The sequence below is a fragment of the Denticeps clupeoides genome, chromosome 13 (assembly GCF_900700375.1).
Source record: "Denticeps clupeoides chromosome 13, fDenClu1.1, whole genome shotgun sequence".
Classification (NCBI taxonomy): Eukaryota; Metazoa; Chordata; class Actinopteri; order Clupeiformes; family Denticipitidae; genus Denticeps; species Denticeps clupeoides.
Window position 1 is genome coordinate 10,771,416 of NC_041719.1, and position 122,053 is coordinate 10,893,468.

The 122,053-nt window shown below is 43.1% G+C and overlaps 1 protein-coding gene and 1 long non-coding RNA gene across 7 annotated transcripts; one reads left to right on the plus strand and one right to left on the minus strand.

Moving 5' to 3' along the window:
* Nucleotides 1-4,443: 4,443 nt before the first annotated feature.
* Nucleotides 4,444-119,977, plus strand: lrp8 (low density lipoprotein receptor-related protein 8, apolipoprotein e receptor). Of its 6 annotated transcripts, none has more exons than XM_029000979.1 (19): nucleotides 4,444-4,657; nucleotides 5,039-5,158; nucleotides 57,505-57,627; nucleotides 72,556-72,684; nucleotides 85,339-85,719; nucleotides 87,309-87,431; nucleotides 88,002-88,124; nucleotides 90,126-90,245; nucleotides 91,385-91,510; nucleotides 102,891-103,062; nucleotides 107,019-107,246; nucleotides 107,728-107,846; nucleotides 108,507-108,646; nucleotides 109,910-110,051; nucleotides 110,951-111,103; nucleotides 111,995-112,345; nucleotides 114,638-114,706; nucleotides 115,794-115,981; nucleotides 116,802-119,977. In XM_029000979.1, the coding sequence occupies exons 1-19, from the start codon at nucleotides 4,591-4,593 to the stop codon at nucleotides 116,838-116,840; spliced, it is 2,913 nt and encodes a 970-aa protein (XP_028856812.1). In that variant the 5' UTR covers nucleotides 4,444-4,590; the 3' UTR covers nucleotides 116,841-119,977. The 6 variants fall into 6 exon arrangements, with proteins under 6 accessions (XP_028856812.1, XP_028856814.1, XP_028856815.1 ...); XM_029000981.1 differs by having other exon boundaries at nucleotides 115,812-115,981; XM_029000982.1 differs by having other exon boundaries at nucleotides 111,998-112,345.
* Nucleotides 24,946-27,180, minus strand: LOC114802262 (uncharacterized). The gene is made up of 3 exons (XR_003751696.1): nucleotides 27,002-27,180; nucleotides 26,777-26,868; nucleotides 24,946-26,230 (listed from the first exon to the last, which is right to left on the minus strand). It is a non-coding gene; the product is annotated as an uncharacterized LOC114802262 (long non-coding RNA).
* Nucleotides 119,978-122,053: the final 2,076 nt, after the last annotated feature.

Below are 122,053 nucleotides of genomic sequence, written 5' to 3' on the forward strand. Positions count from 1 at the left end.
CTTTTTCCCTTGTGAAGGGAAGAGTCAGAGATTCGCTCAAAGCAGCCAAGGGCTTGTTGAATCAATGACTGTGTTGAATCAGCTGTGATGAGGCCACATAGAAATGTTCAGGAGATGAGTGGGGTTATTGACCTGAGTTTTCAAGATTGTACCTCCTCAAGCAAAATCCAAAACTGAGAATTAGTCTAAAACAAATTTAAATATGTGATTAAAAGAGATCACAAATGTCTTGGAGTACAGTTTTGGGTTACTGCACACAGTAACCCAAAACTGTCAATTACCACTGGTCCACCAATAACCGGTGGACCAAAATTGTGGTCCATAATTATGGTTACCACAATTAACAGAATTATGAGTTAAAGCTCAACACTGCCCCCTTTCTGACCATGCATTCTGTTTAAACACTGAGAAATCCCTCCCTCTTAAAAAACCTGATGACTCTTCCACATTCTCTCAAATGAAAAAAATGAGCACTACCCAGACAAATGCATCCATCAATAAAACTAAACATTTACACTTAATTTGGGACACTCAGCTACACAAACAACAGGATAAGCTCTAAATATTCAAATGAAAAAAATATCTGGCAACAAAATGCAAACTAAAAATTCAGCAAAGCAAAATCCATTGCAACAAACAACAAGTATCACTGACTTCTCTGGTGTCTTACCACATGATAATAGCAGCATTATCTGCCAAAATCCTCTTCCAACGTTGTATTATAAGGAATATCTTCACGTGTTCCTTATACCATGTGGTGATCATCTTATCATGAAGCTGAGAAGCAGCTCAGTGTCTGGATCTGCCACAAAGCCCCCGTTCCTGCATCTAAGCCATGTCACTTAATCCCCCTGTTTGTTTTATGAGTGATATTACTGAGCCCTTGCTGAGACTTAAACTCCTTCTACCCCAGTGATACCCAGATTTTTCCTCCCCTCCCCAGTTCCAGTTTGACCACAGGTCGATATGTCCTGAACTGCACAAACAGAGGAAATTGCATCACAGCACTGTGACAGTTTTCAATGCTGCTGAATTACAGGTTCGTGAGATTATAGAGTACAGTAGCATGCAAGAAGAGAGGAAGCTTTGTTTGTGGGCGTTTAATCAATGCTGGAGGTGACTCTCTTGAAGAGGGGTTTGAAAAAGACTTTAATTAATCAAACATCTGTTGTGGGCCCACATGCAGCGGCGAGGGGTTTTCACGGAAAGCTGCTGCCATGACAACAAGTCACTGGTGCACATGTGTGGTGTTTCCCTCATTTGGTTGTACTTCTACGTTCCTGGCTGGACGGGTCCGATTAAGCTAAAACGCAGCTTAACTTCTTCCTTATCCTTAGCCGCACTTAACCTTCTTGATTAGACACTCATCGACCTACATTCAACCTAAATTATTTGATATGGTGCTGCACCAAAAACAGACCTGCATAAATAAGAACATAAATATTATCCAGGAACATAGAATTTAGGACTGAAGTGGTGTCATTAAAAGAAGTAAGCAGAAATGGAAACAAACACAATATTTCATATTAAATTCACAGTAACCCCCAGTCAAGGGAGAGATGCTTCACACCCACACATTTGTTTTCTCTCCCTAAGTGTTATGCCCACATCCAAAATTGCAGAAGATGCTCAAGTAAATCTAAGTGTAATCTGCAGAAGGCAGCGACAGACATTTCATTAAGACATTGCTGGCTGCTTTCTGTCTGATTCCTAGTTCACACACTCATACACACACACTCACTTACACACAAAAGAGTCTCTGCTCCAACTACTCCAACCCCAGACCCTGTACTCAAGCCTCTCTGGTTCTCATTCCTTTTCCTAAACTGAGATCCTAGAGCTTTGAGTCTTGGAGTGAGGTCAACGGCAGGCCTGATGATCCATTTATGAATGTTGAAATTCACAAAATCCATAATACAAGCACAAAATTGTAGTTCTATGCCACAGACCAGCTGTATTTAATGGTGTGTAATTATCACTGTATTTGGCACCATAAAGCTTCTAAATGCAGAAAAGTTGCTGTGAAGTGTGCAAGATACTGAATTGATCTTTTACAGGAATTTTGAAATTAGTTTAGAAACTAATGAAAACTAGATAAATTCATAAATTGTATTATCATGTTGTGATTCGCTGAACAGAGGAATACATATAATTTGAGTTTTCTGATTTGGAAAATTGCACATTCTGATTGCTGATATGGGAGCCATAATGTCATAACACACATTTCAAAGGATCAAAAGCAACATTTTAATAAATTAAATTGAGAAAAAAATTCCTCTGGCTTGCACAACCTGGTCTAATCAACACACATATTTAAATGTATACTGTATGATCAACCCAGACAGGCCATAGAAACAACATGATGCATTTACAAAATAACCTGAAAATGTTTCAGATGCGTATCGTATGCAAAATGACAAAAACAGTGTTTTTGGTTTCCTATTTTAAAAAGGTTCTGGGTTTATTAAATCTGTAAATCAATCAGATATGTTTGCCTTTGGTGAAGATACAGAAGATGCCAAATGTTTTAATATGATAAAAAAACACTGCGTTCCAAAAAATATGTAATCATAACCAATTAATCTCCAGAAGCACCTTGTAGCTGTAATTAAAGAGACGACATTTTACACAAAAGCCCACATCAAACAGTGTAATATAGGGAGAATTAGACAAATTATCCGGCTTTCTTATACAAAATGTTGGAGCGGCTGCCCTTTGTACTTGATCAGAGGGGAGCATTTTGCTGAACGCCATGTTGATCTCTGCATTGCAGCTGCTTTGTAATCCAGAATTAAGGCATATTAACACTCTGAGTGCACAAAAATTTTAGCATTTTTTTCCTCCTTTGATCAGGATCCTTTCATCAGGACTGTTTATGGGTCACAACCAGCACAGGCCCTCATTTGTCTGAGACTGTGGATCAGTTCCTTCTTCCTGTCTGTGTCTCGATGACCTGGCTGAATACCTTTCCCACTAGCTAAGAGAAGCCAGTGTGGTGCATTGAAAATATGGCTGAATGACAAGTGAGTCAGAAATGTCGCTAATACCGGTCGCGTTGAGCAAGGCAGCAGGGAGAGGTAATGGATTCCTTGCACTCGCCGAGACTCGCAAGAAAAAGAGATGAACCGTGCATCTTTACGAGATCTTCACTTATCCCCGCTTGGTAAGATGGGTGAACAGAAATGGTTCATTTCTCCCTAAATCAAAAGACCGTTCAGACAGCGATACCTGAAATAAAAATTTTCTGGCGCGAGTGAAATGGGCCTGTTGTGCGGCACGCATTGATGGTTGTTGGAATGAATATCTGTGTGTCTTGTTTTCTGTCTCTTGCTTGGGTGCCTATTGATTTGAAAGCTTCATATGGAAGTTCCTTTTTGTTGTTGTCTTCAGAAGCATAAATGATAACAGCAGGTTTTTTTTTTTTTTCTAAAGGCAGTGGCTTGTTGCTATTGGCTGCTACATACTGTCCTCACAAAGAACAGGCAGCAGGCCAAGTACTACACATTTCTATGGGTCACCTGCTGAGACCTTTACTTTTTTTCACAAGAATACTTAAGAATTTCTATCAAAGCACTTATGAGAACTTTTCTGCTATTGTGGATTGGAGTTCATTGTAGTTCAGCACAGATTATACCACACAGGTACTACAATGGCAAGAATGTCTTATGAACCTTACAGGAATGAATGTGTGATATGGTGATATGTGTCCTTTATTTATTTATTTTCAAAAGTAAACCTAGCAGTACATCTTACTGTGATACATTTTCCTTTTTCCTGAAACCCCTATAGACTGATCCAGTCATCCATCCTACACTGCCAGGCACCATTTGGCATGTCTTTTCGTCCTTCCAGCTAATGAGCACTTGATGACTCTTTTTCAGACTTGGTTTTGTGTAGAAAAGATCTGCCCTTCTGCTCTAGTTCATGTCTATCCTCCAGCTATTTTAAACCATGGCACAGAAACAAAGTAAACCCCACATATGTGCATAACTTACACTTGAGATGAAATATAAAATTTGCCGTTTTCTAAATCACCAGGATTACTAATCAGTATTAATAACACAATTATTGCACACATTAATAACACATTACTACCTATTCCATGTTTGCTCTTTTAGAATAGAATTGTTGGTATCAAAAATATGTGCACACCAATATTTTGCCCCCCATAGCAGTATTGTAGCCTTAGTTTTTGTCAGCTATATTGTTTGCTATCTTGTCTTGCATTATAAGTCTGTTGTATTGTCTATTCTGTCTTTTGCAACCAGAGTAGTCCTGTAGATATAGTACCTGGTAGATCTATAGTTTCCTTATTCGAAGTGTTGCAAGAAATTGTAAAATGTACTATTTATACCAAATAACTAAATAAACACACGAGTGGCCCCGCCCCCTCCTTCAGCGAAGCCCCGCCCCTGCGCGTCACCGCGCCGGGCTGGAGAGGCGCGGAACCGCGAGGCGGGGGACCACAGCGAGGTGAGGCGGCGGCGGCGGCGGCAGAGGCAGCGGCAGCAGCACCGAGCCCCAGGCAGGACACGCGGAGACCGCGCCGTGCTTCCCTTCTACTCCCGCGCAGCTCGCCTCGGCCCGAACATGTGGGGCGGAGTAGGAAAGCTGTTCCTCTTGCACTTGCTGCTGATGGAGGTTAACATGGCGCGAGGTAAAGGAGCGGACGGGCGCCGGGAAGCTCGCGTCGCGACGGCGTGGCTGCACTTCGGCTCTTTTTTAAAAAAATTATTAAAAAAATTCTGCCTCGTCGCGAGATTATAAGTCACGTTCACTCGACACAACGTGTACGGCAACGTGTGTTGAAACGGTATCGGCTACGTGTTGCGGTTCGGCACCTTGTGTCAAGGGGCAGGGGGTCCGTGGGACTCCCGATAACTGCGTTCATTTCAAATATTACGAATACACTTATAGTAACACGGCGCGAGTTGACAGAAATCCCCCCAACTTCTTCACGAGTTCCCCGTCCTCTTGTCAACGTTGTGACCCGAACCGCGTCCTTTTTTTCCCTTCACCTCTCGTCGTGGGGGTTTAGGCAGCAAGACCAAGTGCGAGAGCGGCCAGTTCGAGTGCCGGAACGGGAGGTGTATTCCCACGCTGTGGAGGTGCGACGAGGACGACGACTGCGCGGACAACAGCGACGAGGAGAACTGCCGTGAGTACCAGATCTCTGACGCATGTTCGAGGGCTAAAAGTTCAGGATACGGCGGGTCTGGCTCCTCTAGTTCAACTTTTATTGGCTGGGTAATACCGAGCGCATCCGACTGATGTCATTTGAGCTTCCGGGGAAGTCAGACCTCGTTAACGAGCATCTTTTCATGGAAATAAACTACAGTTTCACCGGCTGGAGACGAAAAGTCGGCTTTTGGTTGGGTTATCATAAAAACGCTGGCTTTCACCTCTTTCCGTGGCGCCAGGATAACATTTCCTATCCCTCGATAATAAAAAATGAAATAGCTACTGCGAATAACTGCATTGTCTCACTTTTGCTTACTCAGCTGCCTGTGCAAAAAGCAAAAGGGGTTAATTTTATTTAGATGAATAATCATGTTTTTTTTTTTTTATAAACTCTTGCTTGCAGACATTAAGTTCCATTATAGTAAAATAATCTGGATAACTGAAATGGTGTTGGAGGGTCAAAGTCCAGATGAAGGACATTCCAGGGAGGTCTCGCTTCTTTGTGGTCACAATAAAAGAGTCCTTCAGGATCCTAAACACCTTTGTGTTGAAGCTTTGAATGAAAATATCTGGAACGGAAAAAAAAAAAACCTATTTAATCGAACGTGGCGTGTCTGGGAAAAGGCACAAACCGTAAGGAGGTAGCATCGGCCTTCAGGTGATTATCCCCGTGGTTCTGCTCGCAGTGGTTCCCGGAGCCGCTTTGGAATTCTTCTCCCGTTACCCTTAGAAACAACAACAGAAGCGGCATTAGTCCTGGCAGAGGCACAAACACGCGGACACAGAAAGACAAACTTGCCGCACTTGTCAGAAAGCCTTTGTGCGGACGCCGCCGCTTTAGTCAACGTCTTGCGGACCGATTGTAGCCTGGGAGCCGTGGGCTCTGTCTGTAGCTCGCAAAATGTCGAGCTTATTCTGTTGTGACTTCTGAAAGTGTTACTTGTCGCATGGAAGTTTTTTTTTTTTTTTTTAATATGCCTAGGGGCCGGTATTCCTATCTCCTATCAGAGGCCAATCCTCTTGTCTCTTCGGTGAAGAGCGTGCGCTGGGCCGCGAGGCAGAGTTTATTGGAGTGGGAGACGGGGGCTCTTCAGAGATGAGGCATCACAGCAGATTTCACGCCCCTCGGTGTCTCCGACCACGGCCGCTTAGACCGCCTCAGCACAACTGTAATGAGAGGCTGCAGGAGAAATGTCAAACCGCGATGCTCCCGCTACCCCCCCCTCCCCTCCTTTGTCTCTTCGTCGCACGCGCACTCTCTCTCCCTTCCCTGGCCGTGTATCACACACTCTTACACTCACACACACACACGCTCAGCCAGGCCACTTTTCCAAGTTTACGGCCTCCGGGGGACATGGGAGGTCAAAGTTCATAATTTCACTTCCCTCTTGGGGATTTCACCGTATCAATCAGACTAATGAAAACACAGACCTATGGAGTAAATGAGGGGGATGTAGGAAGATTGGGGGATGCCTGCTTTCGCTCCGAAGTCACCGTCATCAAGGTCAAAAGGGAAGTATTAGCATGAATGTCTTACAGTAATGGGTTTCATGTTGGAAATACATTTACTACATCACCACATGCTTTGTCCTGCCTGGCCGCATGACTCAGCAGTTTTTTTTTTCTGTTCCGCTTGTGGAGCAATTTATGCCCTGCCACATGTTTTACGCTCAGCCGTGGTCTGCCATCTGACTTATTGCCGTAATTCCCCCCCAGGAATCAGCACCATAGACAGCTCCTCCTTTACTAAATTGTAACGATATTTAATTAATACATCGACTGCTTGCAAAGGAATAGAGTGGGCAAATTTAGCAGACGTTTGGCTGCTTTGGCCCAGCTACCCTCTGGGGCAAGTCTATAAAGCACCTCAGACTCGAGTCATAGTTATTCATCAAAACAGAGAACAAAAATACGGTATTCCTGAGACCAAAAAAAACCCCAAAACAAAGCCACACCCACTTTCCCAGCTTTCCACGGCTCTGCATACAGCTGCACGTGCCAACAGCACTCATCGCGTCCCCATCAGTTGTCTCCTGTGACGCTGCAGAGGGGAGCGTCCGCCGTGACGGCGGCGTCCCCGCACAGCTTGCCGTCTTAGCAGGACTTGCGCAGCGCGGACACTGAGCAAGTTAATTAGCGTAATGGAGCATCGTTCAAGTAGCGTGTTTCGCTCATGATTAATTGAGCAGCAGCACTCTTGTACACGCTGGTAACGCCGGCGCCCGCGAACGTAGCCTGTTGTTCGATGGAGTGTAATGTCCTGAAGAAGAACCATATATTAAAAAACGTACGTCAGGTAATTCTTCACGTGAGAATGAGTCAGGAGGGGAGCGTGTATTATAGCAGGGGTCAGTCACGGCCCGAGGCCGTTGCAGCACGCTCTCATGCAATTAGGACGTGTGAGACAGGGCCTTGTTAGATTTTAGACTTGTGCGGTCACGGCCGCATTTGTATGATGTGCACGTGGAGGTCATGCGAATCGCCGATCTCGCGCGGAGATAATTCCTTCCTAATCATTTTTGTTGGTGTTTGTCTTCCCCATGTGCTCAGCGGCCCGGAAATCCATTACCCCGTTGCCTTTGAGATAACCTCGCTTCCAAAAAAAAGAGCCAACCCGAAGGAATGCAATTTTTCCCCTTCAAGCCGTGGTCCTCGTTCCCGAGTCGCGGGCCTATTCCGCCACCAAAGTCATCCTCATAGCCTCTGAGCATCGATCGAGCCATGCTCTGACCAGAAAATTAGCATTTTGTCTGCTACTCTTATTTATACCCTGTTATGGCTTTACAAGTGGGGTACAGGTCGTCTGACTAGTAATGAGAACTGCTCGGTCGTACTGAAAGTGAGAGAGGCCGGGCGAGAGAGAGAGACATGTTATTAAAAGGTACCCCTCTGTGCTCGTCGTTTTAATTTCCTCTCTCGATGGCTCTCTACCGTCTTTTGTGCTGTGTAGATATGCAGAGTAATCAGCCACAGGCTGTTGGCTGATCCAGCTGGGGATTTGGCGGAGACGAAGGCCCTCGCAGGGTCTCTAAGCGAGTCGTAATGAGGCGAGTGTGGGAACACGTACCTGCGCAAGCTGAAGCGCCGCGCTGCTCTCTGATATCGGGCGCCCGGCAGCAGTGGAGCCGAGACGAAAAACCCTCCCAACCCGCGGTGATGTGCGCTGGTCCTGACAGGGTGTCAGAGTCTAATCCCTGTGCAGATTAAACTATCCTTATGTGACTCTTTATTTGCATTCCTGTAATCCTTTATTTCAGACGTCTGAATATTTGTGTTCATGAATAAAACATCAGTTTAAATACCTATCTGCACCAGAACAGAGACCAGCTCTTCATGTGAGTCTTTGGAAGTTATGCTGCATTACTTTTGAACAGCCCCCCCCCCTCACTTTACTTTTCAAGCCATCACTATCCATTGTGTCTGCTTTTGCCCTTGTCAGCTATGGCTGGCTGCGCAGTGAGATCTGACATTTACTTTCAGCATCTGTGGTACGCTGGCAGCCCAGGATTGTTTGCTAGGGCGTGTATTCCAAGTTGGCCCGCTTGGAAAGATTTTCGTCCTTGCTGCCACCTATTTTTTTTTTGTCAGCAGAGACCTATGAAGACATCTACAGCAATGTGACCTGAAAGATATTATGAAGGCTGTGAATTTGTAAGACACTGCCAAAACCCTTGAGAATAGGTGCATAATACTTCTAGTGTACTGCCAATCATGAGTGTTAACTCAGTTTAATTTTTACTATAATAGCATATGGACATAACATAATAGACCACTTCGTTGAAAGCTGAAGTTTAAAGTTCTGTTTAAACTTTAAGCACTTAAGTATAAGCACTTAAAGTTTAAGCAGTTTAAGCACCTTGGTTGCCGCTGCTGTTAAGAGCATTAGTGGGCTGATGGAGGTGGGTTTGACGAGGGAGGAGAGGTGCTGCCGACACCGAGTCTGTATCTGCAGAAGGCACGACTGCAGATGCCTTAAGACTGTTTCTTCAGCATAACAAGATTGGAGCCTCATCCGCCTCAGTGGCACGGTGGGTCGCGCGGCCCCTTTGATGCACCGTATCTCAGCCTTTCAGCTCTCACCGCACACACAGTACCTCCTGCTCCACCGTCTCCTAGAGTGCAGTGTCGAGTAAACAACGGCAGGTTCATGAGCCGTGAAGGAAAAGCGAGATTACAGTTGGCCAATATAGCCATTAAATATCATTACTTACATAATCATTCATGTTAATGAATTTTGTGAGAATTGATGTTTTATTGAATTACTGTTTGTCCAAACTTGATTTTTCCAATTCCTACTTTGTTAGGTTGGACAGGGTGGCCTGAATATATTCAAATTCTCAGTCCGAATCACTGTTGGAAGCAGCTTTAATTAGAATAGCCTCGCTGATGACACATAAGAACAGTGTCTGTATGAGTTACGTTATGACATTGTTATATGTATATGTAGATTAAACCGTGTGAGAGTTGATCCTGCCTCACACCTGCAGATTGCCAGGAGAGATAACATCCCTGAACTGGATGAAAGAGTTTAGAAAATGGACAGATGGATAAAATCCTTTTTGTCCAAGTCAGCCCAAAGTGAGACAATGATGGAGAAGAAGACTGGAAGGACAATGAAGGCATCATGGGGACTTTTATAGTCTCACAGTGGAAGCTTTTGTGCGGTCGTTTGCTCTACCTCACCTTCGTCACTGCTGCAGCAACCCTAGTGCTTTTCCAGGACCCTTTATCTCTCCTTCTCACCTCCTTTTTGCTTTTAGTGTTCCCCCTGTTCACTTATTTATTTATTTCCACCTCCCCCTCTGTGTCTCAGATCCCCGTCCTCCACCACTGCTTTTATATTCATACGCGGATCCTGACAGCAGCAGGATTACTGTTCCCCGGCACCACTGTAATGACAGTCAGCCATGTGTGTTTGTGTGAGATTGTTTGCTGTACGCCGATGTGTCAGAATGGGAGGGTGTGTTTCTTTTATTTTACAAGCTTTGTCTGTGTGTTTGGTGACTGTGAAATGTGTCTCATCTTAATGTGTTTGAGGCTCTGAAGGCCCTAAAAAGCACATGCAAAAGTTGTGCTTTTTACTTGTTGTCCTGTTGTGCTTTTTTCATCTGTAGAGCAGCATAAATGTATTTTTTATTATCTGCCTCTGATGGCCCTGAAGGTCAAAATGCAGCAACATTTTAGGAAACACAACGATGTTAAAAAAATACACTTTTCAGAATGTTAGATGAGGCCATCAGGAGTTAATTAGGATATGTATTGTCCGTTTTTCTGGTAAAACATTTATGAATAGGATCAGACATCATTGCAGTGGCGGCCGTCATTTTCGTCTGTTGTCCTTTGTGTCCCTGAAACTGGTGTATTCCGTGTGTTCTGGTACAAGCTGTAGTAGAAAAACCCACCGCGTCAGACGAAAGTTAGAAAAATGTACGTGTGCCTGCACATCACCCTCATAAGTGAACACCCTTGGTGTTTGAATGTCAGTTTAGACTAGGGGTAATGTGGGGATAGAATTGTTTATTTTTTTTATCATTTACCGCATTTTGGAAGATGTTCTTCCTTTTTGCAACATACTTTATTCTCGCCGCGGTGGTGTGTCTGGGATTTTGTATATACTGTATATAGTGTAAATAAAACCCGGTCATGGAATAGTTGTCACCTGGTTTACTCCCTTCCTCTCCCCACCTTGACCAGGGCGCAGTAACACTCGTCACAGAATCTAGGCAGCAACTGAAACGTCTTCCCACAAAGGGGACAATACATATCCTACTTAGTACAAGGACAATGTCCTTGTGTTTTGACCATCAGGACCACCGTAGGGGCGCCTCAGAAGGTGCATTGGGGGAGACCAGTTCAATGTTACCCAGTTCAAAGATGTAAAACATGCAGCCCAGAGTCCCGTGCTCCTGCAGGGAAGGCGGTAATTGAATTCTCCGACCTTCCCCTGGCCACATTATCGACTGATGTGGGAAATGCTGCTGTGATTTATATTTTTATTTCATTTTGTGAAGTTTCTGATGTTTCATTGATGGATGCTGGGAGCCCTAATGTATACGCTTCCTTTATCGATAAGCATTAAATGCAGTCCTACGAGCAATATTTTTTTCAGAGATCTGGGGAAGATCTCAAGGCTGTGCATGCCATACACCAATATGTGCTAACTGCATAGCATCTGCATGTAATGTAAACCCTTTTTCTATAAGGACCAAATAGTATGTTTTTTTTGTGCAGGATAACATTATGCAGGATAACCTACTGACCTGCATGATAAATGTCTTTCTGTGGCTTCTATAAATCATTGCTGATCTGTTTTTATTTCTGATTCACGTTTCTCCCTTCGTGTCTTTTTGTGTCTCTCTGTGCTTCCGTTTGTCTCTGTCCTGCTCATTGAACCGTCCGTGTAGCAGTAGGTCAAGCTGAAGTAGCACCTCCGCTCATTGGTTCGTTTCACGTTCTTCGAATGAACACTGGTCGCAGGTGTGGGTAAACTGCATGAGTGACCGTGATAGGGAGCAGGGTGTCGATGTAGAGCAGAGGGTGGGGTCTCGCTTACACCTTCCATCTTCCAGTGTCTGCTTTCTCATGGGGAAGATTGATTCCAGCTCACCTGTAAAACATATGTGTCATTCAGATAACTGATATGTGGAATGGTGTGTGTGTGTGTGTGTGTGTACGTGTGAACTGCGTGAGTGAGTTTTTGATTTGTTCTGGGATCTGCCTCCAGTTCAAATCCCTCTGAGAGAGCATTTAGGAAAATGCCCTACTTTTAACAGTGATATTCCACACAAAGACAGGACCAGGAAACAGTGAACAGAAGAACCACAATAATAAAGTGTCTCAGTGGAGGGAGTGCATGGAGAAAAGATATTTAATGTTAATGTGGACGTGGGCATCTTTATCCTGGAAGACATCACCCCTTCAGGATCACTGGACCACATCTAAATCACAAGTATCTCTCCTATTATACACACGTCTGTAATTTAATGATTGCATGCGGTCTGACTAATTGTGATTTTATTGTTAATTTACCTTTTTGGAGTCTTCTTGGAGAGAGATGGGATTTCTGAACGAGCATGAGATAACGGCTCTAATTAAAAGTCTTGGATATGACTAATTATGTTCATTTCTGCTCCTTCTAGTGCTCATAAATATTAAACATTTTATATTATTTCACTGTCAGAGGGCCTTGGATCTTATTTCCGCTTGTACCCTTTCTTGTCTTTGAGAAAGTTAACGTAGAAAAGGGATGCTTCCTTCAAAGTGACACACTTCTGGTGCACTTCAGGGAGCGCTCAAGTCTTTTGCACTGGCTCATTAATATCCAGATTTATATATGCATTCTAACAGCTGATCAAACTCCCGTCATTCATTATTTCCAGCAAAAACCCACACAAAGATATGGCTGAAAGATTGTAAAAAATAAGACTCAAATCCAAGCATATGAATGAATGCAGACACACCAGCAGTGGGTTAACCTCCAAAAGTACGATTGCATTTGAGAAAATTAGGTTGATAGTAATCCATGGGAAAGAGCCTTCTGCCTGGAGAAGAATATTATTAGTGCAGGCAGTTATTGACCAGAGTGATTTTTTTTTTTTAGATCGCCTGTAGTATTAGCATTCCTCAGTCAAAGGCTGGTGAAGTGGATAACAGATGAAACTGTCTGCAAATTGGAGAAAATGAGATGTTGCGGCACATGAAAAGTCTCACACTAATGCCATACTGAGAATCGTCATTTCTGCAGGGCTGAGCTGCCGCTGAAAATGTTGCTGTTAAAATGCCGTCGGCGGGCAACTGTACTGGATAAAAAGGGGGGCGCAAACAGCTCAAACTGCATCTGGAGGAAACAGTGTCATCTTTATGTTTTTCTTGGTTTGTAAAAAAAAATAATTCTGCGTCATCCTTACATTATATGGCTTCTTTGGGACTGGGAGATGTATCCAGACTAATTAAATTAAATTGCTGCTTATTATGCATTTATTAGATTACCAAGATCACTGAGTTTCAGGGATTATGGGAGCTCTGCTTGCACTGGTGCAGCGATCTGTGCAGTCAGTGCTTTTTAAACAAGATCGATCCTTCACTTCCGCTCCCGGGATGATAAATGCAGGGGTGGAGGGGGAGGGCTTTATGTACATGCCCTGTGTGTGGGAGGAGAGGTGTTTGTTTAAGTCCTTCATCCACGCACGTCAGGCATGTTCACCGTAATTATGGCAAAATGAAGCCCCACTGTTGGGCCTGCCGTGATGGATGGGCAGAGAAGACGCAGAGTGCGTTGCCCAGCCACACCCCCATGAAAGTGGAGCAGAGACGATGGAGAGTGTGATTGTCTTCGCAGTGTCCGTGTCACCTCTGAGCATGTACCCAACCCCCTCTGCATCTGGGCAGTCTGTTGTGGACAAAGCTGCAGATGGCCGGATATCCTGATGTTCTGACTCAGATCATCAAAAGCTCTGTTTTTATAGCTACTCTTAAAGTAAATGGTAATTGCTGTATTGACATGAACAGAAGATGGCCCTCACTAATTAAGACATGTGTATATTGTATTTGGTGCCATTTTTTGGTCTATACCAAAAATGTTTCTAGAGAAAAAAAAACTTGGCACTGAATTAAATAAATGATGTGTGTGTGTGTATATATCACATGTATATATCACATGATCTTTCAATAAACACACCTGCCGATTCATCTGACATACAGGTTCCCAGTGACAAGGTTTGAACATTCCATTTTTTCCCTCGCTCTGTATATTGCATAAGTTAATGTAGTTGCCCAAGACTAATTAAATAGCTTGTTACAAAATATTGTATATGATGCAATTTTTTGTGTAGACCCCGATGACACAGTTTTTACAGACATACAAATATGGTCAAGATTAAAGCAATTAGCTGCATTGTTCCACACTGATTCTGCCACAGCTTTCTGGCTAATGTGTGGTATGAATTTATAATTTTTCCATTATTAGCACCTTTGTTCTTTATGTTGAGCATCTGTAACGTAAACATATTGTTGGCCCTTATGCCTCATATTTACAAGTGTGTTTGTAGCTGGTTTTAATAATTAACTCTAACAATTCCATGGCAAAGAGAGGAAATTTTTGCTTTTCTGTCATATTGCCTTCATCAAAATGTTGGAAGTGCATCAAACGAATTGGATTCAGATGGATTTCATTTAGTTGTGCTGCGTATTGGTGCCTCAGATGTGGCTTTGATTGCAAGGTTGATGTGGTGATTTAGTTGAAAACAGACAGCATTTGTGTGGTTTGCTTAGTCATTTGCTTGAATGCCCTATGTCAAACTTGCTCGGTCAGCGCCTCTTAATTAAGTATTTTAATTAGAAGTACAGAATCAGGGTTTCCACTGCAGCCCAGCACTCTGAAATATCGCGTTCAGCACTCCCTTCCACTGGTGGGACATGGAGCACGTACTGTGTGTCTTACGGCGTGAAATAGTCTGTCAGGTTACATATACTTCTCTCCATGTCACCGGTTGACCTCAGCAAGAGAGAGTGGAGCAGCTTTGGTGATGTGTCTCAAATAAAGAGAACAGTTACAAAACACTGGACCAGGCCCCTGCTTTATCTTCTGACCTCTTAAAGTGGACCAATTTGGGCATCAGTGGCTTGTGACCGTGAGAGAATAAATACTGATTTTTAATGACTCTCCGGATTGATAAAAGCGCTCTAACCCTCTGGGGCTTTGTTCCAAAGCCCTCTACTTTATGGCCGCTAATCCACAGAGCCCCTTACTCCGCTACTGTGCTTCAAATAACCATTGATTACAGAGGCGTTCCTTTCGCGGTGACTGGGGAGATTGAGCGCTGCGACGGGAAGGGCCACTGTTGTGCGTTGTAAGCAGGGCCCCGTGGGTCCCTCCTCTGCTTCATTAGTTTGTCCGCCTCCTGTCGCCTTTAACCCCTGTGTCCCGGGTCTCCAGGTCTGGCTGAGGTTTTTCCTCTCACTAATGAGTCCCCATGGCCTGGGCTAATTACTGGCCAGGTCTGGATGGTCAGTATGTTGTAGCTGCCCGTGGCTGGGCTGCTTGCTGTCTGTCATCGAGAGGATGCATGCAGGATGTTGCACAGCCATTTGCCATGCTGGCAACCTGAGAGGAGTCAGAGTGGCAGGAGCAAGCATGCGTGGCTTGTTTATGATTGGTTTTCTTCTGTCATTTTTTCTAGCAATTGTGTTCATCTTGCGCATTATTTCGGCCACATGCAATAAATTTGGTATAGATGACAGTGGAGTAGGATAAACCAATTTAAAATCATAGACATAATGATGTTACTAGAAACAAATTGCAAAGGAAGTAAATGCTATAAGATTGTGAGTTTTGTTTGTGGAAAACATGTAATATCCTATGGTATGTCTTTATACAGGACCCAAGCCCCTCCTAAAGCTCGCAAACCTAAAGCTGTGTGGGTGTGGTGTGAAGAAGGCTTTGTATTTAAAAATGCATTCTGCCACCGGAGCTGTGAAAATTTACAGCGCTCTAAATATAGTACTGGAGGGGCATTAAAATATGGAACATTTATTTGGAGAGGAGGTCTGCAGCTGAGCTGGTGTGTTTTAAAAAGCCATGAGTGGGCTGTTGGCACTGAGCGCACTTGTGTGTGTGTGTGTGTGTGTGTGTGTGTGTGTGTGTGTCAGTGTTCCACAGGCGGCTTGTGCCGGAGTAGCACACCTGGGATTGGGGGGATGGGAATTTGAGGGATGGGAGAATACATGGACAGATTCACTTTATCTGCTATATTATGAAATTCATTCTTTTTTGGGGAAATCACTATAACAACAGATAAAGTCCAAGTTTGACAGGTGTGATGATAAATTATGAGCTCGTGAAATTAGGGTACAATTAATGATGCAAGAAAATGAGTGCTCGTGTCACATCATGGTGCATTTTTAAGCCTGGGGACTGCGTAAATGTTGCAGCAACAATATTTTGTGAACATTTTGCCCAGCCTAAGGACAGATGGGGAGAAAAAATTCTCCTTCCTGCACTGATGCCTGCTTCCAAACGCTTCTCGCAGTAGCACATCAACCTGCTGCTCCTGCACGACGGCATCACCTCAGTCCTAATGCCCGTGGTTCCTGTCATGTGACTCTGCCACAGGGGAAAGAGCGGCACGGCTGCGATTTATCTGCATAATGTTCTTCTCTCCTGCTGTTCGCCTTGCTCGCCCTCTTCTCGCTTTACTTTTTCTCCTCCATTCTGTTCTTCCCAATCTGTTTCCTGCTTGATGCATGTTTTAAAGTGTACCAAAACGATGGACTCTATTATGTATTATTCACAAATGCTTGATTCATTGATTCTGATTGATTGATTCATTGGCTGCACATTGTTAATATACTAAAGCACATTGTTTGCTGCATATAAAAATAGTAAATGAGAGAACATATTATAATACATTGGTATTTATTTTAAATTGATTTAATGAATTCATATAAAATTATACTATCATACAAATCATACTGGGGCAGTGGTGGACTAACGGATAAGGAAGTGGACCCGTAATCAGAAGTTTGCGATTCCATTGGATCGAATCCCATTGAGGTGCCACTGAGCAAAGCACCGTCCCTACACACTGCTCCCCGGGGTGATGGGTTAAATGCAGAGTGGCGTTGGTGGCGTAGTGGATAAGGAAGTGGCCCTGCAATCAGAAAGTTGCCGTTTCGAATCCCGTTCCACCAAGGTGCCACTAAGGTACGACTGATGGGTTAAATGCAGAGGACATGGTTCATTGTGTGCACTGTGTGCTGTGCTGTGTATCACAATGACAATCACTTCACACAAGTCCAAATATGTCTTCAATCTATGTCTCTGCACACATATTAGGACATATTGGGACATCTGGTTTGCTGGCTGAAATTCTCCCTGTAAATAGAAACTACTGTAACAAATCAATTTTGCAGGCAGATACACGCAGACATTTTAATTGGGTGATACTTTAAACTCCACAGTAGCTGCTGATCCTGGAACTCTGGCCTCTGTTACAGTTGGGTCTGGTGAAGTATTTTTCTCAGGTCAGATCATATGACTGTTTTTGCTTCTTCTGCTCCAGGGTCAAGCTGGATAGTGATTCTCATAGTTGATTAAGCCAGAGATCTTCTCTGGAGTGCTACATGTGCCGAGAGAGCAAGGCATATCCAGACTCGTTTCCTCCCTCTTTGTTCGTGTTCGACTTGGGATGCACGGCCTCCAGTGACCCAGATACATAGCTCTTTCTCCACACTACTCTTCATTAGCAAACCTCCACCAGAGACCTTATAATCTGGGAGCCCAGGGAAGGAGTGAGGGAATGAATGAAAGAGGAGTGAGAGGAGAGCAAGACAAAGGTCCATGTGTTTTAAGTGAATGCAGTTGGTAGGAAATGTGGCTGTAATGTGAACACAAGACACAAAGCAAAACCAAACTTTATTATGTAATGGCGCCTAATTAACCTAGCCACTGTCATGACTGTGCTCACAGTGCTGGTATTATTGAAACAGGATGGCTGAGCCTGTGTGGGTGTGTTTCAGATTTAGGGAGAAGTAGACATGCTTCCAACCTGGACTGGCCGTACATTAGCTTGATCCATACCTTCTGTGGTACCATCTGTCCAATATGATGCCTGCCGACTCTCCCGCTCTCCCTCGCTTTATCACTCACACCACACACACTTTTTTGCACATTGGATTTGCATTGTTGAATTTTACACTGCATGTGATAAAATCAACACGTACAAATTGTGCATTTGGAACTATTCCCATGGGTGTTAAATGAACACTTAGGGAAGTGTTGATATATAAACATCAGTGCAACATGGGACCTGCATTGCTGAAATAATGTGAATAAAACTGAACTATTAATGGTGACACCTATTGAACAACTCAGTGCTGATGACATTATAAATGATAATATAAGTCATTATAAACTAGGCGTACAGTCTGAACGTCACATCTTTTACCTTCTGATTTTAACTAATAAAAAACACTCTAAACAGGACTTTTTTAAAACCTATACTTTGACTGCACTTTCTGTTCTATTCAGTCCGATTATAAATAACTTCTAATATAAATAGTAATGACCATTTCCCATCATCCTGTCTCTGGACTAAATTAGCTCAAATATGAATAAATACCAGATGTAGAAAGGGTATATGAATTTATTTGAAAATATCTTGGCCATTTTAGCATTTTGCGTTTAAAAGGGTACATTTGGGTGTGGTGAACTTTCCCTTCCCCTGTTGCTAGTGACATTTCTTTGTTGTGTAGCATGTGCTTATGTTACCTAGGTGTTTCTACAATGTACTCCCTGTTTTTTATTCGTCTCCTCTCTCATGTGATTCTATTTTCTCTGTTCTACGAATATCCCCTGTCTTCCTGACCCTTCTACACCCCAGTGATGTTTGCATATTTGTACAGTTGGGTTGATGGCCTGCTTTTCACTGGTACTTGTGACTAGTGACATGGTGTATTTTAACAGCAATAAAGTTCTTATCATCAACAAGTGTGAAATTCTATCTAGTGCTCTTCTAAACATGATTTTAGATCTTAACTTTGTATTAGATGGTGTTTTCCTTTAGCGTTTTCATTGCAGTAATTAGTGACATTATAATATTCTCATGTTTTTAGATGTGAAAGCTTATCAAAAACAATGCTAGTGCGGACTTTTATGTAACAAGCCAAATCTCGGAGACTGCCAATGCATATTTGACAATCATGGTTCTTCTGGCGGTGTTTAATGTGGGTCTAAGTGCAGTTTGTTGGCAAGGGGAAGCTTGATGCTGTCCCTCAAATCATGCGTATTGTGTTCACTTTTCATCTCCTCTATGTTGAGTCCAGCCAAGACAAATAAATAAAAATAACAGTCTCTCGCAAACCCACTGCTACAGTCCATCTGTTGCGTGAGGTGGATAAAAACGGGAGACACATGAAGGAACATTGACAGAGGTGTAATGTGCCACTATGGGTAAATGTATAAAGAACGAAGCCCTGCGATTTGTAACAGTTAGAAAAAAATTTAATAGTCTCTATTTTGATACTTTTGATACATGTTTTGTTGGAATTACAGTACACAAGTAACAATTTCCCCCTCTTAATTTAGTGAGCCTGACTTCCTCTGCATGTGTTTAACCAGTGGGGGTTGTGGGGGTTTGCTTGTGTCGGCCCACACAGCGAGCCACTGTGTGATTCTGCCACAAAGCAAAGTTTCCAGTGCGTCGCTTCACTGGAGACCTGCAGGATGACAGCTGGGACCTTCTACCAATCTGCAGAATAGCATTTCCAAAGTTTCCTGCAGATTTGTCGGTTGCATCAGCTCATAGCACTTCAGCTGCCTCCCTCCTTGGGAAGCAAACATGTGTTCGCCGATAGCAGCGTTTATTTATATGCACACAGCCCTGACAGTGTTTGAAAACCGGTTTCAATCTAATTGAAGGGATTTACATCAGATTGAACTGGATTCCGCTGATCCATCAGACATGTGCCTCAGTCTAATCGGTTTATAGCTGCATGTACATTAGATTGTTGTCACTCACTGTTAACCACTGATAAAGTACATGATCAAAAAAATAAATAAAAAATCTGTGCAAATATAGTGAGAGAAGACAAGGAAATGATCCAGGGCAATTCCTCTATTTATGATGATTAGAGCAATCCTCTCCCTCTTTTTGTTCTATTTTGTTGCATATCTGGTTAGCAGCACCTATAGGGTTTTTTGTTTTGTTTTGGGGGTGTTGAGGGAGGAGGTTTGGTGTGTCTGCCCAGGCTTTAATTATAAATAACTGAGACGAATGCAAATGGCTAGGCTCCTCTCCAACGTTGCACCCGTTCCATGATGTTCTTCCAATGCCCATCCTGGTCTGGGCTCCTCCCATCATGCCTTTGCTTCAGGGTCCCCGCGTACCACCGCCTTCTGCATGCCTGTATTTCGGGGAGTGCAGATAGCCCTCCCAGAATTCATTAGTGCTGGCAAGAACAATCGTAGAGCCAGAGGGGTTTGGGGATGTTATTATGTTAGGGTACGAGGGTAGCTACTGGAGGCTGGAAGCTGATTTTGGATGAATACATACATGCAGAAATGGGAAGGCAGACGGCCGTAATAGGATTGAATCTCTGTGTGTCTGTGAACTTGTGCAAAATCACTTTTGAACAGGTTTGTGTCTGAGGTTTCTGACTTTCACATTGGATTACCGACATGTGAGAAGGGGCTTTGCTCGCTGTGGCTGAAATTTGCCCACTTCATTATCGCTGCGGCAGAACCAGCGCATTGAAAATGTCAGCCCCATCGCCCAGTCAGCTACAATGAGCCTCTCTGTTTCGCCAGGTGTGACGATGCATATTAATCATGGTATTTTAATTCCCCATTGGCCCTGGCATGGATCCCCCACCCCCTCACCCCTCTCCCTCAGACTCTGCAGCTTTCTGGTCGTCCATTGGTTTGGCAAAGCTCTGCCTGAATCATGCCAGCCGGGTAGATGGCACAACCTGCTTTACCATGCTGAGGGGCCGTGGGGTGAATCACTGAAGTGTGTCATCAAAACGAGACCAGACAAACGCTGCCGCCTGTGCCTTGGATCTGAGTTCTCATGACTGTTTGTTCGGGTGTGCTGAAAGGCACTGCTGCATTTCTCTTTTTTTCCTTTTTTCATAATTTTGATCTGATCTCCCCTTCATTAAGTCCTAATCTTTCTGTGGCTTCTGTGTGACATCCAGGGCTCATTGTGAAAGATCAATGCATTGCACGCCACCTCATTATGCCACAACAGCCCCCACATTATCAACTGAATGAATCCCCACTTAATGAATGTCGCTCCTCTTTAGGTGTTAATTTATTTCATTTTTTCCCCATTTAATTTTGATAGCTTCTCCAACTTTTGTTTTTCTACCTCTCTACAGAGATTTATGCCATGGCTTAATGGAGTTCCTGGCCCGCTCCTTTATGACCCGGTATTGGAATGTTAAGTTCTTTACAAATTCATTAAGAAAAATCATTTTTTTGTATCACCTGGACATATATTTTTCCAAAAATATTTTCCAATGTATATTCTGTATACTAGTGCATCTCAAAACATTTGAAAGAAAGACATTTGTTTTTGTAATTTAATTTAAAAAATTGTGCTATATTCAGGACACATTAAGTGAAATATTTTTGTTTCATGTTTTTGAGTATGGCTGGTAGGTCATGAAAAATGGGATATCTAAACATTATTAGAAATGTTAGTATGTATACAGTTAGTATATGGTTAAGACACAAGGTCCTCTATAGTGAATTATGAAAACAAATGAACTTTTTAAAAGTGAAAGTTGGTGAAAGTGATTGAAATTCTATTTTTATATGCTCTAATTGGACTATGCTTTCTAGATTGTTATATCATGCTAATGGAGCCTTATTTCAAACCTTGTCATAAGCTATTTATTTTAATAAATTGGTTAATGAATTTCAGGACAAGACTTGCTCAATAAATGTAATTTATATGTTATTTGATTAATGCATGTCTCAAATTGTATATTAGAGTCATACCCAGTCAGTGTACTTTTTACTTATTTTCATCAAATTAATTCAAGGACAGACTGGCCCACTATTCCACAGACACGCCACTCAATTGAGATCATCAGTATTTTCACGAAAAAAACAACAACTTTACTGTAAAATGTTTTATAATGTATTTTTAGTGCTCAGGGCTCATTTTTTTAATTAGTCTGTGACAATTTCGAAGGCAATGTCTGTCCTGCGGCCGTTACAAACTCAGATGTATTTTTGGCATCAATTTGCAAGCACTGAGGAGAAACGGAAGGTGAAGCCACACCTCCCCCAGTCTCCTGTGGGCCAGAACATCCCATGTGGCTCAGCACTCAAGCTATCGTGCCCCTCACTGAAATTGCATCACCATTACCAATTTAGTGCGACTGGCATGTCCAAGCTGTTTGCAGCCACAAAGGTTAACGCCCCCTTTTGTCTCAAACCATTAGTAAGTCTTATTAAATGAGTCCCCTACATGGATTCAGGAAGTGCTAAGCTAGCTCTTTAGCAGTCTGCTGGGAGCGTTCCAGCTTTTAGAGTAGTTTAAACATCGTCTTTAGCTGGTAAGGGCTGCTGCTCTTCATGTCATGTTTAGTTATGCAACATTAATAAAAAAAATACCCTCTCTGGCTTTATTATTTTCCATGATGCAGCAGAAAGAGCGGCAGCTGCCGGGTGGCTTGAGGCTGCAGGTGATGTGCAGTGATGAAATTTCATGCTGGGTGCTGGATGGGCTTACTGTGCTCAGTGTTACACAAACCTGAGTGTGTGCCAGTGACACTGTCAGGTTTTCCATTGCCTTAGACTGCCTCTTCCAATTACTGCCCTGGCCCAACATGCTTCTTGCTGTACTGAATAATGCATAGGATTATTTCTATGTAGAAACGTGTAGACAAAGTTAATCCAAGTACAATGTATACAATGTGTAGACCATCACCAGTGTAAAACTATTCTAAAAACATGCCCTTATATACCCTAGGAGCAATTAGCAAAACATGTTGGAATTCTCACTATGTAGACAAGAAAGTATGAGGCAAATTCCTTAAAGACTTAAAGATCATATAGTGACAAAAAATTCTTAAAAGTCAGTAATGAACATGAATATGCATTTTACACATAGAAAAGTTTCAGACCTGACCCTTTGCCATGATATTTCTAAGTTGTTTGTTATGCCTTGATGAATGGAAAATTGGACATTGTGGTGGTGCTGTTTTGCCCTTCTAGACATGTTCCTTATGAATTAGAAATTTTACCAGCCATCAGATTTCAAAAACTTGAAATGTAGAATTTTTTATTTTTATTAAATTTTCTGTAAATAGTGTCAGTATATATTTTGTATTTTGGATGCTGTGATGCTGAGTTGAGGTGATTCATTGCTCATGCTTAGTTTCCCAGGTGAATACACTGAGTTTCATGAGTTGAATTTGAGCAACCTGAATAATATTATTTGAAATTTTGGTGCTTGATTTATTTTACTGTGACTTTATTGGCATTGGAAAATATACCCTGAAATAATCTTATAGAGGAAAAATATTCAGAAGCATTGCTTCATAAAAAATGTGTTTTTAAAACACTGTTTTAGAACAAAGGATGTACAGGATTCAGTGTGTATTCCCGTCTGATGTTCACTGACAACGACACACCTCCATTATCCATACTGGATTTCATGGCAGCGGCTGGGCTAATGTTGGCTTAGCCGTGTTCACATGCTTCTCTCGCGGCAGGCCAGGATGTCAGTCGAGGATAATCTGGTCTGGAGAGCCGTCACTAAACAGGGATCGCCTGATTAAAGCGATGGAAAGAGCTGTCCCTGCACCTCCGAAGGATTAAAAATCCAATGGTCCCTTTAACCACGGGAAGCCGTTATGGAAAAACCATCTCCTCATATTGTTCACATGAATCTGATTCATATGTTGCTTATCCCAGCGGTTAATGGCTTCGGCTGGCAATACCGCAGCGCCGCTATCTGTCTCATCTATCTCCCACACAGGACCCGCTGTGTTTCTACAGTTGTTGCACCGCACTCTTATTTCCATTGTGCAGCTGCAGATTTATTACCAGGCTTTTTCATTAGAGCTATCTGATAGCTTGTGCAGCTCCACTGCTAGCCCTGGCCAAAGCGTAGTCTGCCCTTCCCCCCTCGGCACTTAGTTGTGAGCAGTGTAATGATTATGGGTCTTTGTTTGTCTTTTTTCTATTTTAAAAGCAGTCACTGCAGTCGTTTACAGGTTCATGGGTGGACCTGTGTGGTTTTCTACACTTTTAATCTGAATGATTGTGTCCTGAACTGAACACCGGAGGGTGATGAAAACCGCTCTGTAGTTTTTTTTTTATTGGCTTCATCTGCTACTGTTTCCATTGCCACACTGTAAAAAGTGAACTCTGGCTAAACTTAAAAAATTCAAGTAGTCCGTCACACCTGATATTTTAGCGTTGACGTAATGTAAATAAATAGGTTACAGCAGGTTTGATTGGTTTATTTACATTGTGTCAATATGTGATTTTCTGCTAAATTAAACCAAAATGGTAAAAAAAGTTCTGTAATATTTGCACTTTTACATGTCCATGTCCATTTAAGATGGGTACTCAGATAATGTGGAACATCATTTCATTTTAATGTATTTAAAAAACTGAAGGTTTTGCAGACATTTGAAACTCGGTTACCTCTCACGATGTAAAATGTTTTACTAATTTCAATAAAATTCAAAGCAAACTATTATCATTACCCAGTCATTCAAAGTTCTGTTTGTATATGTTATATTGAATTGGGCATCAGGCGTAATAAAATATGCATACAACATTGTTGTCCCCTGCATCACATCCTGTGCATCACACCATCTCGATAATTTTATTTAGCATATATTGGTATTTATTATTCTATTGAAGTGTTGCACAGTTTTGACACCCATTAGGGGCAGTGTCTTCCCCGTTAAGGAAGCGGCCCCGTGATCAGGAGGTTGGCGGTTGTAATCCCGATCCACTAAGGTGCCACTGAGCAAAGCACCGTCCCCACACACTGCTCCCCGGGTGCCTGTCATGGCCTCCCACTGCTCACTCAGGGTGATGGGATAAATGCAGAGGACAAATTTCACTGTGTGCACCATGTGCTGTGCTGCTGTGTATCACATGTGACAATCACTTCACTTTACTTTACTTTATACATTGAAATATTTGGTGCAATAGTTTTGTCTGAATGCATATAAAGTTCACAGAATTTTATTGTTGAGACTAGAGACTAGTTTTCTGTGTCTTGTGCATCACATGGCAAGTTTTCAAACTGCTTGTATGGCACTTGTCATAACTTTATTTTGAACTACCCAGTACTAAGGAACGACAAGTATTACATACCTATCACACTTGTTCTGACCATTAGTTCTAGGGAAGAAATAACTTGTGTTATCAAAATGACTCATACATAATGTAGAGAATCTCAATGCTAAAATATTAGGAGTGATAGATTCTTTAGTCTGTGTTCACTTTTTACAATGCATTGCAAAAAAAAGATTCTTGCCGTTTGCTTTCTGGCCATATGTGTGTATGTGTGTATGTGTGTGTGTTTTCCCAAAGGGGTTTCTTTAAAGACAGAAGGGCCCTCATGCATCCTTAAACACCCAGCCTACTGATGATTTCTTATTAGTTGTGGGCCAGTGGATAGCCAATTATTAGGATCCACGTTACACCCAAATACCGGCCTGCTCCAAACTGTAGGAACGAGGGAATGTCTGAAGGGATGTGAGTGTGTTGGGGGAAAAACTCCGAACATCACTCTTGGCAGACCAGATTTGTTTAATGATGTCAAGAGCACTTGTCGACAGACTTTCCTCCGCTGTTATCTGTTTAGTATCAGCAGGAGAGGCTGGGCTCTTAAGCTTCTTATGGCCTCAGAAATGTTTCCCAAGGTCAGCAGTGACTCGGTGGGGGTCGGCCTCTGCTGTGTGTTTTCTGAGCCTTGAAGAAAAGGTTTTAATGGATTCAATTAGTTTGTGTGAAATATGCATTTTTTTTTTAAATAATTGGGGTTTGTACCTTGAGGTCGACATCTAAAAACATACATTTATATTATTATTTTCTAGCATTATAGTCTGTGCTTTTGGGTGGAGTCTTTGGAGTCACTGAAGTTGCCCCAGGAGATCAGAAATGGCAATTATAATTGTGCGAGTTTGTGTTTGATGGTGCGTGTGTGTTTACTCTGCCCAGTGTTAGCTTCTTCCACTGAGTCCTCCACTGAGTTTGGCAGCCTTTCAGCTCTGCCTGATTTAACCCTCCCCTGTGTCCATGCGCCCCGCTGGGCCCCTACCACACTTCACTGCGACCTGGGAGCACTTTTCCTCTCAGCGCAGGCTTCACGTGAGGCCCTGTGGGAGCCATAGCCTGTTTTGGGATCAGTTTGTAAATGGAGGGTTTTATAGGCGCCTGCTGCTTTTCTTGTGGCCCCCCGTCTGAAGAAGGGGCTCTGGAACGGCCCTGTCCCTCCTGTCAGTGGCATTCCACCAGCCTCCACCAGCTGTCAGGGAGATGTAGTGAATACCCCTCCCATCATCCCTCCATCTGTGGAGTCAAATACAGAACAGAGTACCTGTTCTTTCATTTTTCAAATATCTTCTTTTGATTTAATACAATTTTGGTTTTATTCTATTTTAGTGTTGATTGCTTCAGCTGATCTATGACGTATCCATACCTTGCCCCACTACCCATGTTATGGATTAGGTTAATTGTGTATATAAGAGTGTGTGTTGTCTTGTGTGCAACCATCTCCACTGTAATGAAATAGAAGTCTGTGTATTAATGGACGAATGACCAGGTTTCTTCAGCATGCTCATGTCCCCCTGCCTGCCCTGCTGGACCTGCTGTCAGGCAATGTGAGGTAGATAATGGCCCTGCCTGCTTTTCTGGAGGTTTGGAGGTGGACAGTAGCATGCAGACTCTTAAGTGTGAGGATCAGAAGCCATTATAATTGGATGCCTTTCATCATTCCTCGATACGGCGATCCGATCTGCCATCTGCTCTGGGTCACGTTGCTGACAGGAGAGATGCCGTAATGACAATCCTTTTTTTTTACCAAAACCTAAATATATAATTATTAAATAGCAGCACCTTGCTGGAACAATGCAGAAATGGTGAGAGGAAGGTGTGTTGTGGCGTCTTCCTGTTCCAGTTACACAGGGCATCTGGGTAATGAGTTATGGCTGAGGAGACGGACAAGAAAAGGGAGGGGCAGCGAGGTGGAAATCAGGATTTTCCCTTCTTCGCCCTCTTTCCGTCTTTTTCTCTTCCATCATGGGCACTGTGAAATCATGCATATGCAAAGAGGATACTCACATACGCTGTGCCCACGGGTGCATGATGTTCGGCAAGACGTGATGCTTTTATCTTGATTTCTATAGTTTCCTTAATTCAAGACTGGATTCCAAAAATATTTATCTGCTCTCACGTGTAAAAGGCCCCAACCGGTCAGCTCCCAAGCAGAGGATTCTGCATGTGGAGGATGCGTTCCCTGTCTGGATCGGGGAACGGCTTGGGAGGATAACATGGGGCTTCTGAGCAGGCGCTCTGGATTGGAGAATCCTCCAGAGGAGATTATATCCTGGGTTTAACCACAGCGCTGCGAGCAAAAAACAGCGGCTTTTAATTGGTTAAACAGCAGCAGGCATTGTGGGTGGCGGAGAAGGAGGTTAATTAGTTTCTGCAGCGCTCACGTCTGTTCAAACACCTTAATCATTGTGAGTCTGGACATGAAAAAGTGCCGTTGTGGGTGGACATGAGATGTTTCTTGTTCGTACATGTGTTCCCTGAATTACTGTACACCTTGTTTTATAATCATGCTTGTTAATCCCTATTGGTTTTCTAAAAAAAAAAATTGCACATTTGCATTTCAGAAATGTTGAACTTTATTGAATGGAAGCCATAGCTGTAAAAAAAAAAAATATTATGTCTCCTCTGACCCTGGCTGCCACGTTGTGGCATTTTCATAGCGTATGGCACAGCTGTAGAGGAAACTCAATTTGATGCCGGCGAGAAGAAGGGCCATGTCCACAGCCTGGTGCCACTGCCCGGCCACAGAGGAGCTGTCAACAGGCTGCTTTAATCTTCTAGCACCTTCACCTTTGTCCACAGCAATCTGGCCAGTCAAATCTCTGCCTCCTACACTTGGCAAGAGAAAGAGAGGGAGGGTGAGAGAGGAAGCATGGATGCAGCCTCTCATCAGGGGGAGAGAAGGAGGGACAGAGGGAAGTAATGAAATGTGGGGTAATGGGCAGAAAGGAAAGTTAGAGAAGAACAGAAATTCAGAATGGAGGGGTAGAGATACAGTACCACTAGCACAGCCATGCTGGTGTGTCATGACATGTGCAGAATTATTGGATATGTTCATGCACAAAATAAAGATAACAATGAATAATTAGACTTATTTTTGTTGAAAATGTTTGCATCATCTGTCTCCTATGAACCCGTAATCTCAGGAACTTTTTTTGTTACGGTAAGGACTCGTTACTCATGTAGATCCCAGTCCATTGCGGCCTTCTGTGAAAAATTGCACAGTTTCACTTCAAAATTCAGAGAATAGAAAATGTGAGTGGATGGATGACATCCATCACGGCTAAATCTCTGGTGAGTCAATATGGTGGCACCCATTTATTTTGCTTGTGGAAGAGAGGCATTAGAGCGATGTGTCAGCCAGCTCATCAGGGCCTTTTCTGGGGTTTATACCAGGGATACAGTGCTTGCTGTGGTCACTGTTGTGTGCTGTTTAAAATAGCCTTGGTGTAGCGGAAAACTAGGGCTCTGTGTTCCCTCCATCTGTAAAGTCGGCCTCTCCCATCTCAGTGCCCTGAAGGTGTAGCTTACCTGAATTCTTTTTTTTTCATGAGTAAGGAGTGTGCATCACAGTCCCACAGGGAAATTTTGTCTGGTCCCTCTCTAATTCTTTCTTGTGACAATGACTCATTGGTTTCCCATAATTGAATATGTGTCTTCTTTTGCTGCTCACCCAGCAAATTGTGGTTTCTTTTAATCCATTCAGCTTCACAAATATCTGCTTAAGTTGGAAAATGCCCTTGTGTCATCAGTGATGTTCCAAGCTACTGCTTGATTCTGACTGATCATGATATAGCAACATATGGCAAGAAAACTGATCACAATATACTTTCCCATATTGTACGATTAGATTTTTTGATTGCTTTTTGGGATATTGCTGGACTGAAACTCAAGACATCAGATATTTTTTTAGGAGCCAGTTTTTAAAGTTAGCATAATTTTGCTATTAGTTCAATAATAACCCCCAAAAATAAAATAACCTGCTGTAGTTTCCAGGATAGTTGATTCAATTTGCATTCATCATGGAGCCACTATCAATATAAGATAATGTCAGATATTCTGGGAGACTTGGAATGTCTGGCAGCCGTGTGTCTCCGTTTAAAAGTCATGTAAAAGTGTCTTTCAGTTTTGCTTGTGTTCTGCGTCAAGCTGGACATTTGGTCAAATTTTTTCAGAATAAATTATCTCAGTTGGCGGGCGTGGCTGTGTACAGTAGTGCTTGTAGCATAAATATATGTTTAACACCCCACATAAGAGAACGTGAACTTGCTTTAGACCTTTTTAGCCTCAAGTCCCAAAACAACCTTGACAACATAGCAACATCTCACCCATAATGCTACCTTACATTTTAATGTTTTGCAGAATGGTGTTATACGTATATGCTGCTACATTGTTGCAAACTGGAATGTTTGGAATGTTTTGGGTGTTTTCAGTCAGAACTGGGTTATGTGTAAGCAGAAAAAAATCTTTTTCAGGGCACCTCAGTGTGAACACAGCCCATGTATGTCTCTTGTTCTGGTGTGACTGCGGGGTTGGAGCTCTCGTTCCCCTGCTGGCGGCTCGCTGAAGGATGCTGCTGATGATCAGCCCCTGTTTTCTCGCCCATTTGTAGACTCTTAGCTCCCGGACAAAGAGCTCCTTCACAACTCGGTAGTTAACGTCTTCATTGTGTGTGTCTGTTCAGCCGGATCCGTGAGCACTTTGACGGACTTCGCTCGGCCTGTTTACCAGCAGATTTTTTTACTTTAAAATCCCACTTCTGGCCAACACCGTAGTTTTTGTTAAACAAAGGGAGCGGAAATCTAATGGCAAAGTGCCATGAATGTCGTTCTATTTCTTTTCCTTCAACAAAAGGGAACAATTACATTTTATTGACCGCCTGAGGTAATAGCAGGCTTTATGTACCAGGGATTTAAGGCAAAACTACCTTGGTGGTAGGCGTCTCCACTCAGGGCTTAGTGTTGCTGCTGTCCAGTCTTTTTTTAAAAAAAAAGAAGTCAGTGACTGCAGAATGTCTACAAGCGCTGTTTCTGTCATTGTCATTTCAGCAGCCTTTAGGTGTGTGTTTAGATGTTTGTATGCACTCTGATGAGGAATAGTTTGTGTCTGGGTGTGCAACTTGTGTCTTTGTGAAATGAGCTGTCATAATTCCCAGAGAGCTGGGGCCTTTCTACAATACCAAGTAATGAAAAGCTCTACTGTCAGGGGTGCTTAGATTCCTTTAAATGGCTTCTTTTTATATTTCGCTTTAATAAAAGCAGGATTAGGGGGTGGGAGTTAATGCTGCGGTAAAATCCAAAGTAGCGGACCAGTCAGACTGTGGTTCCCTGGGTGGTATGGAGAGGATCACATGGATATTTGTCCTTCAGAGCCGCTTTGCAGGAGTCATAGACTAGACTAGACCGAGCCTAGATGGCTGTAGTTTACCGTTCCAATTCACTGACTTATTTATACTTATTTGCCATTTAGAGTACATAATGTGTATCAGAAATAACGAAAATCTAAAAAAGGGTGGACTCTTAAAACATCAGTTTTCATTATATGTGTTATAGTAAAGACTGAAAGGACAAAAGCTATTGAACAGGTGAAAATTGCTATAATGAACAAAATTAATATAAATTCACAAACTTATATTTTAGGGATCCTGTGTCATTGCAGTGCCACTGATGCTCTTAAGTTGCTGTGTTATAATCAGATACTAATTTGCTTATGAAAGGGGGCATATGCCAAGTTGTAAAAACCTCGAAATAAGATGCAAAACACACAAAAAAGATTTTTTTTACTTTAAGATTTTAAAGCACTCAAAATATTTCAAATATTTAATAGGGCATTACACCAGAATATTCCAAATGACCCTTTCAGAAGTAGTTGTGCTAAGATATCTGCATCTGTCATCACTGACCTTGTGTTTTCACCCTGCTTCACCAGAATAAAATATTCATCATTAGAAAATAAAAAATATAAGTAGTTAAAAACACCAACAGGAATATGCACAAGGGTTTTAATTTTAGGAACTTTTAGGGAATATTTTTCTATGTATTTAGTTGGGGACTAAAACCAAACCATGAATCTTGCAGCTAAGTAGTGCTGGACACATTTCATTAAAAGAATGAAATGGCCCACATGATTTAAAAGTGATTGTTGTTTTTGTCATTGTGATACACAGCAAGCACAACACACGGTGCACACAACAAAATGTGTCCTCTATATTTAAGCCACCACCCTTAGTGGGCAGCCATGAAATGAGCTCGGAAGCAGTGTGTGGGGATGGTACCTTGCCAGTTCAGGATTTGAACCTGCAACCTTTCAGTTACAAGTCCGCTTCCTTACCTGCTAGGCCACCTCTTTAATTGACTGATAATATATGGCTTATAATACAGGTCAGAGCAATTCTGTATCTATGCATGTGTTTTAAGCCCTGTCTGAATGACACACCTATGTCCTTCACTTTGGGTGTGAACCCCTGCCTTTTAGAATGGAAAAAGATCCGTTAGAAAAAAATGTGCATGGCCGCAGGTTTATGCTAAATAGTCAAATTGCTACCAGAATGCTCATTCTACCTGTAGCGGCCGCATCTGAACTCTTCTCATCTCATCTAATGTCTCAAACCCCCTGCCACCTTTTCCTCCTGTGAGACCTTGTTAAACTGTAAACACAAACTGCTGCCTCTGCTCATTTCTGCAACTGGCAGTTAAAAAAAACCATGACAATCTGTTCACTCTGCTGCCAGATTAAGTTATCGTGCCAGAGGAATAGCCCACATTATCATCTTTTTCTTTCACAGTACGTGTCCCTCGTGTCATCGTCCCCAGTTACGCCTTGCGTTGCCGCAGCAACTCTTCACTGTGCGGTGAAGTGAGCGTTAGGCAGAGTCTCTGTAAATTTTTGTACTGCCTGGCAACTGCTGTCAGATGTGTCTCAACAGACAGGCATGGCACATTTGGGCAGACGATGTGTCTCTCCTGGGTATGTGGAGTTCAAAGGCTGTCTGATCTGGAGCCGCCTGGGCATACCCCTTACCTCTGGTCCTCTGTCTGACACAAACAGGGCAGCTTTATACAGGCACACACAGGTGAAACCAATCAGGAATCATAGTAACACAGGACAAGCACAAAACTCCGGTCCGAACCCCAGACCCAGAGTATCCCCCATCCAGACCGGATCCTGACAGTGTGTTTAATTCAAACCAGTGTATGTGAGTAAGAGGCTTTGGACTTGTGCTTGCTTGATATCCTTACTTTTTCCATATGAAGGTTAAATGGTCTGTAGAGAGACATAAAGGTGGATTAAAGGTTGGATTGGTACATGCAAGGATAATGAGAGTAATGAGTTGGTACCTGAGTGGTACCTCAGTGCCATAATTATTTATCCCCCCCCCCCAACAAATATCTATAATGAAAATTAAGTCATTGTCACTTGTGATACACAGCAGTACAGCACACGGTGCACACAGTGAAATTTGTCCCCTGCATTTAACCCATCATCCTGAGTGAGCAGTGGGCAGGCATGACAGGCGCCCGGGAACAGTGTGTGGGGACGGTGCTTTGCTCAGTGGCCCCTCAGTGGCACCTTGGCAGATCGGGATTCAAACTGGCAACCTTTTGATTATGGGTCCATTTCCTTAACTGCCACCACTGCCCCATAATAATCTTAATTGTAATTGTTAAATAATGCAATGTTAATGTTAAATAACAATGTTAATGTGCAAATTTATATACTGATTTTCCTAATAAAATGTACATTTCTATAGTGCTCCCTTCTTTCAGCTCACGCAGTTTAGATGAGTGTGTTTAGTGGTCAGGGAATTTGGGGACGTCTGTTCTAGTGGGCTCGGCTCCATTGCCTCCCTGTTATTGGCAGGGGCAAAAATTTCACACAGATTGCACTTGCTTTAATTCACAGTAATCACCGTGCATTGAACAACATCAGGAGGTCCAGGTTGCCATACTGTAGCATCCGTACGGGTCCAAAATTTAATATAAAAATGTGCATCTGCATGGACAGAAAAAATCTGGCTTGTTTATTTTTATTCTCTGTGTGTCACTGTAGTTAATGTTGTCCTTTTTCATTCTGAGCTGTTTGCTTTTGCATTTTACTTGGTTTCCCTGTGTTCCTTGTCAATTCAATATTCCTGGTCTCCTTCTCTTCAGCCTCCTACCATGTAGCTTGCTTTCTCTTATTATTTCTATTCTGACTTTATTTATTCTTGTATTATTTTTTACATTCTTCATTCAGATCGTACTGTCACTCATCCTCACCCAGTCTTTCTTCAACTTTCTTCAATGTCATAGAAATGTTCTCTGAGTTTTATTTATTTTATGCCATTGATTATAAATTTACGAGTCAGATAATATTATCAGATAAAGTCAGATAAAGTGTGTGTCACAAGGGAACAATTAGTGTCATTAGTGTCACATGCAATACGTTATCCTTCCTATTTTGTGTTTTTGCACAGCGTCCTGTCCTGTCAGCGTCCTGTCCTGACATTTTAACCTGCCGTCATGTGTTGTTCCACAATGGCCAATTACCGTTGTCTCAGAGTAGCTGCCATGTCATTTATCGCAAAAAACTCTTTAGACAATCATATTTCCACATTTTGGATCAGTTTTGACTGTAATATCAGGACATGCAAGTTTATCTGGAAGGAATCTATGATGTCGTTATGCTACAATTTCCACCAAAAAAATCAAAAACAACATTTTTTATAAATTCAGTAGTAAAACTGGACAGAAGATTCCCATTTCTTGTTTCCTTCCATCTGTTGTAATTTTTGGCCACATCTGGAGCAGATGTGGTTTCTGCCTGAATAATGAAGACCAAAAGTAAATAATATAATGACACCCTTGAGTTTTAGGGAACATTATTGTTCCATGACTTGATTAAAAGAACAGCTTTATCCTGTCTCAATGACAGTGCTTTTTCTGTTATAATGCTTTTGGTTGACCTGCCACTGATCAATATGCTATTAGCAACCAAATGAGTGGATGAGGTTGACTTGGGCCCTATGTTGTTTGACCTCTGCCCCATCTCTCATTTGTTAGCTTTCTTATCTGAACATTTTCATGTCCACCTGGACCAGCCTCAGCTGCATGAAAAGATCTCGACGTGCTGGTGCTTCTGCTTTGCAAACATGGCAGTGAGTCGTGAAATAAGATTTCGCTGCTCTCATTGTTGGGCCACCAAAATGCCATTTCTGTCTAAAGAATGGACCCCTCTTGCACACAAGCAATGCCATTTACCGCAATAAGCAGGTCTGATGGTGAGTCAGAGACCCGGAGAGCTGTGAGGTGCTGACAGAAGAAATATGATGTAGTTAAAAGAAGGGACACTAATGGCTTAAAATGGATGGGGGTTTAACTAAGTGAGAAAGAGGCTGATTAGCTAAGCGAAATGCCTTGTTGACTGGAAGCTTTTTGATCTATGAATGTGCTGCAGAGAGGTACAGTACAAATATATATATATTGTGCTCGCAGTTCCCCTGAGAACTCATATTTACTTGCTTGCTATTAATTTAGTGACTGTTCTGCCTTTTCATGCATTTAAAGTTTATGTCTTTATTTTATTCATGAGTTTATTAAGCTATAAGTTTTGAGAAGATACAAATTTTATAAGTGTTAACTTTATTGGGATGAGGCATAAAAACGTGAGGCGTGTGTCACGACTACGGACTTACGGGGGAAGGAAGCGCAGAGGTTTGACATACTGGGAAGGGGTTTTTATTAACAAACAAAGAAATACAAATAAAGACTGGCGCGGTGGCCGAAAACGATTTAAACTTAAATAAAGAACATAAACAAACCCGTAGGCGTGTGGCGATTGCCAGAACTCAAAACACATAACACTAAACAAGGTCAAGTTCGTGCATAGAGTTCACGAAAATGCCAGCGACCCCGAACGGGCGGAAACTTCCGGCATTTATGGGGCGTCAGGATTAAAGTCAGGTGTGGAGGCCAGCTGCAGGCAATCCTGACAGAGCCCCCCCTCCAAGGGCTACGTCCTCGGAGCCCCAACAGTACCATCAGTGGAGGCGGCGGGGTGGACGGCGGCAACCACAGGGCTCCTGCCCTGCTGTATCCTCCCCTTGGAGGACCCGGTCCCTCGGGCTGGCTCCCCGGCGTGGTCAGGCGTGGCGGCCCCGGTCCCTCGGGCTGGCTCCCCGGCGTGGTCAGGCGTGGCGGCCCCGGTCCCTCGGGCTGGCTCCCCGGCGTGGTCAGGCGTGGCGGCCCCGGTCCCTCGGGCTGGCTCCCCGGCGTGGTCAGGCGTGGCGGCCCCGTTTCCTCGGGCTGGCTCCCCGCGTGGTCAGGCGTGGCGGCCCCGGACCCTCGGCCTGGCTCCCCGGCGTGGTCAGGCTTGGCGGCCCCGGACCCTCGGCCTGGCTCCCCGGCGTGGTCCCGCTTGGCGGCCCCGGACCCTCGGCCTGGCTCCCCCGGCGTGGTCCCGCTTGGCGGCCCCCGGACCCTCGGCCTGGCTCCCCGGCGTGGTCCCGCTTGGCGGCCCCGGACCCTCGGCCTGGCTCCCCGGCGTGGTCCCGCTTGGCGGCCCCGGACCCTCGGCCTGGCTTCCCCGGCGTGGTCCCGCATGGCGGCCCCGGACCCTCGGCCTGGCTCCCCGGCGTGGTCCCGCATGACGGCCCCGGACTCCCGTACCTGCACACAATAATCAGGGCCGATCCATCTGGGTACGTGTGGGCCCTGTCTCCACATGTCCCCTCTGACACATCTTGTGTCACCCCCTGCACCGCGCAGGGAGATTGTCCCAGAGCCTCCGGCGACTGTTCCAGGCACCCCAGGCTGGTGCCTTCTGGGACTATGCAGCCCCTCTCGCTGCACGGCCCTGGTGCCAAGGGGGGGGCATTGCCAGACCATCCGGCTAGCCCCTTCTGCGTCCGTTGGGACAAGCAGGCCCTCTTCCTGCCTGTCCCAGCTGGGTCCTCATGCCTACCCGGGGGCTCTATGGCGCTCCACCCCTCTGGAGGCAGACGCAGGCCCATGCCTGCCCCGCCCTCCTCACTGGCTACCGGAGGACCCAGCTCCATCGCTTCCCCACCTACCCTCCCCTCAGGAGGAGTCCCCAACCCGAACTGCACCCCCCCAAAAAATTCTTTGGGGGAGCACCCCCCCCGGCTGGACTTAGGGGTACCTTGGGGCTTGTCCACCTCGCCTTGGACCAGCACATTCGGGTCAGGAACCTCCTCCCTGGGGTTCAGCTCCGCGGCTGGGTCGCCATCTGGTGGACACAAAGAGGGGAAGTGGGGGCGACATACGGACACATATGCCACACAGACACACACAGACAGAGACAGACAGAAGAGAGGGTCGTCTGGCTCCCTCTCTGGGCTCTCCGGGACCTCCTCAGGGGGCACAGCCAGGATCTCGGGAGGAGCGACCTTCTCGTCGCCCACCAGTGCTGGGTCTTCTTGCCCCGGATCCTGACTGGCACTGGATGTGGTGGAGGGGCAGAGTTCGATCCCTGGCTCAGGCCGATCAAACTCCGCCCTCAGTCTCTGTTGGAAGTCCCGAAAACTCCTGTCTGTCTCTCCCTGCTGCCAGAGGGTTGTGCTCCAGCCCCATGCTGATCCAGTCAGACACGTGAGGATGGTAGTGATCTCGTCTGTGTCTGCTGCCCCACTGAAGGGTCCCGGGACAATTGGGCGGTCCCACACGGGGCTGGGCACGTCGCTGGAGATGGTGGTAGGTGTGTGGTGTGGAGGGGGGTGGACGTCTTCTCCAGCAGGTGTGGACGCTGGTGCTGCGCTGCCATTTTGCTGGGGAACGTCCGGGCAGAGGGAAGGCGGGTCGGCGACTGGAGCAGGAATGGAGGATTCCCTGCGAGGCAGTCCCGGCAGCGCAGTTGCTGGCTGGCGACCTCCCGTCGCCCTCTTCCACCAGCTTTCCTCACACTGCTGGGAGGGACGTGGGTCTCCACGGACCTCGTGACGCTCCTGGATGGGCGCGATGGGCGGAGCCATCCCGGCACCGACTGCCCAAACGGCGTCATCCTGGTCGTCGTCCGTGTCAACCTCGTACCCCCGGAAGTCACATGGGTCATCACGGACGCCGCGATGATCTCGGACGCGCACGCTGGGCGGAGCCATCCCGGCACCGACCGCCCACCGAAAATCCACGTCATCATCGCTTTCGTCATCCGTGTCCTCCCACCGGTGACTCCAAGGGTCGTCCACCCTGCGGACATCCTGGACCCATGGCGCGATAAGCTCCCATGGGCAGTACTCTGGCCATTCGGGCTGGAGGCTGCCCACCTCCTCGCTGGAGGAACGCCGCCGTTGTTGTTGCCGCTTCTCACCCCCCTGGAAGTGACGTGGGTCCCCACGGACCTTGCGACGATCGCAGACTGGTGCGATGGGCGGAGCCCAACTCTCGTCTCCCGTGCTCTCGTCGTCGTCCGTGTCGTCCCAGTCCACGGGGAGCCTGGCCAGCAGAGCGCAGAGTTCTTGGCTCGACATGGCGAAGATCGTGGGGGTCGCATCTTCTGTGCTCGCTGCCCACGTCACTTCCTCGCTGCTGCTGACGCCAACGTCCTCGCTCCGCCCACTCACCCGCCGACGTTGTCGCTTCCGGGTTTCGCGGAGTTTCCCGGGGGTGACGTCATCACGCGGCGCCGCGTACCACGGCTTCTCGGGGAGAAAACGCTCCACCAGAACGGGCGGCGCGTCTCTCCCCTGCCGTCCGCGTTCGCCGCGCCGGGCTGCGTCCTTCGCGGCGTTTCTTCTCCTCTGCTTTTTACCTCTGCGCTTTTGGGGGGGTCGCTGGCATTCTGTCACGACTACGGACTTACGGGGGAAGGAAGCGCAGAGGTTTGACATACTGGGAAGGGGTTTTTATTAACAAACAAAGAAATACAAATAAAGACTGGCGCGGTGGCCGAAAACGATTTAAACTTAAATAAAGAACATAAACAAACCCGTAGGCGTGTGGCGATTGCCAGAACTCAAAACACATAACACTAAACAAGGTCAAGTTCGTGCATAGAGTTCACGAAAATGCCAGCGACCCCGAACGGGCGGAAACTTCCGGCATTTATGGGGCGTCAGGATTAAAGTCAGGTGTGGAGGCCAGCTGCAGGCAATCCTGACAGCGTGAGGGCCAAGTTTTAAAGGAGTTGAACCCCTATAAAAAGAGAACAGAAAACCATGGTGTTTGCACGCACCAAAATCAATCACTTTTTTAATCCTATCAAGTCAGACAATTAAGGACGTTCTTTGAAGATTCTGATCAGGAAAACATGGAAAGAATGGAAAATAAATGTTGGATTATTTAATACCAAGCTCTCCCTTGCCCAGATTTGCCAAAGGGCATGTTTCACTTCAAAGCTACAATTGTCGGCCTTCAAGGTGCTTGTACACAGTTGTGAATCCACAGCCAATACATGATCAAAGATGTCTGGGAGAAGGACATGAAATGGAATATTTGCTTGCACCTCTTATCAGTTGGACCTCAATACCTCTCTATTGAGTGCACGGGGTGTGTAGCGTTGAGAGAGAGAGAGAGAGGGAGAGTGTTTGGGCATTGGTTTGCTTTGATCTGCCCAGTACAGATGGGCCTGGATGTAATTAGCCTTATTGGTAAGAGCATCGGCTTATCTTCCTCCTTACTTTCCCCGGCCCTCCTGCTATTAGTCACTGGTGTTCACTTTTAACAACTTAACTTGCTGGTCCTCAGCCAGCTTTTGGAGGATAAAGTCTGGGGGTGGATGTAAATAACAGTCAGTGAGATTTGGGTGTCAGTGGGGGGTATCAGGGCAATATTTGCATTTCGGAGAGTTGACATTAAACAGCTTATAACATGGCAAATCTGCACTTCCAAGTGTAATCTGGGTGTAAATCCACTGAAACCCAAAACACTTATTTAGGGCGTTTTTTTTTTTTATTCGACATTAGACATGAACTGCGATATTTGCAGTTTTCAGATAGAATGTTTTTCTAACATTTTTGGTAAAGAACTATAGACTGAACAGGGATCTGGTCTGGATTCTTATTCTGGGGTCATCTTAGCTATTCTCAGAAGGAGCACACAATGCAGAAACTTAATTGGATATGGCATGCATACTGAATTCAACACTAATGTGCTCTAAATGCTGTATTATAGTTTGGCCTGCTATTGCCAGCATGTACCTTTTTATGAAGTCCCAGATGAGTAGGATGGTTGGAAGAGAACCTCAGTGGACCCCATATCCTGGAGCCCTGGAGCCAGCACTAACGAATGCTGGCCCACAGGAGTCCAGCAATCTACAGAGAGTTAGTTTAGATGAAAAGTAGAAGTATCGGAAAGCCGTCAATAAATATTAAAATACTCAGTGATCAAGCAGTGTGCGCCATCAAAAGAAAACTGGACCGGTCGCATGAATAATACAATAGAAGTACCACAGACATAAAATAAAAATCTTCAAAGACTCACTCCTTGGGTTATTGTTTCTTTCATACATGTGCAGCCTTTGAGAGGGAATTCTAGCTTTCTAAACTCTCGATTTACTTGAGAGTTGGTTCGGTTGACCTTACACTCATTCTTTACTTTTCAAATCATCCTCATAAGATCATGGAAGATAAATCTTGCAACCACATATTTCCGGAGGTAGAATTAAATCCACATTCGTTTTTTTTTTAAATAGCAATAGGCTTTGAACCAAGTGAAGAATTTGACTGTGATGTATATAGATGTATATATGGAAATAAGAATGCAGATGCCTCCTATTTCTCTACTTCACTGGGCCAATTGGAGTTTGGCGTTATGAATGCCTGACTTGCTGAGTGCCGTGTTGATGTAGAGGTTTTGTGGGGGCGGTTAGCAACACGCTCCTGGCTCCCCGAGGTCATTACAGCTCTGCTGGCGTGCCACCACAGCAGGGCCGTCCTCTCCCAGTCACGGCACCCCATCTGCCCATCTCAATCTGCCCTTTTAATAATCTCCCACTGCAATTAGCTCAGTGTGCTCGCTCCTGGTCTGAGTGAAGCCTAGTTAATATTCTGACACAAATGATATGCATTGTTTATGCCTTTGCATAGCTCATTCTGGCTCATCCTGAGCGCCGTTACATAAATGTGTTGCTGCGTGGTGAATAGGTGGTTATGGGGGCTGTTTTAACGCTGAGAGGGATGAGGCTGAAAAGTGAGAGGATTGTTCAGTTTGTTTGATGAGCCAGAAATTGCCTGTGAGTTTTAACAGGCACATAAAATAATGACTGAGATCAAAGTGTTGCTCTTACAAAAAAATTATCTGTTCAAATGCAACATTTGAAGATAGTTTTGACAAATTGCTTGACCCGATTTATTCTGCGGCACATTGATTCAGTTGGTGCACTTAATCACTGTGGCATATTTGCCATTATCATCATATTCTCATTTACAATAAGCGCAAAGGTTTAATATTCAATTTATCTGTTGAACTCACTCTGGCCTGTCTCATCTTTAGTGTTTGTTTGTTTGTTTGTGTGTGTGTGTGTGTGTGTGTGTATATATATAGTGTGTGTGTGTGTATTTTCTTACTGTTAATTGAGCACCTTGGTAATCTCACTTCCCTCAGATGGTCTCCTATATTTAAATGCAGGGCAATAGGACATAGATTAATGAACAGGCACAGCACAAGGCACTTAAAATGGAACCTCTGGCAGAGAAGAAGAGGGCCGCTTCTTCACAGTGACGTGGCGAGTTGGGTTTGATCGCTGTCCTCGGCATCAGCCTGCCTTTACTTCTCTTCCTTTTCATCTCTGTCGTCTCTGGCATTCCCTTAGGAACAGAATGGCCTTGAATGTGGCAGTGGCAACTGCACATCATATTTTCCTCCATGCTTGTAACAGGGGCTTGGAAAATGTTTTTCAAGACCGCTAGAGTCTGCATATGAAGGCGTACACTTTTATGTGAAGCACATTTCAGTAATATTGTACCCATATGAAGAGGCATCTGTTCAAATTCAACCAAGGATCTATTACATACCCTCAACAAATTCACATGTTCACATTCCATCTCGGCAATGTCCTTGGGTCTTACAACGTATATAACAGTCTTGTTCTCAGTAGCACGTCCATTCATATTCTACAGACAGTTTCTGACAAATTCTCAATTCCCATGCTCAGAAAAAAAATGCCTTTAGATAAAAAAAGTTGGACATTTTTGCCGGCAAAGGCACTTTCCTAAACTGCCCTTATTATTTTATTTGATTTCATGTATCTTTTTTTTTTTCTATTTATTTAATTATTTCATTCATAGTGGTAGTGTTCTGCTGCTTTACTTGTGGAAATATAGCGGTATGTGAGCACCCTCACTCAGTTATGTTGATTTCAGATCATGTGGTGCTGTTGCTTCATAGCTGAGAGGTGGTGTGCACTTGAGCCTACACTTGGTCTAACAAGACATTGCCTGCTTTCTCGCAGGTATTTGCCAGTAACAAGCAACGGTAATGAACCTGTTAATCTTACAGCACAAATGAGTCAGTGGTGGCCTAGGGGGTAAAGAGACGGACCCGTAATTGGAAGGTTGCGGGTTTGAATCCCAAGGTGCTACTGAGCTGCCACTGAGCAAAGTATCATCCCCAGACACTGCTGTGCTGCAGTGTTTCACAATGACAACAACTTCACTTTCACAAATGTACTCATCCCAACCAAACCATATAGTCAGGCACTTACTTAAAGAGTTAACATCTCTTATCATGAAATAAAAAAATGAGATGTAGCATTTTTCATTGGACCACCGAGATATATGTAATCTCTAGAGCCAATTCTCCCATGAACCAGTCTGACGAGTCTGATCATCGCCTCCGGGTTTCCGAGTATGTGAAGAGATTGCCAGAAAAGGTATTTTAATTAAAACATTGAGGTAATTGCTGTTGTTTCTGTCTGATTGTCATATAGTTTTCTGTAATCAAATGACTTAAATTGTTTGCGGCTTATGTCTCATATTTAGAAGGCTACACACTACATATGCACATCATGCAAAGAATGGTTCAAATAATGACCTGAATCTTTGTAATCTCATTAATTTAAGACCACAATCTGAATGCCATTCTCATAATCTCCTCTAACCCCTGTATTGTTTGAACCGGTATGCATGGTAACCATGGGAACCACAGAGTCCAATTAAGGAAGGTAATGGCTTTTTTGTGTCTGACCTTCAAATGGCTTCAGTCAAAACAGAAAATGGCGAGTTGTCAGGCATTGGCCACTTCTTGCTCACTGTTGCTTTTGAGATGCTTGATAATAGGCTCTTTACAACAGCGCCTTGCCAATGGGGAAGTCAAGGCTTCGCTCTAAGTGGAGGGGAGTTGTTTATGCAGTGCATGGCTACTGTCGCGCGCACAGGGACCAGCATTAATCTTCGGGTTCAAGCCTATAGCTGTCACCCTGCTCCTCAGAGGAACCCTAAAGCCTTGCACAATGGTCTCTGAACAATGGTGCTGTGTTCACTGCTGGGTGAGAGAGTTCAGAGGGGTTCAAAGATCAGCCCACCCTTTCTCCTAAAATCCTTCATACGCCCTTTCTGTTGTAGCTCCTTCCTCTCCTCTTTTTGCAGTGGGTCTTTGCCATGTCTCACTTCACCATCATGCATTCTTTGGTGGTTCTCCATGGTTTCCCCTTCACCATTCTTATTTCTTGTCTAAGATGTCTACAGGCTGTGTGACTTCAGCAATCTTATAAGACCATTACAGAACACAATGTGCAATCTTGGTTAAGACATATGTGTAGATGGTATGATTATAACACCTATTGAATCAATGAAGTGTATGAGAAGAAGAACACATTATCAATATGTGATGGTGGTAACCATCATGAAACAGGTTGAGGCAACTATTTCCTTTATGTAAAGGAGAACTACATAGTGGCAGAGCAGGAGAATGTGAACTTTAAAAGCAGTTTCTTACTTGTTGTATTAATTTTTCATATCCATGCAATTTGGGTTGATAAATGTGACATTTTATGGCTTGTCACTAGATTCAAAATGTCTGACATGCTCATAGTTTTTCATTGCTAGACAATGACTGTGTTTGGTCCTCACTTTACAATGTAGGACCAATGTTCAGAAGCCAATCAAATATATCAAATATATGTATGGTTTATACTGGGTTTAAGTTGGTAATTCTTGTTTCTTTGCCACTTTTTTCCAATATTTTGCTTTCTTCCATGTTTTATTTCAGGCTCATGTCCTGCAATCACTGCATTTTTAAACTAATCTTCATTATATCTTGGAAGAAATCTTAATCTGAAGTGCTGATGGGTATTGAGTGAACACCTGCTCCTCCATACCAGGCTGATGGTCTAAATAAGGAGAATGTTCTCTGGGGTTTCATGAAATTGCCTGTTTTCAGTTCCTCAAGTCCAGCTGAGAAAATTGACGGTTTAACAGCTTTAGAATTCAAGGCTGGATTTGACTCTGATTAAAGCATTAATTGTAAAATTTAAGCTTGGTGTTTACCTTTATTTGTTGTTACCTGTGTAGAAATAATGTGACTAGTAGTTCATATATTAGTTAATGCCTGTCACCTATTTCCTCCGGGTTTATTAAAACATACAGAGATCTGAGCAAGGTGCTGAATGGTATGGAAAAAATAGATCAATATCTTTAGATTACCCTAAATGATGTATTTGGATTCCTTCAGAGGTAAATAGTTGTATTGATCCAGGAGTGAGTGTTGTGACTGAAGATCAAATGAAAGCACCTTTCCCCTTCATTCCCACTTAAACTCTGTGAAATGTTATAGTTCCTCACACACGAAATTCAAAAATGCTGCCCTTGAGTTTCCTGGCTTTTCCTTATTTATTCCTCTCACATCTCTTCTTTACTTTTCCTCTCTTCTCCCACTCTGCTCTTATTATGTAACATGCGTGATCCTCTTACCACGCCACAGCCTAATGTTTGCTCCTAAAGCCAATTATCTCCCAAGTCTGGGATAAGGCAGTTTTCATTAAATCAAAATTCCATTTCATTTCCTCTGTCTTCTGGCTGACTTTTTCCACCATATGGATCCGAGTCATACAATTAAGATACATCAACCCCCTCACTTAAATTGAATGTCAGAGGAGTGCAGGGTATTCCAAAACAGGGCATATCAAAACTCACTCAACTTGCCTGAGATCACCAAGTGTCAGCGGTCTGGATTGGAGGAATGCTAACGGCATCGTGGGATGCTGGAGAAGAAGCACCGGGACTGGGGCTTGCTGCTGGAGGGATGGAAGCCAGAACGTGAAGAAGCGGGGTTTCTGTGGACCAGTTGTAGCGGAAGGCCTCTGGCTGTAGATGCCTCAGATGGAAATAGTCAATATCAGGAGAAGTTGAAACATCCGAGACTTGGACAATCGGAGTGTCTGGGGCGGGGCCAGGGGTTGAGGTAATTGGGAGCAGAACAAGAGCAGGTAGGATAATCCAAAGAGAGAGACTGAGAAATGATCAATCAGAATGATCAATTACAAAATACGGTTTACAGCAGCGTGATACCGGATCAATGATGAGTTCGTGATGGTCCAAATTACATCAAGATATCTGCTGAATATATTCATCTTAACCTGAGATGGAAAGGAAAAGGAAAGTGAAGTGATTGTCATTGTGATACACTGTAGCACAGCACATGTGCACACAACAAAATGTGTCCTCTGCCTTTGGTGCAACTGTTCCGATTATGGGTCCGCTTCCTTACTTGCTAGGCCACCATTTAAGTTGGGAATTAAGAATCATGCAATTTTACTGTTATTCTTACAGAATACAGAATTCTGGCATCATAACGTTCCTGATCCAAATGTAAAATCAAATTCAAAAATGAAGACTGAGGAGGTAAACATAGTATTTTTTAGATAAGTAGGACAGAATGATAAAAACATAAATATATGAATGTCCATCTGCTGCAACTGTGTACCATGACCTGTGCAGTTATGCCCTCATCCTCCAATATTACTCTCTTTTGATCAGTTTGACCAGTTCGGCGGGGTGGTGGGCTGCGTAATTGAAAAGGAATGAGAGCACTCTGAAGCTCGGCTAACGAGACAGGGCCGGCTTGTGTGGGGGAGATGCGATATGCCACTGCACCATTTACAATGTACCTCATTTTAAGGTCATCAGAAACATGCCCTGGCTACAGCTGAATTGTACTGGTTCATTTCCACAGAGGGTAAGAGCTCAGAATGTTAATAAGTTTTAGCCCTTTTTCCTTTCTGTAACTGAAACTGCAAAATCGGTGCTGAAATCTTTCTCCTGATCTGATTTAAAAAGAAAAATGTACAACTGCACAAAACACCAAAGCCATGCATAGTCATTGGTTCATCTGTTGCATTTGTGTGCATATACAGATATATGTACATGGACAGATTTGACATTTGACTCATATAAAGGAAGCAGAGCATGTTTTTATGGTAAAGAGAAAAAATGACAACATGAGTCACAATTGTGCCACGGTGGCTTGAAAGCCTTCAGGAGCCAAATAAACAACGCAAGGAGCATCTTCATCAGAGGTGCAGCTTAGCCAATGGAACCTGTCTCTATGTGTCACAAAATGAGTTATTATTATAATTATTTTCTAAAGATGCTTCCTGTTAAACAGGAAAGTCTCCGGTTTGGATACAACATGTGCCTTGTGATTGTCACCCATTGTCAATTTGTTTTCTGTCACAGGTCTTCTAAATAAGAAATTCTCTCATTGCAGAAAGGCTGCCTTCAGGGACGGGCCTCTCTGCTCTTCTGCGTCATTCTGCCTTAAAGAATAATTGCCTTTTTCTTATAGACATTTCTTCTGATGCAATTGAGGCCACATGGTGTTAGGTTTAGTGGTTTATTAAAGCACAAACATAATTCAGTCATCACCTGTAATGTCACATCACATTTAACTCACTTATGTCAGTGGTATTGTCAGTGTGTGTGGAGACAGGACTTTCCTTCAGAGGTCTAGTTTATAAATGTCATGATAGTTTCACAAAAGTTCATACATGATCTCTAACAATTATTTGGACTTTGTTAAAAATTGCACTTGAGTGTGCTATACTGTGCTGTAGACCCTGGATATTATACAACATTAAACCCAATATTTATAGATCTTGTGACAGTAAAAGCTATTAAAAGAAATAAAATAAAACACAAAAATAAAGATCAGATTTACTGATTTATTTTTGCTCAGTGGTTTGACAGTGTGCTAATATCTTGGTTTTTGTTCGCCCATTCTATCCAGTGTTTAGTGTCCCTGGGAAAGCCTGTTTTATTCCTGTTTTCTAAATAATGCTGCTTTCAGACAGTTCTCCGTAATTTAGCTGCACTGCTGACTGTGGCTTTTTGCGGCTTGGGGGGCACGCAGGGGCTCTGCTGAGTGCCCATCACTATGGAGAGAGAGATTAAGTGAGGCACAGCTGTAAATTATTCCTCCGCCACGCTACAGCCACCCCTCAGGCATTTCTGTGCTCCCTCTCGCTTTGCTTTCATCAGGCCAGTCACTTCCGATGGACTGCCTGATCTGTCAGCAGCCACTCCAGCAGCAGGAACAACTGGAGGAACAACGGGAAAGGAAAATGCGATGTTCAGGTCCAGCTCTCCGTAAAGCTCATTCTCAACATTCAGAAATACAATATGCTCTACAAAGAGTCTATAAAGTCTACAACTGCTTATGTGTCCTTACTCTTGTAATGACAATTTAACAATTTTGACAAATCTGAAAAAACAGGCATGATGAATATCAACATCATGTAAAAATTTATCTTTAAAAAAAAAAAAACAGTAACGTGTCATGTTGCTGCGTGTGTTTAAACATTTTCATCTGGTCGCACCTGATTTCCAGTCTTGTCCAGACACAGCTTTTGTGTTCTCATGTCTGTCTCAATATTTATGTAGGGATTGTGACACAAGAAATAAAGAAAATGCAGCTGCGTTAAATAATTATAAAAATGCAATTGCATGAAACCAGACTGACCGTTTTGCCCAATTTCTGCTTTTTTTGTGCGTTGTTAAGTCACCACACTCCTTCAGACAGATGGAGACACGGGACATAGAAAACCCCCGGGCTGCGTGTTGGAGAATCACCCTCCCGATCTATGGTTAAATCAAAGCCCCAATCACGCAGGTGGATTTTTTCACTGCACCATCTGTGGCGTCCAGGGGAGCTGAACGCCACACCCACCTTATTGACGGCAGATTATGCCGAGACTGCAGCATGTCACATCTCTATCAAAGACTTCCTGCTGCCTTAGGTAAACTGTCTAGAAGGATGCGGTGTTGCTGGCCAAGTGCCAGGGAGACGTGATTATTCTCCAAGTCGTGTGGTACCTGTGTTTCCTCCTCAAAGTGACAGCATTTGTGTCTCGTGCTTTGGGACCTCTTCAGCCTTTATGCCTGGCCTCTGCAGTCTGGGTGGCTAGAGAGGGACCAGCACTGCCTGCGAAGAATCTTAATCACTAGGAGTAGCTCATGAAGGAAACAGTTTGAGAAACGAAATTGCGTTTAAATTCGGGTTTCTGGCCATTGCTACCCACTGCAAAGTTTTCTGTTGCACACACCAATACAATGAACACTTGCGGTCAGCTATGGCAGTCAAACAAATCGGCAGATTCAAAACGTAATTTTATTAAGATGGTTCCATTTCTGTATGCAAGTTGGCACTTTTTTTTGTATGCCAGGTGTTCCCAATGTTTATTTAATTGATATGTTTTTTTATTTATCTTGATTACAAATGTGAGGCACTTTTATATAGAATGTGTAATACTCTGAGATAAAGTGCAGATATTATTTACACGTAAATGGTTTGCAAAAGCAAACAGTAAATGCCTAAGCACTTGAACAGTGATTAAATGTGATTTGTCATATTGCATTTCTTCTTTTTTCCCACCCACTAAAATCACACAGTTTTTTGGTGATAAAATAGGTTTAAAAGATAATGGAAAACACAAAAAACAAAATATAGTTCATAGTTTTTTTTAACCTTTTTTCACCTAAATCCACTCCACCCAGTAGAATAGCTTATTTATTGAGATTCAGTCTGCGGTGACTGGTCACACTGGAGTAAGGTTAATGGGACAGTTTAAATGCTTTTCTTTTTAAATTCAATAAAGATGCAAGCTCATGGATGAATAAATCTTGGTAAATCAGCGTGTGGCTCGTCTGTCTGAACGTGACCACCCAACATATGCTTTATGTACCTGTGAATCATCTGCGCCTTTCCTGGCTCTGGGCTGCTCTCTCTGCCTCGTTGAGCAGATGAGGTGGGCTATCTGTGGTGTGGCTGGGCCGTCTGGCGGCTCGATGGGCGGAGGGGTTCGTCGGAGCACAGAAGGCAGGAATATTCAAAGCCCTCACCTACCGGGGGCCGAGGCATTGATCACACAGCCCCCGTCCCACTCGCTGGAAGCCTTTGATGGAGGTACGGGCCAGTCTGGCATGGCTCCCCAGATTGAGCACTGCTTCAAAACAGGGAGATGAGAGAGAGTGTGTGCATGTATTTGAGAGAGATCGAGCGAGAGCAGGTGGGTGCTCTGTGTGTGTGGTTGTGGGGGAGGCGGCAGTTTGTGTGTCCAGCTGAGAGTTTGTGTGAAAGCGCGAGTGGAGAAAGGAAAGGAAAAAAGAAGCTCCCTCCGCAGTGCTGCTTTCTCCGTCTGTGCTGAACCGTAACGGTGATGAGCCATTTGAATTTGTGAGCGTCACTGAAGAGGTAGCTTTTGTTCCTATCTCCAACCCCATTTCCAACCCCCCATCTGGGGTACATCCAGCACCTTGGCGCTGTCATGTTGAGGGGGGCTCCCGCTGCTAGCGCTTTCACAGCTCCCCACAGACTGAACTGGGCTCAAACACGTCCCCCTTTCTGTCTCCCCCAAAAACAGGGATCTTTCGAACACTCTCCCACCAGGAGTTGATCCCCAAAGTGCCCCTGCCCATCACTCGTATTTGCTCCCACGTCAGTCCAAACGAAACAAGGAGTCGGCCTTCGCAAGGAGACATGTGACACGGTGACAACAGTGGGGGAATGGGAAGTGGCTCCTCATTTGTATTCTAATAGCGGGGTAGCCCTGGATACGACTAGGTGATGGCAAACATGCTGGCAGAGGAAGTGGCTGGACTTGTATTCTGTGAGCGTGCTTGTACACCCCCCACTGTCTCAAATCCCTCTCAGAATGGAAGGTAACTCACGGGCAAAATGCAAGAAAAAAGAAAAAGCTTTCAATACAACATTCATTTTACTCGTGTTGTTATAAAGCTATGAGTCCAGTTATGTGCCTACTTAAACCACCAGTATATGTCAGGGTCAGCGTGACGCAGTCTTAGATCACCTGGATCAACCTTTTTAAAGAGACATCAGCCAATACTGGAATAGTTATGCCCACCTTTACTGTATGCTATTCTAGTAAGTGACAGAATCTAAAAATATTCATGCACAATATATCAATACACAATAGATATGACTGCATATTGTTTATTAAAACGTTGTTTATTAAGAATGAGACACCAAAGCCTAGATAGATTTTTCCACAGACACATCAGTAAGAAATCTTGATAAATTTCACAAAACTAAAATGACACAAGAAAAAACTGTGTGCAGAATAGTGGTGGGAAACGAACATGAAACTGTTGACGTTTCTACAGTAATATAATGATGCAGTGATGCTTGATTAACTGTAGTATGGCTATAGGCAGTGAGACCCCTGGCTATCCAACAACCCACGGTTGAAGACTTTAGGGGAACCGCCTGAAAAGTTAGTCCCCGTGTCATTTGTGACAGGCGCTTTGATGTGACAGAATCTTTGTCAGATGTGCTTTTATCCCTGCGCATGCACTACAAAGGAGGAGATAGTCAAACATCAAACAAAAGTGGCTAGTCATTCCTTTCACATCCAGTGAGGATGTAGATCAGGAGACGAGGAAGAATCATCGCGAGCAGCTGAAGGGTCGTCTCTTAACAATCGCCACGCAGACGCTAGGGCTCCAACCATATGCTGGTTATTAGCACTGGAGCACAATGTTAGCATCCAATCTGGAGGTGTGATGAGATCAAGAAGAAGCGCTGTGTGTGTGTGTGTGTGTGTGTGTGTGTGTTTGTTTACTTGCATTGGAGGGATGGTGGGATGATAAACAAAGCCATGGGTGAGGAACGGCACGTTGTCGGGGGTTTCATAAATCAGCTGGAGGGGTGTGAAGAGTAAAGCAGGGTATGGTGCGTGTCGTTATCTGTCCTGTGTCCTCCAACCAGGAGACCCCGAGGAGTCTGTCGCCCCTGGCAGTGAGGGATGATGGGACAGTGGTAAAAACGCTACCACTGCAGAAAAAAAGCAGCAAAATAAATGCACTGGGGCAAAGGAAAAAATAACCAAATGAAAAATGAGTGGAATGTGTTAACGAGAAAGGTGGATAAAGTGGATTCCTGGTAATAACAATGCCCAAAAGATCCAGCGTAGAATACATTTGAACAAACTCCAAAAACCATGCTGGTGTATTCAAATTTGAGGCGTCACTGTCACATATAAAATGAATGGCGTCAGTAAGCAAATGAAAAATATTGTCTTCTCTCTCTCTCCCGCACTGGAAGAGCCTGAATGGCTCTGGATATTTGTAATTGAAATGAATTCTTCCATGTCAGCATGGGGGAATTTGTACTCGTCTTTGTTTCAACTCTCTGGGCTCGGCCATGGCCGCCCCCTTCCCCTCGCGCTTTTATTAATAGCCCCCAAGAGCAATTTGTCCCTTGGTCTGGCCGCACACTAGGATGATAGGGTGCGACTGGGCACCGGAGCAAATGAGGGCAGGACCAACACGCCTCACATAGGGCAGGGACTAAAGCTCGGCAGGAATTTAAATGTGTTTTTTATTGCACTTCCCAGACCCCCACTGCCTTCATCAATCAAGATTTTTGTTGGTCAGACAGACAAAGTCGATAAAGCCGTCCACATGAGAAGCTGGTTTTTGGAAGCGTCATATTAAAATATGAACTTTTGTTTAATGATTTTATTGAAATTATGCTCATTACTGCATTGTTTCGTTGGTGCCCGCTGCTAACGGCAGCTCCAGACAGTCACATATAATATCATTGCAATCATTCATTTTAAAATATATATTTTTATAGGATCTCTACAGGCTCCCCAATCCTGGACACAGAATAAAAAGATGACCGACTCCTTGAGACTAAAGAAGTCCTTGCTGTTTCTTAACTCTCTTTTTCCTCTCCATCATGCACACAGACTCAATAAAAAGCATTCATTGCCTTTAACGTATTTGACCACAAATTGTTTCCCTTTTGCACAAGGCAATCATTTAGTGGTTAGAAGAATTAAATGGTGGCTTGGGGCACAAACAATGAGAAGCAGATGAAGCATAATAATGCAGCAGCGGCAATTCAACAATAAAAACACATGGTTCAGTCATGCTCCTGATCTAAGAGCCCTTTCAAAAACTTTCATCTTTCAGCCAAACAGGTTTTTAAAGCAACTGTAAATTTTCTTTCACTAAAAGATTCTTACTGTTGCAAATACTGTGGCTCTACCAAAGGTTAATGCGCTGTAGGGGCTTTCAAGGCCCCCATATTAGTGTCATTTTTGTACCGTGGCATGATGACACCCCAGGACTACTGCCTAGCAGTAGTTTGCTGAAATACATCTCCTCTGCAGATGACAGTAAGTGCTCTCCCAGTCAGAGGTCAGGTCGCTCAGACGGAAGCCCCTCCAAGATGTCCCCTTTCATGCACTACTCCCCTTTTTATTGCCACCCCTTCCTTCTACCTCAGTACCGAATCTTGCCCTGTGGGAGAAGTGTTCTAAGTGGTCTAATGGGGCGGCAGTAACAGGAAGCAGATCTCTCCCAGCCACTGGGGCTCATTACACAACAACCTTCCAGTGCTCCCCTGCTGCTTTTCAGGGAAAGGCGGGAAGTTTTCTATAATAACTGACATCTATGTTCTCGCTGTCTTGGCATAGTCTAGGGCTGATTGATAAACACTGCACCCCTCTCAAACACACAACCTGTATAATATCATGCCTGCATACACCTACACTCAGATGTTAAAGGCCAACACACACCTACGCACTACGCTGTGGGAAAATCGTCACGGTGCACAAGGACCCTTCTTACTTGCACCTGTTTTGTCGAGTGGGAGCCCTGCACTCGAATTCATCCAGAAGAAGAAAATAAGATAACTAATCTGATTCATCTGAAATTGCTGCAGATCAATCCCCCCTAATTTAATTTAAGGAACCCGCCATTGGTTGACACCGTTTTTCATTCCAGTGGGGGGATAAAGGCAGCCCCGGATAAATTTGCCGCACCGCTCATCGCTCTCTTCACCATTAGACGTCCTCTAATGGCAGTGGTGTGAGTTTCATTAGGGTTTACATTTCTTTCCTCTTTGTTTCATTTGTTCCCAAAGTGTTTTAGTGTAGTTCTCAGGTCGTTGACATCCCATAATGCCACTCAAATCTCTGTCAGCTGAAATGTTATTGCACCACATGCTGATATAAGCAGGTGTCTTTGTGATTTACAGATATTGGCTCTCTTCGGTCGTTTTCCCTTCTGTCTATTTTCCACATGTTCGGTTTTCTGTTCCACTTAACACCTCTTGCAGTGGCTATTTTAGGGGAGAAACAGTTGGCAGTCAGGAGAAATGATGCTTGTTGCGTAAACTGTTGGACAACCATATAGATTGTGCTTACATAATGTCCTTTTAATGAGGCTTGCCAAGACAGCAGCACCTGCCCTAAAAGCACATGTATTAAATACACGTGCGAGTCATGGATTGTAATGTTAATGATATTGTAATGTTAATGAATTACATGATATTGTTTCCATATCTTCAATATGATTTCAATGTGACATTGTTTTTAATAAAAGCTGAAATATGCTAGGGCTGTCAGGGCTTCTGCAAGCTGAGCAAACTGCACCATGGGCTGTCGTACGAGGCCGATGCACTAATGAGGTCAAGTGCATGACTTTTCAAAAATCTTAGTGCTGAATGTTGAGGTGACCTTTTATCTTCATGCTGCACAGCTTGCAGGTCAGTAATTTGTGAGAGGCTTCAGTTTTAAATAGGCTCTGTATATCACATTGGAACTCTCAGCTTTTGAGTATATGCATACATATTGATGACCATTGTAGGAAGTTTATATTGAGTATAAAATAATACACAAGACACTATGAGATTGATGAACTACTGTGATGAAGTGCAATTGCTAAATGGTCCAAAATGAGGAGATTGTCAACACAAATTAGGCAATTTAGGCCTCTTTATATCGGGCTATGCAGTATTGGATATTGCTTTGCTTCAACCCTTTGATCTTGTTTTTCCTTTCAGCGCAGCTAGAAGGATTCTCTCTGTCTCACACACACACACACACACACACCCACACACACACTTACAATGAATTTAATATCATTGTGAGGACGTGCAATTATATCTGCTAAATCATTCTTTTCTTACCATAAACCTAAAATAAATAAATAAAACATAATGCATCCATCCTGGCTCCCCAGACACGCGTGGCTTTGAGCAGTGGTTAGTGGTGATTTTCCATCGATTTTTTTCTCCCTGTAATTCAATGAGGTTCTGCTGTACAGATTGGTGAGCTGAAGAGTGTTTGAAGTCTCACTCTTTCTCTGCGGGGTCAGGCTGCACTGCCCTCCATCTTCACACTCTTTGTAGTGCATAGGCTCAGCATCAACCTGCTTCGTCTGTTCAGTGCTGCCCCACACAGCACTGCAGCCAGCAACCTTCACTATGCACTGTCATTCTATAGCGTCCCCCTCCCTTGGTGTGTTCTGGTCTCCCTCTTTTTTTTTTTTTTTTTTGCTGATTCTCATAGTGCCTTTTATACTCATACCCAATCCCTGGTGTGATTTTACTTTCCCCACACTCATGCACACGCCCGCACCCACACATTCCTCACTCCGTGTCACAATGACACCTCCTCTTCTTGCACCAGGTGTGCTGGTGTCCTTTGTTGTGCAAGCGTCTCCTGTAGCCTCCTGTCCCTCACAATGCTATCATCCTGTGGCTGGAAGAAGCACCAGCCCCCCACAGCAGTGTCTGCCTTCCCTCTGTCGCCACCGGAGATAACGGTCTGTCTGCAGATACAGCTGATTAGCTCACCTCACAGCGGCCCAGGCCTCCTTATCGCAAATGAACTCTTGAAGACAAGTAAAACACAGACAGTCAATGAGTGCTGCTCCTGCCGAAGGGGCGTTTGGAGGGTAAAGTACATCACAGGCCTTGATTAGACCCACCTAATTTACTCTCAAATCAGTCCTACAACCCTTTGTGCCTCGGTGCAATTTGTACAGACACAGATAAGGATTTTTGGGAAAAGAAAGGAAAAACAGTTTGTTAACTTTTCTCTTCCGTCTGCTCCTCTGAGGATAACACTAAGTGAGGGGAAATGGATAGAGGAAATGGTATTGCTTTGACCTTCACACAGCCCTGGCAGACCTCTGTCCTGCTCCTGCTGGTCTGTAGCGACTCCCTCAGAAGCCTAACAGGCTCCTCACCGCTGTGTGAACATCACAGGTCGATCAGCAACAGTCTTGACCCCTTGACCACGTAACCTGTGAAGTGTCAGAGGGCTCTAAATTCCCTCTGAGGTTTGGAAGATGAAGAACACCAATTAAATCACATTATTGAAGGGACCAGAAATAAATGTCAGTAAATGTCTGGCCAAACATTTTCTAAAGAAGTTACTTTCTATCTACAGAAGCCTTGCATTGTTCATACAGGAGTCAAATCAGTTTGTGGTGAAACTAATTTTGCCACATCATTGTAAAGCACACACTTTTGTAATTGTTCCAATACATCAAATAAAAAAAAGACAGCAGAGGAAGAATGTCTTTTTATGTGGTTGTACCCTCCTCATCCATTTGGTTTTAGCGAGAACAGTCAGTATGACTGGCACAAGATTGGCCATTTGCTAGACTATTCTCATCTAAATAACAAAAAAATTGTTTCAGATTTTATCAGTGGCCACAGGACCTATGTGTGTATCTGAAGATTCCATTACTAATAGAATAATTATTATTGAAATTATTGTGTGGAGTCCATTGAGTAATATGAAGCTTTAAAACTTCTACACGATGGAACATTTTCATAAAAATGATTTATAATTGTAGGAACAGCATTCACTAGGGTGTTTTCCCAAACACCCTCAAATTAGCACAGATTGAAAAAGTGAATAGAATAGAAAACAAAACGTCTAATGGAAACTGGCATATTGTGTAAAAGTGCAATGAAAACACCTTTTCACATTTTCAGTTTACCTGACATTCTTAAATGCATGTCAGAAGTGAAGTGATATTATTTTTACACATCACTAAATGTAAATAATTTTTGATAATTTTTCAGTTATGTTTAGAAAATTTAGTGTAAATTTAGTTAATTTCTGTAATGGATATGCAGTGGCAGTGCACTGTGACAGTACATTCTCTGCGTATTTGGGGTTTGATGGCCTATAGATGCACTTGTGCATCACATGACTGGTGTGTGTTTTATGCGTGTGTGTGTGTAAAGCTCCCGATGTTTGAGTCTTAATCAGCACGTCCTCCAGGCTAACGCTGGGAAGCAGGCCGACTTAATTGGAGGCAGACTCTTCCTCGCAGGGAACTGAAAAATTTAAGAAAACCACAGTTTTTCTCCACTTTCCCTAAATCAACAACATCTGGCCACCAGAGATGAACGTTTTTTCTAGGGATAATTAACAATGTCAATGGCTCTTTTTTTTTTGCTGTGTGACAATTTCTGCACCCCTGCTAGAAGGTGCACCACCCAATCGGTCTGTTACATAGGGGATGGGGAATGAGGTTTCTCCAGTTTAAATGTGTGCTGTGACACTTGATTAGAGGCTGTGTGTGTATGTGTGTGTGTATGTGATGTGCCACTGTCACAGGTGCTTTGTTTGGCTGAAATCCTGAGGCTGTGATGGAGGCATTTCATCAGTATCTGTTTGGAGATGTCTCCACTCCCACTGCCTTTTTATTGTCTAATCATACCTGCTTTTTGGGGCAGTGGTGGCTTAGGGGGAAAGGAAAGGAAGAGGACTTGTAACCAAAGGGTTGTGGGTTCAAACCATGAACCGCCAAGGTGCCACTGTGCCCTGGCAGCATGGTGCAGGGAAGGACACTTCACACAGCTTCACAAACAGGGAGTTAATTGCAATGAACAAGTACACGCATAGAACAACACTTGTAGATTAAGGACCAGACAGGGAAGCGATACAAGAGGCTGACATTTAAACAGTCGATACAGCTGCACACAATCAGGTTAAAAAGGTACACAAAAGGGACCCAAATCGCGGAACCGGAGTGCCCGTCCCAGGATTCAATCCCTGATACCTTGAGGTCCCCTTGAGCAAGGTATTGTCCCAACACACTGCTCCCTGGGCACCTTTTGTGGCTGCCCGCTGCTCTGTAACGGTGATGGGTTACATGCAGAGGACACATTTCAATGTGTCACTGTGTACTGTTCTGTAGTGTTTCACAATGACAAAAACAGTCACTTTCTTCAATCGCACAGACCTTTTTTAATCTTTGTTACAGACCTTTTGATTACTGGCAGTAAATTTGGTGTAATATTCAAATTATTCATTTCACATTTTGTGATGAATGGCAATTTTCTTTCACAGACAATTATGTGCAGTAATGTAAAAATTGATTATTATGTCTCCCTAATTAAAAACTATGACAAGCTAGAGGATATAGTCCAAGTGCAATTTACAAATGCAAATGCAATTCAATTTCAAAACAACACAGCTCACAATATCCTGTTCAGTCAAACTATTTTTCTATGTCCTGATGTATTCATTGAAGTTATGCATTGCAAATATAATGTTGTCTGTAACAAACACTTTTAAAACTCTTCTGCAGTTTTCAAATTGAGGATAGTATGTGTGTTCAGGTCATGATAACTACATTTTTGATCCATATACCGACCAGATCTACTGTAGGGCTGTAGAAATTTAATCGGATAATTTTGTCTGGGTGATGGATGTATAAGCTGGCATCATTTGAACCCAGCCTAGTAAGTAGGGGTGGCCGTCAATCACATAAGTGATGCTGGTGAAAAGGCTTCACGCCAGATGAGATCATGCCAGTCTGGAGTCTTTATGGAGCTGCATTCAACAGTGCTTAATGGGATGATTAAACGTAAGAAGGGAAAAACAATTAGGGCTCATGTTTCCTGCAAACTGTGTCAGGAACGTGGGCCCTGGTGAAAACATTTATAGTCCTGCTTCTTCTTTCTGGAGAAGGCGCTGAGGGGCGTAAAGCTTTATCTTGAGTGATGTTAGGTGCTGCTCTTTAGTCATGCTTTCACAGAGGGGTTTGCATCGTGGATCAAGGCCGGAAGGGAAATACAACAACAAAGACCTTTATTCCCTTATCATCAGTGCAGGCTCTGTGTTTCATATTTGTAATATGTAAGGGCAACTGTTATTTATATGTATACTTATGCTTATGCACACACATTACTTGATGAAAGTACACAGCAAAACGTAAATAAATGAAGACCAGCAGAGAAACTTCTGGGAGACAAGAGAAACAGGTTTTTAATACCTGTATGTTTTTCCTTATTTTTATAATGCAGCAAAGAAGACATGTGCAACAACAGACTTTGCATGCAAGAATGGGCAGTGTGTGCCTGCCCGCTGGAGGTGTGACGGGGAGCCAGAATGCCCAGACGGATCAGATGAGGCTGATGCCACCTGCAGTAAGTCTCCTGTGGGGGTAGTGATTATAAGTGTGTGTCTGTGTGTGTGTCTGTGTGTGTGACAAGATGAATTGCTCTCAGTGAATGGTTGTAGACATTTGATGAACCAACAATTTCCTTTTACTTGCCCAGTTGCAATGTGAACCAAATACAAAACAGCTTCAGTATGCTGGAAAGATTTTCTGTTTTTTTTTTTTAAATTTTTTTTTAATTGCCTTCATTGGGGCTGTAAGTCTGTGAGTTTGAATCTGGGGCACTGTCTCTGTGTATGCAGAGTTTGCATAATGTTGGCGCGGGTGTCTTCCAGGTTCTCCAGTTTCCTCCTTCCATCCTAAGGCATGCAAGCTTGTTACAGTTTTTGTAGGTGTGAGTGAATGGACTGTCTGTGAAGATTCTCAGTCATCAAGGTGAATTTCTCTGAAAGTTGAGTCATGGCAACTGGACTTTCTGTCTCTACATTAAAGAAAGAAAGTCCAGTTGCCATGACTCAACTTTCAGACGAGTGAATGGAGTGTGTGTGTGTGTGTGTGTGTGTGTGTGTGTATGGCCTGCTGTGGGATGGTGCTGAATCCTGGGCAATTTGCCTTTTTCCACTCAATGTCCGGGGATGGGCTCCCACACCTGTGAACCTGCAGAGGAATATGCAGTTATGGATTGAGTGAGTGAGAGTGTTTTTCCTCATTTGATTCTAGTGATGGTTTGATGACTTGACCATTATTGATGCTTGTTCAATGGTTATTGAGTCATCATCTATCAACAATACACCTTTCCCATTAGCTTCAACATAAGATGACTCCCCTCTTTTAGAGGGACTGATTAATAGACTATGGCACCATCTATGTGTGAATGTAAGATGACTCAACATTTTCAGACCTATTTTTTTAAAATAAAAAAGTATACTTTATTATAGGGTATTGATTGATAGGGACCCTGCACAAATATATAATACAAATATGTGTTTCCATCTCCATCAGTGATTTCTGAAATACGATCTGGAAATTCTGTTCAGTCATGTGCATGCCAGTAATCTGGGCTTCGTGACTGGAGTGTGGGCTATAAGGGTGTGGAGGAAACATGGAGGGCTCATTCTCTCAAGTCTCATAGCCCACACAGGATTTTTTCATGCCCGAGGAGATGTGCAGCGTTTGTGCACTGTGTCACTGCTCCTAATTGGCATTAGTGATGCTCCTCTCCACTCCGAAAGGGATTTGCTCACTTGTCATATGACAGCAGTGGAGATGAAAGATGAGCGGCGCTGCTATAACCCTTCATCAGCAGTTGCTGATGTTGTGGACATAAATTGTCTTTGTGCCTTGCTTGATGCCCTCCCGTCCCTCCAGGCTGTGTTATTCAGCCATATCTCTGTCTTTCCCTTTAACAGAAGCTCCTCTGTTTCCCTCCAGTTAGGTGCAGATCAGAGTAGCAGATCAGTTAAAAACAATTGAACTTTGAGCAACTGGAACTTTTTTCAACTCAAGCACTGATATAGAGCAGCCAAAGTCACAAAAGCACAATGAGTCAAACTGCCGTGATTTAGTCGAAGTCAAGTCAAAGTCAAAGTGTACTTTATTGTCACCTCTCCATATACAATTACACAAAGAGACGAGATAGGGAAGCTTCAGTGATTCACAGTGTGAAAATGGAAATAACACACAACACAAAACATGACAAAGGACATTGTGCACTGCCCTATAATGTAGTGCAGGTCGAGTCAAACTAGACAAACCAGGTGGACAAGTAGCAGCAATATGATAAAATATCAGTGTATGAATGTATTTAGTATACATATTGTATATAGTATATGATATACTATGATAATAATGATAGTAGTAGTAGTAGTGATATGATAGTACGATGATAATAATAATAATAACAGCACAGTGTGAGGTAGTGAGAGATTAACGTGCAGGGTGCAATACTCCAATAAAAAGTGCAGAGTGCAGTACTGTTGTTCAGTTTGTGCAGCTTACAGGGCAGGAATGCACTTGACCACCCACATATGCAAAGGCCAGTCTAGACATCAGGTGAGTAGTGGTCTCTGGAGACAATAAAGTGCAATAAAGCTTTTCATTTAATTAATCTAACCTAGGCATTTGATTAATCTACCTTTTAGCATTTAGTTTTTGTATAGGACAAACAAACAAATATCACTTTTCTCATGAAGCTGCTGGTTCAGTTACTGAGAACCCAGTTCACAGCAACCTTCCACTTGTGAATGCATTTGACTGTATTTGTTATCAATTAGATTTGGGGAAACTCACCAAGATCATTCTTCTACTGATATATCTACTGTTGCCTGGCAACTTTAACCTAATGATGAGCTACTCTACTTATCAGAAGAATTTTTTGTATTAATTATTAGTATCGCTTTTTATTATTTATTGGTGTTCAGGCCATGACAACAAGTTGACATAATCACTACAGAGCGTGCCTAATGGCTCTTTGCCTTTTTTGTTCATTTTCCTAACATGTTTAAATGGGTGAGTAATCTAACAAATGTTAGAGGAAGAGGTTCAATGAAACGGGCAGTGGAGTCATTTAGCAGACTCACCTATAACATGTGGCATGTCGTGTGGAAAATAGAAATTGATTTGTCAGCAGGTGGTGGCGATCGCCTTCTGAAATTTGTAGTGCTGTTCACTTTCACACACATAGATCTGCTGCCTGCTGTTCTTCATCTGTTTTGGGTAATAGAAGTCAAACATTCATTCTTTAGTAGGTTTATAGTCCCCAGTGCTGAGCTGTAAGTGTTATGTGCACTGAGCAGGTGCTAAATGGTGCGGGCGTGCCTTTGGGACGGCTGTCAGCAGCATTGGTCCCTGACTTCAGCATCCTCCATGGCAGCCCTGATATGTCTTCTGGGGGGGGGGTCACTGGACCCTAGAGTTAACCTTTGTGCTGGCAGTCTTTTCACGTTCGCTTAAAGAGCAGAAGATGAAATTCTTCAGGACAGTGAGCTGTATGGCTTAGGGCCCTACATACACACACACACACACACAACACACACACAGGTGGAGGACAAGGTCAGCCGCACTGGCTTGTGACAGTCACACACATTCTTCTATTTCAGAGAGCAGGTTTCACTGTTAGATTGCTTTTGAAAATTGCTCTGAGCCGTTGTCTGTGACTTCTGCAGTGATCCTGGCATGTGGCTGAGCTCGCCTCCAGAGCTGAAGCAGAGCGGCACTGCCAGATCAGAGGTGGCGCGCCTTGCCTCCGTGCGGTCCGTTTATTGAGGTCACAGAGGCCGTCTGGACTGAATGTGGAATTAATAACGGTGATGCTATCCTGACATATTCTCTCTTTCCTGGCAACACATTTACACTGCTACTTCAAAACTGTTACTGCTAATGCCTTTTATCCCTTGGCTTCAAAATTTTTTTACGTCCCTCCCATGTATTGTGATTAGTTTTGTTTGCATTACCTTATGTGTCTTATTCTATTGATTTCTCCTTCATGTAGAAACTGTTTTTCTCTGCATGTAGCAGACCGTGGAGCAATATTGAGCAACACATCTGCACCCCTGTGGTCACTGCCGGTGAAAAATGAGGTTAAGCTGAGGAGATACTCTGTGCCATCGACGTCTTGATCAATGGGCACAGCAGAGAAGTCATGCTTACATTAAAAAGTAATGAACAAGAGGATGTGAAAATGCCTCATGCTTGGTGGATCCCTGTGAGAGTAATATGTTGGAATAATTATGAAAAAATGAATTGGGACCTGATGTTATTTCCTGACAATTAAAAAGAGGGATACAAATAAAGTCTTGTTTGACCCTGTTGCTGTGTACAATTGCATGCTAACAAAACTAATGTTGTGTGCAGAACATATGGGCCAGCAATGGGGCTCTGTCTTTAGCAGTTCCCAGTTGGGATGCCTACTTATTAAATTAGGTGAAGTTCCCATGTGATTATTAGGTCATAATGGATTAAGCTATATTTTTTTAATAACTCTCTAGACCTAATTGTTAATCTGCTGCTTAAACTGGAAGCTTTATTTGGTGGTGGCTTAGTGTCACGTTTTTTAGCAAGGGAACCTAGTTCATTGGTCCTCTCTTTGTTACGTTTTTTTTTTGTAGTTGTCAGAAATTGCCCACCTGCTTTATTCGAAATGCCTGGTCCTATTGCCATCCATTTCCATGTCATAAATTATGTCATATAGTGTAAAGACATTTCACAAACAATTTGCAGATAATTATTAATTTCTATGTTCTATGTGTTATATCTGAAATGCTCTTTGAGGAAGTACATTTATATACAGTATTGGCAGACACTTTTATCCAAAGTGATTTACATTCATTAGTTACAGTCCACCTTCTGCAACTGTCTTCTGGTCATCTGGTTCACTAGGCGACTTCCACTTTTCTCCTGAATAATCTTATTTTAAAAACACATTTTGGGGTGTGGTGCAAGATAAATGAATAAATTAATTCACGATTGCACATAGTAAATTAAGGTTTTGTTTGCAGTCCTTGAGTCATTTCATGAAGATGCTTAAAATCTAATTTCAAATCCTTTAATCAAGGTCAGTCATTTGGAAAGTAATCCTAAAGATTCAACTAAGAGATTGATTGAACTTTCCTTCGTTGTTTGGACTCTCTGCTTCCCTCTGTTCTTGTCCCCTGTGTACTGCCTTGATTTTTTTTTCCAATTAACGTTCCACCTTCAGTCCCCACAACTTTCAGAAGCATGGTCGCTTATGCCCACTGATCCTGTGTCAGCTAAATAATGCAGCTGATTGGATTGATTTCCTGTGAAGGGAATAGGCAGTTTGCCCTGGAGATTCCAGAATCAGATGAAGCTGAGGCCTCAGACAGGACTCTTGTGTGATTACCAATCTGACAGAGACTTCTGAGAAGTAAAAAGAAAAAAACTAAATGACAAAGATTTTTATGAAAGTTGTGTGATAGCCTTGGGTGGTCTTTAAATTGCCTGCACACCATCTAAAAGTGCTGTGATTGTCTAAGGACTACTAGACGTCCTATTGTCTCATTACTTTGCAGTATTTGTTCATAATATATTAATATGATAATTTTGCAGATAATTAATATTGCCCATGACATGCTGTGAGGTCATTTTAAATCTGCCAGCTTGGTGTACTGTTCACCTTCACAGAAATATTTAATAGGACATGGACCTGGAAAGTAGGCATTAGTAGGCGCAAGGGGCTTTCGGCCCCCATTGTTGACTTATTGATCAACCCGCGGTTTTCCAGGACACTAAATCCGACAAGCTTTGTAGGATTTGTCAGTGATGTGGAATGATTTGTCCTGCTGCGTTCGGCCCTTCTTCAAGCTCCATTCATGTTTCATCTGCATCCCTCTTTCCATTTATGAGTGAGCTCAGAACCACCCGACTTCAAGTGGGTCCTTGTGACAACAATTCCAGCCAATCCACATTAAATTCGGAGCACTCAATTGCCATTAAAGCTGAAAGTTAATCCTGCCACTTTAAACTTTTCCAGACTTTCTGGTCATTGATTTTTTTCCTCTTGTAATTTGATTATCACTAAGTAATTATAATCTTGCTGTGAGTAAGTGAATGATACCTCTTACGATGTAAGTAATGTGCAATGTGTACAGAGCTAAATCCAGAGACAAAAGCCAGAGCCTATTTTTGCCACAGACGGCAGTTTTGTTAGTTAATTATTTTGAATATTAGGAAAGGATCCAGTCAGATGCACCGGACGGCTTCAATTTCATGCTTGAAGTGGCCGTTCATCCAGTAATTTCCCATGTGGCTGCATCATGGCAGTATTCTGAAGCCTACCAGTGACCTCTCCTCTGTGGTCTTCTGGCCTTCCAAACAGAGCTCAACCTCCTGTGCTTCACCATATCCTGTTACCCCATCTCTTTGCCTCAAGCCATCAGACCTCAAGGGTCCCATGGTCTACAAAAATGTAAAAATGTTAAAATCGAAGATTGCACCTAACTGGAACAGAAACAATGAAAGAAAGATTTAACTCAGTCTTACCCCACTCTACTAGAATAGTGCAGTTCTAACAAAATGCAAAAAAATGAAGAGAAAAGTCTGGCTGAAGTAATGTGCTTTTGCTCAGGTTGTGTCAGAGTGGACGATGCAATGCTGTTTGGTGTAGTGCCAGTTGTCCCTGCAGTGCCATTTAATTGATGGTGGGTGCCCATGCTGTTTCTGCTCGCTGGCACCTCGAGGTTTGGTTGGGTCCGTTGCGCAGAAAGAGCAAACTCGGGTTGTTCAGGGGCATGAAATCAATCGTGTGCGCGTGTGAAAAAGAGTGGACGAGGCTCATGAATAATTGAACAGCTAAGACATGTTTAATGTCACCTCCAGAAGTTCAGATTAACAAAGGAAAAGCAGAACTTGTTTGTGCTAAGAAGGCATTTTGCCAACAAACACAGGAAGCCCGGGGGACTCTAGGATTTTGTCAGGATGTGTGTAAGAAGGGCACGAAGCGCTAACCTTTTCCACAAGACCATGAAACCTTTGTCGGCTCAGCAAAAGTCCTCAATCATGCATGTCAGCCATATATTTGAAATTCCCCTACAGCACAAATACAGCATCAATTCCATTTTCATGCATCATTAGTAACTCCATTAGTAACTCTTGATCTTCGACTTCTAATTGAGCCAACATCAGTGTTAGTGTAGTCTACAGGGACCAAATTAACATTACTCATTTTTCAAGGGTTTGATTTCTATGGCCTGTCCCAGAATAGTCTTAAACAATAGTGCAAAACAAATATAAAAAAAATATCAAACAAGTATGCCTTGTTTATATATGGCAGTATTTCAATACACGGTATCAAAATAATCCATATTCTCCTGCTCTGCCACAGCATCTTTTAATATTTCTCAGATCCATTTAACAGATTCCTGAAATCACATAGTCTTTAGAAGGCTTTACTGTGAGGAGGCGACCTGCCTTTAGGGCTCTCTGCATGGAGTTTATATGGGTTTACTCTCACGTTCCAAAGACATGTAGGTGAATTGATGAAGCTCAGTAAACCTGCTTAATTTTCCTGATCAATAGAATCTTTTGGAGTCCACATTTTTCATTTAGAGAAACTAACCATTGGATGTCCAATCATTAATTCTCTTCTTCAGTTTTGTCCTCCAGGACCATGTTAAATTAGGTCCAATGTATGGGTTTATTTATCCCCTGAATAACTGTCAGACCAGATTCGCCAAGATAGATGTCTTGTTCTATAATGGCCAGGGCTCCAACTCTTGCTGCTAAGTGACAGTGAGACAGACAGGAGCCCACTTTCTGTGTCCGAAAGTGCCACCTCTCCCACGGCTCCTCCACCAAACAATGTGTAGCTTTGCTACGTTGTCTGACTTAAAACTAGCAAAACCTTTTCCCAAAACCCCATGGGACTCTCCTCTACCCCATTCCAGTGAGATATGTGCTACTGATCATGCTCATCCTTTATTAATAATAACATTTTAATTATTCCAGATATTTGCTATTAATTAGAGAGCCCTTCTAAAGGATGAATGTGTGCAAATGCTACAGAGATTCAGGATTCAGCCTTCATTAGATGGACACTGTTGTTCATCGAGCTGCCCTCAGAAAATTTCAAAAGCAAGTTGACAGAGCTTAACCCCAATATTAAGATATAACAGTACATGGATTGAAGCAAATCGGTCAATAAGAAATGGCTTTGAATCCATCGTCCTTGCATTAATTGAATCTAGAAGATTAGAAAATCAATCAGACTTTTTAATTCAGGGATTACGCTTGCTTATTGTCACCACGGACAAATGCGCTGTCACAGACTGACTGACAGAAACACCCACACAATCACAGTAACAAGCACAAGAAAGCTCTTCTGAGGTCTGCACTCATTGAGCATGCATTGTGATGGGATTACAGGTACTTCCTGCTCCTGGCACACACGTCGTTTCACGTTCTCAATTTACTCACGAGGCCTCACCCAGTTTCACGCTCCACTTTGCCCTCCCAGCCTTAGCATAGCATCCACTTAGACCTCCTTTCTCTGCAGGCATGAAAGTACGCTGGATTATCCAACCACTGTGTGCTTGTGTGGTCTCCTCCACTGCACAACTGGGTGAGCAGGATTTCATCTGCTGTTCATCTGTACTTCTTCATGTTCATCTAAAATATAGTTGTGACAACATATAGAATTGGATTCCAGATGCTTCTCACTTCCTGAGAAGATGCTGTAGCAGGAATGAGAAGGGGAAGGCAGAATGAGATTTAAAGGTGTGGTCAGGCTTATATCAAAGCTCTAATCAAGACAATCAAAATTAAAGGTCAGAACTAACTGGATAATGTGCAATCTGACTCTTTGCAATAATGGTGATATAATTTCACAACCCTTATTGACCATCTGAGAAATTTCCACAGGTGGAAGTTTTAGTTTTTTCCTCCACCATCTTACAGGAGTGAGCGAGCAAGAAAGTGCCTCCCATATCTAGTTGAAATTTGCCTCACATGCATCCTGTAGGTATGTCAGGGATCTTAAATCCTGGGATCTAGTGGGGATCTTGCCGTGACATCACACTATTAAGTAGAAGGGAGCCCATCTTGTTCCTCCAGGGGAAGTGAGTGATGTGGGTTGACGTTAATGAGGTCTGCTCATCTGTATACAAATACGAGATGAAGACAACCACCGAGCAGACATTATACTTGCAAAACATGCCAGTTTAATTAATGATTCATACTATGAGAGATTCTGTAAAAATTATTTTGTAAATATTTGAAAGGTCACAGCTCTATTTTTGAACATCAAAATTCATTTTCAGAAGTAATTACTAGTATTTTGGATACTTTACATTAAGTTCAAAATACATTTTGGTATCATGCAATGTAATTCTCATGTTATTATAACATTAAACATTATTTCTACTCTACATTATTCATAAATTTGTATAAAAACTAAATGGTTCCCATTTCTTAAAATTAGGATTTGAACCCCAACAGTATTCAGTGAGAATTTGAGGCTGTTCAGACGTTCAAAGGCAAACCTGCCGAGGCCTGTGGGAAATAAAAGGCAATGTGTAATTAAATCTACGTCTGCCTCTTTTGACGGGTAGTGTGTTGGATTCCTGTCAAGTTTCACCCTGGGTAATAGAGGAGGTTGTTGTATGTGGTGTGTGTGCAAAGGTATATGCTGACTCCTAGGGCGTTGCTTTGTCTCACTGTGTGTGTTTGGTATATTTAGTATATATTCATAAGGACATTTTGGTGACAGTAACAAATTTTGTATGTATACAGAGATAAAGATTTCTTTAAAGATAAAAAAAATGATGTTTATGGGTAGTGTTAGGCTGTCTGTATGTTTGAGTGTATGTGTGTGTGTGTGTGTACTCAGTCCTCAGGGACACATCTCTTGTTTGGTTCTCCATTTCAGAATCCACCTCCCATTGATATTCTACTGCCTTTGACCTAGATCTGACCCCTTTCCTGCATTTCTTGCTCGATCTCGCTGTGGAGCGTTCCCCATTCCGCTTGGGTGTTGATGTATTATTCATTGAGGGGTGTGCTTATGTTAGCGTAAGCTAATGAAGCAGTAAATCTCATTCTGGCAGAATGTTGCTGGGGTAGCCTTGTGATTTCAGCACGGCACACTTACCACGGGATCCCGACACACTTGCCTGCATCACCGATTCTTGCCGTTTCCGCTCCCTCCCTTTCCCCAAGCGCCATCACATCAGCCTCTAACTGTACTGCAATGTGTCATACTATGCCTCCACTCTTATTTTATTCATCTCTAATTTATAAAGCCGTTGCTTGTGTGGTGGAAGTTGCTGTGCTGTTATCACACACTGGCGTGCCTGGTTGAGCCTCCAGGTTTTATTGATATAAATGGCTGCATTGCCCATGCTTTACTGCTTGGGCTCACACCATGATAAACATTTATAACACTGGCAGAGAAGCACCAACCAATGCATTTGTCTTGGTCCTCAGGCCAAAGCTTTAATTTAATTATTACAATTCTGAGCTATTCATTATTATCACATTATTCTAAACGTAATTGAGGATTTATAACTAAGCTTCAGCTTCACTTAATCACATTGGGTGTTTGACACCTTCAAATTAGCCCATCGGGTATTTATGCTGTTTTAAAAGCTGGAGCTATATGTTATATTGACTCACTCAGGTGCATTTATGTGATAGGTGTGCAAACGGTTCATCTCTCTGGGCTTTTAGCTGGGAGGAGTGCAGAATTGGAAATCATTTTGCATTTAAAAAGGTCTTTGGGAAAATTGCAGGATCTGTTTATTTCGATTATTAAGATTGGAGGAAACAATAGTCAGTATAGGCAATTATTGAATTATTATAGATTGAGGAGTTGGTTGGAAGGTAAATGGTGTGGTCAGTTATTCCCGCAGTCCTGTCGTTCTACATGTGATATTTCTCAGACTCTAGATAGAATTTGTAGAGGGAAATTTTCAACTTTTTTTATATTGAACTGTCCGTATCAGCTCAGTCATCATGCACTTAATGAAAGGTGAATGGACTTCTTTTATACATTATCGAATCATTTATTTAAACCCAAAACAGGTGCTGTCCAACACATCTGCTCATTGCTCATATCCAATTTGTCTTGACATAACTCAATATAACACAATACTGGTGTTTCTTTAAGAGTCAGGGGCCTTTGGTATTGATTTGTACTTGGGAGTTTATGGCCCAACACTGGCTGAAAGAACATGGTGTAGGAGTTAAGACTTCTGCTCTGCGATAAATGTATGTGGTTTATGGTTGCAATACTTGAACTTAGGTTTTTATTCTCACTTACATAGTTTTTATAATGCTATGAATGCACATTAATTAACTGTACTTCTAGTGGTACTTCTAGATCCATGAAGAATCACCACAAGCTATGATACGGAATAGACCAGGAAAAGTATTAAAAGTGACATGATCACTGGGTCACATAATCTCAAAGGATGGAAGTGTGTACTGTGTACTGTCTCTCTGCTCTTCTCAAATCACATGCTGATTAATCGTTCTTCACTCGGTGTAGCCATGGTGACCGCCCCCTTCATGAAGCCAAGTTATTGCCAGGAATCCACTCGACCCATGGCATCAGCGTCATTAAAATTGTGTGTGACAGTGCGTTCGACCCTTCACTGCCTAACCGTCTTCACATGTACATGTGCATATAAGGGGCCAAATTGATTATCTTTACATTAGCCCTGCAAATTATGAAGTATCAGAATCAATCATGACCACCGGCGTATTTAATGCAGGCTGCTGGGGAGAGAAGAAAATGGCCCCTCCGTCCCCTCTTCGTCTGTGGCAGAGTAGAATTAGAAAGGCAGTTAATCAAAAGCACATTAGCATACTGTACTGCATCTCCTGCCTTATCACAAGCACCGCCTCACAGGACGTGCAGAGAATGGCCAAAATCTCTGCTAATGGGATCTCTCTCTCACAAACACACAATAAAATGACAAATAAACATACATAAGTGCTCAAAGTCACATTCGTGAATGCAATATCTGTTCTACCAAATGGTTAAAAGAAAAGGATGGCAAAGTCACACAAACGCTTAAGGAGAAGGCAAGGGAAGGAGGATCCATAGACCTTAGTGATTCACATGCGCCGGCTGTCTTATTGTCTTTAACTGAGTGATAAACTTTCACTGTAAATTTATTATCCCCCTAAAATGCACTGCTGAGCACTTATAAGACATTTTAATGGCAGCGTTAGCTGCGTGACATAAGCAGATGTGTAATGGAAGTGCATAGATACTTAACCTTGTGTTCAGCAGGCAGGGGACCAGCAGGCTGAGCTCGACCATGCACCCATGGAGTCTTATGTACTTCCCGTTGCGGTTTATGGTGTCAAAGCTCATAAAAAAAAAAATTAGGAAATCCAGACACCTGTAAGACCTTACAGCTCACAGTGCATGTCAGAGCAAATGAGAATCAGGAGAGCTCAGAGACAGAATTGTGGCAAGGCACAGATCTGGTAGGGGCAGTCGGTAGCCACAGGGTCATGGCTGCCCACTGCTCACCAAGGGTGATGGTTAAAAGCAGAGAAACAATTTAATAAAAGTATAACAAAAAACAAAAGTGTGTTTGTATTCTGAGTGACAGGGGATGTTTTTCAGGCCAAAAGCATGATTTTAAAGCAACAATCTTAATATCTTGGATGTTCCTCGGAGGTTCATGTCAATAAACCCATCAAAGTTTCTGCTACTGTGTGTGTGTGTGTGTGTGTGTGTGTGTGTGAGTGTGATCTTTCTCCGCTTTCTGCTGACCTTGTCAGAGACTCTACTCTAAAGTAGACTGACCTGCCATAGCCACTTTATTATAACTGAGTCAAGAAGCTTGATTATTTATGACAATCACGTACTGAAGCTTATACATCCTTACAATCAGAATGCATGTTTTGTTGCATCTAGTTTTATATAACATGCTTGCACATAAATAAACTGTCGTATAGCTAATATTGAAAAAAAATTATAGTCAGATATTTTTACAATGTTATTGATGCAGAAAGTGTGTCTAAAAAATAGGATTTTGGAGAAAGCAGCAGATTTTGTTAATATCAGACACCCCTGTCCTTGAGTGACAGTGCAACTGATATTACCTACCTGTCCATCAGAAACAATGCTTTTTAGTGCCCATCTCTATTGCTTCAGAATTTTAGCATGTGTTATTTTCATTCCTTCATTCAGTTTTCAACACTATGATGGCACAATGTATATACATTATACATATATCTAAATAATAATTATACAAATGCATTAAAGTTTATTTTGATTAGAAAGCATTGTGAAACTTGGGGTGCGAATCATGTGAATCATGCCTTTGCAGCATCATGCCTTTTAATAAAAAAAATCATAGCTGTGCCAACATTCAGTTCATTTTCTTATCTGAATCATTTTCATAGGTGAGGATGAATATTATGAAATTAAGTGCTTAATTTTTTTCAGCTAGAGTGAGTGCCATGTTTATAGTTTGAGAAATAGTTTACATACAAGCTCTCCCTGTTTCCCCCTTTTTGTATCATAAGACTTTCTATGTGCATCTGCTTCAGAGTGTAGTGATTGTTGTTTTTGGCAAAGCAGGCGTTTGTGTGGGAGGCTAGCATCCTGCCCCTTGCCAACTCGGCCCCCGTGGAGAACACAGGGGTTGCACAGCAGAGAGTAGCTTCCTCTGCACTGCGCACAACCTGCTCCACCACACAGCTTTGACAGAGGGCATACATGTCAACACGCACCCTGTCAGTACCAAAGTGCCACTGAGCTCCACGGTGCAGCTCTGTCCATTGCTAGTGCTAGTTCATTATTCATTCTTTTCTCGGAAGACCTCAGGTGCAGCTTGCATGGACACCCACTGACATTATCAACACACACAGCTTGCAACAAAAAATACTTTACATCCTTTCCTGAAAAATGTATTTCTATGTGGAACCAAGGAACATTCTATGATGCCAATGTGTGTTATTTTACAATAACATGATAATCTCATAATGCCATGATGGGCACCATCACAACACACTGTTTGCAACATGTAATCAATCGGCTTAAAGCAAGTAAAATGGAAGCATATCTTTGTTCCCTTCTGTCTGGCTGGAGCAAGGGCCTTCCATCTGTCATGTAGCCACTGAACCGAACTCTTTACCTCCCTGTAAGGATAGTTCCTTAATTACATACGTTCATCTCTGCCATCCATCTGTCAATTAGAGTTCTGGGTTGCTCTTTTGTGAGCCTTGAGGCTTTACACTGGAGAACAACATGTGGGTGGCCCATGGCCATGGCTGATGGGAGTGAATTAGAGAAAGTGATTGTTATCAGTGTGATTGGAGAGAGCAAAAGATAGCAGGGTTGTGGTTTGAAGGAGAGGCTGGCTTGCTTTCAGGCAGTCATCCATCTATTCAGTGGGCCACAGTGACCCAAGCCAGGCTGTCAGAGGTCTTACAAAAAGGGCAAAGCTGCACAATGCAGAAATGTCTGTCCTATTACTCCTCAAGCAATTATTGTCCTCAGACGACCCCATATTTTTATCTATATTGTATAGGGAGCATAGATATTGAGATATCCAACACGACCAACATGACATTCCTGGGGCAGTGGTGGCTTAGCGGTTAAGGAAGCGACCCCGTAATCCGAATGTTGCTGGTTCGAATCCCGAGCCACCAAGGTGCCACTAAGGTGCCACTAAGTAAAGCACGTCCCCTCACACTGCTCCCCAGGTGCCTGTCATGGCTGCCCACTGCTCACTAAGGGTGATGGGTTAAAAGCAGAGGACACATTTTTTGTATGCACCGTGTGCTGTGCTGCAGTGTTTCACAATGACAATCACTTCACTTTGTCTGAGGCACAAAATGGATTCTGGAAATGTCCATACATCTTTTTATGAAAATAAATGAATAAATAATAACTAAGCATGGTGTAAATGAGATAGAGATCTGGAAACCCCAAGCAAACGAACAGGTTCTCATCTGAACTTTGAGATCTCACCAGTTCTATTGTTATGGAAGCTTGTTGCTGGGCAGTGGGATAATAAATAATTGATGGTTCTGCATTAAACCTTGAGTGGAACATAATCTAGGATAAAGTCCCTTAGGGTTCACCCTGAGTTGTTACCGGGGCAGTGGTGTCGGACCCGAAATTGGAAGCTTGCCAGTTTGAATCCCGAGCTTGCAAGGTGCCACTGAGCTGCTCCCTGGGCGCCTTTCATAGCTGCCCACTGCTCACTAAGGGTGGTGGGTTAAAAGCAGAGGATACATCTGGTTGTGTGCACTGTGTGCTGTGCTTGCTGTGCTTCAATCACTTAACTTTCACTTTTTTCAACTGCTGATTATTAGTCACCCTAGGTAAACGGCAGAAATGTAAATGTCTATTTTTCTGTGATTTTGTGTGTGTCTTTAACCTCTTTTAAATTTTATTTACTCTTTAATGAGCTTAAATTTTATAAACTCTTTAATGAGCTTATGGTGCGTGCTTTTTGTTTTTGTCTTCCAGGTCGGCAGACTTGTCCACCTGAGAAATTTGACTGTGGCGGTTCCACCAACAAGTGTGTGTCGTTGTCATGGCGATGCGATGGTGAGACGGACTGTGAGAATGGAGCTGATGAGGAGCAGTGTGCTGCAGGTGGGTTTAGGCTCTTAACACTTCAAAATGCTTCGGCCCCAGCTGCAGGTGGTGCATTGATTTTCATCCTTTGATCTTTAGAAAATACTGATCTACAGTATTTTCCTTTATTGCCCTTAGAGATGTGCCAGATTTTAACTCTAGAATTCTTCATCAGGGGGGCAGCAAGCTTGAAAGTGCCGGTGAGATTTTGGGAGGAGGTGGGCTGCAGAGTGGACATAGATACACAGTTTCAAATGCATTTGTGATTGTGTTCAGCAGTATAAAACACTGACGACCCAGAGAATATTGGACCAAATTGAGAACTATTCCTCAAAATTAAGACATAACAAAAAAAATATTTAGCATACTTATTTATTTGTAGCTGCCAAACAGGCATCTGATGACGTGAAGAATATTCAAAGACTACAGCTACATGTACTTGATCATGTTTTCCCTTAGATTCCAGTGTTGTAGGCATTTTTGGGAGTACTTAAGTAGGTCAGCTTCTACAGTTTATCTGTAAAGATATCTGTCACTCTCTCTTTCTCTCTCACACACTTTCACACACATGTACAAGCTCAGCGCCAGATTTATACTCCATTGATTTGGGTTTATATCATAAATGTGTCCATTTCAACTGCTGACCTGCTGAGTTAAGGTGACATTTGCCCTTTTAAGGCCTTGAGCTGTCAACAGATTTTTAAAACTGAATTGCTTTCTGGTAACACAATGAAAACTATTTGTTGCACTGCCTGGAAGGATTACATTCATATACTGCAGATCAATATTAATCAAATACTGCAAATGATGTTTTTTGTATTTTATTTTATTTATAATGATCCAGCCTATAATTTGTACTTTAACAGTAGGGGGAGAATCAACAGTACTGAGTTACACAGCTAATATTTATCATTGTTAGGGCTGATTAACAAACCCCAGCATTAAATGGTAGCCCCCAGGGCTAAAATATTAAAGAACATTGCTTAATTATGCAACTGTAAAACTGCGTAGATCAACTTCTCAATGCATTTAATTTCACTGCAGTAGTCATAAATGGGTTGTAAGGGATCAAATTTAATTCTGTGTTCAAATGGGACTGGAAACCAACATTGTGAACTTGTAGCTATTTTCTTCCAGTGGAGGGGGTATTCGAGGTCATTTGAATGCACCACAGCCCAAGTGTCAAGTAAATGAATGAACTGAAAAATGATGCATTCTTGACTGCTTTACTCATCGACACAAATATGTGAATGCATTTTAAAATACATGCTTCTGCTTTGGAATTTTGTCATTTTCAATTGGCTATGTCAGAAAGAAGGATATGTTGTTTATATATTAATAAAAAAATCTTGCCAAATAATAATATAAGGAAACTGATAAATAATCAAAAAGTTTTAATTAAGTAGTAGTGTTGATTAAGGTGCTAATGAGGCCCATTTTTAATTATTGTATAGAGGATTTATAGCGTAGCATAGTTGACTCATAAAGCATCATGATTGTGCTTATTATTGTGTAACTGAGGCTCATTACACTGTAAAGATGCTCTTCATTAGTGTTTAATTATGGTGGCATACTGTGTTGAGTGGTTGGGTTCAAACTTGTTGTGTAACAGAGCTGATGCTCATCTGTCTTCTGGGCAGTGTGGTAACTGACGGGCCATTTGAAGGAACTTTATTCCCTTGTGAAACAACACATTGCCTGGCCTTGGTCCTGAACTGCGCTGTTCATTCTTAATGCCTCTTTAATTATATACGGCTAATCTCCCCTCTAATTCTCTTGGACAGTCTGACTGGAAGCTTTTTTGTACAGTTCTTGAGCTTAGGCTTTTAGGCTTTTATTGTGTCTAATTATTCTGACTTGTAACCCCTGGACAGCAGGACAGACTGTCATTACAGGTTTCCAATCAACCCTACTTGATCAGACTTGATCAATTTTTAGTTTGTGTGCAAAAGTAAATTTGAAAGAAATCTCACACTTACCAAGCAAGCATTAAGGATTTTATATGTGATTGCTGCAATACAGTAAGATTTTTTCCATTTCACTTTTGGCATACATGTGTAAATCTTTCTCACTCCTTCTTCCCTCATCTCCTGACTCAGTTTTCTGTTGGCCACAGCTCTGTTATACCTCTTGGGGTGTAATCAATGAACCGACTGGACCGCAGTCTCATGTGAGTGACACTGCAGCCTCTGGTGTCAGTGTATCTCTGAGGACCCTTCGTTAGGCAGAGACATCATGCTTAAAGCCTTTGGAAGCACAGCAGTCTTAATTTGTCCAGATCTTGTGCCCTCTTAGTGGCCTAGTCTTTAAGCCCAAATAATAGTGCGACAATGGTGACAAATTGAGACAAAAGAGTGCTTTCTGTGCCACACTTCATTACCTTCCAATGAAAGACTGATCCTAGAACTCAAGCTGAGCTCTTATGACCTTTTGGTTCATAAGAGGTCCTTCTTTTTTTCTCGGAATTGATTACAATTATCCCCATATTATAGATCTAGTGAAGAAGCAAATAAAGTTGTTAACATCACAACTCAATTTCTTGCCCCTTGATGGCAAGGTTATGTTATTTTTGCTATATGGTTCTTATAACATCCAGGGATGGGCTTTTCATCTATAATTTAGAACGTGAAGCCGATGGAGCTGAAAATATATGGCTCTTAATGTGACATGAATATGCAGTTTAGGAGTGCTGCCTTTTGAAAAGATGCCTAGTAAAGTCACCACAGTGAATTATTGTCCACCTTGCGCATGACATAGTGTGTGACAAACTGTCATATAAATCTAACATACATGCATGTAAACATGAGCATTGAACATATGATAATATTACAGTATGCCCTTGATTTTGCCCCTCTCTCTCTCAAACCCTCTCTCCTTTACATTAAAACACACACACACATGCATGCATGGCACCTAATTTCCTTTCAAAAAGTGGCAACTACCCTAGTACACAAACCAAGGTCCTCATCCCTGAATGGCATGGAAGGGGCTTTTACCTTTAATTACAGCTACTAATTGACCAAGTTTGTACAGTGAATTATACATTACACAGTCTAGCTGACTGTTTCTTAATATTGTGAGAGCCTCTGAAGACATTTTACCAGACCCTAGTGTATAATGATGTGAAATAGGCTGCATCTAAACAATGGGTTGCATCCAATGGGTTTTTTCTACTTGAGGACAGTAAGGCATCAGAACTCTGACAGCCTTCAGAATTAGCTGATGTCTACAGATGACTGAAGTGTGTGTGGGTGAATGCTTTTGTTCTTTTGTAATCATGTATGTGAGTCTTTTTCCCCATTTGCATCTAAGACCTGTGTGCATTCAGACTGATTATTGACCTTAGAAAGAAGGCCTTTTGTGGTTTAATGACCAATTTGCTTGTTTGTTTGATCAATAATTCCAGACACCTGCTGCCCATCCATCAAAAATATGCTCTCTGTATGACTTAAGGTGAAAGGACATGTTTTGGAGTCATTTTTAATGAAGCTGTAGGCGCCATTGCTACACCAGACTTTTCCTTTTGTCACAGTGAGAAGACACGTCCTTCGTTGTCCTCCCCAGCTCTCAGTGGTTTTTGTTATTCACAGGTTGTTCACAGTGCTCAGTGCGGTACAGTGACATGCTGACATTTGAAGAGGTTTCCGGCTAATTGTTTTAGACTAATCTTGAGTGTGCTGTCGTGGAGCACGCTTTCTCGCACGGCAAACAGTCCTGCTCAGAATTACACTTGTTCTTACGCTTTGCAGTAAGTGCATTTTCCCCTTTTGCATTTATTTAACCACTTCTGATGTCAGCGAATGCATTTTAAAATACACGCTTCTGCTTTAGAATTTTGTCATTCAGCGTGGGCAGCCGCTGCATTAATAGCACTGACAGGTACTTTGTCTCATTACAGTGGCACCTGTCTGGAGGTGGGGGGGTTGTAGGGGGTATATTAAGTAGCAAGTGAGCGATCATTGAAGTTTATGACAAACAGATAAGAGTCAAGATCTGAGAGAACCTGACAAAGACCAGTCTGTGACGTGGACTTGAAAATGGCAAGTATCAATGGTTGAGCACTTCTGAAAATGCCATTTATTTTTCAAACGTGAAAAACAGAACCAGTATGCAAACCACCAAAAACTGGAACACTTATGCAGGTACACAAAAGACAGGGCAATGGCAAGACACATGAGGCAAGCTAATATACATGTCACGCTGGCTGGACATGGCGAGGAAGGAGGAAGCATACGCACGACGTCACAGGACAGGTTTAATACATAATACACAGGACAGGGGAAAGATCACCACACAATGACCCGATGGCGAACAGACACGAACAGTATAGCTTTATACAATTATATAATTATACACAGGTGAACACGATCAGGGAACATTACACGAGACGAACATGAAACTCCGGACCCAGAGTAACCCCTGCCGGACCGGATCATGACAATACAGGCAAACACAGGTGACCACAACTGAGGCGATGACAAGACAAATAAATTTACCAAACGCAGTTTTTTCTGCTTTCTCAGAATTGATTGCAATGTTTCCCATATTTCATATCTTTTGAGACATATCGCTGAAGTCAAGTGGAAAATAAAGCTGTTTCAGTGCATGCTCAAAGATAATCAATTTCTTGCCCTGTGCTGGTTGAGATGTTGAGTTATTTGTCCTATGGGGTTCTGATAACCTGCAGGGATGGGCTTTTGATCCATAATCATGGATCTGAAAATATATGTGACCTGAATATGCACTTTAGAACTGTGTCCTTTTGAAAACATGTACAATGAGTGGGTTATTGACCAGCATTTGCATGACTTTGTGCGTGAAAATCTATAGCATAAAAGACACAGGAAAGACAGGCTCACATCTATAAGCAAGACACAAGCAACAGAAAAATGGTATGCATTGCACAGCGTTTAGACAGTAGTAATTAAGTGGAAATTAACAATGTGCATTGAGTTTTCATGCAGTGTGGATGCAGATGTGGCCAACTGTGTTTGCACACTTTCTGCAAAACCAGCCCCACGAAAACAGCATAACACACAGCCTAGAGTGTTGTATCAAACCCTTTGAAAGGTTTTTTGCAGCATTGCACTGTTTCCGGCCCAAGATGAGGTTTAAAATGCTTTTAGTCTTTCTGGTTTGGATTTAGGACAGGAAACACTCTGCTTTTTTATTTTTTGCTTTTCTTGTTTTCTTTTCCAATTTAAACACTTCAGTATTTATGTAATAATTAGGGTTAATTGTGTTGTCACACTATAGCTCAAGGCGAGTTTCCAGATTGGAGTGAATTTTCTCTATTCCTTCTCTCTCTCTCCCAGTGGAGCTTTTAAGTTCTCAGCTCACCATGCTCTATACAGCCAAAGCTTCTATCTGAAAACAGGCAGAACAGCCTCCAGAGAGATCCCCAGTGTGTGCGTGTGTGTGTATCTGTGTGTATGGGGGGATACATGTACACGCATTGCTGCTTCAACCAAATAACCAAATAATAAGCACCACACAAATAGAGATTAATTATGTCGTGGATTTTGGGACATCGGTATAGAAATGCTGGCTTTCTTTCCTGAATCTGTAATAGACAGTGGTTTCTCTTAATTTCCTCTATTCCCCTTTTCGTATAATATTGCCAGTTCATATTTGAATTACTATTTCTGAATTTGTGTAATTACTTAATTCCACATATTGCAGTCACACTTTATGCACACGGAAAATAAACCGAATGTGCAGTCGTGATAATAAAGTATTCTTTTGCGCTGCTCCTTATGAGGAAGGAAATTGAAATGCATCATAGCCTAATGTAGCCTAATGCATCAATCATCAAGCCAGCACAGGGATTTCTGCCTTTTGTGCACATTTTGCCGTGTTTGGAAATCAGCTGATATGCAGCGGCCTGGAAAGAGTTATGGGGCTGCTAACCAGTCTCCAGACAGCTGGCTCAGTACAGGCCAAATGGAGAAAGTTTGCAGTAAATCTTCCAGAAAGTAGCCTTCCCACCAAGCTGTAAAACCACCCAATAAATAACTAAAAAACCTGGATCGCCATCAAGGGATCCGGCCCACGCTAACGTATCTTGGCCACAGGCAACCCACGTAATGCTCACTTGGGGTTAAACAAGGGTACACACATTCATGTCAATCTGACCTACTTTTTTTTGCACTGGTTCATTCATTAGACCGAGGGTAAGCATTTCTTTCAGGGTTATGACTAGGTGAATGATTGCAGGTACTCATCTGGAAAGAGGAGATGTCCTTGTTCGCTCAGTTAGCCTGGGACACACAGTCGTGTAATTAATACTTTGTCATCTCTACACAGTGTGTCTCTTTTTGCACATGAGATGTCTGTTACACATGAGGATATTTCTTAGATGTGCTTTTATAACACTGTGGGATGGTCACATAGCATACAATACACTTGCATTTATAGGTATACAGAGGTAACATGCCTATTTCAGGCTACACCCTCTTCTTCACATACCTTGCAGAAGCATCAGTCCTAACATCCTATTACTTAATTCCAGATCATAACTTTGCTCACCTTTTCTGTTCATAAATTAATCAAGGACAGCTCTGTCCTGCTGTGTGTCATTAAATGATTAAATTTAATTTTCTACAGGCTTAACATGATTTCCTTCTGTCAACTGTTTTTGTAGACTTGTGCAACACTGTGGTGCATAATTCCAAGCATTCAATATTTGAGGGCGAAGTTTTTTGCACCCTGCAGAATTATAGCTGTTTATATTCAGGGAAAATTGAGATATCTAGTTGTTATACTAGATATTACTTGCACAGTCCTAATAACATAAAAAATTATGAAAATGAATGTGCAGAAACAAGAATATGACAGCTCATGCGTTTTTTTTTATTATTATTATTATGACCAATGTTTTAAGTTTTATTATTTATGAAGCAGAGCTATGTGCACAATTATACCAGGGCCTGATTAATGTATTCAGCTGGGGTAAACAAATAATAATAAAAAAATACTGCAGAACAATATCTGAGATTTTGCAATGAATGGTGAAATCTCAATAATCATAATAAATATGTATTAGAGAATATGGAGGTGTTGTACACTGGTGGGCTCCTGGTCTCCTAACCTTGATGTACCTCTGTTTTTAGACATAATCGCCTCTCACGTTGTATGAAAACACATTTTTCTCCCTTCTCTAATGTTTCTCTCCCCTGCACTCCCACGCTCCTATCACCACATGCACATCCTCCAAAACCCATGAAGACAGGGCGGCTGGAATAAATGAGGCAAAGCACAGGCTCCCTGCAGGGGTGTGTTGGTGAAAGGGATTGAAGCGATTATTCTGCATTTGAATTTCCTATTAATCTGATTGTACTGGAATGGGCAAAACGAAAGCGACCAGCCAGTATTATTAGGGTGATGCAACGTTAAATGACACCTATAAAATTAACATGCGATTAAGTTGTACACTGTTAGCCTACATGGATGTTAGAGATATAATCGTGGATTGAATCATTTTTTTAAGGAGATAAACCTTTCCTCCACTCTGTTTCTTCCCTCAATTCTCCATAGTGGAATTAATTTTCCGAAGGGCAAACAAAGCCGACATAGTTGGGAATTAGCCCCGTCGACTGTAAATAATGTGAAAGAAGTTTTTTTTCGTTAATATCAGAATGGCTGGTCCCTGTGAGCTGAATGTGTTGATAGAGAGGCTTTCTGATGACTGAAACCCACAGGCGTTCAGCACTCATTGCTGCAGATGGTCTCGTTTTCCCACCAAGCCAATCGAACTAACAGTCTCTCATTAACACCTGCCATCTGACGCTGTGCAATTGGGCCTTCCTGTGATACGATCAGGAATGTCCCTCTGGGGCATCACATAACTCGCCTCTGAAAACAGAAGTGAGCACAGGGTCTGTAAGCAGAAGGGCTTGAGAGGGTGGTGTGCATTTATGCATGTGCGCATTCATGAGCACAGACTCTTGTTTCATGCCACGAGTGGTCTGTGGACATTCTTATCTCGCACACAGCTTTTTTTTATATTTCTCTTTCATCTCTGCTGCCATTTGAACTTCCCCTCAGGTTCATCAGGCATCCAGAGAAAATGGATTGCTGCACTTTGCCGAGTGTGGAAATGTGTTCACTCCTGCTGTAAACAGCCCAGAGCTAGCAAGGAATTAATGTCCGAACTCTTGTATGCTAAATTTACTTGACACAGTTTCTGAAACCTAGGTGTTTAAACCTACCCCAATGCTGACCCAAGCCACTGCAATGTTTGTTCTCATGGTTTAGCACAAGTACAGAGGCCACTAGTATTAAACAGTATTCCAGAAATGCTGCCGTTCAAAGTAAGAAGTTCAGATTTCTCAAGCTCCCACTTCACTCAAAGTTCTTAGTTGTCTCACATTACATGGCGACACTCAAATTGCAACTCACTGCTGATTAAAAACATGAAACTGAAGCATAGGTTATATATACTTATATCTAATGAATTTAATACTTGCCTGCATTTCATTAAAATACCTCATACTGCCATGGTGGAAAAAATGTTTCAAAATGTTTGCTCTGTTTTGTCTGTTATAACATTCTTGTCCAATAAACATGATTCTGATCATTGGGTTGCACACTAATAAACAGTAAAAACTATGAAACCTTTTTTTGTTTGTTTGTCTATATAAGTAGGAGGACTTTAATTCTTATATCGCTAGCCAGAAAAACACCAGTGTCCTTACAGCCAGCCATGTTTTTATCTATGTTTGGCATCGTACACTTGGAAGGCTTGTGGTTCAAAATGGAACATAACAGTGGGTGACAAACTCACCCATCAGCCAGCCAGTCCAAAGTCACAGGTTCAAATTCCATTTACTAGTATTATGTCCCTACAGTAGCTCTGGATTACAGATTCATCTAAATGAACAAATGTAAATTATAGTGTGGACTCTTTCTTTTCTTTTTTCGGTACTGTGAGTTAATTTTATAATTCATTAAAACATTATTGCCTTGAAATATTTGTGCATGTTAAAACCTAATAAGCCAAGTTTAAAACCCCAAAAATATTAGTTTGGTGTAATAAGCAGGTACAGCTGCAGGGGGAAAAGTGCCATAATAATAATAATTGTTATTATTTTTATTATTATCACTGTGGATGCTAAATTTAAATGCAATCATGATGTCAATCTATATTTCATTATAGTTTGCAGAATTATACTCAGTCAATATACTCAATAATAAGATGGCAAATTATATTTGACTTTGATTACATTGGAAGTGGAACACAGATATATAGAGAATATATGACACTTTCCAAATGTTCATTAAATATTATGTTCCATTCACTGAGCCTCCAAGGTGGGCTGGAAGCATAATGCAAAAATGGGGACAGACTTGGTGTTGGGGATTGGACACTGATTAGCTCCTTGGCATTAAACTGAGCTTCTTTTGTATTTGATTTTGTCTAACTTTGTTCTTTGGTTGCACTGTGTTTAAGCTCTCGTCGGTGTCTGGATGATGGCCTAGATATCGGTCACAGCACAAGCCAGAAGTGTGCAATGCCAGACGTCCGTATAGTGACAACGTTGTTGGCTAATGCTAAGAGAACCGGGCAACTGGGCTAACTAGACAAGAATGTTTGATTTCATCTTTGTATGTAGCTAGTAAGAGCCTCAAAATATTAATTGATTCTTAATTTGAAAGAATGTCAGCAGCCGCACACCCCCACTCTGTAGCCGTCTGGGTGAGTTGCTGACGTTTTAGATGTCTGGCTCCATACATCATGGATTCTCCTTGCTTTCTGACAGTGGGAGTTCCCCCTCCGGGAGAGGGCCTTCTCTGATGCCTGGTTTTATAATGATATTAAGCAGTAATGGTTGCGTGTATGGAATGCTCCATTAACTCGCCGTTTCCACACAATGGCTTGTACCATGGGGAAAATGCACCACTTCTGGGCCTAATGCTCCCAAATCACAGCACGGCCATTTCTGACATCTTATTTCTTTAGGGCGAGAACAGTCGTTTGAGATGTGATCTGTTTTGGTGTTTATAGGCCACTCTCCGCTGTCTTCTCCCACAAGTACACGTGCTTCTTTGTTCAGGAAACCATGAATCAAATGTGCAGTTATCTGTCTCCATTCATATAGGCATTTTTTTTAATAGATATTTTAATAGATTATGGAATTTGTTATAATTATTCTGCAGTCATGCCCTTCTGTTGTTGAGGAAGAACATGTAATTATTGTTCTGGTTTCATTTTAAAGCTCATTGTCTGACAGGGTCAAATGTAGTCCCATGGCTTGTGGGGGAGACGCTAACTGCTGCCTGATTATTGCAGAGGCTTTGGACATTAGGAAGCAGCCAGGTTATGTGCAGCGAGTGGCCGTGTTCCACTCTTGGCAATGGAAGCAGGCCTCACCTTATGCCAACTGCAAAGCATGATGTACTGTTCCAGCAAATCACCATCCAAACCAGAGTGTCTCAGAGTATCACGCTCTAAAAACTGTGACCTGATGAACTAGAAATGCATGAAAGAGAGCAAGAGCGTGAGAAAGAATGAATTAATGTTTCGTTCTGAATTTTTCACATACAATATAATCACAGTAAGATCATTTATAAAAACGATAAAAAATATTTTTGAAACAGATTGGAGAGGCCTGTTGGCCAGTATGCACAAATAACAGGGTTCAGAAGACAAGAATAGTGGTTCTACTTTAGTTCTGGTTACTCTTGGATGTCGAGCAGTTTCGTGTCACAATTTATTCTGAAAGGTGTTTCAGAGGACAGTGCTACCAAAGTTCATGGTGATTTTAATCTGCTGCTCTGTCTGTCACCTGCCCAGGCTGGAAAGAGGGATGAATGGCTTGTGTCAGCTGATACAGGTGGAGGACGGCATTGTTTGTGTTCTTTCCTCCACTGCTCATCCATCTATCTATTCTGTCTGGGTTCAGAGCAGAAGAGATTAGATCTAAGAGCCAGACAGTCTTGAGAGGACACTTTTAACAACTTAAAGTAAGAATAAATTCTTAACACTTTCTAAATTTGGCTGACAGACTACTGGGTTCCTTTTTATTTCACAATTCACTTATGTTTAACATGATTATGTATTAAAATTTCATTTGTGCCTCACATTAACTAACCACCATTGGTTGGGTGCAGATTTATGATTTTTAATTAAATCTATTTGATTTGCTTAAGCAATCAATACTTGATTTGTTGAAATTAGGTCTGCATTGTATTTCATCCCCTTTGTCATATAGCATTTGAAGTGAAACAGAATAACGAATAATTCATTCATTCGTTGTAACACAGCAGGAGCCTGTCTTGATGCTCTCCTAATATTGCTTTTGATGGGTGATGTCACTTCGCATTCATTTGCTCAAGAAATGTCACAATGACTGTTCTTGTCAGGATGCATTGTTTTACTATTTGTGTATGTGTGTGTGTGTAAGTGTGTGTCATTCACCAATGGAGCAAACAGCACAGCAGCAGCACTCAGGAAATCTGATTTGTTTGCATGATGCAGTTAGATGCTCAGTCCTAACAAGCCCTGTAGAAATAAAATTTGCCATGCATCCTATTGGTCATTATTATGATGAAGTCCATTTGTGTCAAGTGCAGGGGGGAAATAAAGCTGTGAATGGTGAAGTGCAGTGAAGGGCAAGTGTGACCTTTTCGCCAAGAACACAAATCACATTGATTTTTTCGAGTCCAGCACAGCAATTTGATAATGTCACCATTTTGATGGCGAAAGCATTTTGTGAGGTACAGTGCTCTTTCCACAAACTCTGCTCCAATAAATGTCTTGTTAAGTGATGCTTGGTCACACTTTCTTTTTTAATTAGAATAAATACCAGAGCACACTTAAGTGCATGTACACATACACTCACAGACGTTAAAAATTATGTAAGACAATGTAATGCTCTATATCATAACAGCACTATTGTTAATGAGCCCTGTATTTCCATGGACCCCATTAAAAGCATTTAATGTCTTCTGCATGGTCAGAGTATGATTCTTATCCTAGGGGTCACTGGTATGACTTATCTTGTCCTTTGCTTTAACCGCACATGTACATGTTTTTTTTACTATTGACCTTATATATCCAGTATGGATATAGTTCTGATATTTCCAGAATGGATATAGCATTTACACATTGCTTGCATGCACGTTGTATGTTGATTGATCCAGCCATTTCTACTCACACTAATGTGACATGCCCACTGTGAAAGACTGTACTAATACAGCTCAATATCTGCCATCTGTATAAATCTGTGTTTTATCTGTGATTAGTGACAAATATTGGCCTTGGAATCTGTATTTACTAAGGAAATCACAGTAAAAAAAATGTGAACGTTTGTAGTTAGGGTTAGAAAATAGGGTGTAACATAATAGTATTGACCTGAGACGTTTGTGGAATGTGGTTTCAAATGAACACCAATATTCTATTAACTATATTTACATTTACAGCATTTATCAGACGCCCTTATCCAGAGCGACTTACAACCAGTAGTTACAGGGACAGTCTCCCTGGAGCAACTTAGGGTTAAGTGTCCTGCTCAGGGACAAAATGGTAGTAAGGGGGATTTGAACCCGGGTCTTCTGGTTCATAGGCAAGTGTGTTACCCACTACCACCCTTACTAGCATATGTTACATTTTGCAGTGTTTTCATATGTTTGAAAATGGTCTCCTCTCATTTTCCCTGTTCTCCTATACAGATGCTAAAGCATGTCCAGCCAAAGAATTCCAATGCCGGAACAGGAAGTGTATAGCTCCCAACTTTGTGTGCGATGGTGACGATGACTGCGGTGATGGCAGTGACGAGGTGAAATGCTTGACTTCTGCCACGACCTGCGGCCCACACGAGTTCCGCTGCAACGACTCTGAGTGCATTCCAGCCCTTTGGAGCTGTGATGGAGACCCGGACTGTGAGGACAAGTCAGACGAGTCCATGGAGCGCTGCAGTCGCCGCACTGAGCCACAGAAACCACGGTGTCCCGCCGGGGAGTTCCAATGTGGAAGTGGAGAGTGTGTCCACCTCAACTGGAAATGTGATGGAGATGCAGACTGCAAGGACAAGTCCGATGAGGCCAACTGTCGTAAGTTGTCATTTGTTTATTGTAATTTATTGCTCATTGTGAAATTTGTGTTTCATTTTCATTAATGTTAAACCAAGCTGGACTAAGTATTATCGATAAAGGAGAGGAATATCTGAAATGGGAGTAATGAGAAGGATGTTCATATTCAAATATGTGTGCATGCATGCATCTTTGTGTGTTGCTTTTCATCAGTGCTGTGCTTATTTGTGTGCATGCATATTGTTTGATGACATTAATTGATTAGATCCAGCAGTGGAATCACTGCAGTGACATGATACTTGTGGTTACCTAGCAACACCATGTCATCTTACAGCTCTGAAGGACTCTTGAATGGAAGGCTAGATGGGTAGATGTTAGTGGGTTCTTCAGAGCTGTGTATGAGAATGTGTGACTGAACATTGATCAAACATCAGTGAACTCCATCTGCATCATGTATCCAAGACATGGGAACTTGAAAAGACCTTCAGAAATCTGAGAACATAGATCAGCAGTTTGTATGCGTATTTGCATTTGAAATTTTAACTTTAAATTGCAAATATGGTGACATTTATGTTCTTTAAGATTAATCTGTATATCAGGAGTGCACAGCCCAATCATACATGTTTTAAGTGCAACCTCACGGTCTAATGCACCTGACGTCACTTACAAGGTGTTTCAGGGGCTTAAAGGTGTGTCAGGGTCATGAACCCAAAACGTGTAGTGCACCCCTGCACAGTATGTGTTCCTGTGTGTGTGTGTGTGTCTGTGTGTGTGTATGTGTGTGTGTTACAAGGCAATTATACTCCTCAGAATGTGTTAGTCCCTTATTCTGAGTCCCTAGGGTGGCGCATTAGTGGGACCTGCCTGTAAATGAGATATTGAAAATCATTTGTCTTTGCTGTTCAGAAACTGCTACCATTACATACATTTATCATTATTACCTTTTTACAGATTATATTCACATGCCTGATAGCATCATTCTGAACTATGATAAGATAAGAATTCATGCACTGGCTAATAATTTGTTTGGGTTTGGGTGCCAAAGAATAGTTTTATATTTATGCATTTTCAGTTTGTATTTTAAATGTGCTGGCACATGCTCAATTGTAAATAAAAAAGTGTATGTTTCTCTTTGCGTCCCTATAATACTGTGCTTATGTATACATGCCATCACTCTGTTGTAGATTCTTGTCAATCTGATCTGATTGTGTTTACCCGTCCCGAAGTGGCTATAAGTGCAGTTGTTTTCAGTTTTGTCTGCTATTCACTCATCTGCTTCCCACTCATCTGTATGAAAAAAAATAGCAATATAAACATGCATATGTGTTTATATGTGAAATCAGCAGGTTGTGTGGTTGTGTGGTAAAGGATGCTGCTTTATTCGGGATTCAGATGATAACTGTTTTTGTTAACTGTCACTGTGTCTCTGCTAAAGCACTTATGAGCCACATCACACTCATCAATCCTGCCTTATATCCTGAGGGATGGACACTTATATTTTGGTTGGACAAGCTCAAAGGAGGGAGTGTTTTCAGTATTGGGCATGACATTCATTGAAACGTTTTATTGTTTTTTCAGTATTTAAGTGTGTGTGTCTTGTCCTCTCATAGCTCTGCTGACCTGTAGACCCGATGAGTTTCAGTGTGGTGATGGGTCCTGCATTCACGGAACAAAACAGTGCAACCGGGTCCACGACTGCCCAGACTACAGTGATGAGGCTGGCTGTGTCAATGGTCAGTGTCTTGATATTAATTCTTCTCATCAGCTCTGCTTGAATGCTTTTTACCAACCTACAGGATCCAAGCACTTTAACCTTGTTGTTAAAGTCCAGAAGATTTAGCATTACAATACAGAGAATTCATGGAGTTAACAATGAAAGACTCCTTTACATTTACAGCTTGTTTCAGACAATCTTATCCTGATTCATTTTTAATAGTAGTGACAGGGACAGTCCCCCTGCAGCAACTAAGGGTCAAATGTCTTGGTCAGGAACACAATGGTAGTAAGTGGGGTTTGTGGTCTTCTGGTTCATAGATGAGTGTGTTACCCACTAGGCATTGCCCTGTAGGATCACTAAACAGCATGACTTCATTTATTTTTAGTACATCAATTCTTTGAAGTACATCAACTTTAGCTTCAGCAAGATAACTTGAAGATCATTCTTAATTCTGGATTTGTCTCTACAGTGTTGTGCCCACACCTCATATGCCAGATAAAGCTACCTTCATGCCCCCTCACAGTAGATTTTTTTTTAGAATCAGCTGAAAAGAATTGACTGGTTTGCATTAAATCTTCATTTGCAGCAACCAAATGTGATGGACCATCAAAGTTCAGGTGCAAGAATGGGGAGTGCATAGACAGCAGCAAGGTGTGTGATGCTGTGAAGGACTGCAAAGACTGGTCCGATGAGCCCATGAAAGAGTGCGGTAAGAGCTCACTTATAGTGACATACAAATACACAAGTCTACACATAAACCTTTGTGTTTGTGAGGATGAGCAAAATGTCCTTAATTTATAGAAAGCTTCATCATACCCAACCAGAACCCACAAGCACCTTCAGTGGCATTAACATTCACTTTTAGGGCACACTCATCGTCTATGTGCGTTACTGCCATTATTGTGCAAATATGCATACATACACTCGTAAGTATTAGCGTTCATTCATTATGCTCATGGGCCCAACTTGATTAAGCGTACACGGGCCAATAAGCCACTTCCTGTTGTGACAATCAAAGCTCAGGCCCTGCCTGAGTTCTCATGGGTAGGGGACTTGATTCTCCTGCATTAGACTTAAACACGCGCAGTGCTGCTGAGGTACTGCTGGTGATAAGTACCACTCACTGCAGCATAGGGCTTGTGATTTGAGAAAGAGGCTGGGCCCAAAGATCATGGTATCAATTTCCACCTGCCGTTTCAATTACCACGCTGTCACCAGTGGATGATAGGAATAATGCTGTGCTGCTGTATAGTCTCGTAAAGTGGCACAGCCATAACATTTCAGTCACAGCATTCCTGCCTGCTTTTGACACTTCTGACATACAATATCATACAAGCGACATAGAAATTATAGCTGAGAAGCACACTGTTTTGTGAGCATGATAGATAATGTGGCATTTATGGAGCCAAACTGTCATAGTTTGTCACCTCAGTAAAAATTATACATTCACATAAATGTAAAAGCAATATTTCATTCTTTTCAACATGGTTCACTGAGTGTCTAATATTTACTTTCTGCCATTTCAGTTGCTAGTGCACTAGCGTTGTCTGGCTAAGTGGGTGAATTTGCAGCTCACTAATGAGATGGATATGATATTCCGAAAATGGCAGGCTGTGTTTGTAAAACATTTTCTTCCCTCCCTCTCATCATAGTGTTCGTTTAAATCTTTAATGTAAAATACATAATGATGTACCAGCAGTGCAGGCAGCTCATTTCCCAGAGGCAGGGCTCCTCAGATGAAGGGGGAGTGTGTTAGTGGGGGCATCTGGCAGCCTGCAGCAGCTCCCTCTCTGAGCACAGGGTATACTGGAGCCCCTCAAGATATGGTGCCAAAGCAGCAACACCTTGCAACGCTTGAGGTGCCCAGCCACCACTATAGTACTGAGGGCCTGGAAACAAATTCAATGAAAAGCCTGGATAAAAGAGTGGAACATACATTGGTGGAGATATTCTAATGGTTTATATCCAGTAGTCCTCCATTTGGAAGATCCCAGTTAAATAGATTTTAGAAGCCTTTTTGTTTTTCTTTTTGTCACATGATTCCATTAGAGTCCCTCTGTTCAGCTTACTCTTTCACCTGTAGTCTCTATTGGCAGACAGGCTCTTAATCACCATGTCTTACTTGCAAGGCTGAAGGCAGCAGACACACACACACACACACACACACACACACACACACACATCATGAGAGAGATAATTACCACCGTTGTCTCAACCTTTTGTGAGAATTTTTATCTGATGTAAGACTGCCTGGTTAGATCAGCCAGTTAGAATGATGTGAATTGTTATAATGCAACCATGATGTTTTTGGGGTTTTTAAGGCAAATAAATGAAACCTCATATGCTCAGATTCTTACCCCTGCCACTTTCATATGAAACTTGAGCTTTAAAAAGCTATTATTTTATTGTACTTCTCCCCATTGTTCTGAATCCAGTCCAGAAAGATCTTTTCCAGAACACACATACACACAAACACACACAGTCCAAATGAGGCTTTTCCCATGCCCCAGTATAATGTGAGCCCCTACCTCTCCAGGCATTTTCTGGGATTCGGGAGATTACATACACAGGCCATTCTCCCATAATCTTCCAGTTCTATGGTGCTCTGCTCCACACCTCGGGGATGAAACGTGCCTCGCTCACCTGCCAGGTTGCTGCAGGCAATCTCAATGAAAAGTGTGACTTTTTGACTTCTCCCTCCTTCTCCCAGGTCTGAACGAATGCGCTGAAAACAATGGAGGCTGCTCCCACATATGTACAGACAGGCAGATTGGATATGAATGTGAATGCCCCTCAGGGTACAAACTGCTGGACAAGAAAACATGTGGAGGTAAATATGGCTGAGGTCTTATGGCAGGTCAACAATGTGTGACATTGCCACCATTGTTAGCTTTCTCAAAGATAGAAGGGTGGTCAGCTGGCACTTGGCACTCTGGACTGATATAAGAAATCGCTTAGTGTCACATCTACATTTTATTTATGGTTTAGATAAACCATTTAGGTGTCATTTCCTGGAGGTAGCTTAAAATTGATTGTGCTGTTCCTTCCCATTTTGCTTGACATTGTCAGGACATTGTAATGATGTTATTTAAGCGGACAGATGGTGATCAATGTTTGACTCAGCAGATAAGTTTCCCTGAAGATTTATATAGAGAGTCACCTGGAAAGGACAGTGTTCTCATTTAGCAATAAACCTGGACTTTCAAAAGTGCAATGTGTTACATTTTAGTCTACAACATTCAGACATTAAGACATCTATCTATTCCCCAGTGGCTGGGTTCACTCTAGAGACAATAGTGAGTTATTGTAAAATCTGCCAACGGTCCTGCCTGTGGGGATCAAGTACTTTCCGACCTTATGTCACCCGTGAAGCAGAAGACCACAAAGTCACAGGGTCAAAACTGGGATAAAAAAGGGTCAAGACTATTGCAGACTAGGCTGTGTATTTTAAAACAGTGAGAAGAGACTGGAAAGCCACCAAACATTTGTAACCCCCTCACCTACACTGTCACGCAAATAGACAATTATTGTATTGAGTTGTGGAGCATAAACCTTAATCTGTAATGCATATATTGTCCATATACTGTAAAGAATATTTAAGGTATACTTTAAAACTTAATTTGCAAATAGGCAAATAATAATAATAACCTCTTACTTCCTGTTGTGCAAGCCAAGACATTGTAATAAAACACATTTAAACCACCTAAATCATCCAGCATCATCAATAAGAGGGTGAGGTAATGTCCTCATCCGATTGTAGAGGTGACTGAAAACATGTGCAGGCTGATCCTGTAGGAGGTTTTGCAGAATAATTGAAACTGATGAGCGTTTAGGCTGGAGGAGGCGTGCATGAGCGCTCATTCATTAGCACAATGGACCGTGGCCGCCTCCCACGCAGTGGGGGTCGCGTCCCCATGGTCGCGCTCCTCAGCGCCACGTTACTGATGACTTTCCAATGTCCCTCCACAGACATAGACGAATGTGAGAACCCGGACGCCTGCAGTCAAATCTGCGTCAATTACAAAGGTGACTACAAATGCGAGTGCTACGAGGGCTACGAGATGGACCCGGTAACCAAGACCTGCAAGGCTGTGGGTAAGGCATTCGGCATGGGCCACCGGCTGAAACTAATGAAGTAGCTTTGTATGCACCATTTGCACAGCTATCAGCAGTGCGGGCAAATATTTGCCATCTGTCTGAAAGGAGCGAACCAGAGGGAGCAGCTTCAGTCCGGCTTTGTGCTGCTGCCATTGGCCGTGATGTGAGCACAGGAGCGCAGGCTGGCTCTTTTGTGCCCTGGGCATAATGCACACAGCCAGAATGTTCATGGGTAAATGTAGGCTGTGCAACACCTGCTTGCTGGTTACCAGCTTTACATGTCAACATAATCACTCCTCGCAGGTTAAGCTATTAACCACCCATCCCTTTCCTAATGAGGAAGCCTGAAAAAGAAATGCCTCTGATTTGCCATAAGTGCTGTGAAAACTGTATTGATTGCTTCCTGTGTGCCAAATGCAGTTTTACATTGTTTAGTACCCGAATACAGTGATCAACCACAGCATGTAAGCGTCCTGCCCGACATATTACAGATAATGCCTTGTTCTACCAGAACATTTCTGAATCACTGAAGGAATACCTTTTATGCAAGATTTAGCATCAGTATATTAGCAGTTCTGTAAATACAGCACATCCCATAGATCCATGATTCAATATGGAGCAAACACGTTGAATTCTTGTTTGCCAAACTGTTCCAGAGCTGGATTTTGTAATGTACAGATTGCATTATCTTGCGCAAAGAGGCATCTGCCATCAGGTAATGCTGTTGCCATGAAGGGGTGTGCATGATTTGCTGCAATATTGAATGGGGGGTGTGTGGTTTCCCAATAGAATACTACCCAGAGCATTACATGCCCTTGACTGACTTGTTTTCTTTTTGCTGTGATTCATCCTACTACCATCTCTTCCTCAGACCAGGAACCAAGGGCAGTATTTTGTCAATGCTCATCAATGTATTGGTTGCTGTGTGGAAACCCCTGCCAGCCCTGTATTTAATCTGCCCAGACCCACCTGCCTTGCCTTATGTTTACCTATTTGATTTGCATCAATCAATTATTCTTCAAGAACTGACTGTTCACTTGCTAACTAATATGTCTGCCCCTTGACAGTTGCCATTGTAATGAGAAAATCTATGTTATTTACTTTACCTGTCAAGGGGTTTTAATGTTCTGGTTGATTGGTGTAAATAGACCCTGTCAGAAAAGGAAGGTCTTTGTTAGGCTGGCAGAGTGCATCAATGACAAGGAGCTGATGAGGAAAGATTGTATATTCTGAGCAGCTATGCACCTGACTGCACCCAGCATGATGAGCAGGGGAGGGTGGGGCTGCTATTATTTTAGACCACTTTATTTAGCTATGATGGTCCTACAGTAAATACAGTGTTTGTGACTTTTGGGATTCTGAAACAGTATAGATTGAATGAAATTAATTAGAATTTTTTTCCTTTCCTCACCCTGTTGTACTGTTCATTCTAGACTAGACTGCAGGGTATTTTTTCTCCTGCAACAATAGGATGTGACAGCTGAAGTGAGGATGCCATTAAGTGCACTGTGCCACCCCAGCCTGCATTTATGCACTTTTTTTCTTTTGGCTATGCTGGCATGCTGTGATTTTAATGCGATTACGCCTTTTCTCATTCCTCACCAAAGGAGATAGTAGATGCTCTGAGATTGCAGATGCTCTGTATTAACATAATCATACAAACACGACAAAAGAAAAGTGCATGGTCAAATCAAGTTGAACCCTCTTTACTGTTAAAACATATAATGGATTTCATCATCTCTTATGCCAAGTCTTACAAAGACCTTTTTAGTCTTTGTCCTGTTCTAAGGCCCTCGTGCTCTGAACTACATCATTTCTATTTAGTTTGTAAATATACTGTTATAATGATAATCTGTAAATTCTAGGTATTTTTTCTTAAATTACCAACTATACGTGATATCTACTCCAATGTTAAATTGAACAACATGGCATTATGTTTATTGAAACAGAAGACAGTAGAGTGTCCACAGTGTCCATGTTATTAGACTTACATTTGATCTTTGGATTGTAGTATGATCTTTGTGACAGGTTACTGCATTTGTGGTGGTTAGGGTTCTAATGTTTTCTTTATAGTCATGTTTTTATTCTGTGCATATGGAAGCGTAATTGACTAAAATGTTTGCCAGTCAATTTGGACCCAACAACTGCACATTTGCATGTATGTATTTAGCAAAGAATAGTGTATTTGGTTAGAATATTTATACCTTGTCTTTTATACATTAAAATGCATTTTGTTCAGTGTAGGAGGCTTGTTTAATAGTGGTGCTTAAAGTCTTAACTGACATTTTCATTAAGTGACATAGGCTGTGCATTTGGGACTCACATATTACAATAAATCTAAAGTTGGTGTATTTTTTCACAGGCAAAAAAGTAATATAAAATATAAGTGAGTAAAACATAAAGTAATCTATAATTATTTTAAACTAAGCACACAAGTGAAAATCTGTTTTGCGAACATTATGAGGAAGTTCTTTTCATTAAATCAGATTTCTGTTCTTACCTGTAATTACTTGACAACCCTCTTCATGCAGATTTGTTCATTATAGCTTCCCTGGCCTATGCTAGGTTATCAGTCAGATACTCAGAATGTGTGAGATTGTGAGCACTCTGAACTCTCCTGTCAAATTAAATTCATACAGCTGACAAGACATTGTATGTATGGAGAGGAAATAAAGGAGAAATGTGCTCCTTGGCTTTTCTGTGCAGCTACTGTTTTCTTTCTGTGAAAGCAATGGAATTTGCCCAACTATTCCAGAGCTGGTTTTTGTAATGTACAGATTGCATTATCTTGCTCAAAGAGGCATCTGCCATCAGGTAATGTTGTTGCCATGAAGGGGTGTGCATGATTTGCTGCAATATTGAATGGAGGGTGTGTGGTAGATCTATATATTGCAGTATATAATTTGATCTTAAATGGGTAACATATGCTTATAACAAAGACACTGCAGCTGAAATGAACTTTTTACATATTTCATGGTAGCTGTGAATGTAAAATATTTATTTTGCAAATCTGCAGTTATAAATATGAGAACATTGGAACATATTTACCATAAAGGTCTTGACCTCAGTAAAGTTAGCAGTGGGTCCTGTATTTGACAGACATTCATAGAACTTACTCATGTTCATGTATGTCTGTGAACTTACACACACACACAATGATTTTTGAATTACTGCAGCCGAGAAATTGTGAAATAGTACAAAATAATACAGCCGCTCTTCCACTCGCTGTACTTTTGGCGGTATGCAAAATTTCAAAATAAAAGACTAAGCCTAACCCAAAACATAAACCTAACCCTATTATTTATGGCTTTCATTGTGAAAGTGCATAGATTTACATATGCACATAGATTTACGCATGTAGTTTGTAAGGCACTATATTCATTTATGTTAAATATTTCCATTTTTAACTTTTTTTTTTTAAACATCACATACCTTCAAAGGTGCAGCAAGCACCTTAAATATGAAGAGTAGCGTCATTAAAAAAGTGGATATTTCTAGGTTTTGTTTAATGAATTAAAGAAAATTGAAGATCTGTGAAGATCTGTTGAATACAATACCTACTGCTAACTTTACTCAGGTCAGATTATCGAAGTTGCACCACTCTTTTTTAACAAGTTGCTCCTCCTCCATTTTTCAAAAGTAATGCAAAAATTATGTTTTGCACATGTAATGCAGATATTTCTGTGATAGACCGGTATAATCAAAAATGATCCTGTAGGCCTAATTCATACTGCACAGTACAGAGGGTTAGTCTGTTAACTATAGGCTCAGAATACCTACCTATAGATAAAAATTTTTTATCATATTTTCTATCATACATTGCCAGGTCAACTTTTTATGTCTGTGTTTTGGTAATATTTTTGTGATTCTCACAGTTTGCATGTTTTTAATAAATATGTTGTATTTCTCATGGTAAATGTGCGAAATATGTTTCTACCCTTGAGCATTTAATTTCTGTTATTTGCCTTTTATTTTGGCAACAATCTTGGTTTGCACACTGTAATTACTATCCTGTTTCATCAGGGCAGCTACTTTCTTTTGTGTTTTGCACACTGGTCTCCCAGCTTAGCAATATCATTCAATGTAGCTGTGCTCTCTTATTATAGCTGTCTTTCTTTTACATTTGTCTAAGTAAAGGTCAATGTGAACCTCGTTACAGAGCCGCACTCAGGCTACCTGACTGTTTCGAGTCTATACAAACATTGTATTAAAGGAATAGAGACTAATGAATGAGTCAAACATCAACAGCTCAGTACCTACTTCAGAAATTACAGTCTGGGATGGATGGGACCTGAGTTTGGTTAAAATAGTAATGTCAGCACAGAGACAGGGTAATAATATCAGACTTGGTCTTATCAGACATGTTCTGGAGTTTAGGTTCCTTTTGGAGTTGCATCTTAAAATGACTTTTTCCTTGTACATGACCTTGAGCCCATGCAATTTGGCCACAGCTGAATCCTGCTCATTATAAAGGTGCAGTATGCAGTGTTAATGCTATATATACCCATAGAAAATAATGAGATGAGCACATTTTTTATTGAGCTACTGAAAATGGAGTGAAGTGAGATGATTAACTAAGTGAATGGAGGCACATGTTCTACATGCCATTCAGTTTATTTCCCACAACACAAAAATGTATTAGTCCTAAAGGAACTGTTCTTATCTACATTAACCATTTATTATTTTGTTCATGGTTTAACTCCTTCTCTACGTGCTCACACACAGACCCGAACTATTACAGGTCACCTTTTCAAGTTGCTTGACTGTGCTTCTTTAAACTGTTTTGTCTTGGTGCGAGTTGCACTGCAGCTCAGTGTGAGAGAGGGCAAGTGGGTGGGACCACAACAGTGATTTGATATTATCTAACAGGGAGATGGCCGTAGTACCAGAGCCTGTTAAACTGGTAGTGCCAATGGGCAAAAGCTCTCCTCATGAGTAATTGTTTGGAACAATTTTAAAATTGCAAAACTGAACTCCTGCGGCCCACAAGGGCATGTTGGTTCGGTATTTTACAGAGTACTATTGCACCCCTAAACGTAAAAGTGATCAGATGCTCTGTAGTATGAAGAAAAAAGTTAATTTGTTTAATATGATCACTAAGGTGCCACTGAGGTGCAACTGAGCAAAGCACATCCCCACACACTGCTCCCCAGGTGTCTTTCATGGCTGCTCACTGCTCACTGAGGGTGATGGGTTAAAAGCTGAGGACACTTTTAAGACATTGTGAACATCTTACACATTCTGCCTGGGCTTTTTGAAATGGGAATATGATCAAATCTTGAGGTCTGTCTGGCTTATATGATTGGATCTCAGGACTTCATGGTAATCATATCTGATTGAACTGCACCAATAATACAGAAAATGAGGATGCAGGTGAATACCATGTCCAATCTTGGTAGTCCAAGGTGTAAATGTGCCGTTAGTTCCATGGTTGATTTTCCTGAAAGCCAACGTAGAACAGAGCTAAGTTTTTTGGCCTCAGTTCTAAATTGGACAAACCTGACACAGCATATCATCCTGAGAACACCATTCCCACCCTGAGGCAAGGTGGCCACCACATTACATTATGGGGTGCCTGAGTGTTGCAGCAGTCAGAAATATAGAGCAACAAGGACTGTGACAGCCTGCAAGAGGACTTTGATGAGGCTTGATCTCCCAGAACAGACACTGACCTGAAACATACAGCCGAACCACATTAGAGCTACATTAGAACCAGTAAAATGAAGCCTTCTGACGCGATGTCAAGGGTTTTCACAACTCGGTTGTTTCTCTTCTATATTCTGATTCATTTCTCTTGCTCTGTCATGCCCTACACCTTGCTCTGTATAAATATAAAATATCCCACAAGCCTACACCACACCTGTTAAAACAGACAGCGCTGTCATCCCTCTCTCTGCGATTGAGTTGCTGTGATGCTTGTTGAAGCGGTCTAATGAATGCAGGGAAGGCGGCCGCTGTTTTCATTTACTTTCTACATGGAAGGTTCCGGTTCTGGTGGCAGCCAGACAGCAGCATGATGGAGATCCCGCTGAGTTCTCATAGCATGTGTGTAAAGAACTCCCTCACAAAGTGGAACGTCTCTCTGGGATTTATGGATCCACGATTTTGGGACCACATGTCATGTCATGTGCTCAGGGCGAGGCTCCTAATAGCAGAAAAGCCGGAGGCATAAAACTAATGATCCCAGACTTTAGACCCGGCTGATGGAGAATTATTCAGAACACAACACAATGCAACAGAGCCTGGCAGGGAAAAATTATTAGAAATCATTGTCATCTATTTTATCATATTCACTTACATTGACTCTGAGCTACAGCCCCCCCCCCCTTTTCACAGGTCCAAGCTTTTCAAATTGCTGATGACGTTAGATGTCACGACTACGGACTTACGAGGGAAGGAAGCGCAGAGGTTTGACATGCTGGGAAGGGGGTTTTATTATAACAAACAAAGAAATACAAATAAAGACTGGCGCGGTGGCCGAAAACGATTTAAACTTAAATAAAGAACATAAACAAACCCGTAGGCGTGTGGCGATTGCCAGAACTCAAAACACATAACACTAAACAAGGTCAAGTTCGTGCATAGAGTTCACGAAAATGCCAGCGACCCCGAACGGGCGGAAACTTCCGGCATTTATGGGGCGTCAGGATTGGGTTCCGGTGTGGAGCCCAGCTGCAGGCAATCCTGACAGAGCCCCCCCTCCAAGGGCTACGTCCTCGGAGCCCCAACAGTACCATCAGTGGAGGCGGCGGGGCGGATGGCGGCAACCACAGGGCTCCTGCCCTGCTGTATCCTCCCCTTGGAGGACCCGGTCCCTCGGGCTGGCTCCCCGGCGTGGTCAGGCGTGGCGGCCCCGGTCCCTCGGGCTGGCTCCCCGGCGTGGTCAGGCGTGGCGGCCCCGGTCCCTCGGGCTGGCTCCCCGGCGTGGTCAGGCGTGGCGGCCCCGGACCCTCGGCCTGGCTCCCCGGCGTGGTCCCGCATGGCGGCCCCGGACCCTCGGCCTGGCTCCCCGGCGTGGTCCCGCATGGCGGCCCCGGACTCCCGTACCTGCACACAATAATCAGGGCCGATCCATCTGGGTACGTGTGGGCCCTGTCTCCACATGTCCCCTCTGACACGTCTTGTGTCACCCCCTGCACCGCGCAGGGAGATTGTCCCAGAGCCTCCGGCGACTGTTCCAGGCACCCCAGGCTGGTGCCTTCTGGGACTATGCAGCCCCTCTCGCTGCACGGCCCTGGTGCCAAGGGGGGGGCATTGCCAGACCATCCGGCTAGCCCCTTCTGCGTCCGTTGGGACAAGCAGGCCCTCTTCCTGCCTGTCCCATCTGGGTCCTCATGCCTACCCGGGGGCTCTATGGCGCTCCACCCCTCTGGAGGCAGACGCAGGCCCATGCCTGGCCCGCCCTCCTCACTGGCTACCGGAGGACCCAGCTCCATCGCTTCCCCACCTCCCCTCCCCTCAGGAGGAGTCCCCAACCCGAACTGCACCCCCCCAAAAAATTCTTTGGGGGAGCACCCCCCCCCGGCTGGACTTAGGGGTACCTTGGGGCTTGTCCACCTCGCCTTGGACCAGCACATTCGGGTCAGGAACCTCCTCCCTGGGGTTCGGCTCCGCGGCTGGGTCGCCATCTGGTGGACACAAAGAGGGGAAGTGGGGGCAACATACGGACACATATGCCACGCACACACACACAGACAGAGACAGACAGAAGAGAGGGTCGTCTAGTTCCCTCTCTGAGCACTCCGGGACCTCCTCAGGGGGCACAGCCAGGATCTCGGGAGGCGCGACCTTCTCGTCGCCCGCCAGTGCTTGGTCTTCTTGCCCCGGATCATGACTGGCGCTGGATGTGGTGGAGGGGCAGAGTTCGATCCCTGGCTCAGGCTCTGGCCGATCAAACTCCGCCCTCAGTCTCTGCTGGAAGTCCCGAAAACTGCTGTCTGTCTCTCCCTGCTGCCAGAGGGTTGTGCTCCAGCCCCATGCTGACCCAAGCAGACACGAGAGGATGGTGGTGGTCTTATCAGTGTCTGCTGCCCCACTGAAGGGTCCCGGGACAATTGGGCTGTCCCACACGGGGCTGGGCACGTCGCTGGAGATGGTGGTAGGTGTGTGGTGTGGAGGGGGGTGGACGTCTTCTCCAGCAGGTATGGGCGCTGGTGCTGCACTGCCATTTCGCTGGGGAACGTCCGGGCAGAGGGAAGGCAGGTCGACGACTGGAGCAGGAATGGAGGATTCCCTGCGAGGCAGTCCCGGCAGCGCAGTTGCTGGCTGGCGACCTCCCGTCGCCCTCTTCCACCAGCTTTCCTCACACTGCTGGGAGGGACGTGGGTCTCCACGGACCTCGTGACGATCCTGGATGGGCGCGATGGGCGGAGCCATCCCGGCACCGACTGCCCAAACGGCGTCATCCTGGTCGTCGTCCGTGTCCACCTCGTACCCCCGGAAGTCACATGGGTCATCACGGACGCCGCGATGATCTCGGACGCGCACGCTGGGCGGAGCCATCCCGGCAACGACCGCCCACCGAAAATCCACGTCATCATCGCTTTCGTCATCCGTGTCCTCCCACCGGTGACTCCAAGGGTCGTCCACCCTGCGGACATCCTGGACCCATGGCGCGATAAGCTCCCATGGGCAGTACTCTGGCCATTCGGGCTGGAGGCTGCCCACCTCCTCGCTGGAGGAACGCCGCCGTTGTTGCCGCTTCTCACCCCCCTGGAAGTGACGTGGGACCCCACGGACCTTGCGACGATCGCAGACTGGCGCGATGGGCGGAGCCCAACTCTCGTCTCCCGTGCTCTCGTCGTCGTCCGTGTCGTCCCAGTCCACGGGGAGCCTTGCCAGCAGAGCGCAGAGTTCTTGGCTCGACATGGCGAAGATCGTGGAGGTCGCATCTTCTGCGCTCGCTGCCCACGTCACTTCCTCGCTGCTGCCGACGCCAACGTCCTCGCTCCGCCCACTCACCCGCCGACGTTGTCGCTTCCGGGTTTCGCGGAGTTTCCCGGGGGTGACGTCATCACGCGGCGCCGCGTACCACGGCTTCTCGGGGAGAAAACGCTCCACCAGAACGGGCGGCGCGTCTCTCCCCTGGTGTCCGCGTTCGCCGCGCCGGGCTGCGTCCTTCGCGGCGTTTCTTCTCCTCTGTTTTTTACCTCTGCGCTTTTGGGTGGGTCGCTGGCATTCTGTCACGACTACGGACTTACGAGGGAAGGAAGCGCAGAGGTTTGACATGCTGGGAAGGGGGTTTTATTATAACAAACAAAGAAATACAAATAAAGACTGGCGCGGTGGCCGAAAACGATTTAAACTTAAATAAAGAACATAAACAAACCCGTAGGCGTGTGGCGATTGCCAGAACTCAAAACACATAACACTAAACAAGGTCAAGTTCGTGCATAGAGTTCACGAAAATGCCAGCGACCCCGAACGGGCGGAAACTTCCGGCATTTATGGGGCGTCAGGATTGGGTTCCGGTGTGGAGCCCAGCTGCAGGCAATCCTGACATTAGATAACATAAGAAATGCATTAATCAGTTTTCTTTATATTTTAACGCATCCTGATGACATTAAGTCAAATTCACACAGACAACCAAATTTAATTAGTTGTGTTTACTGGAATTATCAGAATAAATGCAGTTTTGAATTCTGGTTCTATTGCAATTCCTCTCCAATCTAGGATGGAGAGTCCTGACCAATTTCAGTCCACAGAAGGTGCTGTGGAGGGACTTACCACAGACACAGAACAGACAGTCAGCAGACAGCACTAGTTACGGGGAACCAAACACACAAACGCATGCGCACATACAGACACACGCAATGGTATCTCTCAGTCACTTCTCCCAGAGGAAGAGCTGAAATTGATGGCTACAAATCCAGCAGGGGGGACATGATTGAATCTTTACTTGTGCTGGAAATGAAAATATTTGCTGGCTGTGCAGCAGCCCATGGCACCATAGCAGGAGGAGGTTGGGGGAAGGGCGTTGTTCTCATTCTGTGACCGGAGCCTTCTCCTGCACAGCAAGCAGAACTTGGTGAAAGTTATTGGACAGTGGGGGGTCTGTGGTCCGGTGAAATCTTGTGGCCTTTTCCCACTGCACTGTACCAGCATGACTACTTGACTCGACTTGCTTTTGATACAGAACACTGTGTTTTCCTCTACAGATATATTTCCCAACGCTGCATGAAACTGATGCAGTTCAGCCAGTGTCATTCAACTAAACTCAAAGTTATGTTTGTTGTTCAGGAACACAATGATTATAGTTAGGAATCAGGGCCCTGGTCTAGGGGCGCACGTGCACAGTAGGTGGGAGCTGAGAAGATTGCCAGGGGACTGGGCCTGGCTGAATGCCGTGGCTTGGGTTTAACAAAGGAACAGCCTGGGGGTGGGGGGATGCACTCGGTAGCACAGTTCAGTCCAGGGGTTCGCTCTGCAGCAGAAGGTGGACACGGTGCAGACAAAGGGGCGGCTGGGTGCACCATTAGAAACCATATTCCAATCGCAGCCTCATCGACCAATCATAGACTTCTGTAAGCATGGCAAAACTCATGCAGAAGTAGGGCAATGGACTAAAGAACTCCATCCATTGAGCACCTTGGATAAAGCCTCTCATTCCTCTGATGGTCTTTGAAAAATCCAGAAGATTTTGGCCTATTCTATGTGGGGATTTGGGAGAAAAAAAGTATTTTCATCACTAGTGGAACGTGTCCAGATCAGTGGCTTTAAACCCACATGTTCTCATTGTTCCTGTCGTTAGGGACAAATTCATCAGAGGGAGAGAGGAATCAGGGTCTTTATCCCTGTGAAAGGAAAAGTGACGAGAGTGACACGCACCAACCCAGGCTTCAGAGCACACAGGAGCTATTAAGGAAGAAACGCCCAATGAAAGATTAATCGAGGGCCTGAGGAAGGGTAATGAAAGAAGTTTGGGAAATAGATTTCTCTTTGGGGTGTTTTAACTGCGCTCTCTTGTCTGTTTGTGTGTGTGTGTGTATGAGTCAATGTAGGATGAGTATCAGAATGCATTCCCAAGTCCACTCTTAAGTCAATAGCTAAAACATGCCCACCACCCCAGAGGACGGATTCATCTTTGTTTGACAGCTGCAGAACTTTTGCATTAAAACCAACAGGAAGCAGGATCTGGGAGGTTGACAATTCCCCTCAGCCACACCTTAGATGTGTACAGAGCTAATATTTGCTTTTTTTTCTGTCTGTTCAATCACACGCGCTGTGTGACCGCACTGTTTTGAATTTATTGCCCTGTAATGGATCCTATTTGCACAGCAGTATTACAAAATAACTTTAAAGCTAAACTAACAACATAACTTTAGCTAATGACATTTGCTTACATGTGTATTGATGATTTGCTTGTTCCTCTTTCCAGGCCAGAGTCCATATTTGATGTTCACCAATCGTCACGAAATCCGACGCATTGACCTGTTAAGGCAAGACTACACCCAGGTGGTGCCCACTCTGAAGAATGCTGTGGCCCTGGACGTCGATGTCACCACCAATAAGATGTATTGGTGTGATCTGTACCACCGCAAGATCTACAGGTACTACGGGATTGTCTGTGTGCCTGTGTGTGAATGCCATTGTTACTCCACCGTCTGCTTATTTCACTATCCAGTCCCTCTTTTCTGTGGCTGTGATGGGATTATTTATAAATTATATATTATGTGCCAATTCTGTTGCTCAGCCATCCATGGCTGTTCCCTCCCAATCAAACACAAATGAGCATACTCCCAAACACACACTCGCAACTCTGGCCCCTCCTCAGCTTAGCCCTTTTACCGCGGTACATTCATGAGGCTGTGATAATGCACAATTAGCACTAATCACCCTGGATGGAGGAAGGAGACTCATTCCTCCTCGTGGCCTTAGTGCAGCTCTCCTCAAAGGCAGCTAGTTTGCATTTCAATGCACACAGACAGCGATAGCATAGGTGCCGAGCTGCTAATTTGTGTGTGAAGGTGTGTGTGCCATCATAAACAGGATTTTCTTTTTTATGTGGCCGTACACAAACATAAACCAAGCAACCCCCGCCCTCTTTCTGTCTCTTGTACGGTGATAATTGGCTGATAGCGGGGGAGTGGAACTTCAGAATTTCCCTCAGATCAAAGAGTGTAGGAGTGTTAGCACTCCCTTCCTTTCTCTGATCACTCCTTTATCTCTTCATTCCTCTGCATCATCACTGACCAGAGATGGTGTAATTAGTGCTGATGTGCTGAAAAATGCGATTTTTTTCAACTGTCTAGCTGCAGTGAGTTAATGCGAGAGAGAGAGTGTGGGATATTGCATGTAATTCTTTGTCTTGGTTGAAAAACATAGTTTAGGTGGACCTAATGCAGCATTTTAATGCTCATGCTTCTGTTTGAGTGATGCAATGCTGGACAGACTGTGTGAGGAGGACCAATGGGGGCCTGTTTGTCCTTCAGCTCTCTCCCTCCTGCATGCGCTGCTGTCCCTGCTTCTGGCTCCCATCCTCTCCCTCTTGCTGTGTCCCCCTGAGCTCTGACAGACTGCAGGAACGCAGCTAAATCATCCTGGCTTCACCATATGTTGCCTCTAATTCACCTCCTGAGTAATTGTCTTCATTATTCATCTCCCCGTCTCCACTGCATAGCCTTTGCAACAGGATTAGGAAGGAGTAAAACAACAAAGCCTGTGATGCACATATTTGCAGACAGGGAAGCAAAGCCATGACTGTGCTCTCAACAGTGAATTTCTAGGTGCTTGCGTTGTACCCATCAGTGTCCTGTGTAGGTGGTAACTCTGTCATGATGCAAAAATCAAGGTACTTATTACAAACACTATGTGCCAGATATAGTACATGTGGGATGTTTGCCAGCTTGATTGATAACTTGGAGAGCAAAAAACTATTACCCATGTTTGTCTTTTTTTGAGCGTTATTATTTTTGTCAACCAGAAGATTCTTTATTCTTTAATCATGTTTTTATTAGCCTAATATAATATGGGAAGAGCCCATAGTTGTCACACAGCCAACTACTTAATTCTGGACTAATTCAGAACAGTGTTCTGTGCTCCCATCTGTTGTCATACTAGTTAACTCTTCTAACTCAATTCTACCTTTCATTCTGGCCTGTGAGCTTCTCACCGCCTGCTTTTCTCAGGGGGCTGCACATGATTTGACAAAGCATGCTCTGTTAACGCAACATTTAAAGCATCAGTTCAGAATGTCATCAGCTGCTATTTACTCTGTGACCAGCTAGAATATAAAATGAACCATAATGCATTATTCAAGATTTTTTTATTGCAACAGGCACACAGGGATTCCTGCCTCACAGAGAATAGCTGAATAATTTATAGCATGCATATATATGTATATGTATATATATGTATATATGTGTGTGTGTGTGTGTGTGTGTGTGTGTGTGTGTGTGTATATATATATATATATATATATATATATATAGAGAGAGAGAGAGAGAGAGAGAGAGAGAGAGAGAGAGAACAGCATATACATATAGATTAATAAAAAAACAATCCAACAAATTTGAACATCTTGAGCATAATGTCTGGCCAAAACAACATGCACTTTGAGGGTCACCACTTTCAACCATGTGTTTTAAAATCACTGGAGAGGTCACAATACTACAATAGAAGCTGGCTAGTGTCATTCCAAGTGCAATCAGTGTTTTTCATTTTAAATATGTCTGTGTTGATTCGGGTCTTCAGTGCTAGAGTAGGCCAATCAGATTTCTTATTGTCAATTATTTACACCAGCCTGTAGAAAAGCAAGCTTTCAAATGAAATTACAGAAACTGTCATCAATTTGTTGCATTGAATGTCCTTCATTAAAGGAAACTCTAATCAAATAATCTAATGCAATTTTCATCTAATCAAATATAAAGTAGTTCTTTAAATTTCAGATTTTATTTCTTTGAACACTGAAAAATGTATTCCTTTTTTAAAACATGCAGTTAGATATTGTGGTGATATGACGGGGGTGTGTGAAATATAGGCTCATATTAGGGTTTTCTGGACAAAATAACGGTCACATTTTTCTTATTTTGCTTTGATAATTCTTACAAGACACATACAGTATGTTAATGGGAATGCATTTGGGACAGGGACATTGACATTTTATCACTGACATGATGTTCTTACACAGCATTGATCTCCTGCATGTGTTCAATGTCAGTGCTACCTACTTACAAATATGACTACTCTAATGTTTACCTAATGTTTGTATGATCTCAACTTTTTGGCTATGAATGTTTTAAAATGATAATGTCCTAAATATCGGGAATTAGCTGTTTTCTTTTTCCCTCTTAATAATGTTTGCAATGTTGCACAATTGAAGAGAAACACAGCTATAGAGAAATTAATGAGAGAGTCTGTTCCTCTTATTTATCAAATTCGCCACTGTTTGGAATCTCAGTCTTGCCACCTGATACCAATCAGTGTGACAGGCAAAGAGAGCATCTCACTGCCACCTGCTCTCCAACACACTGAGCACCTCGCCATCTACCAGCCCAGTGTCACTTTAATGGAGCTCCAGAAAGGAAGACTAATGTTTAGATGTGCCAGGCCAGTGATTTAGCGAAGTTTCTCATTCTTGAAAAAGAGTCCTGTGTCGTCGTTCTCTGATAAGAGGAGACAGGCCCATTCTGGGTGAGGCGTCGTGTGGCAGAGCAGCATCTGTTAACAGGTGCACTAGCCCACCATGCTGCAGATCGTGCATTATCTGGTCATAAAGGTCCAACCTTGTGGTGACAATTTGCTTCCCAGCAGTCGGGGTGTTGCTGCAGTGCTGTTTAGGCCAATCGCCTTTTGCATCACTGGTATATAGCTGCTGTTATTTTAGAAAAGCTTGGTTGTATAATGTATTTTGCACCTAACAAGCATACATTGATTGAATGAAACGCTGTATTATGGAGCTGTGGGGCACATTGTCTTTGCGTATATGACTCTTCAATGGAATGATGATGCTTAATATAATAATTCAGTCAATGAGCAGATAAAGCTATATCTGTATATTTTACTTCACAAGACAGACAGAAACATTGAGTCATATCCACTCTTTTTGTCATAGTGCATGTTATGACCTTGTAGTTTCCACCATGTCCACCTGGAAATTATTCAGCAAACAAAAAAAAAAGTGAATAAAAAAAGTGTGATTGTAATACACATCACAGGTGCACATTTAACCCATCAGTGATTTAACCCTTAGTGAGCAATGGGCTGCCATGAAAGGTGCCTGGGGAGCAGTGTATGGGGACAGTACCTTGCTCAACCTCAGTGGCACCTTGGCGGTTTGGTATTTGAACCCACAACCTTCTGGCCCAAATAAAATGGCAACCACATACAAACCACCCTGCAGCTGCAGACAAAGTCACCAAAATGGCCCCACCTTCTCATGCTTCTTACTCTAAGAGATTGAGCTCAAACGAGTCAACCAGGATTACACACATCACCCTCACAAGCCACAGGATGTTACAGTACTTTTCCTGTCTCTTTAAAGAATGCTCACCTTCTCTCTCCTCAGTGCATACATCAATATAGCCAGTGATGCCTCCAAGCAGGTAACGCTGATCGACACGGCTCTGCACTCCCCAGAGGGTCTGGCTGTGGACTGGGTCCATAAGAACATCTACTGGACTGACTCTGGAGACAAGACCATCTCGGTGGCCACAAGTGATGGCAAGAGGCGGAGAGTGTTGATCACTACTGACCTGAGCGAACCACGTGCCATTGCTGTTGACCCCAGACAAGGGTGAGAACTGTTTGAGACATTACTGTATTTTCTACATAATAATATAAATTGCAAAACATAATTATGTGTAGCTAGAAGCCTAGTGGGTAACCTGCCTATGAACCAGAAGACCCCAGAGGCACATGTTTAAACCCCACTTACTACCATTGTGTCCCCGAACAAAACATTTAACCCTGAGTTGCTCCAGGGGGAATGTCTCTGTAACTACTGATTGTAAGTTGCTCAAGATAAGGGCATCTGATAAATTGCAGTAAGACAAGCTTCCATACCCTACAGAGGTAAGACCTACTGACAATTTAAAAATCATGTGAGATTGTAAGGAAACACTAACTGTATGCTCAGTGTTGCTCTAATGCAAACAGGTTAGGTTGATAGTTCATACTTGGTTGATACTTATTCTCCAGGCCACATTAATTTAGAAATCTAGAATTCTACCCACAGTATGTGAACCAAGCTCTTACTGTTAACTTTCTTGTTGCAGGTTTATGTACTGGTCAGACTGGGGAAGCAACGCTAAAATTGAAAAGGCTGGAATGAATGGAGTTGATCGCCAGGTTCTGGTCTCTGAGAGAATCGAGTGGCCCAATGGCATAACCCTCGGTAAATAAAGACTTTATTTATCTAAACATAAACAGTGAGGAGCGGGGCGGGGGGTCTAAGAGCTAAACAAATGAAAAGAACAAGTAGGAAAAAAATATATAGTAAAAGTGACAGTGAAAACGAGGGAAAGAAGAGTGGTAGTAATAAAGACCAGCCTCTGGAGCTTTAAATCATTCACTTCACCTACCTTTCATCAATCACTCGGCAGTTTAGGAAAAACTAAATGGAATTGCACAAGCAACGCTGTCGATATTTTCATCATTCCTCTCCCCCTAGAGCAGGAGTCCATTTTTTGAAAGTGGTCATGCTTGAGCAGGGTGCAGAAGAAAGGTAGCTTTAAGTGTGGAATCAAATGTTGGTACACGAGTATGAAAACAAATTATTTCTTCAGGAAAAAGCCTGGTTCTTTGAGAACAGTTTTTTTTTTTTTTTTGCTCTGACACGGCATTGATTTCACTTGAAATTGCATGATGTTGAATATACTGCTGTAGCAATTTAAAATTGTGAGCGATAATGAGTGCTATGGTGCACTCAGGCTTTTTTCAGGCCATACAGAAACGGTTCCATTTACCATTAATAGCCTAACATGGCCATTTCAGGGACATTTAGCTTAAACTTTTTTTCTGTTGATAGCTGACTGTGTTGTGTTTGCTTTTACAGACCTGTCCAGCAGGCGCCTGTACTGGGTCGACTCCAAACTCCACCTCATCTCCAGCATTGACCTCAATGGCAACAACAGGAAAGTGCTTCTCTCGTCCATGGACCACCTGGGACACCCTTTTGCCCTTACAGTGTTTGAGGTGAGGCTATCTGTCTTCCTTTCTTTTTTTCTTTCTCGTCTTTGTACGTTGTGAGTTTCAGCTAAGTCTTGGAGAAAATTAAAGGAGCTTCAGTGATGGGGAAGCTGGAGGTTCAGTTGTCAGTGTGGTGGGGCGATCCAACAGAGGTTGTACATCACTGGTCGGCCTGGTGACAGGACCATCGATGGTCCACTCCACCAGGGTACCTCAGTAAAGGCCCAGGGAGGAGGAACCAATATTAGCTGATTTTCTTTGTCTTACAGTTTTTTTTCTTGTATTTGAGGAATGAGGGCCATGGTTGCAGCATTAGCTGACTGTCAGGGTTAAAGTGAACCTCCTCACAAAGGCTCACAGACCCTGCCAAGGCAGGGAACCCTGCAAAACTCTCAGCACCCCTCTTGCTGAATCAAACAAAACTCCAACATGTTTCACACAGAGAGACACTTATTCAGTGCAGATATCCCAGAGGCAGGAAGTCAAATCTGTTTTGGCTTTAAGTAATTTACTTTATCTCCAAAAGTTAAGAAACCCGGTGATGAAGTTATAATTAAGAGTTAAAGAAATCAACACTCAGGTTATCACATGCCTTTTCCGAAGCCCAAAGTTTTAGCTATGTCAGGATTTTAATAAAAGGGCCATAGCTGTTGGATCATGGTAAAAATTCGGATAATGCACCACTGGGCCTAGACCACAGAACTGATACCGCAGCATTGACCTTTAAAGCGGCACGTTTGGTAAACTCGAGTCCACGCTGAGCCTGTGTCTGTGGATTTTTTTCTACAGACTGCTTTTTTCTCCCTATATATGTCGATGCAATCACCTGACAATTTTTGTATGAGATAGAAGATTGGCTTGCCCTGCTTAAAGTGAACTGGAATACTGCATTGAGGTCAAAAGAAGAAGACGTTAACATTCCTTTGAAATCCTTTTGTGACAGAATCGGGTTGTGAGAATTCTGACCACAAGCTCTCCAGTGGACCTGAGCATGATTGATTGAGTTTCGGTTCGGTTGGTTGGTTGTGGAGGCCAGTTAAAAAAGTCTAACTGACCTTTTGGAAAGGCATTTTATTAGCCAATAAAATAACTGTTGAGGTTGAACAGGTTCACAGTTCTATGATTCAGATTTTTTGCAATCCTTGTTTCGGGAGTTAGAACCAGATCTGAACTTAGGCCTTAATTACATTCTCCCCGAGGTTCATTCTCAGAAGACTAGGCAGGGGTCTGCTGCTCTTCTTCTCTTGAGTATATCCCATACCCTCACAGGATCGAGTATACTGGACTGATCTGGAGAATGAGGCCATCTACAGTGTCAACCGTCACACAGGTCACGATGTGGCCTTGCTGGCACAGCACCTCAACAACCCCCTGGATGTGGTGGTTTTTCATGAACTACGGCAGCCTAAAGGTGAGAGGTGTCGTCACAATGGGAAACATTTAAATCAAATTGTTGCAGTTATTAGCATCCTTCTGGCAAAACACAAATATTTGCCCGCAAGATATTAGTATGGAATAATGATCCATACAGGTTTATTCTAATGGTGATGATTTTTATTATGGTAATCTCTGTTTTGATATTACCAGCATGATATTTTCCTGTGGTGTAATTGGCAATATAAATACTTTTTTAAATGTTTGAAGAAGGTTTTGTTTCTGTACATGTTACAAGGAGATGGAGAGAGGCACAAACATGAATGAATAAATACATGAATGAGCCTTGTCAGCTTTGTTTCAAAATGTCTACAAAACCAGAGGGGATATTCTTTGAATTTACACCTCTCAAACGTGAATTCAGACGTCGGCTTAAACTGTATCCAGCAATCTAATATTATTCAATAAGCAATCTCAAGGTAGCCTGAGCTTAGGGAGCTTTCCACTGTGGTGGAAAAGCTCTGTTATTTCCATCTCACCAGATACCTGAATCCTTTCAGGGATTGGCCTGGGCTGCATATGATTTCCAGAAATCCCCTCCCCACACACACCTCTCCTTCACGTCTTTCTGCACATGTGTGTACTTGTGTCATTCTCTATGTGTAATGAATTTAATGAACAAGGATTCTCTTGCTGACATGACTCCCCTGAAGAACTGAGAGAGGGATTGCGCCTTCTCAGAGGAATTTGCAGCATCTTCGTTTCATATACTCCATTTTTTGAGGGGTAATCATGTGGTGAACGTGAAAGACTTGCTATTTAGTCTAACAAAGTCACAGGGGTGCATTTGTAGCTCTACAGCATTCAACAAATGGTTGAGGTGCTGTGATAACATCCCCTTTCTGTGTGTGTGTTTATGTGTGTGTGTTTCTACAGCTGCAGACAGCTGTAACATTGGCAGTCTTCCCAACGGGGGCTGTGAGTACCTCTGTCTGAAGGCCCCTCAGATTACAGACCACTCGCCCAAGTACACCTGCGCATGCCCCAATGGCATGGAGCTGGGCCCAGATATGCGCCGTTGCGTTACAGGTAGAGTGTACACCAGTGTGGTCCCAGTCCTGCTCCTGGAAGGCCCTCTGCCAGATTGTTTTTCTTAATTAGGCTCTGGTGTTTCCTAATAGTAATGATGAATATGGCAAACTGTTAGAATTGAGAACAGGATGGTAGAAGGTTCTCTGGGAAAAGGATTGGGAAGTGCAACATAGTGTTAGATTTTCCACCAAGAACATTTATGAATTCACATTTGTGTAATGTTTCTTCTGAAAAAATGTCAGGAATAATTGGTAATAACCTAGCAAGCATGTTTGTGTGAGTGTGAAAGAACAGTAAATGTAGTAGTATCTCACAAAACTCAGCAAAGAATCACACACTGTTCACTCTTGCATACAAATGTACATTTACATTTACAGCATTTATCAGATGTAAAAACCTGACATTTAATTCGGAACAGTGGTCTTCAACCTTATACCACAGAACTGGTTTTATATAAGACAGTTTTCCAGTGCCAATAACGCAGGATCAGTTGGAGACCTGAGCTACATAAATTTACATTAAAATAAATTGCAGAAATGTTTTTAATCTTTCTGTGCAGTCTGATATCAAATGATCGATGGCTAGTCTGTAGTCCAGTTGCTGGGGACGGCTGATCTTAAGCAACTGTTTAGATTACCAGGACATTAGCAAGCCACCAGGAAAATGATTAATTAGGACATATCCTATTCAAAGAGTTGCATAACAAATTGCCAGTAACTTCATTGAGGATGAAAGCTAGTATGTAAGCTGTATTAAATTATTTAAACATTTATTTTCCTACACACATTGAATGATAATTTTTGTCATCCTTTCTTTTTCTACATCTCAATTCATGTTATTTTGGTGAAAGTAAATCTGATGTAAAAAAAGATCTTACTGTCTGTCTAGCAGTTAAACCCAAAACAACAACGGCAGCTTCCACAACCATCACAATAACTCCCGAACCAAGCACAACCACTACAACTCCAGTTACAACCCCAGCCTCCACAACTACTACTACTACTACTACTACAACTGCTACCATTACTACTATTTCTGCAACAACTACAAGTTCCAGCACAGCCAGGTCCACCACACAATCATCCACCAGCACCCAGTCCACTACATCGTCTACAATGCCTCCCCCACCTGTACCCAGATCTACCAGTGCCTCCTTCACCCCCATCTGGAGCACAAGCAGCCAGACATCCTCCACCCACAGTAGTGTTCAACGGGAGAACTCCAATCTTTCACACCGTGGTAAGTGCTGAACCCAAATTGCACTTTTATGTTTTAATTTCTGCATTTAACCATTATGGATGGTTTAATATGATAAATTCAACCATTATCAGTTAGCGTTATTATAATTATTATATTTGTTATATATTTATATATGTTTATATATTTGTCATAATATTATATAATGCTACAGGCAACTGTCCTTGCTTTTAAGATCAAGTGCATATGTGTGTGTGGAAGTAGACCCACAACTTGTTTGATCCCACATGCTGTTCTTTCGCCACAACTTCTTGCACCTAATCTCCCAGACTTTCCCAGATCAGGGCGCAGAAATAAACTTTAAGACCTTTTAATAGTTACAGGAATTAGATTAGTCCCATGTGAAGCTGCGCTCAGGCAGCGCTGAATGTTAATCTGCTGCAGAATGTGCTTGCGGAGCCGTGCGGGGCCACTTGGGAGTGATGGATGGCGCTTCATCAGCAGGCGTGCCGGCCACGGGCTCCGCCGTCTGAATTAGAGCGCACAGGCAGCGAGAAGGAGCAGCCAGCCTTGTCTGATGAACACGGCCCCAACCCGTCTCATCCCCAACACCCCTCCCTCTAACTGGATTAAACAGGATGCATGACCACACGGCCACTGTCAACCACATAAAATCCGTAAAAAATCCTATACTAAAGCAGAATACAATGATAGTGGGATGAATGATGATGCATCTGTTCAGGATTTCACCAGGAGAGGTTCGTAAAAAGGGCTGTTTAAACAACTAAAAATGAGACGTGATACGAGGGTTTATTTCTGTGGTTAGATGAAAGTAAAGCCATGTGGGATTGAATGATAAATGCTGGGTGCTGAAGTGTCTCAGTTCACTGCCATATGCTAATGAGAGGTAAAAGGGCCCATGGGTAACAGCGCAGAGAGATGGAACCAGAGGAACTGTAAAATACGTTAGAGGCAAAATCGTGTACCAGAGTTACAAGGTTTCCACGGTTTTCCACGTCTTCACAGTTCTGATTTTCACCCGTGCAACGATCCGCTCTTAGTTTGCACACTTTGGCTGTTCAGGTGAATTATGGCCCTAGTGACAGAAGAAAAGAGTTCGACCCGAGATGAAGGATGGCGGCATGCAGGACATCGTTGAGTGTGACCGGATTTTCCGTTGCGAGCTAGGCCCGTCAGCCTGGATCACATGTGGGCGTGTGCCTCGGTGGCACTCTCCTCCTCTAATAACTCGAAAATGAAACTCGCTATCTTCCCTGAGCAGACTGCCAATCTGTTTGCGGAAGGATTTTTCCCTTCAAAAAAACAGATGGTGTTATTCGCAGGACAAGTTTTAATAATGTTTCTAATCTGCTCAGCTCCTCTATTTATTGTACAGATATGCCACTGTTAGGAAATGCGAGGTTTATTTTATTTATTTATTTATTTACAAAAGTGCGCAATTTAGCGAAAAACCCCTGTAGGTTCTTTAGTAGGATGGTGTTAATTTTAATCACCCGGGTGCTTTTTTTAATACAAAAATCGGTCTATTCGTATCCGTTTAATCATGTCTGTAGGTTAATCAGCGTGTCTTTGCCGGCTCAGAGTGGTTTGACTGCTTAATATGACAGCTTGACCATGCAGGCTTTAAAGCAAAATGTCACACTGAACATCATCAATCTTTTTTTTTCCTCTCTTGTTCATCTCAGAGGAAGTTGATTTTTTTTTTTTTTGGAGCAATCAAGCCCAATCTGTATGCTGCTGCAGCATTACCCACTCTTCTTAATCTTCCATCCAAGACTCCATTATCGGACTCTAATTACAGTAGCGCTAATGGCCGGTCTTGCGCTAATTGTGAGATTTGCGGTTGGATTTATTATCTGGGAAAGGCTGGGCTCAGCAGAAACTGGTGTTGGAGGTGGCGAAGGCGGGATTGTGGAAGGGGGTGTGGGGGATAGGCGAGGTCAGGAAATGGTTAAGGCCCTAGAGCAAGCACAATCAGGGTTGCCGCATCCGACCAAAGCCATTGGCCCCTGCACTCCACACTGACAAGTGGAAAGAAGATTCAGCTACTGAGCCCTCTTCACACTTGCTCCTGTTGCCGCTTGCCACTGCTTTGTCTTTGATCTCACTGATTCCGTTCTCTCTCTCTTCCCCAATTGAAAAGTCTTTGTCTCAGTGTTCTCTATGCTGCTTGTCAAGGTACAGCCATGTTGCCAAAGAGCTGCTGTGCATGACAACAGAAGCTGGCAGGATTTCCCAAAGCACAAAATAATGCCCCTTTTCTACCCAGGGTTTCTTTAAAAAAAAAAAACAATGTCTTCTGCTTTCCTGCAGCTGAAAGTGAAAACTACCTTCTTGGCAGCAACATAACAGTAGCGGTTCTGGGCATCGTCATTCCCATAGGTAGGTATAGCTGCATGACATGTGAGCTCAACCCAACCCAGCTTTCTGCCGCCGCCCATGTTCCCATCCTCACCCCCCAGTCTTTCCTCCTCTACCGATGCATGACAATTCCCTGTAATGTCACTGTTTCGGGACTCCCGCGCACCTCGTCTGGCATAGGGGTGGTCCTGTACGCAGAGGTGTGAATAAGAGCAAAGCTTTCAAAATGACCTTGTGCTACTTGCATATTTGAGCGACTGGGGGGCATTGAAGCAAGTTATCGTCCTTGAAATCCAATTTCAGCCCTGCTGCGTGATTTAGACCCACCAGTCCTCTCTTAATCACTGTAAGGCTGAGACCCCCACCCAGCAGCATGGGTCTATGGAGGGGATGAAAATGAAGGACATACTCACTAGGTCCACACTTACAGGCAGACATGCAAGTTGTCGTTAAAAAAATACACACATTTTCAGTTTTACAAAGACATAGATCTTATATGTTGAATACAATTGGTGATGAAATGAGCCACAGCATTTGAATTGACAACATTTAAAAATATGTAGGCACAATAAAACGTAATACAAAATGAGACACAGAAGGCCTTAAGTGTATTTAATCAAGTGAAGAAAAAATAGTGGAGGCCCTGTGGTGGGGGAAAAGCAGAATCATGTGCAAAACAGCAATTATGTAGCCCCATCAGGGGACTGGTCCAGCGGGCTGACATTTTAAATGAGGAGCAACCAGCCTGCTGCCTCTTAGACACCGGGCACACTTATCACTGCACTTGGAATATAAAACCAGCTGCAACAAATCACACACATATACACGCATATACACGCATATACCACTGCGCTTTCATGTGTTGTTATTGCATTCAAATTTCACAGTCAGACCCTCATCAAATGTATGTATTTAAAGTATATAAAAATATGAATGCTATTTGTGATTTATTTGTTTTAATTGTATGAATCAATATTTATTACTTAAGCCCATGAAATACTTTAAATACATATTTGGAATTGTGTGTGTGTGTCATTCGCTGCTCCTTGTCCTTTGGCTGTGTTAACGCTCCCGCCGTGTGTGTTGGCTGTGTGTTAAACGCATGCAGTTCCTATCCTTGCCACAGTGGTCATCGGCCTGCTGTGCACCGGCGGCTACCTGGTGTGGCGGAACTGGCGGAGGAAGAACACCAAGAGCATGAACTTCGACAACCCCGTCTACCGCAAGACCACAGAGGACGACGACGACGAGATACACATCGGCCGGACGGAGCAGATCGGACACATCTACCCCGCTGTGAGTGGCAGCGCGCGACAGCCCTTCCTAGCGCTCCCCCTGGGGGGCGGGATGCCCGACCCCGCAGCGCACTGGTACTCTGGTGCACCCATGCTATCCACCACCAAGTGAGACACCGGAGTGGGGTTGGGGTGATGGGCAGAGACCGGCAGGGACCCTGGGGCCTGCCGCGAAAGATGACAGCCTCAGACGTTCACGCACTCTCACGCACACAAACTGAGCCCACCACCCATTTACAGAGTGAATTCAGCTGCTTTTTTTCTGTTAAGTCTTAATGAGTTTTGATTGTCTCATTGGTTTGTAATGGGAATCCGCTGCTCTGGGCTGCAGTCAGCAGTAAGTGGCTCTTTACCTTTGAAGGCTTTGAGTTGTGAGTTTTCTCCCAGACAAACGTGATAATCAGCACCTTAGATGACAGGACAATCTTACACTGAAGTGAATTATTTATGATTATTTATTAATCCTTCCCACATGTTTATTTATGTGTGATTCTATGTTTATCAAATTGGGGAGAGCTGACAGGAGAACGGAAGGAAGGGTTAACTCAGCTAGGTTGGCATGGCGACAGTGGTTACAGTGGTTGCCATGGAGCCTGGGGGGGGGCTTTTTCTCAGTTGCGTGTCTCCGCTGTGTTAGATAGAGACATCAGAGAGCCTCGGGACTGGAACTGGAATTGCAGGGATCTGCATACCGTTTATCTGAGTGTCCTTTGTCCTTTTCCACATCGGACCCTCACATCTCTCATTTTGCTTTTCTCTCGATTCTCTCCCTCTCTCTGTCCATGCGTTGTGTTTAACGGCATGTTATCTGCTCTCCGCAGCGCGTGGCCCTCAGTCTGGACGATGACGGCTACCCCTGAGACACTCTCTCCTGTATGCCTGCCCCCCCCCACGTCCCCACACTTCCCTCGTCCCTCCCCCCTCACAGTAGTGAGGCATCAGAGTTGGGACAAGCGGCCACATGCTCGTAAAAAAAATGTACACACCCAGACTCCTCCCTCAGTCCTGAGCTGTCCAGCGGACATGGGTCCTGCTCTCCTCTGAAGGTGTGAGTGGCTCCAACGGTACGTCCCTGAGAGCAGCCTCTCATAACTGTAGAGTAACCGACTACTATCACAACTACTGCTAGTACTTAGTGCTGTCCTACTAAACACTACTCATTAGGAATAGTGACATGGGCTTCCTAACGGAAAACTAACCCTCAGATCATCTCTGCCCACTGCAGCCATGGGAGTGGCTCTAATGCACTAAAGCTTCATTGTTGTTGCCTCCCAATGCTGCTGGTGGGAATATAATAAGCGAGATCGGTGCATCTGCTGACATGTGGCATCTGTGTGGGCACCAGCGAAGCATGGGCAGCCGTACGCCGGCGGGCAGAGCCGCAGGACCGCCACGAGGCAGAACTCTGGGGAGGGGATTATGGGTAATCCGCTCTGCTGGAATCAGAGGTACACAAAAGTTAATGAATTGGTGTGGGGAAAGGGTAAGGGCAGATGGGGCGTTAGACTTTCAGCCCAGGCACATACTGGTTGGTGTGTGTGTCTGTGTATTTTTGTGTGTATGTGTGTGTGTGTGTGTTTGTTACAGTAACCTCACAGAGAGGGAAGTGTAGAAACCACTGTTCTTTCAGAGGACGCTCATTAGATGACAAGTTAAAGAGAAAAACAGGCTGCCCCATCAACCTGAATCTTAGACCAAGAGGATCAGCTTCCAGCACCGGTCAGGGTCTCTTCCCAAAAGTCTTCCATCCTGCAGCAGACTCAGGCTCGGGCCTTTATGCTGACCCAGCTCTGTCATACACTGGATTTCAGACCTCACTGGATTTTTCACACTCTCAACAGGACCCCATTTGAACTGAAAAAATAATGAAACTACTGAGATACACACATTCTGTACAGACAAAAGTCAGAAAACACACTGGAAATTTGGGAGTTCTGACATTACAAATGTACAATAATTTTTCTCCATTTCAGATCTCCTACGTCAAACTGAGCCTACACGTGAAGTCCAGAATTTCAGAATTTCAGTGTAATTTAAACGTGCTTCAGCTAACGTTCTGCATTGAAGGTCAAATTCGTAATGGTTTCCTCTTTTTCACCTTCCAAATAAATATATATACACTCACAATGCAGCACACACACAAACAATTATATCCTTTCATGCATGTTCCAGCACACACATACACACACACACACACACACACACACACACTCACCATTCTGTGATGGTTTCCTGCCTCCTGCTTTAGTTTGCAGTGAGGCCATATGGCAGCGCCATGTATTTACTGAGCACTGATTGCCTGATTGATTGCAGTCATAGATCAAAGCCTCTGCTCGGTCCCATGGAGGTGTTCCGAGTTGATGCAGAATTCCAGGACATCGGAACCTCTGTCCGCACCCCTCAGTGAGACGAATGGGAAGTCGTTTATCTCTAACCATTCTTGGATCGCTAACCGTGGATGGACGGTGGGTTATTTGAGCATCTTATTCTCGTTCTTATCTCGACTCCGGCTGAGAGCTGAACCAGAGCCAGAGCATATTGACCAGCGAGCAGGAAGGCGGAGTAAATCCATACGTGAGTGGTGGTATGATGAGATGGGCAGTGCTGCATGGGAAGGGTAGTGTGACTGTGCCCCGTTCTCCCATCAGCCGTTTTGTGTGGGTGGCCGCGTGTGTCTGCAGAGACTCCCTCAGCTGCATTTTGAGCTCCGCTGTGATGTGATTTGCGTGCGTGACGCCGCTGCTCTCATTTGAAGCTGTGCGTGTTGAACAGAGACCTCGAGGAGGGAGGTGGTCTCTCAATATCATGAATCAGAGGCAGGGAGAGACGGTGGGTGGGTTTCTGTGACGTGGCTGGATCATAAATGAAGGTTGTCTGTAAAACAAAGAGTTCAACCTGGCAGCTGAACACTTGTTGTTTCTTGCAGACTCGGTAGGTGGCAGTGTTGTGCAGTCCTTTGTTAATTTCCTACTGAGAGGCATTTTGCTTCAGACATGGAGAGAAATCATGCAACATTCATCGTTTTAGGTGATGAAAAAAGGCATTAACAACGTGCTTATTAGCCCACTCATTAGCTATGAGCCAGGGTTTACAGTGACGGTTAGCAATGAGTAGGGCAGCTTTGTGGGCCTAGTGTTCAAATTTGATCCCATTTGCTACTTGGTCCAATCTTTTTTTACATCTCAGCTCTGTACAGAATGTGCTAACTTGCTTAGTACTGTACAGGTTTATGGAAATTCTTCCGCAGAACCTGGTGATGATTTTTTGGTACCCTCTCTCTGGCTGTTTTACATGTTGACCCCGGTGGTACGTGTCAGTGGTATTTTTGGATTGTGTTGAAACCCCTCAGTTGTTGTGTGTAAAAGAATATGAAGCCTTTACATGATGTTGGTTCTAGGCGTTAGGGGACAGGGTTTATTGTACAGATTTGTAGATGTGTGATGACTACTACTGGAACCGGTTTCCAGACTAGTTTCAACTGTCCTCGAGTCGACCATGCGAACATTCCTCTCATACTCTTATTCTATGCATTTTGAATGGCCGTGTCGACTAGGGCATAGTCATGCTGCTCCACCATTCGCCATTGTGACTAACATTCACTCACTCACTCACTCACTCACTCACTTCCCATCAAAAACCATCACTTTGCTTTAGAAAGGGCTAATTTTCCTCTCGACTAATCTGGATGAAACAAAGGTCCTTGTACAGTCCTCACAAGCTCAACATTACCCAATTCTCTTTTCCTCTGGAGTGACAATGAGAAATTATTTTACTGTGAAAGGAACCTTGGTGACTCTCCATAACATTTACAGTTGACACTTGTTTTTGTTCTTTCTGTATTGTATGACTGTGACTGAGTTTGATTTACAATTCATTTACTAGATCCCATTTCCATGTGATGTATTACTTGAAAGAAGCAACAACAGTATCATTCAGGCTTGTTTTTGTACCTGTAAGTGTAAAAAAAAAAAAAAAAAAAAAAAAAACAGGGACGGGGTGGGGAACATCCTGTGTTCTAGGTTACCTTCATTCCCACAGCCATAATGGAGACATTTTCTACGCTCTTTGTTGCACAAACTTTTCAAGAAGCCTTCTGCACTGTGTAGATGAGTACCTGGGGGGAGGGGAATGGGTGTTTGTTGCAGTCCAATGGTTTTGAATCATGACTTATAAATAGGTTTTCATACAACTGAAAATTTTTGATAATGATGTTTTAAACATTTCTGTAAAAAATGTGTATATATTAGCTTCCAGGAGTAAAAAAAGACCAGAGTGTAGACCATATATGAATTTTATTTGTACACAAGAGCACTGGATTTCTTTACTACTTGATTGTAACTAAAAATTAATAATCTGCCAAAGTGTTTTTATTCATTTTTTTCCCTGTCTGATTTAATTTTGTTTTGTTTTGCTTTTTAACAGTAAAGCATTGCAGACTATAGGATGTTTATACTGTATTTAATTCTATTTAATAGGTTGCGTTGTGTGTTGACAAAGACGTTATGAGTTAATTTATTGGTGCCTTGTTTGTGTTTGTGTACGTTTTTCTCCTCTCTGTTATGGTTTGGTTTGTGTACATGTCTTTAGGAGGGATGGGGTGGGGGTAAGGGGCGGGCGTTTAACTTTAGAAAATTCTGTACTGACATGGAGTATCTGAACTGTATGCCAAAATGGTCTCACATTTCTATGAAATCAAACTGTTCATAAATATCGCTATATATTGATATAATAAATTGTTTTAAAAAAACAGAGGAAAAGGTTCCATTGTTTGTATGTGTGCTGGATTTTATTTATTTATTTATTTATTTTTTTTGTGGTCGGTTGCTGTGGCAACACTCAATACAGCGGGTCCCCCCTTTGTTGTGCCTCCAGAGACTGGGGGTCTTTGTCTGTTGATATGCTGGATCGATGAAACCCCTGGGCCTGTCGGCTACTGTCTCACCGCATCTGCGCTGAGAATTAGGCTCAGGAGGGGAGCAAATGGAACGGGGAAATTGTCCCACCCCAGAGACGGTATCTGCCGGATGCGATTGCAGCAGCAGGATCGGCAGCATCTTGAAAGAAGGGCGTGTCCTCTTTGTTGTGGGGGCAGGTGCCCGCATGTACGGAGAGGGTCGGTTTAATGCCACATTTAATCAGGTTTATGGGATCCATGATGTCTGTTGATGTCACCCTTTCTGTCCCTTGTTAACAGCTCCACCAGACAAAGCCACTAAGTCGGGGACGTGCATTTCTCCATCAGGAGTCTTCTCAGCATCCTGACCGCTTTCATTTCACATGACAGAAACCAGGCACCTCTTGCTTGTGGTTACGATCCGCGTCCCCTCGGCTCCCTCCGGTAGTTGAGGGGCCACACTGTGATAATCCATTTACGAGCGCTGGCGTCACCATTAATCTTGCTGACCAGCTCGTCTGGAAGAAATTCACTTCCCATTTGTGTGTAGTTCCAGAGTGTCTGCTGTCACAGCGAACTGTTCCTGAGTTTGTTGTTGGGGTTCTGGTTGACATTTACGTTCCCTTCAAGTAAAGGGTTTTCCCACTGTGGCTCATGGAGGGGTCTGCAAAAAGCACGAAAGGAGGTAATTACTGCTAATCTCAGCATGGCTACTGCACCGGCACACACAGATGAGAAGGTGGTTGAGACTTGTCACAGCACCTCCCCTCCGCTTTGCCCTCCCACACCAGCCGCCTCCTCCACTGTGACATATTCCACACGCAACTGGCAAAGGTGGCGCGGGCGACTGTCAAAACTCTCTCACTCATTATCCTCAACCGTTTGGTCCAACACCTCAGGGCCATGGCTGCCGGAGCCCATCCCGGGACACCACAGGACACACACATCATTCGCTCCCACACACGATCAATCCACCTAATATACAAGACTATACAGCATATACAGTAAACCACCAGATACGGGGTCGGATTCCCATCCCTTCCTAACTGTCTTTTTAAGGAAGAGCCGTCTCTAGTTATCAGTCCTTCGAGCGGATGTGGATGCATAGAGCACATAGTCTCTTCTTCTTCAGCACTACACTCTTCACGAAAGGTTTGAGAACCAATGGCGACGGTAATA

Bases quoted from the DNA above. Each gene is read 5' to 3' on its own strand.
- lrp8 (XM_029000976.1), top strand. From the start codon at position 4,591: ATGTGGGGCGGAGTAGGAAAGCTGTTCCTCTTGCACTTGCTGCTGATG. The intron at 57,628-72,555 runs GTAAGTCTCCTG...TTTGTCTTCCAG, and splicing joins TGAGGCTGATGCCACCTGCA to GTCGGCAGACTTGTCCACCT. The intron at 91,511-102,890 runs GTAAGGCATTCG...TCCTCTTTCCAG, and splicing joins CAAGACCTGCAAGGCTGTGG to GCCAGAGTCCATATTTGATG.